The sequence below is a fragment of the Liolophura sinensis genome, chromosome 10 (genome assembly GCF_032854445.1).
Source record: "Liolophura sinensis isolate JHLJ2023 chromosome 10, CUHK_Ljap_v2, whole genome shotgun sequence".
In the NCBI taxonomy this organism is placed as follows: Eukaryota; Metazoa; Mollusca; class Polyplacophora; order Chitonida; family Chitonidae; genus Liolophura; species Liolophura sinensis.
In genome coordinates, this window is record NC_088304.1 from 35,896,396 (window position 1) to 36,003,112 (window position 106,717).

At 40.3% G+C, this 106,717-nt stretch overlaps 3 protein-coding genes across 3 annotated transcripts in view; all 3 read right to left on the bottom strand.

Moving 5' to 3' along the window:
• Positions 1-20,198: 20,198 nt before the first annotated feature.
• LOC135476196 (uncharacterized) lies at positions 20,199-25,597 on the bottom strand. Its single transcript, XM_064756138.1, has one exon. It carries the CDS (start codon positions 24,990-24,992, stop codon positions 23,169-23,171), a length of 1,824 nt encoding a protein of 607 aa, XP_064612208.1. The 5' UTR covers positions 24,993-25,597; the 3' UTR covers positions 20,199-23,168.
• A 10,826-nt stretch (positions 25,598-36,423) lies between these two features.
• LOC135477172 (uncharacterized) lies at positions 36,424-69,398 on the bottom strand. The gene is made up of 3 exons (XM_064757327.1): positions 68,699-69,398; positions 46,342-46,479; positions 36,424-38,369 (listed from the first exon to the last, which is right to left on the bottom strand). The coding sequence occupies exon 3, from the start codon at positions 38,134-38,136 to the stop codon at positions 36,424-36,426; it is 1,713 nt and encodes a 570-aa protein (XP_064613397.1). The 5' UTR covers positions 38,137-38,369; positions 46,342-46,479; positions 68,699-69,398.
• A 33,913-nt stretch (positions 69,399-103,311) lies between these two features.
• LOC135476290 (uncharacterized) overlaps positions 103,312-106,717 on the bottom strand; it is a 9,138-nt gene continuing 5,732 nt past the window's right edge. Inside the window, exon 2 of the mRNA XM_064756275.1 lies at positions 103,312-106,717. This exon is cut by the window's right edge and continues 343 nt beyond it. Within this exon, the coding sequence (XP_064612345.1) occupies positions 104,488-105,984 (1,497 nt within the window). The 5' untranslated portion in view covers positions 105,985-106,717 and the 3' untranslated portion in view covers positions 103,312-104,487.

Here is a 106,717-nt window from a genome sequence, read left to right on the forward strand (position 1 = left end):
ATTCCCGTCGAGATTGTACAGGATTGGCAAAAAAAAAACCCACTGGAGTGAGAAATGATAGCATTATCTTCTTCATCTGCCAGAGTGTTCCCAAAGCTCGCCTGAGTCCCATGATTAAGCGGAAAGCTTGCTTAAACAGGTATCTGTGAAACGAAACAACACCACGAGAAAAGACAAGGTAATATATCCAGCAACACTTCTAATTGAGAAACTTGAGCGGTGTAATGAATATTATGTACTTCATTCATTTTTTTCTTTATTTGACTGATTGAGGTTTACACCATGCTCAGGAATATTTCAGCTATAAAGGTACGACGACGGTCAGCGTTAAGATGGGAGGAAACCGAGCAATGGCCGTGGGAAACCTATGACCATCCAGGGGTTTCTGGCAGACAGGAAACCTACGACCATCCAGCGGCTTCTGGCAAACAGTAAACCTACGATCATCCAGCGGCTTCTGGTAGACAGAAACCTTAACTGAAATCAGAGCGACCCCATTGGTGAGAGGCTCCTGGGTCATTGTGTTGCGTCTTTTTCTGTGTTAATTTGCCTTATACGTCATTATAAATTGGCCTACCAAAATCGCTTTCTCGGTGTAAAACTTAGCAGCTTAACAATAGGTCAGCTATATGCCGCCAAGGAAAGGTAGTTTCTTCTGTCATGGGAATGACATCAGTCGTGAAACTTCAATATGGAGATCTGCGTGTAAACGGAAGCAAATCTTGTTGTCAAAATAAGGTCACGTACTAACCGAAAGAAATGTCCACCGTATCTGTTTCCCTAATAAAACATGACATGGGCTGCACTGAGAGATGCAGACAGTGTGTCTTGTCACAAGTAGGTTGAGTAGCAGTTGACGTGATAACGTATTTCAAACTTTAAACGCTAGAGACATGAATGCTGGTGATAGTAAATGCCAACAGGCACGAGGATGATCCTTTAATCTAATTTGGAATGGATACACGGCAGATAACGGTCTAATTACACATTCACATTAACCTTTACATGCTATGCAGCCCTAAATGTGTACAGTGTTGACGTTGGAATAGGAGCACTCTGGTAAAGCTCAGGCCCCGGATATCAATTCAGATATTAGATTTTAGATGAAAATTGTGACAGTCATGTGTCACATTAACACATCAAAATATCTAGGGGCTGTGAATCACCGTTAAGTTATGACAGATACACAATGATGCATATTTTACCTTTCTGTCGGTAAAAACCTCTGGCGTAGGGCGGTTGACTAGGCCTTCTCAGAAACCTCTGGTGGAGGGCGGTTAACAAGGCCTTCTCAAAAACCTCTGGTTGACTAGGCCTTCTTTCCCACTTGTCCATACGTAGAGAGAGGCGACACCTGTGAATCTCAGCACAGGGTTCAACATGGATTTATGCATCTCTGGCATACTTGAAAAATTTGCCGGTCAAAATGTCTCACATCTGAGGTGTGCAAATATACGAACAATGACGAACAGTCACTTATAGAATTTGAACGTGCTATGCGATAAAAACGTAGAGCACATAGATATTAAAGCCAGAGCAGCGACGACAGAATGATAGTTGGCAAATGTTCACATTTAACTTGTGAAACACGGTCTCTTGTCAGTTTACCGCTGTTATGGTTTATTCTAACTGTTCATGTAAATGATTAAACAGTGGCAAATTACACGCCCTCTAGCATCATGATTTCAGCAGAATTAGGAAAAAAAAGGGCAATCAGGTTAATTGCAACTTAGTAGACACCACTGGTCCAGAATTACCCCGACAGACCTGTCCCCCGTTTTATGGCGTGCACTTAGCTAAATAAACTTCGTTGTATAAATCTATGTAAACTGATATTTTATTTTACTGTTTATTTTACCGGGATCACTAAGCTCAATCGTAAGTTCTATATATACATTTCTACTTTTATGACGGCCTGGCCAAGTTCGCAGATACATGTAGTCAACGACAATTTTACATGTACTTCGTGGCCATCACAAGTGCTTTGATCGTGGGAGATTTGCAAGTGAGAATGGCCATTTATTTACTTTCATTTATTTTCCAGTGGCGAAAGTGAACAATGCTTGAGAATGGTGTAAAACATACGTCAAATCAACGGATAATTTTCTTTCTCGTTTAACGACAAGCCTAGTCGGTAAGGCTCAGACGATCTCCTGAAACATATTTATTTATTTGATTGATGTTTTAAGCCGTACTCAAGAATATTTCATTTATACAACGGCGGCCAGCATTATGGTGCATTATGCATTATTTATTACATACAATGATTACATCAATGTTATGGAGGCCTCTTTGGACGGGTTGGTTGGCACACCAGTGTTTGAGTTCAAGTCAAGATGGGCTTAACTACGCAATTTTCCTGTGAGATTGTACTTTGTCTTTCAGTACATATTACTAAGGATCGAATCGACCAAGTCTTACCCATATTGTCTGAACTTTTCATGAGGGGTAAGCAGTGTATAACCCTCTTACATGCTGTTGTACAACGGAGTTATTTATACGCCGCTGCTCGTGACTCCACCTGTAGTATGGCCGCGATAAAACGTGTCTAGCCCAGGCGAGAACCTTTACGGGTATCATTATAATATAAACATACTGTTTAAGTGTTTAGCGGAGACATGGCCCGGAGTAATGCTTTGCTGGGCGGGATATGCTAATACGTCCTTCGTCCTCTTTATGACAGGGAATATACTACGAATCGTTTGTGTTTTATTATCCTAACCTCCTGCCTGCGACCCGCCGAAACGTGCGCTGTTTAGCCTTATTTTGTCAGCACACATACTTTATGAATACAGACACGCTGACCTGTCTGTAGATAAAAATTAACATAACCACAAAATTCAGAATTTTTGCGTATCTGTTTGATGGTGTTTTACGCCGCACATAACGAAAGGAGGCAGATCCACTGGGAAACCCGGCTTGTTGCTGGCATCCCTCCCAGCCTATGTCGAGATTTTTGTGGCTTCTTCCTCACAGGCTGGGCCAGCTATGTACCGAAGCTTATTGGCCACGGAATGTTTGGGACAGCTACAGCACTAAACGTTAACATTGTTGCTTATGGAAAATTAATGGGGTATTTGACCATATTGAAGACTGCACGCACTGCTGCACTGTAAGAAACTTGTAAATATTGTACAGTAAATGCCAGGAGATTTACGCTTTAGGTAATTTTTATTTTGTTTTAATGCAATGCATTATACGCATATTTTTCATTCAGTAAATCTACCAGTTTATTGTATTTCCACGACAGCGTTCGTTGTTGTTTTAGATAGGGTAATGCGTGCATTCTGCTTTCTAGAGTTAAGTGTTTGTCTAGATATGTTTTGTATCATAAACAGGAGATATTTTCATTGAGTTTTTGACTGAGAAGTTTGCAGAATGTGGTAATGTATTAATTTCTTGTCATTCTTTGACTTGACTCAGCATATTCCTTAAATGACTGGGATAGTGCAGTGATCTGAGTAATATATAGCGCTGCTGTGGCATAATGTTGAGTGAGGTGCTTTGATTATATCATGTAAGAGTTACTCCCCCTGAATTGATATTTTACTGGATATATCGAATTTGATTAAGTCTACACGTATTTTGTTGCTTTCAATTGTAAACTAGAAAATTTGAATGGTTGTTTCAGTGGATGATCTTCATGTTACCTACCTATACAAGATTTGCGAGATAATGACAGTATATTATTTTCCATGTGTCTTCTTATTTAATGCAATATGATGGAAAAATTTCTTTGTTTATTTACATACACAGTTGTCTTGGCCTAATTGACTTTTATTTGATTTAACTACTTATTATATAGTACAGGTGCGTGCCATGTGCATTTGATTTAATTCCGTATCACTGTTTTAATATTCTGTATTTCTGAAATTTACAGAAGTGATAACCAGCTGCCGAACTGATTAACGAACTCTCTGTCACGTCGTGCACCCCGAATAAACTGTTCCTGAAATATTCTGTCCCACTGGTCATTTTATATCAGTCAGGATTAACCGTCTCAACCACAGACATTGACCTATCAGTGCCTGTAGACTTAACCTGCATGGCATCTGTTGACGTGTTGATGTGACCACCTGGTCTACGTCGCCTTTGTTGACTGACGTAGATATTTTACGGAGTGCTCAAACTCGTAGGAAACATATATTGAGAAGACAACAATTTCGTAATTTTTATTTAATCACATGAAACCCCGAGTGTGATCCCTAGTGGATCTGCAACAAAGGTGGATTTTACAAATCCGTGCGGTGTATAATGTATGTAATTTAATTATTTGCTTACTTAATCACTGCTTGGAATTAGCAGTCGAAAGCGCTCGTGTGGGCGTTTCGACAGACTAACATTCGTTGAACACTAAATGTCTTCCACCAACTTTGTAGCCCTCCAAAAGTTTATAGTTTGCACCAGGCAATCTGTTTTCGTAAATCAAGGAAATCAACAGAAAGAAAATCATTAATATATGGCGTTGAACAATAAATACAGCCCTACCCTATAACGCTAACCATATTTACTAACCCTAAGTCAGTAATATAAAAAAAAAATATTTTACTTCTTAATGACGTATGCTTTCATAACTATAAATGGATAGATCCCGAAAAGTATGCGTTTGGGGAGCCACTGCACCACATCAAGCATTAGAGAGACTTACCCTTATATAACCATCCCCTACCCCCACGAAAAAAAGAAACGCACACATGAATTAGTCAGATCGTGAATGGTGGTGACACCAGAAGTGGAAATCCACTAACATGGTGTCATCGCTAAATGAACTTCTGCGGCTTATTTCATGATTGCTGACATTCTGACTTTCTCATTGTTTAATTTGACTTGAAGCGACACCGTATTAAATGTATTAGGGATGAATTATCCTATGTGTTGCTTCGGAGGCCCCCTGTAACAGTGAATGTAAGGTATTAAAACAGCCTTAGCTGGATTCCAACAAACACTTTCGCCCTGATATACTCAGACAATTCCTTTACTCAATTCGGCCCTTCAAGATTGCGGTTAGATTTTTTTTTATTCAAATATTGCAATTCATTTCTGACTGTGTGATGCATGTACACCTGTAGTACACATGTTTTGGGTCTGTCAAAGACAGCTCATTCGTGTGACGGTATATGCACTCTGTAATTCTGGGCAATTGCCGGTCTGTCTCTATGACCAGTCAAACATCGTCGACTGTTGTCATGTTTAAACAATTCAAACAATTCAGGTTTCAGGTTTATGTTTTAAACCAGTCAGTTATCTGATTTGACATTTGTAGATCAACTGTTGAAACTGGGCACAGCTTGTCTTTGCCATACATACTTGTAGATGAACTTAAGATGAACATAACACTTTCCGAAGCACGCATGTACGAGTGCAAATTGCTGTGTTGTTATTGGTCATCTAGATAACATCTTTGAGATTTTATGTGCAGAGTTAGGCCTACTACCCACCCACTTAGAAGTCTCCATCTTGTCACAATTATTTGACTTCTAGGTGGAATAAAGTTGTACGAAATTTCATTTTTGATATCCAGAGGAATGTGCAAGCTGCTATGTGTTATGTCACAGTAGCATGCAAAGGTACCGACATGAATACTGTTTGTGTGAAAGTTGAAAACTTACTTTACAAACGGCCAGAAAAAGCAACGCGCTCGTGAGACGTTGTCCCGAAAAGGGGATATAAGCTGATATGACCGGTGCCCTGATGTTTCAGTTACCTCCCTTGATGTAGGCAGTTTCAGCAGCTTCAAATGTGATTCTGTTTTGACAATAATAAGTTTACATAAGTGGTGTAATTCTCATTATTCAGATTTAAAGTAAAGCCTTAAAGTAATATCGGACTTAAAACAAAACCAGGTGCTCATGTTTTACTTCCTGTGCTGTGGGGTTTTTTTATATTAAGCTACTTGTGTATCCTGATACGGGGATCGCGTACAAAGGTGCAAATAGGTGCTGAAAGGTTCGACTCCGGATATCGTTGTCACTTAAAACTGCATGCAGTGTAATAAGTTATTCAACCCCAAAACTTTTCAATTTTAAGCGTAAAAACACATGTTTAATAATAAATCTACACTGTTTTAATATCCCCAATACCAGAAACTCGTAAATTGTGAATGTTTTACACTGTACAACAGTTTTGCTCACTTTTCAGGAGCGTTCGTCTACCAATCGTTAACCATGATAAAAAGTTCAAGGTTTGTAATCACAAGCGGAAAATCTTTGACACACTACTCCTTGTAGTAATAGCTTTTCACTGATATTAAAATCGTCACACACGTTTCTCCTGTCTGGAGTTTGAAGGGGCATTTTAAATAGCGCTTTGTTTTAATACCGACTAGACGTTAAAAGATTAGGACTATACGTACTATATTTAGTCCAACTTCGTTACTAGACCTGGTTCGCATTTATGTAAATGACGTCAACGCTACTTACAAATGCATACGCCATATTTTCCCACAAGATTCGGAAATTTAGAGGCTATAGATGAGTATATGTGCCGTGTGATATAAAAACAAAGCGTGGGATTTACGAAGTCATACAACCAACACACAACTGAGATATATAGTCATATTTCTATCAACGACAACGTTTGTACTATTATAGTTCACAATTTGGATACCGAATGTTTCTGCCAAGGACATCCCTGGCTATTTTTTGGCACCATTCACAACTGTGGTTTGAGTCTCTTTAAAGAACACCATCCTAGCGTCTTACTTTATGCACGTCCACAGTTCGTTAGAGGTTTGTGTTGAACGCTGGTCTGGAAATTGACCTTTCAGTTATTGACCAGGAACCTGCATCATGATTGACGATTGGTATACGCGTGTGGGCAACGAGTGATAAAGGATCTTATTTTACTTCCAAATCATCCGAACTTGATATTTCCAACTCTCTGTTTATTTATTTGATAAGTGTTTAACGCCGTAGTCAAGAATATTTCACATAAGATGGCGACCGGCATTATGGTGAGAGTAAACTGGGAGTCCTGGGGGAAACTCACGACCACTTTCAGATGGTCACACCACTAGAGAACTGGCCAGCGTGAGCTTGACTTGAACTCACAGCGAAAGCACTGGTGAGTGGCTGCTAGGTCATTGTCCCGCTTAAGCACGCTAACCACCTCCAACTTTATAATACGCATGCGCAAATATAGTTTAAAATAAAAGTGTATTGAAAAGGTTTACATCCCCGTCATCACCACCATTGCAAAATCGCTGCTATTGTTGCCGACTGTTTTGATAAGAGGAACAAGTGTATATAGAATATATACACATCGCCATGCAGTATGTGGGTCGGGGAGGCCATGCGGATGAAAGAGACCAGGCTGTTTATACGTGGGACACGTCTTCAGTAAATACTGGTAGTGGGCGTGATAGGCGTGCATCGAAAATTCCGAACACAGGGCCATGAGTAAAGGGGTTTTGTGAAACACACACCATCCATGTAACACTGCGAGAAAAGACAAAATACTCAATAGTATATACCATAGAATGATATGATTTTCAATTTTCAAAATAGCCCTTGGAATGTGGTATGCATAAACTGCTGTGTGTACCGGAGAAGTCAACCGTAGCAGCGAGGGCAGTGTCTTTTTCAGGTTTGACCACCCTTAATCTCTAGTACGCATTCCCGTTTTCTATATAAACCGCAATGTCATTCTGACATCAGGTTTATAACCAACTTTAGACACGCCGATTACCTCAGTCGAGAACTATGGTTAAGACAGTACCGCGCATGTTATTTCCCGAAGTTTAGTTCTCGATTGAATACTGTGGAAAAGTCAGTGCTTTAGCATTCTTTAGAGATTGATAAGTTGTCTATAACCACGCCTTAATAAAGCGTGTCGAATTGTTGTAGAGCGAGTAGTATATCTATCCAGAAATTGTGTTCTGGTGAAGCATGTACAGTATACAATTATCAGAAGCCACAAAACATTTTCTTGTGGGTGCACAACAAAGGAAGGAACTGTGGCATGAAGTTTTATTTTATACTGTGATATGAAGACTACATAAAATAGATCATGCCACCATCAGGTATGATGTGAATAAGATCACGAACTTTTAAGAGGGCTCCTACTCATGTGTGAAAGACACTACATGAATACGTGCAGCTGACAAATAGCTGTTTCTATACACCTCGCCGTGCGTGGTGTTCTTAAGGGAGAACTGTTAACCATAGTGTTGGCAGGGTGTAGGCTGAGTCGCATAATAGCCCAGAGCACGTTGTTCCGAAGATGAAATGTAAAACTAGTGGGTTTTGGTACCAGCAAATCACCTGAAAACGAGATGTCTGTGTTCAGAGCGCCCTCCTACACAATGGCGAGCCTGACTAAGTCAAAACTTTGTGAAATGAACGTAGAACGTTTCTTAGCATTGATGACGAGTAATATCTACCAGACTCAAAGTATATTTATTTATTTATTTGATTGGTGTTTTGCGCATAATTCGACTCAATGTATACAGCATAGCCTAATTTCCCTCACACGCGTTATCAATCAGAGCTAATCTAAGATAACACGGATATCTCTCAGTGTGTCAAATCGGATGTTCAGCACTGAGAGATGTAAAGCTGGGGCGGATGGTCCGGTGTTTAGCATAAGGTGACTGTGTAGGGTGTCATGCCTGGTGTCTTCGGCATGACGCTTCATTGGCGGTACACTTTGGCTACATGGACTCGCCCTGTCACAAGAAGACACAATACATGCACACACACACACACCTGATGACTCCTCGTTGTCATATGACTGGAAAATTGTAAAGTATGACGTTAAACCCCAAGCTTTTATTCATTCATTCATTCATTCAATCTGATTTGTGATTTCTGTCACGTGACACACGAGCTTACGAATTCCACTTTTTTATTCAATACGCCCATTGATTATAACATTTTAACCGTCAGTTTTATGGATGGAAGAGACCGGAGAGCCGGGGTAAACCTCCGACCTTTGCATGCCTCTGGCGAACTTTCAAACACGTGATGTGCAGATTTGCATACCATGTTAGTGATAGCATTTTAGTATTTTACCAGTGCCTAACAAACAGTGAGAACAAAAAATTCTACACATTCTCCGTCAAAGGCCTAGTTTTAAATCACATCTCCCGTGTCCTTTCGATCTGACCTCAAGATCACAGTCCTCTACCCTGGTCGTTCAGTCAGACGGTATGTTGAATTTTAAAGCACGGGGAGAACAACTCGGGAGAAGGCGTACGGTTAATATTAATTAGAACATAATTAGGAAATAATCACGAGTATGGTCATAACTGTAATTACGTTGTTTCTCGTGGGACTGGTTGACAGAAATGGATATTAAATTGTAATGTAAGGATCACTACTAATCCACACGGCACATCTATGTGGTTAGCGATGCACTTAAGAGCCGCCTCACCTTTCTTAGCAAAAAATTTAAAAAAAAAAAAAAAAAAACACGCGAAAAATTAGAGCGTTTGTAAGTTGGGCAAAAATGGCCAAGTATAAACATATCTGCGCATGCGTACTGGTGCAGACGCAAAATCGCCGTCTGGCTTACACTGGATTCACACGAGGCTGATTTAAAAGGATTTGCCCCACAGTCTGTTTTCTGTGTTGTCACACCAGAAAAATAAAGCAAGGAGATCTAGGCCTATACTCCAGCCTGGCAGAAAGCCAAGGCGTAAAAGGTCATAATGACGTCAGTAATCGCCAGGCCTGTTTACAAACGAGGAGTATAAGTTGTGCGATGTTTTGGAACCTAAATGTTACGAGTCACGTGATCAAATGATGATAGTGCTCGCCGGTTAATCAAAAATTCTCACGTAACACGAGGAATGTTTGAATGATGTTAAGACCATCAAAAGTTACAAAGTTCTGTCAATTTCATTAATTAATGCGTCGAAACAGACATTCGTATACCAGCCGCTAACCAATACGGATTTTCTAGGTCAGTAATCGCCTCAATTCCATACGCTGCTGTAACACTGAATACTAACGCACTAGCGCCAAATTCAAAGTGAAAGGTGAGACACCAAATAAGGAAGTTATTGACATCTTGTGAAAGGGTTTCATTATTTTTTTTTTCATTCAATTACCCACTTCATATCACCTTGCACGTTACCCACTTCACATCACCTTGCACGTTACCCACTTCACATCACCTAGCACGTTACCCACTTCACATCACCTAGCACGTTACCCACTTCACATCACCTAGCACGTTACCCACTTCACATCACCTTGCACGTTACCCACTTCACATCACCTTGTACGTTACCCACTTCACATCACCTTGCACGTTACCCACTTCACATCACCTAGCACGTTACCCACTTCACATCACCTTGCACGTTACCCACTTCACATCACCTTGCACGTTACCCACTTCACATCACCTTGCACGTTACCCACTTCACATCACCTTGCACGTTACCCACTTCACATCACCTTGCACGTTGTCTTTTAACTATTAATTTGTCATGTGTCTTTGACTTGATATTGTGCATAAACATTTGACCGATCTTTGTTGTGTTTTCGAACAGAAATTTACATTTTACTAATATTACCTTTTGAGAATCACCATGTACATAATCTGCATATAGGCCTACAGTTACAACGTTTTCCCGTGCTGAACTGCCAGCATACCAATTTCTGTAACTTTCAGCCATCTCCCTGTCTCTGTGTTTTACGTCTAGAAATTTCTTTAATCGTCGACGAAATTCTGCCTATTCCCAAAGCCTTGAGCACTCCGGTTGTAGGACTCATATTAACATGAGGCATTCCAGGTACGAGTGTCAAACTCGGGTGACAAGTATATTGCCGAGGTGCTCGCCGTCTGTGCATACGCAGCATTCCTTCACGAATGCTCCCATTCACAGCCAGGTTAATAAAGAACTCACGTCGAGTAATTCCACCCGACTCTCTGTCCCGGATGTTTTTAACTGGTCTCTTTTGAGGGACAATTTCTCGGGTTAAAGCTCATCTCCAAACTTCTTAGTAGACCAGTTGAACGCACCCACGTATGTGTCTTTTATTTTCACACCATTCTTACACTGTAATTGGGTTGAAATCGTGTCGTCTTAAATGACCGTGTCGTTATGGATGACCCGCATCATAATGACTTCATTGTGACAACCGTATTTTCTATGGTCACTCATATCTATATCTATCGTACTTTGCGTATGCAGCAACTGAGGAATGTATTTCATCTAAACTTTACTTACATATGTACGCAAACTCTATCCTACAGCGCGCTAGCGCAACGTAATGACCCAGAAGTCTCTCACCAATGTGGTCGCTGTGAGTTCAAGTCCAGCTCATGCTGGCTTCCTCTTTGGCCGTAAGTGGGAAGGTCTGTCAACAGCCTACGGATGGTCATGGGTTTCCGCCGGGCCCTGCCCGGTTTCCTCCCATGCTGGCCGCCGTCGTATAAGTGAAATATTCTTGAGTATGGCGTAAAACACCAATCAAATAAATAAATAAATAAATAAATCCACCTACAGTTTTTGTCATGACCGCACCAGACATCTCCATTTAGGATACATTGCTACTAGAACACTTTGAAAAGTTGGATTGCAGAGACATGCGGGATCTTCCATGGCCGAGTGAGTAGCGTGTTTGCGCAGAATAACCACCTTATGCTGGCTTCCCTCATGATCGCACGTGGGCAGTTCTGCCAGCAATATGGAGATGGGCGTGGGTTTCCCTCGGACTTTGTCCGGCCAGCAATATGGAGATGGGCGTGGGTTTCCTTCCGACTATGTCCGGTCAGCAATATGGAGATGGGCGTGGGTTTTCCTCGGACTATGTCCGGCCAGCAATATGGAGATGGGCGTGGGTTTCCCTCGGACTATGTCCGGTTCCCCACAATAATTCTGGCCACCGGCGAATAAGTAAAATATTCTTGAGTACGGCGTAAAACACCAATAAATTAATTAATTAAGAAGTGTTTCTTGATGCCACTTTCGGTATTGTGTTATCCTGCCATTTTCACCCACCCATTGCTGCTAACTGATAGGCTGTGTTTGTTTAATTGGGGTTTAACATCACTTTCAACATTATTTCGGTCTCCTTGCAGAAGGGCGGACACAGTGTCGACACATTTATACTGCCTGTCTCAATGGATCGCTATACCTAAGACACCGGACACGATGCCCCACCCAGTAGTGTTATACTGACATCCGGTCGACTAGGACTGGGCTTATTGTAAGCCAGGTAGTGCCAAGATTGCTGATGTTAAAGCCTTGGGTATCACGTGATTTGGGATTTCTCCAGTTACTATCTCAAAATAAGTACTATGCCTACCTTTTAAATTCATTTCGTATGCAATATTTAATCTCCAAAATTGATATAATTACATTTATTTATTTATCATTAATTAGAGTGGTGGTTTACGCTGCACTTTAAAATATTTCACCTACAACACGGTGGCCAGCATTATGTGAGGAGGAAACCGGACAGAGTACGGGGAAACCCACGACCATTCGCAGGTTGATGCCAGACCTTCCAACGAACGACATGAGATGAAACCAGCATGAACCGTATTGGTGAGAGGCTCCTGGGACATTGCGTCGTGCTTGCGTGCTATGTCCCGCCACTGGGTCCCCTGTATTTCTTTACGTCACATCCTCATATAAGTAAATTTAATGTAGAAGACAACATTGTATGTGAAGATTTATTGAGTTATTTGATGGTTGTTTTTCGTCAAACTCGAGATGTTTTTTACTACACAGTTTTGTGGTACATGTCTACAATTCCCTGTCTAAAGCCGGTTTTGAACCCTCACCTGAGGTAGCCCACGGAGAGAAGATTGATAAACCCCGTCTTTGGGGTGCTCACATAGCCCCATGCAGCATTAGTTCATTGTCTTAATAATTAACTTATAAATCGGCGTCTGGAATTAAATGTTCTTATTTATGTAACCATTGCAAAAATTAATGAACAATTGTAACTCATCAAAAATAAAAAAAATAAAGAAAAAAACTGCGATAAAACAAGGCGACTGTAAAGCTTAACACGCCGACACTTGTCAGATCTGTGTTTTGATAAACTTCATGGTAGCGGAGTGAAGGCAGACTTACAGCTATAGCCAGAACGACTCGACACTGACCTGTGCTGGCTGAGAGGTCGCCTGGATATGACGAATGTAACTAATCCTCCAAACAGAGTTTTTGTTACACGCACCGACGCAGGTCTAAGCTAGTTGTCAGCTGTACTTCTGATTATGTACCTTATAACCTACAGCCTACATCTCATGTATTCTGGCCGCCTTGTCACAGTGATGGATAGCTTTCGTAATCCGTCTGGCCGGTAATCACGTGTGAAATGTCACTTGGGTGCTACTTTCGGCTAATGTATGTTGGCGATCATTTTCGGGGTTCATTCCATGTTGCAAGTCAGCGTTGATAGTTAAATAACCTTACGCTGGTCTGGTATACGTTCAAGACGTGTTGCACAATAAGGTGATGTGCACCAAGTCATCGGACAATACTATACACCCTGTCCGAGAGTTAGTCATTTCATGCAAATTGTCAGACAATCATGCCAAGAGCCACTTGGTCTGTATCGTACTTGAGTATCGGGTGTCATTTTCGCCGTAACTTACATTTTTGTACGATTTATCTGATGCTTCGCTTGCTATATTAAATGCAACCACTTGGAATTCTACAAAGCTAAGGTCAGTAAAGATGGTTTAAAATAATAGCCTGCAGATATCAAATTTAACGAAAACCTAGGTGTTGTATTGCGGCATAGGTGGCGCAATGCCTACATGTATAATCCACTATGCCAATAATCACTGGGCTGACATTACTTTTCAGTGTTTACCTGAACTTTTTAACAATTAATGGCTACAGAACAACAACGTTTTTCTTTGTTATCGGAGTTTACTGTGTTAGAAATGGTAACATTTAAATAGGAGACACATAAACTATCGCCAGTATACACTTTGGTTGTCTAGGAACTGAACCTAACTAGTTCTTTATTTCCATCGTAAATCAGCTGGCGGTGTGGGTCAGGCTACTAATTACAGGCATACACCGTACGTATAGTCCCAAATTTTATTCGTATCTCGTTCAGCTAGAAAATTTAACATACCTCTCCAACTCAAGTACGTTCTAATATTTGGTGCACACTGGGTTTATAAGTTATCACAGTTTAAACAAAAGTCAAAACCTGCACCGAAAACTCTCTTGTAATAATAATTCTGTCTTTGAAATCCGAGCAGCAGTTTTCTTCCTCCATGCAAATGACCATCATTGCATGAGGGAAATGTTGTAGAATTTATCACACCAAACAGCCCTTAGCTCCGCTGTCATAATAACAGCGAATAAAGCCGGAATCACAATCTGCACAAATAAAACATACCGTTGCTTACATAATTATGTAAACAACATGTCTGTCAATAAATTAATACACTTCAATGTTTGACAAACTCCCAAGGCTCTCATACGGGTACACAAATCCTGATCTCCATTTTCTGACCGACTTGATTTTGTGTCCATACAATTAATACAACAATCTGTTCAGCGCCACTCTTTGCATGGATTGCAGCATGTCGTGTTCATAATCCGCTTGTCTTCCGAGAGCTCCGTAAATACAGTTAGTGTTCCGATCGATATTACTCTACTCGTAGTTTTAATCTTCTTTGTCTGCGCATGTGCTACAATATATTTATTCATGTATTTTTTGTATTAAGTACGTGTGGGTGTAAATATCGCCTAACAGCTCACGATTTGAAATATTTCTGCGGTACAGCTTTCCAACAGAGTCTATGCTTTATTGGGTGTGGAAAGCTACACCTCAAGCACGTTAAGTTGATAAACTATTTTCCTACGAAATGTTGACAATGGAATTCATTAAACACTGTGGTTTTTAAACTCCATCGAAGGAATCTACGAATTAAATCCGTACGCCATTTTTTGTTTCATCTCACAACATTTTGAGTGGTTAACGTTGCCTGGTAACCAAAGCTTGACAGTACTTACAGACAGACAGACACATCCAAATTAGTACCAATCACAATTAAATGTTACTGGATGTGTGCAGCTGTAAAAGGAAAAGTCAACGAATGATATGACCTTTGTTTTTTCGTTACACGGATGAAAACAGACCTACAATGCCACAGACATTTTCTGTCTCACGCCTTTGAAAACTTGTTTCGCCATGTTACAGAAACATGAAACACAATGCTCATATCCTACGCTAAGGATCAAAGGGCGAAACACGGTCAACATGACGTCTGCGGGAACAGTGGAGTTCTCGAATCAAGGTAAGAGGTCACGCCTGACTGGGAAAATTTATAGAATTGCGACGCAGTTGATTTTCTCAATGTTCGTTATTTTGCTTGAACTGCGACATAAGTGTATGGCATACACAAAAATGAAAAGGTACGGTTTTAGAATTTAATGTAGGATTCTTTCTGAACATATATGCATTTGATCTGGTGCTATCTTTTCTTTTCGTTATAGTTGTTATTCGACGTAATTCACCTGTCTATTTGTAATAGTGTTGACACAGAACCATCAGTCATCACTGCATGTTGACACAGAACCACCAGTCATCACTGCGTGTTGACACAGAACCACCAGTCATCACTGCGTGTTGACACAGAACCACCAGTCATCACTGCGTGTTGACACAGAACCACCAGTCATCACTGCGTGTTGACACATAACCACCAGTCATCACTGCGTGTTGACACAGAACCATCAGTCATCACTGCGTGTTGACACAGAACGACCAGTCATCACTGCGTGTTGACACAGAACCACCAGTCATCACTGCGTGTTGACACAGAACCACCAGTCATCACTGCGTGTTGACACAGAACCATCAGCCACCACTGCGTGTTGACACAGAACCATCAGTCATCACTGCGTGTTGACACAGAACCATCAGTCATCACTGCGTGTTGACACAGAACCACCAGTCATCACTGCGTGTTGACACAGAACCACCAGTCATCACTGCGTGTTGACACAGAACCACCAGTCATCACTGCGTGTTGACACAGAACCACCAGTCATCACTGCGTGTTGACACAGAACCATCAGCCACCACTGCGTGTTGACACAGAATCATCAGTCATCACTGCGTGTTGACACAGAACCACCAGTCATCACTGCGTGTTGACACAGAACCATCAGCCACCACTGCGTGTTGACACAGAATCATCAGTCATCACTGCGTGTTGACACAGAACCACCAGTCATCACTGCGTGTTGCATCCTTATAATCTAGAAATTAAATGTACACGGGATTTCAGGGTGACATAATCCCACCTTAATGCAAAGGCAAACCGCCACATCTCTGGTCCAACTTTGTGGCATCGTCTGTGTAACTATATTTACAAATGCAATAAAAGTGTGGCAAATGCTTTTGGTTATTGACAACTCACTTACTAAAGGAAATCTGAACCAATTTTCATATCCACAACTGCGTATCAGTGGTACACAATTTATACTGAGAGTGACACAGTTTGTGAACTGCTGTTGACAAAGGTATGTGGATGTGCACTCTTACGCAGCTGTTTACAGAGAACAGCAGCGTGCATGATTCTAACACAGGCAAGGGTGGCTGTCTTGTATGTGTCTCATGACATGACACTGTTCTAATTCCTTACTTTTTACTTCTTTCGTGGTGAGTGTTTAAAGCGATTGTTTCAAACTGGCCTTTTCTTTATTGAACTGAAAGGTCTCATTGGTGGTATTTTTTGTATCTTTATTTTTTGAGTCTTTTTTATAACCCATGCCTACAATTTGAACTGACCCAAAGTGAATTCCAACAAACAGAGTTTAGTTTGAATTCAGACAACTTGAACCTGTTGACTAACCGCGATAATCGCTCGAAAATACACCCTTCTTACGTTTCAACATCGGACATATATTTACAGCGAACAGAAACACTCATTGGTCAATCTCGTTCGCCTATAGTAGATGTCAAGACTACACGATACGCCTTCAATTACTGTCTCCATGGAAGTATTGCAGCACGAAAATGCTATCACATTTTGTTTTCTAGACATGACTTGCTTTGAATGTCAACCGATCCCGGAGAACAAACCATTGAAATGTTGCAACAGGATAGGAAAGCCAATCGTATCTCTGCCGTTACGCATGTGTAGTGTTACCATATCAGGCAAAGAAAATCTCAAAAACAGCTCAATTACTTCCTTGCATTTTACCTCCTTACCCAACGCTTCACTTCATCCGTGTTTATGTCATTTTATTTATATAAATGTTGTTTAAACCCATACAGGGTAACCACAACCCTTTGCCAAGTACCAATTGAACATCCTGACATAAAGCCTCAGCTTGGCTGGCGAGAACTGGCCCTGAACCTGTGACCTCTTTGGTCTGGAGTCCAATACGCTGTGGAGAGAACTAAACTTTCATCTACCTGGCCGCAATGATGTATGCTCGCCAGTCCTTACCATAAAGTCGTAGTACATGTTTTCCAGTTTTCTCTGGCATTGAATTTTGCTTTCCACATTATTATTGTGATATGACAGCCGTCTGTTATAGTCACTGACAAATTCCAATGGCTACAAATTTAACTGAGACCATCAGCTGTCCACGATAACTGTAGTGTTATATTTGCTAGGGAATGATGCTTCGAGTTCTTGATCGTTGGGTGCATTTTTCAAACATGCAAGCGTTGCCAGAAACGCATATGGAGTTTCTCGGTTTCTTCCAACCTTAAAATTGATCGCCATTATGTAAGTTAAACCTTTAGGAGTGTAATGTATAAAGATCAATCAAATAAGTAAAGTAACTTTAGAAGTTTCAAATAACTTTAAAACTTCAAATAAACCATCCTAATTGCTTAAGCTATTAATATGCAGTTTACTTATGCTTTGGTCAATCGAAAAATGAGGACCTCACAATCAGTCATGTTAATAAATAAACACATCTATTAACAAGTAAAAATATCAACAGGAGCTCCAGTTGTGACCTACAGAAACGAGGCTTAGAACTCATCATTGTATTCAAAAATTGGAGCAAAAGGCCCGATTTGTTTGAGTGAGTGAGTGCTTGGGGTATCGTCGTACTCAACAAATTTTTCAGTCATATGACGACGAAGGAATCCTTAGGGTATACGTAATGTGCCTCCTTGTAGCAGGACGGATTTTCACCGCTCTTTTATTTAGTGCTGCGTCAATGAGACGACTTACCGAAGGCAAGTAAGCCGCCCCACCTGAGCCATTATACTGATACGGGTCAACCAGTCGTTGCACTATCCCCTTCATGCTGAACGCCAAGCCAGGAAGTTACAACTTCCTCTTTTAAAGTCTTAGGTGTGACTTGACCCAGGATTGATCCTGGATCTACCGCCCCCGAACGATTTGTTTGAAGGTATGAGGCGACAAACACAAAGAGCAAACTTTTGAAGTTAATATATTTACAAAAATACATTATACATAATAGTTTCCTCCGGTACATACATACATGGGTTAGTTGAATATATAAAGACACGTATACATGAAGAGGGAGAGACGCTTTACAATACAGGATGGTAATAATGCTAGACACTGGTACAATTGGATCTTCTCACTGTTACTGGAATGTGCCACAAAGCATGTACAAACTGCATTAAAGTTTCGCAAAAAAAGACCTGAAAATAGAGATACAATAGAGGTACATTTATTTATGACAAGGGGGTAGGTCACCTAGAGTGAGTTTGACTATTTTTCCGAAAGCAATCTGAAACAACGATGTACGTGTATTACAACGAAACGTTTTAACATGTCAATCAAGCCCTACTAATAACACGTTATATTTATATGTGACAATTCGCTGTGTATTACACAATATATTGTTAGACAATCAGCACATTATCCATGCCATTATCCAAGATCATTTAATAGATGACTGCTTTTTGCAACTTTGGTTCTGCTATAGAAAACAATGTAGGCAGTTCGAAACCAGCTTAATTTCATTGTGAGAGAAATGTGTTACAAAATGACATATTTCGAAACAAGAAAAAACAAGAATAAATGGAAGAAAGATGAATGGTTAAAAGAAAACGAAACACCGCCGAAGTAAATAACGACACTGGTAAGCCTTATAAAAGCAACCAATTCAATAATTGAAAGAAATGAAAGTTGAACTTAATATAATTCTTAAATACGTCCAATTTCACTCTCAGATAGGTAGTTTGTAAGTATTGTAAAAGTAACCCATCTGTGGCCCATTCTACATGCACGCCACGGATTGATGACAGAAATCCACCCACAGCAGAAACTTCTGTTATGTAATTCAACGGAAACATGTGATAGGTCAAGGTCATTAAACCGGAAGTCACCAAGATGATTGATGATGTCACATGACCATCAAACATTAAACTTCCTTGATATGTATCGACATATTAAAGAATGCAGGCTAAGGATATTAATTTCGTGTCATGGGTTAGATTATCTGACCACCTATCACTAATCCCAATTATGTTTGCCATATTATAAAATATGCTACCAGTATAAGCTTCTTTTTAAACAAAAATTTCCTTATGCGTACAATATACTCATTAAGTTTGTGACACATACCTCTACTAGATCGGGATTTGACTTTGCCTGAAAAAGAGTGTAATATCTCAAAGCTCTCTGAAATTTCAAGGATTTCCATTCTGACTGCTATATTATGAATATTCATTATGTGTTATTAAGGTGCTGGTTGTTACAGATCTTGCTTTCCTTTTTTTAAAATTCTTGCTATTTTTCCAGTTTGTCGTTGTCTCTTTGTTGTTGTTTTTTGGGGTTTTTTTTGTCAGAACCACACCGGTACTGAAGTATGAATGTCCTAGGTTGAGAAATCTAGTTCCCTTGACGCTTTCATGGGTAGTCAACGAGATATACCGCACAGGTAATTAAGACGGCGATAAGCAAACATAAAACGTGTAGTGAATGATGTTTAAGTACAGAGATACGGTTGGCCTACATATCCGTCGCCCGAGGCTAGATTCACAATAATACAAACCCAGCTGAATGGTATATAGAGATATTGTGAGGACCATGCTGGTATATTTAGCTTACAGGCCTTATGTACTCACACAATTTCACTTTACTCTAATATTTGATATGTCATGCACGCATGTCTTGGACTTCACGGTTAGAATATTTGGATCAACGCAGGTCCAAAATAGAAATGTAAAGAAATTGCTGTCCCCACAATTGGAGTGTCTAGGCGTGGTGTATCTAAGAGTGGGCTTGACACTCCCCCCCCCCCCCCACCCACCCCCGCCTTCCCTTCTTAAAAAAATTACATGCACTCTCAAAAGAGCCGCATAATGCGTCCTAGCGGCTTGATAGTATGATACGCCAATTCTTTGACATATCTCACGGTCCATCTGTAACGAGTGCGACGGAAAAGAGAACAATATATCCTAGGAGGAATGGAAGGCCCTGGAATAATTTTATCAACTTCGAAATATAAATTTCCCCAACTTTGTCCGGTAGATTGTTTTGACTTATACGTGCTTTCAGAAACAAAAGTATTAAAAAAGTTTTTTTGTGAATGTTATCTCAGATGACATAGCATACCATTAAAAGACAATAAGCAGCAAAAATAGATTGGCAACGTAGCAGCCATGAAAAGCGACTAATCATCAGCAATATTCTTGCCAAGATTTCTTTAAGCCGTGGAAATAAGTTCTCACACTCAAACAAATAATCTGTTCACTTTAACAGAAAGTTTGTTATATGGGTGGTGCTAGAAAGTTGAATATACGACCGTATTATGTCCTAACAACAGAATGCATTCTAGAATTACTCAGACAACAGCTTTCTGTTAAAATTAACCGATGAATTGTTTGAGAGCAACTAATTTGCGTGGACGTGTGTATAGCAGCAGGGTTGATGCATCAGGTACAGAACAAATCTATGCTTCTTGACATAAAGAGGTCAAATTCCCGTGTCTACGGAGGCAGCTTTCGATAAAAACCAATTAGTGTATTTTCGATTTTCACTTTTTCTTTTCACTGGCTGTTCACAACTTATTGTCAGAGATGGCGTGCATCAAGAATTCGGTTATGGACACCAAATATTGTATTTTATATATTAGTTATGCAACATAGGGTAGATGTGCAAGTTATTTACGGTAATATTTTTACAATACACGTTGATTACATCGCAAAGCTGAACACAAAGATGGAATAAACACCGTATAAGGAAGTGTGCATACACTATCAAAGTTCCCCATACAAGGTAAATAAAAATATTGCAACTAAATATCATTACAAAACAGAAACCATTTCGTTGTCATCAGTAAAGCAAAAATTACTTATAATAATATAATGTTTTTACATAAAAGGCAAGATTTAAAAACATTCTTGCTGTGAACTTTTTCTAAGAGTGAACTTTGGGCTGGATTTTATCGAGCACACCCAAGTCCGAAAAGGAAAATAGAAAGCTGTTGACTATTGCATTCAGCTGAACAGGGCATTACCAGTGTCTAGGTGTTTACGGATGTCAAACAGACTGTGTTAATCCTAGAAGTTACTGGTTATCAGATAAAGGGGCTGCTTTTGTCGCATTCATATAGGTCCTGAGTTTGACCGTCTCAATGTCTCCATGGTTGTTGACTTCACTTGTTATTAAGCAGCCTTTTGCCTGTATGTTGTTTAAGATCGTCAGCGACAACCCCACTCCTGCTAACCTACCGGGTAACCACTAAGCCCTGCGACGTGATAGTTAAAGGGTCAGCATACTCAGCTCCACTTGAAAATCGTGAGCAGCAAAAAATTCTTTACTCCCCTTTAAATCTACCCGGCGTTTAAACCCTGTAACTGGCTAAAAGGCAAGTCGAAATGAAAAACGAGGCAGGCTACGTTTGGCATAATACAAGACGTGATTAGCACTGGAGAAACAAGAAAGACGGGGTTTTGGCGGTGACTGGAGGCCTCATTGCTTCAGTATTAGATGCATCTATGAGGAAGAAAGTACTTGCCAACCCTAACACGGACTTAAACCCGAGATTCTGAACACAACCTACGACATACATGTCTAGAATATGTAACTAGCCTGTATAAAAGCTGAGGGCAAGATAAACAATTCCGTATACATGTGTAACCCGTGGACATCACAGTTCTGCTAATTTAAAATGTAAATTGGAAATACCGTTGGCTAACATCTCTTGGCTTGTCAACAATTTGGGATATCTATGTAAAAACTGTAGATGGGGTCTATAACATTCGACTATGGAGTCTTGAAAAAGGCTCTACGTTTTCTGACGATAAACAAGTGTATTTAATTAACTTTTGATGAAGGCAAACACACAAAAGGACATGTTATTAGTTTATGACAACAACTTAACGTATCTAAGAAAAAATCACAAGTTTGCTTTTCCTAACATAAATCAGTCAAACGTATGCACTTTGATAGAATGCACGATAAAGGCAGTAATATACATCACTTCCTCATAAAAACACACAGATCTCGATGGCGATGCAATGATAAGCGTTATGACATAGCCGCAAGCACATCAGGAAGTGTTAGGTTTTTTTGTACATCATAGCTTGATTAGGATTACAGATCAATTTAACATGCAGCGCTGCTATAGCTGTCCGTGGCCCGAATGAGACATTCAACCGCTAGGGATAGGTGTTTACCTTAGCACGATTACAGTGTTACCGCATGGCTCCACTAAACACGGTAATCACATTACGCAACCACTATAAAAGGCAGGGAAATCGGCACAGGTTTGTCACCTGAAACAAAACACGTAGTGGAGAAAATTTATGATATTTTCCCCCCATGCAGTTGACATGCAACATCCTATACATTCAAATGTCAGGATAACGTGTGTTAAGCTTTGTCGCCTGACAATCGTGTGTCTTGGTACGGCAAAGTTTGTGGTTAACACTGGGTATTATGACACAAAAGGCATTAGGAGCAGTTCCGCCTACGTGTCTTCATCAGCGACTCATTAGCAGAAGGTTTTGTTTCAGCACACCCACATCCGGGTCATTGCTCACCCTATAGCCAAGGGTTTTAGCTTATCCAAGTTCTGTCGTTTTTCTTTTGGGGCCATTCCCAGTGGCCCACAGTTCACAACAACATCAAACAGCTGTGCTAATATAATATTATAATCCCCTGGGACTGAAGTACACGTCCGCGGGTCGTAAACATTTTACTTCAGACGAGCCTCGTGACTCCGGTATGAAATCGGTACATCCACATACTAGTATAACACTGTATTTTAATTTTCAGTGAATGTGAACTTAGTCAAATCCCAACTCCCCGTGGGGCCCTTCACGGGTTTGATTGAGAACATAGGCAGTGGGTGTAGTATCGGAGAAATAACCTCTTCTGGAGCCTCCAAGTATTGTCTTTGTGAGAGCCCTTTCGTTCGTGAATTGACTCCTTCTCCAGTCACGTGGTATATTTGGGTAACTTCGGTCCAACATGGTTGTCGGAATTTCCGATCTGTTTTCAAAACTGTCGGTAGAAACATCATCGGAATGTCGGTACTGTTTTGCCTTCTTCTTCTTCTTTTTTTTACTTTTGTCTTTCTTCATTCGTCTTCCTCTGGACGGGGAGACGTGCATGGGTGGAGGAAGCGATTGGTGCCTCGCCAGTCGGACATGATGCGGATCAGTTGTATACCCGTAGAAATAGTATTCTGGATAGACTGAACGGGTGTGGAAATCGTCAGATATGTTCCCTCGGTAGGCTTTTTTGTATCTCTGGTTCTCGTGCCTGTCCTTTCTGCTCATGCGGTTCACAAAGGCGTAGTCCCCGGGTGGGGTCCGCGGTCTGGAGGACACTTCGCTGGACGACTCGGTGGCTCCGTGTCCGTTGGCCGCGTGTTGGTGATGGTGGTGATGGTGATGATGGGACTTACCATCACGTCGGAGAGTTGAGGAACCTGAAGACGAACGACGACGATCATGAGAGACCGACACCTCTCCGTTGGGGTGAGGGGACGGAGAACGGGACTGGCTCTCTCCAGACGACACAGATCCCCTCCGGCCAGCGGCTGCACGGATCGGGATCCCGTACGGGGAGTCAACATAGATGGGTGGAGGGGGCATAAATACGTGAGGATCCCTCCCTCGGTTAAGCAATCCATAACCATACCTTTTGCTTGGAGGTGGAGGTGGAGGTGGTGAGAAGAAACGCCTGGGTGGAGACATGCGTGGTGATCTTATGATCCGACGTTGGCCGGTACCAATGGGTGAAAGCCTTTGTAGTGGTGCTGGCGAAAAAGCTCGCCGGCCGGGTCTGTTAGGAAGGGTTGAGGCAGCGTGTTCTGAGGCAGCATAAGGTTGATTCTGAGGTGAATCGCCACCCACCCGACTGAGAGTGTAGCTCCTGACATGGTTTGTCCCCCCTGTGTAGAAGTAGCCTTGGGATGGAGTGGGTTCGAAAAACTCTGGGGCAAGTTCCTCTTTACCATGAACGGGACTGCCAGGAACAAGTCGTAGCCCGGAGCGTGGCGTGTTGTAAGATGACCTAGAAGAGAACGACTCGTTTCTAAGCACCGGGGCATTAGGACGCCCATTGGGAAGCCCAGGACTGCCAACATAACTGTAAAGGCTAGCACGGTTGTTTCGACTTCTGAAGCCAGCGTTCTTGGCGGCCTGGACAAGATCCAAGGCGTCTTCGGGTGAGGAGCAGACGAACCCGTGGCACTCAAGTACCTTTTTCCCGGTCGTCCGTCGAGTGATAGCTGTGAATATTGCCGGCTTTTTGGCATTCGGTCCTAGAGCGGCCGGGTTACTGAGGCTGACAAACTTTGGTAACTTTTCCCCCGTAGCACCGTTAACGATATGTATACACCTAACGGCTGCACACAACGTCAAAGAGGATATCGGGAACCACACAACTGTTTCGGGATCCGGTATATACTCCAACTGAAGTCCACCAGACAAGACCGACAGGTAAGCGTCAATCCCTTGTATGTTATGTTCATCGTGACAAGGGTATCGCTCTTTAAGCGGCAGCTGGATGGCGTCTAGCCCCTCCGAAGTTTCCAGGGGCACAGCGCTGCCAATGTACAACACTCGTTTTCGCATCTGAAAGGCACCGTCTCTGGCCACCATGTTATCGAGCTGTCGGCGGCGGGCTTAGAAACACACCTGTAGTTCAGTTAAGTTTCAGAAATACAAACATCCGTCATCCAGGCACATCGTTAACCTGAGGGTTGTAAGTATGTGGGATGGGGGAGTTACACACACTTCCGTAACAGCGGACTGTAGCCGTGAGGTTGTGTAAAGACTGACTCCAGGTATGCTGGCAAGCCTGCTCACTGCTTGCATTAGCTGTCACCTTGCAGTGACTCACTTTTGAAGGCTTAACTGCGCTCAGTGTTCGGGGGAACAGAGACTGTGTGTCGGTCAGGCGAGCTGTGCCGTGCTTTCTACACGCCCCATCGAATCTACCAGGTACCGGCCTCTGGTCTGCAGGTAAAGCTGCCGTGAACGCCAGATCGTGCGTCTCTAGAACCTTTTTAGGAGCGCTCTGGGGGCTGACCTATTTGGTGTCATTTATGTAAAGGGAGGTGGTCAAGTTTCAGACGATACAAATAGTCCTTCTCTGATGTCATAGCCAGCCCGTTCCATTGAGCCCAGGCTAAGGACGACTGCTAAGTAAATGTCAGATCGCTTCTGTTTGGACTCTCATCCCAGATTCGTTTACTTTTCATTAAGCTGAGAAATTTGCTAAGCGTTAGCATGTGCGAGAAAGACAAAAAGTGAAGAAACGACTCCGTTCACATACCACCTGATAATAAAACCCATGTCCGGGTGACGTACAATCGCACTTCATCTATTGTAATTACTAAGAAATGCAGCCTTTGTGTAAAAATGAGTGCATACCTGGAGGCGTATACCTTAACATCCTCTTATCTTATCTTATTCACAGTTGTCCCCATCCAGTTGGTCTTCACGCTGGACATTTGGCTATTATTATTACTCGGTCGGATTTCCTGTTTAGATGAAGCCTGATAATAGAGGACATGCTTTAGAATGTGACTTTTTTTGTTTTCTGGAACAGACTGTGATAGAAAACAAATCTATCAGTTTTATGTCCGCATTATGTTGTATATCTCCTCTCCCTCCACATGCTCCCTGTTCCCTGTTTGAAGTTTTTCATCTTTCATTGATGTGCTTAAATGCACTCAAAATATTCAGTTTTTTTCTCACATCTGCCATGTTTTTTTTGTTTTGTTTACTTGAATGATGTTTAAAACTGAGCGCGAGAATTTTTCATTTACATGTATACAACAGCAGTCGATGTAATGGGTGTGGAGAATCCCTGAATGCCTGGAGTAAAGCAAAGCCCTTTGCTAAAGACTTCAACACTCTTAACATTGTTTTTGACTGGGACACATACCAAATTCAATCAGTCAGAAAAATATTAGTGATTGTCGGTCATGTATGCCGTGGTGTTCTTCCACAGTCAATCTCATTCGGTTAGTTTTCTTTATGTACTTCCAACTTGCCGATATTATCAAGATATAAAATATAGATATTTAAACATGCAGAGGCGTATTACTTAGAAGTTGACTGATCCTCATGACCTAGTATACAGAACTGACTAACTTTATACTGGGTGCTTTGAAATCAACCAGCAAACTACTTCATCTACATATTCATGTAGTCGACCTTCAATTACTTCGGCAAAGCAGCTCATGGAACGCAAGACGGCTCGTGTATCAGGAGTGTGTGGTTTACCTGTGCAAAGTGCCCCCCTCCAAGCCCCACCCCCTCTGAGTCCCTGCTTTACGGCTTAACGTGCCAGGCAGACTGGCTCACGCTCTACTGATCGCCCTAAGCTTGGTGTCGAGTTACCCTCGTGCAGTAAGTGACATTCCTCCTACCTGATGAGTGTCAAGGTAGGAACAGGTACCATTACCAGTAGGTACCATTGACGCTTAATGTGGATGTTAGTTTGTCAAAGGATGCCGCCTCCACTGCTCGGGGAAGGGTGGGGGGGGGGGCTCAAAGAATCTCACGACTTGACCTAGACTTAAAGGAAATCCTCGCCTACGTTGACTGCGTCTTAACGCCAAAGAAAAGCTAACACAAATCTTCCCACCATTATATTCAAACCATCATCACTCCAGGAGAAACTAAACTAAATAGTGAAAATTATATAGAATAAAAAAATTGTTAAAATTTGGTATTGTTAATTACATGTAGATAAACACTTTACCAATGTTGCTGAAATGGAATACCCCTTAATGTCTTAAAAATGGAACTGACTCCTTGTAACATGTACATGTGCAACTGAAGAGTCCTCAAAACAAACATCTTGCATAATTTCAGTACAAATTTTTATATGTCATGCCTTGGTAGCTTAGGAATCCATGTAGAGAACTTGAGTGCCAGTACACCGGGAGATTAAACGAAGATATTGTGCTGAAATGAGAATGACACGAACAGAACAGTGACGTCTGTGGCTATATTGCAGCGTCATAAGTGACGTCATGTGTTCTTGCATGGTGTAACATCTGGCAAAATTTAAAGTGGCCGAGAAAAATGGTTTCCGTGGATTGTGCAAAATAGTCATTTGTAACCGGTAATTTTGTTATAATTTAAGAAAATAGTTTGATTCCGACCCGTGTCAATTAGGTCTTCGGTAAAACGACGCCCAAAACTTAGAGTAGAGTTGCTCTTTTCTTTAAATTTACAGGTGGCCTCCGTGGTTCAGTCGGTTAGCGCGCTAGCGCAGCGTAATGGCCCAGGAGCCTCTCACCAATGTGGTCGCTGTAAGTTCAAGTCCAGCTCATGCTGGCTTCCCCTCCGGCTGTAAGTGGGAAGGTCTTCCAGCAACCTGCGGATGGTCGTGGGTTTCCCCCGGGCTGCGCCCGGTTCCACCCACCATAATGCTGGCCGCCGTCGTATAAGTGAAATATTCTTGAGTACGGCGTAAAACACCAATCAAATAAATAAATAAAATAAATTTACGTAAATATTATTCTAAAACTACACGGATTAAATACCTAGGTAAATATAATTCTAAAACAGTATGGTTTTTATGTGTTTTATAAGCAATAACACTGTAAATCCAAACTAAAAAAGTTCCTGATAAAATATAAAGCTGCATAGTGTGTGGTATGATCACAAAAGATCATTTGTATTTTAAAAACAAATGCAAGAGCTTTTATTTGCTGAAGACAAAGTAAAAATGTATGACTGATGGTAAACATTACCCGACTGTAAAGATCATTGAATGTCGGTTCACCCTGCACGTGTTGAAATTACAAATGTTGTGAACCTTCCATGATAAAGCGTTAACGGTAATAATAAAGCAAAACAAGGAAGAAAATAAAATCAAGTTTAGTGTAATCAAGAATCCGTTGCGCATCTATATCCATTCCCCCAATTACCCACCTTTATCTGTCTTAAATTTTATTTATGAAGTATGGTTGGAGGAAACCGGGCAGAGCCGACAGAAACCCACGACCATCCGCAGGTTGCTGAGAGACGTTCCCACTTACCAGTCAGACATAATCGTAAACCCTGTTGTAAATATTTACAAATTGTCTTATATTAACGTAAAGTACAAATACTTGCCTTAGGTTGACTGTTCATTAGTGCTATTCAGCTCGACTTGCAAATGCGTACAATGTAATTGTCTTTAAAAGATTTTACGAGCATTTTTTCATATGTTGCTATTGTTAGCTGCTGAATCAGGATGGTGCAGAACTCTTTTGAAAACGAAGGCAAGAAAATTTATTGACCTTTGCATGATCCATTTACATAGGTTAACCTTATGTACATGTGAGAGTCAAACTTGTCCTACGATCGCGATTCCAGTTTCAACATATTACACTTGCCTTAGAATTCCTTTGTGCAAGCGGCGCATCTTGTTTTTACAATTAAATGTTAATTCAGTTTGTAGAGTCTACAATCGATTGTATATGGCTGCAATCTTTTTGTGCAAGCGAGCCCAGGTTTCTCTTGCTCTCCCACGAATAAACGTTCTCATGTGTTTTAACAGATGTATTTGTTGGTGCAAAAACATTATCTTTGTTTACATATGCATGTAACATGTTATTCTTGTATGCGAGTAGACGCACACATCCATCTTTTGGCCTTGTCTGAACATATGCCCCTAGGTATGACCTCTGTCCCAACAGCACACAGGCACAGACATACATTTCATAGGTGCTCAATGCCTGCTAAAAAAACGGAAAATGGAGAGGTTTATATGTTAAGGAAACCGGATGGAGACTCAGGGAAACCAGCGCCATCCGGCACGAATCTGACACGCCCGCCAACATAAAGCCTTAAAATCTCAAACGGTAAGAGCTTGATTCGAACATGCGACCGTGAGCAACAGTCAAGAACTATGTTGAACCACTGACAGAAGACATTAGTCCCATTGACTTATTGATTTATTGATTTATTTATTTATTTGATTGGTGTTTTACGCCGTAGTCAAGAATATTTCACTTATACGACGGCGGCCAGCATTATGGAGCTTGGAAACCGGGCAGAGCCCAGGGGAACCCCACGACCATCCACAGGTTGCTGGCAGATCTACCCACGTACGGCATTAGTCCCATTGACAATGCACAAGTAAATGAGAAAGGGAATCATAGATTCTGTCAAATTACAAACACTGGGTTGCTCTCTCCACGCCAGACCATCCTAACCTACCGGCCATTGAGTATACCTACGGTTACGGCCCTCTGCTTAAGGAGAGTGCAGTTTGTTGTAATATACAACATTCAATCATAACACTGAGAAACACTGATTCATCACAACAAGCCACATAGTAATAGTGAAACAGAGCGAAATGAACAATGTTTTCTGAAAAATGATGGACTGTATCTTGCATAGTGTGAAGATAATATTCATATAGAACAGAACATTTTTCTTTTTTTAGCCCTGGACATTTATTCGGTTCTTGAGCATAATTTTACATGTGTAACCCTCACAATACCCACGTGGACTGGGGTTTCAGGGTGCAGTAGATCTACAATATGTAACAAACATTACTAAGTAATAATCAAACACCGTTTGAATAGGGAGCTATTTAGTTGTAATATGCAACATTCGGTCATAACGAAACACAGGCTATAGTACTAGCAGTAGTAAAATAGAGCGAAATGCCCGGGGCTTCTGCCATGAGAAAATGGATGTTAGGGTTATCTCCCCTGATTATTCTTTGACTGGGGTTTCCTTTGTGACTCAAGATACACACGTTTAAATGTTTTCTCGTCCAAAATTATGGCGAATGCTTCACCTCAAATATAAGCACCCACAGTCTGGTATGTCAGATAGCTGGCTGCCGAATGGTGATGTCAACTAGATGGCTGCCCAACGGCGGTGTCACTGCGGTGGCTACGGAACGGCGATGCACCATGGGTTACTCGGGGCAGGTCGGTTTCTTCCACCCACTAAACACGATATCCTCGGTTTCCAAAAAGTCGCTTTTATAAATATTTATCCGTTTTTGGATTATTAACATGTTTGTCTTGGCAATATACCGGGCCTTAATTTATTTATTTATTAGGTTGGTGTCTTATCCCACACTCCCTAGAATGATCATAAGGTAATTCACATGAGATGATTTCAGAGATAATACCTATCTGAACAGTTTTCCGTAAACAATTAATAAAAATCTGAATCAGGAAAGTGACCTCTTAGATGTGCTCCTAACGAGCCACCACGTTTTATCCTACCAAAAATGTTTTTTTATGACGTGGTAAAAAGTCCTGGGCACAGTTTTGCTGGGTACTATGAATAGCACCGACAACGATATATCGTTCCATTTTACTTAAGGCAACATTGCAATCCGCTTTACGCAATTTCCTCCCTTTATTAGCTGGTTGCCTTCCATTGTAATCGCACTGTTGCGAGAACTATAGACGAGGCTAAAGTAGTTCTGGCAAGCATTTACGAGCTGTTCGCGCAGGAATATTCAAAACAAACATGGGGCATCAGTTTTGAGAGTTCCCAATAAAAATATTTACAATTCTAGTTCTATAGTACACTCAGAATTGCACGTGGAACAAACACGAACGACACCATATCTATCTTCGTTCTGCTTTCTTGAGGTATTAGGGGAATTTTATGATGTAAACAGACAGCTGAATCATTATTCTGAGCTTATCTCAGCTTGCCTTTTCAAAATCTTGTCGTGCTGACCACTTTGTGTTGCTCTATTTCAGCACATATCCTGTTTGATTTGTAGGAAACCTTGGGTCCAGTCAAGACAGCGAATCAAACTGTACAAAACTGACGAGTGTGTTGGATCGACTGACTTGAAGTCGCTATTAAAAGAAAGTAACATTTCTGGTTTATTTGAGGTAAGGTTATGTAATCATAGTAAAGCTAGCCACCATCGTGAGAGTTAGTGGAAAAAGGATCTTTCACCCAGGTTCAATGAGAACGTTTCTAATGGTAGATCTGCTCAACTCTAACGACGCACTAGTACAGGTGTGATCACATGCACGACTAGTGACTAATTCGTCCACATCGCCTCCGCGTCTTGTGACGAACGTTGCGCATTTAATATTAGTTATAGTAATTTGTCCCGACGTGTTTCACGCCGCACTGTAACTAAAACGAGCTGATTTATGGGTGGAGGAAACCGGAATGTTCGGAATATTTAAACCAATTATCGCCAAGCATAAAAAATATTTTCTAAAAATATATCTCGTAATTACGAGAAAACTAATCACAAAATGATGTCATAGTAAATATATGTCATGGTGAGTACAAAAGAAACGCAAAACCAGATGAACAAGAGGTTTAAGGTGGCATAACAGTCGGCTAGGCGCCACAAGGCATCAGAGATACTTTTAAAATCTACTGAAGTCAAACATTGCCATAGTGCTATCTCTAATCAATAAAATAAAGTTATAGTATTTATTCATTTTTTTTTATTTGATTACTGATTACGCTGTTCTCGTGTTGTAAAATAAACGTTCACCATATATGATGCTCACTTGGTTAGCGCGCTTGCGCAGCGTAATGACCCAGAAGCCTCTCACCAATGCGGTCGCTGTGAGTCCAACTCATGCTTGCTTCCTTTCCGGCCGTAAGTGGGAAGGTTTGCAGCAACCCACGGATGGTTGTGGGTCCCCCCCCCCCGGGCTCTACCCGGTTTCATCCCGGCCATAACGCTGGCCACCGTCGTATAAATGAAATATTCTTGAGTACGGTGTAAAACACCAATCAAATAAATAAATAAAATGTATGATGAGCATCATTTCCTCGCAACTGCGATAAAGTATCTCGCATTTATGGGAAAACTATCTTGTGATTACAGCATAGTATCTCGTAGTTGCTAGACAGTTTTAAAGCAATTAGGAGATCCTAGATCGGTTAAAAGCAAGTTGTGAACAAAGTAATGAGTGACGTCATCGTTGTTTGTGTATAACGTAACGCTTGGCTATTTAGGTTGCGTCATCTGCTCTTTTATTTTACGAGGTCAGCGAACTCTAATACTTGTATTGCATTTCCGAGTTAACAATATTTAGGTGTTTGTGCTTGTAAAAAAAAAAGAAATTAAACCAAGAGAGGACAATTTACCAACTGCACGTGTTGTATCCTTATATCCCAATGCAATATCAATTGCTGGCGTACATGCCACAACTTTCATGTAACCTTCTGTACTGTAAACATGTAAGCAGTGTTCGAATGTGTATCATTCTTTCTGTATGAGCTGGATTGACAGTCAAGAGCTGGAATGACAGTTAAGGGCTGGATTCACTGTGAAAAGCTGGATTGATATTCCAAAGTTAGAGTGAAAGCCAAGAGCTAGAATGACAGACAAGAGCTGAAATGATAGTCAAGAGCTAAATTGGGACGGATCGGTTGCAGTGAGCCTATAGTGTGCAGAGTAAGCAACCTACATTTGGCAAGTTATGGACAAACTTTCGCACGTACATACGATGTACAGAAGATATACACGCCCTTTTTGTCTTTGAAAATCTGACAGCGAATACGGTCGCATGGGTGTCAGTGTGTCGCTTGATGTCTCCAAGGCCCCAGCAACGGAGGAATCTACAAATTCCTACTCCATGGCTGGTCATGAACCCGGATCTCCTATATTAACCACACCACCAAAACCTGTCCCTCAAAAGCAATATAACCGATGGAAAGGTCAAATAACTACACCAACTCGGCAATATAAATGAATATTGATTACATGTAGTAATTTATTGCTAAGGTACATATAAGAATACGCTTGTCAGGCAGTACAACAGCAATAACAAAAACGATACATGTCACAAAACATAACTTACACACTTGCTTTGCCGGCCAGCTTTCTGAAAACCACCTGATGTCTGCATCTTGTCATCTGACAAATTACACACTATGAGCGTAGACGTTATTGCAATGTTTAACGTACGAAACATGTTGCATATTACATTATTATGTGTGTTATATTTTCGCTAACACCGACAATGGTAACAGGTCTTACTTGAAAATTCCATTTGTCATTTGTGACAAGACGCAGACAACTATTGTTGGAAATGGTCTGACAAAAAATATTACCGTCGTTTGTGGGGTTGTTTGCTTGTATATACGCATATTAAACGGTATATGTCCGGAGGTCGCAATGATACGTATTAAATGTAACGTATACAAATATACTGTTTTTATGATGCTTAAAATTGTATTTTTCCTGTCTGTACAAAACACGTCGTTATCCATATGTAAATATCATCCATCAGTAGGGTGTTAGTAGGGAGTGGGGTCGGGGTTAGGCAGTGAGAGTTGGGAAGTGTCAAAAACTGACGAAAACTGACGAAAAACTGCCCGTGAACGCCCCTAGATCTGTCTGTAGGTCAGTCAGGTTTTTGGACATCCTGTCTTCTAAAATGAGTCGTTTATTTAGCAATGAGCATGATTGGAACACGACATCCGCTTGTACGAGATCTCGCAGCCATTGTGGCATTGCGTTTGTTGTGACGATGTCCGACGTCACATCGCTTCGCAGTCCGAACCCATTTACACGTAAAAGATATCACAGGAACATTAAAGTGCAAGTGGACAATTAATATCATAAAAACTAATATAATATCAGCAAAACATGATTCATGTCGCATACCGATAGAGCGGGACATGTTTCCGTGTCAATGTGCTATCGACCTCAAACAAGGCAACAGAGTATAAACTCTTGAAAAGGGAGTTAGATATTGTCCGTTCTTTAAATGACAAATATTTTGTCCAGGAGATTAGTTGGGTTGAACATTGATTGCATGTACTTCGTCCTTGCATCAGAAACTCTTATAGGATGGTCCAAATTGCACGTGACATTGCCCAGTGGTCATGGGGATATTATGACGAACTAAGCTTCTTCTGTGTTTCAGCATAAGATAACTCTTTATTTCTGGAAGGTCAAACGTTGTCACATAAACAGTAGCGGATTTAGGTACACCAAATGGTCACTTACTCTGTGTGTCATTTTTCTGGGTTAGTTCAGAGCGACGGATCATTAACCATAGGTTTGATACCTATCTGAGTTCAACCTGACGGCCTCAGAACATTTAACCCTTTCTTGAAAAGTTAAACCTGCCAAACAGCAGGCCAAAGGATTAAAATATATACCAGGCTTACATGTCACCGCAAACAGTCACCTAAAACGAGCCCGAACTGGTACAGCAGTAACAATGTGACAACTTGACACAGAAGATCTGTCTGATGGTGGCACGAAATCAGAGACTCAGAGACGCGCGGCACTGTGGACAACAGAAAAATGTTAACAAAAAAGTTTAATCCCGATGATAGATAGTATTAACATAAACAACTTTCCATTAAAGTAATCTGAGAGCTGGTTGTGTTGTCTATTGTCCATTGAAGATGAAGATTTGTGGTAAAATTGGTAACGCGGCACTCGTGTATGAGATGAATGTTTCATGCGGTTTGGGCCCATGTCGTCATTCCGCGAGAATGTGTACCCTCTGACATGTAACACTTCTTCGACAGTTTAGACACATCAAAACAGGATACTTAATCTGTAGTATGCGTTAGAAACGATTCACATAAGACGGCACTGCCAATGGTTATAAGAGACGAGGGTCGCGTTGGAATGGATTTCCCGCGGGCGCAAACTAATTCATTGCTCAACACTCTGCCTACACACGTGAATGCATGAGTGGAAGATCTGTCTGAAATGTCGTGCCTGAAAACAGACATGTTTTTTATAACCACGTCCTGTAATCAGATAAAGGACACAGGGAGAGCCTGGAATGTCAAGGGAGACTTGTTCGTACTAAAGATACTTATGGCACATTGGAAACAAAAGATAGCGTCTTACAGAAGGAGGTTTCTGAGGACATGCCAAACGAAAGCACTAAAGTCAACATCAATACATTCGACCTTGTTGAAAAGGCGTACCAAATGCAAAACCATCATTTTCGACTGATTCAATGAAGTTTGATTATTGGAAAAGTACCCAGTAAAGACCAATTAATCACATGGAACAAAGCCAAGTTGTACACACTACCAGTAGGCTACATAGTTACACTGTTGTCCATTCTTTTAGATACATAGATATTTTAGCTTATTGGCAATGTTCCTGCTTTGGTATAACTTGTTTTGCCTTTTGTTCACTTCCTCTGAACAGTTCGAATGAACTCGAGTACATTGAGTACGGGGAAAATGCATTCCAATACCCTTTACTGAAAAAAAACAAGGAGGGGGGGGGGGCACTGTGAGAAATATTGCCGGGCTATAGCAAACTCATGCAAATTATACTGACGTAAGAGTTACCTCCCCTCCATGTCTTTGCCATGGGGATATCCTCCACTACAAAAAGAATATACACACATACCTTGAGTGTTTCTATTACAATTATACGCATTTTGATTATGCCCTCAATCACAGGGTGGCTTATAGGTGCTGCAAATACAACAGTCAATTATATACACGGTGAGAAATCGTCCATACAATACATAAAAGCATATCATACGATGTGCAAGGGCATTCTTTGTGGCGATGGCAACCTGTTCCAACAGTTCATTTAACAAGTTTTCAAGGTGACCCATTCTTGTTTTTTTTTTCCCTTGTTTACACCTGAACACTGTCCGTACCAACGGAGTCATCGGATAAGCTCTATGGAACAGCTCTATATTACTGTTCAATGTCCAAATGTCATTTCGGACTATTTAAAGCTGTTTGTAAACATGCTTTCTAATAGAAGTGAAACTTGAATCTAGATTATGGACATTTAAAAGATTCCGATGTAGCCTATGGTGTTTTCGGGTAGGCACCATGAATAGAGGCGGTCTGTTCTTTGCAGGCAGTCAGAAAACAATTAATAAATCCCAAAGATGTTCTCAGAGCAGTTATGATTCACATATACCCGTGCGACAAACATCCGTTGGCCATGTATCCTGTACTTGAACTTGGAAATATACACGGTGTCCATAAGTTCACCTTACAGGAAAGCAAAATGCACACATACAAACCTTTGTCCGAATTCATTCCTGATTGTCCTCCATAACCTATATCCACGAAAGTTATAATGCCCCATAGGTGATCACAATCCACAATGCGACATTAGTTAATACCCATTCTCTGGTACGCCTGTCCTCCGGTCGTCCACGTTAAAGTCTCGGTCATGAACTGAATGTCTAACAGGGGTTTGTCTCACTCCAGGGCCGATCACAACCGTTCTGGCTTGACCGTAATACGCATTTGGATTTGCATAAACTTTTTCGATTGGCTTAACGACGGTGTCCGCAGCACGTGGGCCGTGGTTACCATACCACCCCGCACTACGGGTGCTGTTCTTCCGGCTATTACCTTCAGTAGCCGTTTCGTCAAATGTTACCCGCGGAACATGTTTCGTGCCAGAGCTCCTGGGAAGTGTCATAGAGGAAGACATATTTTGTGATGGCCCCAGTCGTATTTCCACGCCATGATGAGAAGCCCTTTTGCCATCAGAGCCACTGGAATGTGCCCTTACACGATGGGACTGATGCTGATGTCCTGGTCTCTCGTGGGAAATACGAATGGGTCGCTGGGCATCGTAGCCTACAGGAATGCGATACTCCGGTTTCATGACCTTTACTTCCCCGTTCCTCTGTGTGTGGATCCTGACATTGTTGCTACTGTTTCTCTCGGCGCTTGAGAGCCGTACTCGGGGCGACGGCCTAACGTCCGTGTCAGACGCCGCCTGGGAAGATTGCCCTTGAGATGCGTACGTCTTATCTTCACTACTGTAATGTTCTCCATGATTCGCACTGCCGGAATTCTCCTGCTCATTCTTGCTTCCGCCTTTCTCCAACATGAGCTCTATACTTCGTAATTTTTCGTTCATTTCCTGTAGATTCTTACCAAGTTCAGCGCTGTATAAATTCTGTCCCGTGGAGATTGGCATGGGTTCAACTCCGTTCATAGAGTTTATTTCATTCTCATAATTCGTGACAACGATGATGGGTTTTTTGTCGTAATTCTCGTGTTTTTCCTGTTTCTCACGCTTTTCGTGTTTTTCGTATTTTTCCTGTTTTACTTTCCTTTCCCTTCGAGGACTTTGTTCCCGTTTTGAACCTCCCTTTAGACTGTCAAATAGTTTGAAGGATTTGGCACGCTTTGCTTTCGTTCTCGGTCTTTCAGATGACGTCGTGCCTGTTCCGTTGGTGACAATTCCTGAATCGCTGTGAGTTGTACTGTTTCCGTTTTGAACCACCACTTTATTATGTGATTCTGCATGCCTTGCAGACATCAATGTTCCATACTCATGGGCAATTGGCGGACCAACGATAACTTTTGTCTGTCCGGTCGGGATGCGCCTGTTTTTCTGTACATAAAGAGTGCCCGATGCCTGTGAGTTATTCGTCCGAATAAGTGTCCAGTTTCCGTCATCTATAGGACGAAGGTCAAAACTGTCACCTTCGACAGTAATACTCCTGCGCATGCGCCTGTAATTGTCCACGAATTCTGCGCTATCGTAGTCATTAGCACAATTATAAACCAGCACTGTGTAGGCCTTGGTATGTCCACGGGTGAAGCAAATCACGTTTTGTTGAGAGTACGTCCCAACGATCATATTGAGTATATGTCTGATGGGAATGAAATCGTTCGACTGTGAGTCTTGAAATATTCCTCGCGCCACTTGTAGCCCCTCCGTCGTTAGTTGCAGACGAACTTTTTTCCCCTTTTTGTCGCGACTGTCCAGGTCTATGAGACGGACAATGTCGTCGTTGATCCTATTGAAGTCCCACTTGCCAAGGAACAACACGGATTTCTCCACCAGAATTCTTCGGATCGACATTTTGACGCGTGTGTCTTGTATGTTAGTCCCCTCTGGCTTCGCACACGTCACTCGTCGTCCGTCAGCAGATGCTCAAAAGTCAACAACTCTCAATTTGTTTTGACTGTCAGATGCGCATTGTCTCTGAAACACATAGGTGACTAAGTCGCTGTTCAACCATCGCAGCGCATCTGGAGAATCTATTGACGGCCTCCTTTCTTCTCGCCCCGATCTCGCTGCCCCCGTTACCGACTCTGTACAGAGAGAGAAAAATAGTTCTTTTAAGACATGATCACAGATTTGTTTGTCGTCGATGTTATACACAGAAGTTGTTATTGGGTACTTAAATGGCCCTACAATACCAGGCTCTATTTAACGTCAGTCGTCAAACCGGTTTCAGGTATGTGGTAGAAAAGCTAACCCCGAGATGTCACTTTCCTGGAGACCTAAAAAACGAGGCTTGTGAAGCACCTACATAGACTTATCATTGCAGCACCTGCTTATTATAACTAGCTAAACCGCACATCCATACGTATAGCACACGCGTGCACACACACACACACACACACATATATATATATATATATATATATATATATATATATATATATATATATATATATATATATATATATATATATATATATATATTTACCGTGCCGGTTTTCGGTTGATGACATGCAAGCGAACAAGTATTTGCGGGCTCCCGAAGACTTAATGTGTAAACTACTGGGGACTAAAATGTAGGTGGTATCTGTTGACCACAAACGGGCAGTGGTTATGTGTGTTGTGCTGTTCAACACTAACTATATATTAGCGCTATTACCCAGCATTGAAGTACATTTCATATGTACATGTAATATCTTCAATAGCACTCTTGCAGCAAATACGTTTCTTTGTCTGAATTGAGTTTATACCGTATATTTTTGGGGTAAAGTCCTGTTCTTTTCCGATACATTCAGCCTCTACTATATTTACGTTTTTTAACTCTAAACTGCGTTCACAATACATTTATTTACGTTTATAGATATTTTTAGAAGAATTTTATAAATGTAGCACCAACAGTCTGATATTTAATTAAATGGCATAGAGAAACAACCTCAGGGTGCAATTAGAATCTGTGGAAACTTCCCTTTGTCTCAGGAGGTTTTTTAAGTTCCTGGTTAACGGCCCTGATTACCCTAGGTTCTACACTGTTTTCCTTACTCATAATCCTTCACTCTAAAGAACAGAGTTAAACACGTGTAACACGAGAAATGGAATACTTGTAGAAAGTCACATTCATTCAACGAACATACATGTATTTTAGTGACGGTAACTCATGCAGACAACGTCACAGTTTCGCCGAAAGCACTTTAAAACATCCTGTGCTCGCGTTTATAAAGAAACCTAAGCTTTGCATATGCTACCAGCAGACGCCAGTGTGTATGTAAGTCTTCATAAGTGAACTTTGTTGGCTTTTCGCCACGTGCTGCCCAGGTCAACCACGGTACTAAAATAGCGAATACAAATACACATGCAAGGACTCTGTCATAAGATTTCAGTAGGTTTCTGTCAGATAAAATATGATAAGTGGAACTATTTACCCTACTTACTTTTACATAAATACATATATAAACACGTGTTCCATTCACCTCATTCTCCATTCACCCTGTCATCACAAAAGTGAATGCAAACCGTCGTTATCCCTTGTGTCTACTATATATGCACGAGAATGAACGTAAGCCTTTCGTTTTGTGGGTGAAAATATAGCTCATATAGGTATGTGCTTTCGTGAATGTCTAAAATATATATGCAAGTATAGTTGAATGTACGAAACAGCTCCATGGGCATTGAGTTATAACACTCATTTTGACTTTATATAATCATCTGACAAACATTTTAAAATGGGGGTAAAATAAAAACGGTTTATTCCGTTGACGTCATCCAATCTAATGGAAAAGAATGACGTGTCTTCTATTCTTACAAGACGAATGACGTCATTCATTCTGAAAACAGAAATGACGTCCTTCAAATTGATATGTAGTCACTTTTCATGTTTAAAAAACTGTTTTAAGAACGCAGTGCACAATTGTTCTAGCTACATTTAGGCATATTTAGATACAAAATAGAACATCTACATGGATGACAGACTGACACAATTGCACAATTTGGCGTGTTGAACTGAAAACAAATTCGTCCTTCTGCATTACAATCCGCCCTGCGTCTTCAGTGGGCTTAGCGTTCTGATATTATTAAGACAAGGTTCATCTCTGACTGGCGACACTAGATTTGTGATGACAAATAACATACGTTCAGTTGCGAAGGAGTGCCACTTTAAAACCGGATTTTAGCTTCGTTTCTTCATCTTTATACTTTTTCAGGTCTAAATTTTTAGGGTAACCGATCCTTCCACACGGTATGTCTGTCTCCGGTGTGTGACGAATGTGTATAAGCAGGATGTGCAGACATAATGGGAAGCACTGACTAATTGTTCAGAGAGTTTATGCATTGATTATTTTTTGTTATCTTGTTATTCTGCTTGTTTGCTCGCATCACGGCATTACTTAGGTATCATCAAGAAAACGTATCCTTTCAGCACTCTGGTCCCAAAACAGACGTGTTTATAACGCTGCTTCATTCAAACATTGTGACACTGAACATGTATCCCAACTGGGTCACAATATACAGTGATACTGAAATAACCTGTATTCGGTATTTGTCTTTACGCTGAGCTGACCACATTACAACTGATGAAGCCCTCCTTGAAAGACATTCTGCTACATTTGGTACCAAGTTAAGATATATCAAAAGTCGGTGCCAAGTCACGAGACACCGAAGTTTGTAGCCAAGTGACGACAGACATTCACCAAGTTTAGAACCACGTGACGACATGCAAGGGATGGAAGCAAGTGACGTCATACCAAATTTGTAACCAAGTGACGACATACCAAATTTGGAGCCAAGTGAGGGCAAACCAAGTTTGGAACCAAGGGAACAGGTGCAGGTACCAATAATGTCGATTTTAACGTCTCTAGGTTAACACGACGCCGTTTTGAATGTGTGTCTCTTGGTTGATATGCGGACACCGTATCGATGAAGGTTATGTGACTTAACGTTCACAAAAAATTCCCGATATTTGGTGTAAATAAATAATATGAGGTTTTGAAAAAATCTGATCTTGTTGATAATAAGTGTGACACAATAAACACATCCAGAAAATGAACAGACATCTTAAGTGAAAAGAAATACTTTTGCTATATAACGTCCCACCGCGTGAACATTTAGATGTATGTTGATGTAAACGTCGCCCATTTCTTCAAATCCGCGCTGACAGCTCAATCAAACCCGTATATGTATTTCATTTTAACGACCATGTCAAAACTACTGGTCTCGGTAGTGTATTTTGGGGGATTGCCTTTGCATAGAAATTCATGAATGTGTACGGCTGCTATTCTCCTTAAGCCTTAGTCAGAAACAGCAAAAAAAAATGTTTTATGTGTTTCTACACAAAGGCGAAAGTGAGGCATGTATATTTATATTACCATGAAACTATGATGATGGACCCCCCCCCCCCCCCCCGCCATCCCTCGTCAGCACTACATCTCCATATCCGTGTGATTCTTGCGACGGCAAAGTTGTTACACTGGCTTTAACATGCAGTTTGCGGGGTTCAGTAACCATGCGAGTTAAAATGGCCTAAGGCTCATGACAGGGCCATCAAGCACTGCAAACTACAAACCCGTACTAACACGTTGCTTTCAGCGGATTTATAGTTGTTAAAAAATAAAATTTAAATGCAAAAATTTCCTAAAATTCCTGAAATAGCGACAAAATATTTTTTAAATACAGTTATTGGGAGGCTGTACCCACCTTGGTACCTGAATTTTAAACCACATACCCGGGCTCCTGCAGCTCTTAATCAGTGACTGTCACGAATTATGGGCTCATTAACATCTTTGGGCATTCATAAAATAGCTAATGCTTATTTCTAAGCCACACTTCTTTTCTTGCCTGGGCATACATGTACGTGTATACATGTGCAGTCTACCACAGGCAACTAAAGACATTCATTGGTGTGTGGTTCTTGTGGGTAAACTGCGGACCACAGGGTTTTGTATGGTTCATCTATGAATAAGCAGAAAGTGGTCACAGTGTGTTTCTACAGGCATATCGATTGTCGATATATGGACTAACACTGTGAACACAGCGTTTTACCCAGGGGAAGTTTTCGGAGATTGTGTTATCTTCCATCGTCAGTTTTACAGTTATAAGTGACCCGCTTCGCCATGTGAATTTCACGGCTAAATGAACACATATGCCTTAAACATATCAGGGCATTATTAGTTGCTCATTAATATTGTATTTTGTTCATGGATTGATTCACGTGTTACGTTCATAAACGTAAGGTTATTCTGAATATTTAGATAAAGTATAATGATCCAAATATAGTCAACAGAACTCTCTTCTCTTAAAATAGAAAAGACCTAACTGGATGGATGATTGAAAAATGTCTAGTTTTACTAAGAAGGAAAAACCCACGATGTGTCCTCAGAAGCTGCAGCGAAAATATATTTCATAAATGCACTCCACGATTAACATTAGAAAAAACACCTTCCCTAATATAAACACCGACCTTGCCATCTTTCAACAAAACTGGTGTTAGCAGTTTAAGATATTCTGTTAGTGCCGATTCGAACATGTAGACAGGGGGGTCGGGGAGGGGTGGGGTCGGGGAGGGGTGGGGTCGGCGAGAGGGTGGATCTTCAGTGCTATACAGGAGCTTATTATTTATACTGCTATTATAACAATACAAGCCCACGTGTTACTGCTGTACGGATATGCATCTACCAAACACTGGCAAAGCTTGACATGATTTCCCCTTGATGTATTTTCATTCTACTCAGGTGGGGCTGTTTCAGTTTGTTTTTATCTTGCTCTTTAAGCGGTGACAAGCACACACAAGGAAATGACACGACAGCTTTGTTTGGCCACGTGCGCTGGTTTAACTAGCTACAGCTTTAACCATTCTGAGTGTAGCTAGTGCATAAAGTTGAAGTTAGGCCACTCTTAATTGTTAGTGTCTCGTTGTCTCTTTTCTGGAACTGAGAAAGATTATAAATGACAAATATTGATTATCAATTTCTTGCCTCAAAATATAATTTTGGAAGGTTTACCTCAAGCACACTATAGGCTCATAAAAATGGCAAAATATATCAATGACTGTTTCGTCTATATTAACAACAGTTTTTGTTACAGGTAAGATATAATTTCAATGTCATTACCTTTTCCGAAACGGGCAATAATTAACAAACATGCTTAATTGTTGGACACACAAATATACGTGAAGGGAGGCCATGCAAAAGGAACTAATTACCAGCGGCCTTACAGACATAACATGACACATGCTGGCATCTTGCCAACACGGAGTCGCAGCCAGAATCACAGGCAACCTGCAAATTGATTTACGGTACACGTGACCTGTCGCTACAATTACAGGCTATTTGAAAATAACAAAAATAAAAGTGCATTAGGCTAAATTTTACAAATAGTGGAAAAGATGTACGTACGAGTAGGCCATGTGTTTGAAAGTACTAAAATCACTCCGTGTCCTTACATCTGGTTATGAGCCATTAACCAAAATGATGATGTAATGTAAGGATTCAACTTTGCTTATTTCTGGTGATAGAAACAGCATTTACACATACTCCTAGCAAAAAGATCTCAACCAACACCTTGATGCAATTGCCTTACATATGCATGCCCATTGAAAATCATACTTAACGGTAGGGTATACCACATGCGCGCCCTTATTGTCATAAATGTGAAAAAAACGTCGATGCCTTGGAAGAAATCCCGCGAGTACTGTGGGCGAGCCTACATGCAAACCGCGTGTCGAGGAAGACTGGCGTGACAACAACGGTGTCTACAACGAAAGCGCTAAAATGACCTCTCATTCACGCCTTGGGCTTTGTATTTTTGCCACCCAGAGAAACATAAAAGAGTGACCAGTGTGAGCCAGAAAGGGGCTACTCATCCGTGAAACTGAACAAAGAGGAGTTAGGTAATTCATCCAGGGCGTTCACCACCTCTTCCTTGTACTAATGCCACCCTTCATCGACCCCCAATAACATATGCATTACAAAAAACATGCGAACATTCCACTTGATGTCAAACATTGATGTAAACTTATGTGCCCGAACAAATCTGTTTAGTCAATTGCAATACCTATAATAATTGCAATAAATGCTTTCCGTCAAACCATGTTTAGTGTTTAGCCAAAAATTCTAAAATAGGGCACTCGATGGCTGATCTGTAAAGTGCCACAACCTCTGGAGCCGATGTATTTAGCTGACCTCATCAGCATTGGTGTACAATACATTGCACGAGTTACTTAATGTTTTTCTGGAGGGAGCTTCCTCAACTGGAATCCAAAATCCAAAGTTTATTGTAAAAGACACTTCACGACCGTGATTCCCACAGAAAATAATCAGTTCTGCAACTAATTGTGTCCTAGCAACGCACGTGCTTAGTTCACAGTGCATGTCCTTGAGAAAGTGACCAGCTACCACCAGCTTACCCCGACCACAGGGTTTAGTGTCCCCTTGAGGGCTACCATCAGCATTCACAGGAAGGACACCCTAACAATGGCCAAGTGCCCTCAGGGACAGAGAAAGTAATGTCCCATGGCTTGCGGTGTTTAACTAAAAGCCTTCTGGCCGGATGAATTCACATTTTACTGGCTATCGAGGCTTCTTAACATCGGTGAATTTACGGGCTTTCATTACTGCATACACCGATCTCACAGAGTTGACCACACACATGCGCATGCCTGTGTTTTATGTTATGTATATATTGAACTAATACCATTGCTTTGTGATATGACACGTGCACGGAAGCTGGCTAAAACTTGCTCTATATAACTCCTGCAGTTTAAGCCCCAGAAATTGGACGCAGAATTAAACGCCAAAGATAATGAGACCACATATTGTTTGGATGTTTAGCACTGTTAAAACTGATAAAGTTTTGTTGAACAGGCATGATATCGGAAACCACACACCTCTCCTTTATACCTATGGGATGGTCATTATGTTGAGACTGTCCACTAAAGTCAGGACACATTGCATTTAAAAATGTGAAGTTTTGTGAATTCTCTGCATGTGAAAGAGTTACTACAACATTTCCCCTTATTAATTACTTTGGCATTCGATGATTTCATTTTGGTCATTCTCTTCAACGTCATACTCTACTACACAAGTTAAATGGGACATATGCAGTTTGAAAGGAACTGAGTAGCGCATTAGCACAAGAAAAAAGAAGACAATGCAGAAAGTAATTTAGGAAATACACGTTACAGTGCTCTGTTAATGTTAACAGGTGTATTTGCCTAGATTATTTGTGCTGAAGTTCGTACAGTGTCTGTCCAAATATGATTTTATTTAAGAGAAATGAAAAGCTGACTTTAGCTGGATAGTACGTGTGTTCTGTGTGAAATAAAAATAAAATCTAGTCTGTCTGTGTGTGCGAAGGTGGTACTAGAATTGAGAGGCTACTTAACGCGTGCGAGGTATGTGTGCAAATGCAAATCACAAACACTGTGGCGCACTAACGAGCATTCTGCCCCCACGGGTCATGCTCTGGCAGGGTTTTGCAGGCGTGGGAGAGCGCGTCGCTAGTCAGGCTGAACACATTCAGTCGCCTATACCTGTTCCTACCGTGGGACCGTGTCAACACCGTACAGGTAAAAACGTTGCACCATACAAGGCTTACAGCATGGAAAATAAAACCAAAGCAGCGATGGTAAATGGTCAAAGGTTAACAGTGAGATCCGGTCTGTTGTTAGTTTACTTCAGTTAGAACCTTATTGTAACTGTTTGCAAACATGCTTTAAAAGTGGCAACTTACCCCTACCCTATACTCCACGGCTTAGGCAGAATTAGGTAAAAAAAAAAACAACAGAAAAGTGTTGTGTTGTCATCACATTTAGTACATAAGCACATGAAAACAAGGTGTTGGAGACTTGTGTTTCACCAGCAGAATCTTGGTTTGTGAAAGACTATAGCATAGAGAGTAAAACCAGATCAGCGACGACGGTGTAATAGTTAGCAAATGGTCATTCATAACCGGTAAAATACGACCTCTTTTCTGTTGATACCTCACATATTGTTTTAGTCTAATTGTTTTATTCTAGCTAAGCTTCACCGCTTAACTGCGTGGGTTTTCCTGTCACTGTTTAAGCAAACATACCTTGGTTCCTCGTTAAAGCCTGGTGAAGGTAATGCGTCCCGAAGCCGTTGACAAGGCGGGTTACTAGAGTCGTCCGAAACCCCTCCTGTAGTCAACTGTGTGGTGGGCACATCTACAGAGTCCGAGCCGTATTCTGACCTGCCAGAAGACGAAGAATGAGTAATTACAGTCATTGACAAAGCCTGCTCACGGAGGCGTGAAACATCGCGATGGAGGTTAAATGTGTGACTGCTGAAAAGTGAACGTTATGTCAATACAAGAGAGTGATGACACAGAGCTGTGGCAATCGGGAAGAGTCTAAGGTCGGTCACGTGAGCCAGTGAGACGTGACACAAGAACACGGGGAATTCTCTATGTAATAAACATCGGCTGTGTTTTGCATACCCGTGCATGAAAAAATGCATGCTGCGTAGTGTGTGATTTATTAAGATGCTGCTGAACGCCTTTACATTATACGCATGCACTGTAGACAGGGTTAAAATTAAGCTGACAGAACACAAGCAGGGAACATTACAGTATTATGTAATTCTTCATGGCAAATGTTGCTAAACGCCTTGCAAATCAACATACTTAATTTTTTTTCAACACCAATACATTTGCATACGAAAAAAGTATTAACTCTGAAAATAACGGTTAAAATAAGTTGTAACAAGCTGTTATGTGTAAATATACAAGTCAAAAAGAAAACAACAATAGTTGTTAATATTGTAGAAACTGAGTAGCTCCGTTGAGACCCCTTTAGAGGAACTGTCCTGTATAGTGTCTTTTGAAGCTATGGAGGGCGATATTGAATAGAAGCTAGCATATTAACGCGTCATTTTGTATGTATATTTCACATTAAGTTATAAGTAGACAGAAAAGTACATATTGTATAGCGCCACTTTTAACATCTGATTGCATTCAAAGCCAACAGGTCAAAACAGCTTAAAACAGTCTGAAAGGCCATGCTATTGTTACAGGGTTGTGTAGAAATCTGTTATAGCAGTAACCACTGGATGCAGTCAACAAATCATGCTGCGAACATGAGAAGGTATGCCACCAGCCTACCGATGGTCGTGGGTTTTTCCCCGACTCCGCTTTCGTATAAGTGAAGAATTTTTGAACAGGGCGTAAAACACCAATCAAATAAAAAAAAATGTTGCAGGTAAATTTCTGATATGTTGCTTTGGTAGAGGTTTTAGGTGAATTTCAACAGCATTTTTGCTTATCGTGACCGTGCCTTCTTGCAGACTTAAAATGCCGGTCTCAACGCCACCCCACTGTGCTGCTACACATGAAACATGCTTCGCCCACAGTATACTGACACCGGAGAGGTCAGGCTCCGGGGCCACGAAGCAATCAAAATTTCATATCACTTTAAAATTGTTGTTTCTTATATCACAAGGCCAAATTTTGCTTGAACGCTTAAATTCTGGGTAAGTTATTGTACAGCAAATTTCAGCTAAAATAAGGAAAAGAAACATACCCAATTTAATAACTGAAGTTTTCCTTTACGCCTAAGATGGTTTCGTTATTCCGGGTCCACGACCTCTCGTATATTCAGAATTAGACGAGAAAAGCATCAATATTGCCCACAGTGAAGTTTTATATATGACTTTAATTTCTATAGTTGGAACTATGATTAAAAGAGATCGGCATCATTTTCTCCTAGCAAGCTGCGGATGCTCGTGGGTTAGCGTAATTCTCACGGGCTCTCCCATTTTCCTCCCACCATATTGCTGTTCAAAGTGGTAAAAGTAAAATCATATCACCGAATAAGGCGTAAATCCGTATCCAAATAAATAAATAAACAAACAAATAAATAAATAAACAAACAAACGACATCATTTTTACACAGAAAAATTTAGGTAGTAGTTTATGTGAAAGTGCCCCAGATATCGACTAACCTACAAACACGCATGCACGTGCATGTATGCGGTTGGATGAACATCAACGCCGTTGATATAGGAACACACTAATTAGTTGTCGGTTATTATCATCGTCACCACCCTTGACCTGTTACCATCCGCTGGCAGAGCTCGGAAAGTCAGAAACGGGCTTCTTTGTCTATATAGCCGTTGATACTGACGTTACGCACGGTAACACTATTATACCCATTTAATTGCGCATACCATATATATATATATATATATATATATATATATATATATATATATATATATATAGGCCTATATATATGTTGATTTTAAGTAAACACTCCATATATATTGAATCTAGTGGTATAATTGACATCTAGTGGTATAAACATAACACAGACGTTTTGTTCTTTTCCTGTAATCCGCCATGGCTAAGAAGGGATATATTTGACAGATGACGAGCTCGTAAACATATAAATGTAAACATTGCTGCTGGCGAATAATCCATCCACAGTGACAAAATCAGTCAGTAATGAACAACAGTGACGTTAACACTAATTGAAATACCTGTATTTAATTAAAAAAAGACTGCTGTGACAAATTATGCTATAAAACGCCATGTGCTAGCAATTTTTGCCAACTTTTTACATAGTGTTTAGACACATGGGGATTCGATGCGTAACCATATTTTAGCTGAGTAGTGTGTAAAAATGTAGCAAACTTTGGCATGCCAGTATATGTGACAATTTATTCTTCATTGTGTAATAATTTTACATACCCAAATACAAATGGATAATGCCAACACCGGACAACATAAAAAAATGAACTAAAACGGTGAAAACACTTGTTATTCGCCACAGAATAATAACAAAAAACGTTGTTATTAAATGTTACCCGCAATAACTGTTATACAAATACTGGTTTACTATTTCCATCTTGTTTTTATTTTGATGTGTAGGCCCTCTTTCGAAACACCTAAAAGAAATACACACGAGAATAATCAAGGGCTGTTATGTTCAGAGTGGGAGAAAATCATTGTAACTGAGTTGGAACTGGATTGAAGATCTACAAGTTCAAATCGTCTGTACAGGTGCCATTGGTGAAAAAATACCCGGAACTTTAACAAAGACATCAAACGTCGATTAGAGGTATAATTGAAACGTAAAATACTGTCTAGCGTTTTTCTCTTTCCACAAAAACTGGACATAATTTTTATTTTTTTGCAGCAAAAAAAAGAAGAAGAAAGACATATAATATGCAAGAAAGGTATATCATCTATAAAGTGGTCAGCCGGAGGCTGTAGCCTGTAAAGTGTGACCAACGACTTTCACTAGTCGAGAGACTGTTTCCTTAATGTGGCCTGTCATTAAGACAGATATTGCGGACACATATTGCTACTGGCGATGTACAATATAATGCCATTATTTGGAGACACTATCATATCTTGATACATCGTACCACTTCAGGACTGGTTTTATTGCCCGTGATATACCTTACAGGTAAGCGGTGTCGTTGGAGTAAATTATGGACTGTTATCGCGCTTTTTAAAGTGTAACACCGCATGACGTCACAAGAATTTTTGTCGTAAGTTAAAAAGTGCCACATGGTTTGTCTTACGATTCAGTACTACGTGTCTTATCGAGTTGAATAAATACGATTTGCTACAGTGGCTATAAAATATTTTTTTCTTTTTCTTTTTGAAGAACAGAAATATATTGCTGGAATATACAACTATTTATCTTCGTATATTTTGCTGGAAACATTTATCATGACGTCATTGCATTATTTACAATAGTTATAATTTACCATCACATGCCCTAGATCCTGTTATTCCTCCGACCATTATGCTGGCCGCCGTCGTATAAGTGCAATATTCTTGAGTGTAAAACACCAATCGAATAAGTAAATAAATAAAGAAAGAAATAGTCCACGTATAGATTGCTGAAATCAAACAAACCCCGTATCACCTTCAAACTGAACTTTGTACAAAGATTATGACCCTGCCAAGGTTTTGCACATTGTTATTTTTTGTGGATTATACTTTGAGCCTTCGTCCTTGAAAAAAATGACTCATCACGAGCATTTAACATTGTTGCTGCTGTGGTGAAACGCCTCATAGTAAAAGCCACTGATTTGTCCCTTGCATGTGACCACCGTTATATAGGTAAACAAGAATTAGACCATAACTGATGTCTGACCATAAATTGCGATGCTTGTGCATCTCAAAAATGCACTCAGCGATCAAAAGCAAAAAGAATACAACCCCACCAGCAACAACAGTATTAAGCTGTTATTCAAGCCTTTGACACCAATCAAATAAATGAATAAATATACATAGGTACAAAATTTGACAGAATTGAGTGATATTACCAAAGGCAAGGATTTATTCTACTATATCAATACGTCAAAGTGTATGATATATTTATTTACTTATTTGATTGGTGTTTTACGCCGTACTCAAGATTATTTCACTTATACGACGGCGGTCAGCATTATAGTGGGAGGAAACCCGACAGAGCCCGGGGAAACCCACGACCATCCGCAGGTTGCTGGTAGACCTTCCCACTTACGGCCGGAGAGAAAGCCAGCATGAGCTGGACTTGAACTCACAGCGGCCGCATTGGTGACAGTCTTCTGGGTCATTACGCCGCACTAGCGCGCTAACCGACTGAGCCACGGAGACCCCCCCCCCCACAAAGTGTATGATATTTTGCTCTACAACACGCATGTATGTCACCAACGATATATTTGTCTTAATATATGCATAGCTAATCATTTACATGTAGTTTTAAAACAAGCTAATCGTCATGGCGATACCTCCCAAAATATATATATATTTCACTATTTTCTCATACATGCAATTTTGTGTTAAGAAGAAATATATAGTTTTCATACGGAAGCGGTTGCATTTGCTGAGGGCAAGCACAAAACCAAACCTCTGTGAGGGAAGGAAGCGTGTTTGTGACAAATTGAGTATAGTCAGATATGAACCCGCACCCAGAAGAATTCCTTGAGGTATAAAGCTAAGTTGTTCCACCGTGTGCCAGTATCATCTTGCAACGAAAAAAAACATTCGTGACGAGAATGACAATGTGACGGGCCCATCCTATCAGGGTGTACAGAATCAGTTAGTACAGCGTCCATGTCAACACTTACGCCTTCTACCTGTGTGCAGGAAAGCAGAATGTAGTCAGCGGGCTTGTCACTCTTTTTATAGTAAGAGACTGTTAAGAAAACCGGTCATTCTGACAGCCAATTATAACTAGCTCTCTGGTCGCCCACTATACAAGCATCACCCTCTAAAGATAATGGGACACTGTGGTGATATATCCGGGGAAATAACGACCATCAATATCTACAATGATGCAAGTTGGAAATATCACACCGTTATCATTAGGTTTGAAACCAGCGATCATACCAGTCTTTAGCCCATGTAGGAAGTGTAACTGAGAAGTCCTATCACAAAAAGTGTTCTGTTTTTTTTAAACTTCATTTGTAATAAGAACAAGGCAATGGTGTTTATTATTATTATTATTATTATTATAGTTTTGGATGGGAAGGCGGTTGGCAAAAAAATTATTGTCACGGTGAGTTCTATAGGGACTCAAAGACATGTTTACGTGAATGTACAGATAAAAATGAACGCCTGGCTCCTGTACACTTCGCCTGGAAGTAACCTGCATTCCACCTGTGAGATGTATAGGTCTATGTGATCGGATACCCTTGTATGGTACCTCCGACGTAAAATCAAGGTCAAAGAAGTGGTTGTCTATGAGTGTCTGCTATTCATGACGTCACGACGAAACAGAAGAAAGCATCGCGAAGGGCATCGTAACAGGTTTGAATTTCTTGCTTTTTTAATAACATGACCAAGTAATACTTGAATTACCACACGAATCCGTCATCATCTCGTAGGCCACCCGGAATAAACCACGCCTGCTCGTAACTCTGTGTTTGAATGTCCACATTAAGCCACAACCGTACATCAAATCTGAATTCCAGATTAGCAATGCACAGGTTTCTATATAACTAAACAAAAACCTCATAAAACTGCGGCATTCCTCTCTCGTTTCTTCATCTGCCCAAAGTACACATATAACGATCTACACACTTAATGGCAAACTGGTCTCAGTCACACTTTTAAATTATTTTTTGTATTTGTTTATCTATTTATTTATTTATTTATTTATTTCAATGAATAATTCTTGATGAACGGCCGAGTGTATCACTTATTTATACCTTTCAGATTTATGGGTGGAGTAAACCGGAGTGAGCCGAGGAATCCATCGATTTGGCAAGTTCCTGACGAATTTTTCCACGTGTGACGTACATAGATGCAAACTATATTTAAGCAAGGCAAGCGCTCTTCTGGTTGTGCAAACTGCCACAAGAGTGCCATCTACCGATTATTGTCACCAAGGCCATGTGAACCATGAGAGCGAGGAATTAACCAACTCCCTGTACAAGGCCGGGCTTGAACCGTGATGTATGTTATAACTTACACCGGTATGTACATTTCAAAGGCCACAGACGTACGGTGGCTCTCTTTCATCGTATGCGCGTAAGCACACTTCACCCTATATTACCGATATACATTTACGTTAACATTAAGCTACAGTTACAACAATCAATGAACGGCACTAACAACACGGATTACACGGACTACTTGAAGCCCGGTTTGCTCTCTTTAATAACATCATTACAGTACTTCGGTCTACCGTATTATTGGTATACAAACTCCATTCATTCACCGATACGCAAGTTTATTCCCATATTCATTACTTTAGTTTGGTTCGGTTTTGTGTAGTTTATTCAACAATCTCTTGAAGGTGGCCGAAGGTGAAGTTACAGAGTTGATAACAAAACAATGACAAAAGTATAATGATAAACCAACAGGTAGTTTAAAGGTGACATAACCGCTGTCGATATTTTTACCTGTAAGTTACGACACAAATTAATGATTAGAAGTGTGGCGATTAAGTGAAAATATAAAAATATCTTAGTATCAAGTAAAAAACACCTGCACATTTCACCAGACAACTTTGCTAATCAGTGCCGCTTGCCTGTCTGTATGCCGATATACTCTCAAATAAGAATTCGGCACAAAAATTAGCGTTATCCTATCAAAAGAGACTCTCCTGTGACTTGCCACGCTTCTAATCCCATCTATTTGACCCCGAGCAATGATGGAAAAAAGCACAAAACCCCTCTTCCACTTAATGGTTACAAGTTGTACATGTCAGTATGACTAATTTTTTTAGCAGGACACATGGTATTAAAAATGGGGATGTTTTTTTTCTCTCCCAAATTTGTCTAAACACCTGTGAAAATCAAATGCATTTAAACAATAGCTAACATTGTAAATGTAACGAGACTTTTATACGTGACTTCAGTTGCTGGAAGGACATAAACGCAACATGGTTCCTTTGTCCAAGAACAAAGCTTATCGGTATTTTACACAAAATTTAACGGCCACCATTAACCTCATACAGGCTTGATTACTTAATTAGCGTTTCCATAGAGACAAGCAAAAAAAAAAAACGAACGAAATGGGATAAGCTATATATAGAGATATATGAGGTCCTTTTTGTCGTTGGAGTCTAAGCATTGGCAGAGATACAAAATAAAAGACTGGTAGAGAGGAGAGTTTTTCTTGTCGCATAGACAAGGAAAAACAAATAGTGAAAATGGAGATGTGTTTTCTCTGATGCACATGTGATAACCTGTTTTCAAACCTGCAAAGATATTGAAGCTTCTTACATGTGACGTGAGCGTGGTCATGTTGACAGCCACGTGGCTGCCACTGCCTCTGGAGCCGGAACATGTCAAAATGGAGTACTTCATCTAAACAAACAACGGTGTAAGCTGATTGGAAATTTTAGACTGGTTAATTGTCTGCCAGTCACACATGATTTATCTAGGTCAGGATGTTCATCTTCGGTATTTTGTAATTTTGTCATTCCCTTCTCAGAGGTGCCTGTAATGTATGAATGATTTATAGCTCGAAATGTTCACTTACCATTAACCACAATAACGTGTCATGCATGTACACTTCACCGTTATTCACGTGATTTCTTATTTCGACTTCGGGGAACACCTTTTCCGAAGTATTTTTAAGCCTTAAGCCCAGTATTTACTTTCAGTTAGGTTGGGATCTACTTCCGGTTCTTTTGTATTAAAAGGAGTTTAGTAAGTTTTATTTTTTTAATTGAAGCACATCTGTCGTGCTAGTGAAAGACAACGCTACTGTCTCATTTTATATCGGAGACATTTATTCCAACATTTTAGTAGAGACTTATCTGTTTATTACATATCTAATCTGTATATAGAAATTTTAAGTTATGCCATTTTGAATAATTGTGTTAAGTAAACCATTTACAAAAGATGGATTCTGACCTAGTTTGAGTGTTACAGTTTATTTGGTTGGTCAAAGTGGTGAAATGAAACAAACTAGCCCTATGGCAACATAATAGGTTTGTGGGCCAATGCACTCACAGCATGCTTCATTAACTTTTGTTAACATTATTGCGCATGTAAAAAAAAAATAACGGCATAACATCTGCTGTCTCATTTGGCATTCAACATTGAATGAATATTCAGATTGTACTCATACCTTGCCGTATACCCGTAAAAAACCCACATGCCACGGTTTCTAACTTTAGTCAAAATATATTCAAAGAACTAGAACTATTATCATCTTTGTAGCAAGAGGTTATCACTAAACGTTGAGGTAAAATACAAATTTGAATAGTTAGAAAACAGACCAAAACATCAAATGGTTAAGAAAAAGGTTAAGCTATTCCTAAGTCTATATTAATATATGTTAGCTTCATGACCATTGAAATGATATGACCTGTACATGCCTGCACTTGTGACTAAAGTTTAGCGTCAAGAGATGTAAAGGAGAGAGGAAAGGGTGATGAAATCATTACTTCCGCGGAGTTTACACCTGAGACACAGATACACATGTAGGTGAAATGCCCAGATTTGGGATCTCTTCATGAAAGAAAAGTTTCAATGCAAAATATTTCAATTTCCAATTTCACCAGCTGCTCTTGTTGTACCCACTTCATTAGCTTGGACCCGATTTGCCACCTAGAAAACCCTTTACCTCCTAAGACCCGTCATACTACCTTGGACACGCTTTACCACTTAGGATCACATTTACTACCTAGGGCCACCTTTACCACCTAGAACACGTTTTACCACCTAGGACCACCTTCACCACCTATGACCCGCTATACCACCTAGAACACGCTTTACCACCTAGGACCACCTTTACCACCTAGAACCCGCTTTACCACCTAGAACCCGCTTTACCACATAGGACCACCTTCAACATCTATGACCCGCTATACCACCTAGAACACGCTTTACCACCTAGGACCACCTTTACCACCTAGAACCCGCTATACCACCTAGAACACGCTTTACTACATAGGATCACTTTCACCACCTAGGACCCGCTTTACCACCTAGAACACGCTTTACCACCTAGGACCACCTTTACCGCTTAGGACCTGTTATACCACTTAGGACCCATTTTTCCACCTAGTACCTGGTTTATCGCCTAAGGCCCGTTTTATTGCTTAGGACCCGTTTCACCGCTTAGGACCCGTTTTACCACCTAGGACCCGCTTTTCCACCTAAGACCCGCTTTTCCACCCTGGACCCGGTTTATCGCCTAGGGTTCATTTTAACGCCTAGGGCCCGTTTTACCGCTTAGGACCCGTTTTACCGCCTAGGATCCGGTTTAACCTCTAGGACCCGCTTTTCCACCTAAGACCCGCTTTATCACCTTGGGCCCACTTTACCGCCTAAGACTATTTTTACCATCTAACATCAGTTTTATCACCCACCACCCAAATCATATGACCTACAGTTATTCTACGTGCTTCAAAAAGACGCACCACTGGTAATAACCTTGTATTCCTGCACAAACCAGGACTCTGCTGGTGAACTCCAGGTCTGGTATATTTGTATTGTTGTCATGTGATAAATTATTAAATATGATGGCGATACAGCATTCTGAGCAACTCTAAACCAACAACGTCTAAAAAATTCCAATTAGCATAACTGTGCATTTTTTATCTATTTGTGCTATGCCCATTTACACGATCAGTTCGAGTAAAATCTTAACTTAGCTGGGAGTTAAGTGACAAGAGGCAGTATTTCACAACTTAAGTATTACTATTTGCAGGCTATCCCAATAGTTATTTATTTATTTATTTCATTGGTGTTTTAAGCCATGCTCAAGAATATTTCACTTACATAACGACAAGCAGTATTATGATGAGAAGAAACCCGGGTCCCGGTGGAAACTTATCACAATGTCGTTGCTGCTCTGGTCTTACTCTCTATGCTGTGCGTCTATCCCACTGTCGTCACTGCTCTGGTCTTACTCTTTATGCTGTACGTCTATCCCACTGTCGTCGCTGCTCTGGTCTTACTCTCTGTGCTGTGCGTCCGTCACATTGTCGTCGCTGTTCTGGTCTTACTCTCTATGCTGTGCATCTATCACATTGTCGTCACTGCTCTTGTCTTACTCGCTGTGCTGTAAGTCTATCACAATGTCGTCGATGCTCTGGTCTTACTCTCTATGCTGTGCGTCTATCCCACTGTCGTCACTGCTCTGGTCTTACTCTTTATGCTGTACGTCTATCCCACTGTCGTCGCTGCTCTGGTCTTACTCTCTGTGCTGTGCGTCCGTCACATTGTCGTCGCTGTTCTGGTCTTACTCTCTATGCTGTGCATCTATCACATTGTCGTCACTGCTCTTGTCTTACTCGCTGTGCTGTAAGTCTATCACAATGTCGTCGATGCTCTGGTCTTACTCTCTATGCTGTGCGTCTATCAAATTGTCGTCGATGCTCTGGTCTTACTCTCTGTGTTGTAAGTCTATCACAATATCGTCATTGCTCTTGTCTTACTTTCTATGCTGTACGTCTATCACATAGTCGTCGATGCTCTGGTCTTACTCTCTGTGTTGCAAGTCTATCACACTGTCGTCATTGCTCTTGTCTTACTCTCTATGCTGTGCATCTATCACAATGTCGTCTTTGCTCTGGTCTTACTCTCTGTGTTGTAAGTCTATCACAATGTAGTCACTGCCCTTGTCTTACTATCTATGCTGTGCGTCTATCACATAGTTATCGATGCTCTGGTCTTACTCTCCGTGTTGTAAGTCTATCCCACTGTCGTCACTGCTCTGGTCTTACTCTCTATGCTGTGCATCTATCACAATGTCGTCACTGCTCTGGTCTTACTCTTTATGCTGTACGTCTATCCCACTGTCGTCACTGCTCTTGTCTTACTCTCTATGTTGTGCATCTATCACATAGTTGTCGATGATCTGGTCTTACTCTCTGTGTTGTAAGTCTACCCCACTGTCATCACTGCTCTTGTCTTACTCTCTATGCTGTGCATCTATCACAATGTCGTCACTGTTCTTGTCTTACTTTCTATGCTGTACGTCTATCCCACTGTCGTCAATGCTCTGGTCTTACTCTCTGTGCTGTAGTATATTATTTTAAAGCGCTCAAAACACTATAGGATATTCACTCAAAACGAAGTGTTCGTCTGTAGCATCTACAAACGGCAACTTCGAATAAAAGTTTTGCGGTTTTGTTTTTGTGCAAACAAAGTTAATTTTTGTTTGCTATCTTTTGGGATACCTGGGAAACCATTCATTGTCACTATCCATTGTGTATTTTTTCAATGTTTAAATGGTGAACCAAAAATCTAGCATTCCCAGACATGGTCCCCAGTGACTATATGGAACAGAATATATGACACAGATTGTCCGCATTGAGTCGATCACGTCCTCAACACAAAATGAATATACATTGCTGCCATATTTTTTATCATTCTTCTCCACAGTTTTTTTCATCGCTATTATTAGAGGAGACTATTTTACAGGCGCCGTACAGAGAGCACACACTTGTTGAGCGATAGCCTGGGAAACGTCTCTTCATAAAGATGTGACAGAATGTGTTAAATTACACCACATACCTCCAAACTAATAGGTCACTGGTCTTATATATACATAGTCTGAAGTGGAGAGGGAACCACCACTGAAACCAATGAAGTAATGAAGTTTGTGTGCGAGGGTTTAGTCCAGGTGTATTCCATGTTTTGACACAAAAGACAATTGTTACCCAACACAAATATTTATAGTTATAATCTTTTCAGTGCAAGATTGTGCGATCGAATATAGCTGCAGCCCGGAGCGGCTGTGTATTTAGGGGCTGGCTTCTGTTGTGAAGGACGCCGTTCTCCTTCAAGAGGACGTGGTCGGCTGAACGTTTCAGTGGGTAAAAGTGCTTCCCGTGTATGTTCAGCAGAACTATGTTTCTGAGATTTCTGTACCGATGTTTGCTTTGAGACAATACTCCGGAGTGCCGCAGAAATGACCATTGTCAATTCACAAGGTTTACGGACAAGGTACCATTCGTGAGAGCTGAAAAAAGGTCGCGGCTAAGCAAAACATCTCAAGAGAGTGACATCAAATATGCTCGATGCAGAGGACATTGTATGAACTCTCACAACAATGGACCGAGAGTATAAGGTAGACTATTTCGCAATAATGATTGGATTGCTATGTAACAAGCCCTTACGGATCTATGTAACATAAATCCGTGGTATGCGCACTCGTCTCTGACCTCTGGGTTTCACTCGTCTTTGACAGAACCGCTCATACTTTCGCTTGTCTAGTGAGCTAAATCCTTTAAAAACTTTCTTTATAATATTATAAAGAGCTTTAAAATATCGAATAGCATTCCATTTCAACACTAAAAACTTTTAAAAGTTGATAAGAAAAGTTATGAAAAGTAGTAGACAGACTTGGGTGCACTTAATTATGAGGGTCTTTTATTCCACCAAGGTGTGATTAGGAGGTGGGTGGGGTGGGGGGTTGAGGTGGGGTGGGTGGGTGTGTAGTAATAATAGCATGTGCTATAATAACACGGCTACAATGTGCTACAACGGCTACGAGGGTGACAACGACATGAAATACGTCTCTGATTGACGCAGGCAATATTTTCAGATGAGTAGACTAAAGAAAGAATTAAGAGATTTGGGTTTCATATACAGCAAATAAACAAAAGTCTATAGCATTTAAAGCAGTTCATGACACACACACAATGAAGATACAGTAAGAAAGTCAGGATCTAACGTGACAGAAAGTAAAACACATCGGGCATGGGGTGAAGGTCAAATTCATAACGAACTGGGTGCACGAATCACCTGTCTCAGATAACTATGTTACAGAAATCCATGGGCTGGAAAAATGGAATGGGTACTGTAAATGAACCAACCCTTCTTTCGCACAGTTACGAGGTAAATCAAGATTTTGCTTGGTGAAATAGTGACTTCACATAACACGAATTTTGACAGGGACCAACATTTGTCAAACGCCTCGTGCTCTTTTCCCTCCCCATGGATGTCACAAGCTGATAACCCACGGAGATTGTCGGTTGATTTATCGTCGTAACCTGTACCCCCGCTCCCCTTCTCTTTCCTTTTTATTCCCTCTCCCCTATTTCATGTAAACATGCAATGGTTCCATAGTTAGGAAATGCTGTACGGTGCAATACAAAGTTAAAATGTCTAACATCACAATAGAAAAGACTATTCCAAGTGATTAACTCTATGTTGTATACCTGCTTGTTGACTCCACTGTATATTGACAGTACAGCTATCTTTAAAAGGAGCAGATCAAATTACTGAAAATGATATCGTCGCGACATGCTCATTGTACCGTCATAAATTACGATTATTACCCGTCAGTGAGCTTTAAGGAAATAAATCTGTGTAGGACACCTAAGTTGGGCAATGTCAATTATTCATAACAACTTCTACAGACCCTGTTATTGAAGATTTATAAGCAAGTGAACATATAAGTTTCACAGGAAACTGATACTTTCTACCCACATAAGTACCCAGTAGTGTCGTAGGAGTGCTTTTTGCTTGATCACACGACTTTTGCTGAATCATACGACTAAAACATTGTTCCTGTCTTATTCGATCGGCATTCACCCGATGTTGGTGTAAGTTCGAATCCAGCACTCACTACTTCCTCTGATACTTTATGTCAAGAGGAGTGTCAGGCACCCGACCAAAGACAGATGCTTACTCTTTTTCAAATTTACACAATTTCTTAGTTTTACTTATTTAATCTTTTTTTGTACTGCACTCTTTTGTCACTGTTAGTTTTTGACCATTTTAAGAACACAACAAATCAAATAACATTATTTATTTTGAATGATGGTATGGGAAAAGATCTGAAGGACAACAGCCATTTTGTTTTGACGCACTTGTAGAAACCGCACTTTTATCCCACGCCAACAAAGCTAAAAGCCATAACATCAGCGGAAACAGGCGCGTTTTTGGATTATGAAAATATATCGCGCCTGATAAACTTGATAACATGATGGCGTTTTTCTCAGTGTGCGCGATTTTGCTTACCTTGAACTGCAATATGTCGGTTATGAAACATCAACTGGTATAGCGATGTCTTTCATTCACTTAACGATATCTGCTGCATCATTATTCCAGCATTAGAATGAAAATGAATAACAACAGACGAGCAGAAGAAATTCATGTTCTAGTTACGTGGGGACGAGGGAAAACAAAACAAGACCTCAGACAGAGGTGACCTTATTGTCAATAAAACGGGTTCTTTCCATTTGACAGAAATCGTAACCAGTGAAGGTTGTGGACAGATTCACAATGGATAAAAAGCTACAGGTGTCATCCAGGCAATAGCCAGGTAATAAATCGTCCTCAGCTGTTTCAGGTGCACGAAGCGAGTAGGTAACAAGATGTGCAGAAACATGACTAATTCAGCAACGCTTGCAGAGTAGTTCACACCTAATGCATTGCACCATTCAAGCTATAGTTCACACGCGATTATTTAGCTCTTTAAACGCAATATTTTGCTGGGAATGAGCCATAACACAGTTCACTTCCTCTTGGGAAGGTTCCTCCTCATTAAAATATTTATATCGACACTGTACTTTGCAAATACACTGCCAACACATGTGTGTTTAGAGGAATCCATAGCTTCTTTGCTTATTTGGTTGAGCATTCCATTGTTCCATGGGTATGTTTCTACCATACTATGTTCGATAATGTAGACAACCCATTGCCTTTGTCATGATTTCCCTTTGTATTCAACCTGACTATGTAATCATCGATAGAAATACACGCGTAAATCAATAGGAAATACGCCAAAGCAGATATATATCACCAATGACATAAGCCCCATGTGTCATTTACTAGTCCAGCTCATGCTGGCTTCCTCTCCAGCTGTACGTGGGAAGGTCTGACAGCAACCTGCGGATGGTCGTGGTTTTCTCCCGGGCTCTGTCCGGTTTCCACCCACCATAACGCTGGCCGCCGTCGTATAAGTGAAATATTCTTGAGTACGGCGTGAAACACCAATCAAATAAATAAATAAATCGTTTACTAGTGGTAAGGTTTAGATAAGGGTTCGCCTTTTCTGGTCAGAAATAGCCTCGATAAGTTTAAACGTTGGTGCGTTTCCAGTGAGCGATAACAGTGAAAAACACGCAGGAAAATAACAGTGAAAAACAAGCAGGAACATAACAGCGAAATCAAACAGGAACACACTGAGCTATAGCCGATTCCACAAAGCCAGTTTTGACTTAAGTCAAAACTTGAAACATGATTTTAGAGCTTAGTTTCAAGCCCAGTAAAATTTTTACCTATTGATCAATGATATCTTAAGATGAATGTGTGAAAATTTCAACTTCTAAAACCAAAAACTATCCAATGTAACAATGCTTTAAAATTTCACAGAGGTCAGAAATGTCTGTGTGCAATTGGCCTCTGATGCTCAAAAGTTACCCGAATATCTGGAACATGGATATTTACTGATATCTGTAGGAATGGCCGCGATAAACGTTTACTGCTCCATCTGGCCAGTCGTATTCAGTTTCGAAATGACCTCACCATGTCAGGTGGCCAACTGCATGTATTGTACATTCTAGGAATAAGACAAATAAACCTTGCTTTAGGTGTATAAGGTGAAGAGGTAAAGCGTTGTATTCTTCTTCCGAGTACAGATAATGAGGAATACCTCCGCTTATTGCGCATAAACAAAGCAAATGAGTGAAAACATATCAACAAAATGCATATACATACATACATGTAAAAGTGTGATTGTAGCGCAAATACACAGGCTTAGTTCAATGATAACGCATCGCGGAGTGCTTGGTCAACATGAAAACATGGCCAGTGTACGCTCACTGTACAATCTACAGCCCTTGCGCATTTCCACAATGGGCACTAGGATCAAAAACAAAAACATACCGTCCAACAACAACAACAACAACAATAACAATGACGTGGTCACGGAGCTGCTTCTCACACCTAAATCACAATGTACACCAGCAAAACAGTTTGTTGCTGACAACAAATAAATGGCAGCCGTAAAGCTATGTTATACACATACATGTATATGGTGAAAAGACCCTTTTGTACTAACCTTAACGAGTCTACATGGATCCTTAGTTGTGTTCAAACGTCTAGTATTTCTCCCTCTGTCTGTTTTACCAACTAAGTGACATAGTCGGGTGTCCCTAGGATGTTTGGATGTCACCCAGTGCTAATTACACCTGCTGCTAATTAAATATCTCTTCATGCAGACGTTGTCATGATGTCACGTACGGTACTTCTAATTGCTAATCCGGATATGGTTATTGTCCCTGTGTTCACCGCAGCGACTGATCCGCACGATTGATTGATTTTTATCACTGTATACATACATATACATATATACCAGGTCACTGTGTGCCTTGTGTATTGAACAATCAGATAATGAAAACACTGTGTCGGTTTCCAGTTACCAGAATGAGAGCTTGTATTCCAAAACGTTGTCACGAGATACCTTGTTATTTACGCGGGTGATGTTAAAAACGCCATTATCTGAAGATTTGTGCACCAAAACTGAAATATTATACTGTAACTCTACTGTGTTTCGGTAACTAGCACTAATACATCTGAAACGTTTAACAATTATGGCTACCCCAAGATATATTCATGGAGACATTGGCTATATAAGGACCTGGTACGGTAAAGCAGACAATTGGCCCCAGAGAGCAGCGACAAGAAAGTGCAAATTTCTAAATCCCAACACAATTCTGTAAGTTTACAAATCAGAAGTATGAATATTGGTCGAATAACCCGTAGAGCTTACATGGCCGTAAAAGGGATGGCTGCTTAGTAATTAGTAACCCGCCAAAAATGTACTCTTGACCAAAAACGCCAAATATTCGTTCAAAAGAGGCACTGTGTTTATAATTTGTAAAAATGAAGATCAATGTTAACCATAAAAATGTGTGAGTAAATACATAGGCCACCTTGCATTAAATAAGAGTTTTAATGAATTAGAATGGATAAGCCATGATATTACGTAATATTGTGCAACTGTGGCGAAATCATACATGCATCGTGCTTGAGTGCATATATGGTCCTCTAGCGTACTATCTGGCTAGCATGTTATGCGTTCTGGAATTAAGTATACGGCTGAAACTCACATTTGTGATATTTATTTAACTGATTGGTGCATAACTGCGTGCTCAAGAATTTTTCAGAAAGTTACATTTGTGGTGCATTGATTGTCACAGCTCTACAGTGTATAATTCCAAAAAAGAGACATTTAAGTGTGACTGGAGCAGGCTACAATTGTTCGATTTTATGACATATACATCGCTTCAGTGTATGTTTGGAGGTTATAGGTCTCATGCTTGCCACACAACAGGGAAAGAACAATAAAACAGAACTGAAAAAAGAGGTAGCCTTACATGTGTGTCTGCAGCAGTCACTCACAGCTATAATCAGTTTCACTACTTACGGTGCGCAGTTTCTTGGACTGGGGACGGTTTCCCACCTTACAATACCAGGTCCTTTGCGCATGCAAGACTGATACAGTAGCTCATGACAGTTAAACTGTAAAGACCTCTTCTGTATTAGAGGTAATTTTTGGTGCTAATCGTCGCAATGTTCTCTGAGAGTTCATTTGGAGTAAAAGTCCAATCCATGATAATGTATCGCCATATACTTAATATGGGAGACACGTGGTTCTTTATCAAGGTGCCAACGAAATGATTAACATTAGCAATAACCAATGTCTTCCGGAAAATCAGTAAGTTACTTGTTTTTTGTTTATTTCATTAAGACTTTTTCCCTTAAACGATGGTTGTCAGTTTTATAGATGGAAGGAACCGGAATTTCTGTTTCAGGGATTTCTGTTTCCAACCGTATTGGTGACTGTCAAAATACAAGTCACAGTTAAGTATGGCCTTAAACAAGAAATAGTATGGAAAAATGAAGCCAAGCTATGGAAGTCGCCTTAAAGTTAAAAACATTATCAAACTGAAATGGTGTTATTTGCCGTGATCTTTGCTTCGATCGGCTATCGTTGGTCCCGGTATTTCATGGCCTCCCATCACGTCATTCGGCTTTGACAATGGTGATAGAGAAAAACTTTACATGGAAATCACTCCATCACTCCAGATAACAGGAAGGGAACATCGACTGATGTCTGTGTCAGGAGGAAATAACTGATAATTTGTATTTTCAACTTACGTATTCTGTCTACTTCCTTAGCACTTATAAAACGTTAAATATATTCAAGTGAAAACATCCAGCTGAAACTGTGTAAATACTGTTACAAGAGAGTAAATATTCCAGGAGGCATGACTATAATTATGTGGGTTTTTTATTCTCAACGGTTAGCAAAATAACTGACCAGATGGCGGGCATTGTGATAGAAAACCTAAGTGATGCATCCGTTGAATATCAGTGATTTTTTATGTTTCTTTGTTGTTTATTTCCTAAACAAAGAACAATATACGTGCAGATGACATTAAAGCTCTTCTCTTTTCGTGAAGGCAGTTAGTATTGCAAGTAAATATCGTCATTCATAGAATGATGAAAATACAGATGTGACCTCCGTATCGTTACTAACACTGAGTTATTTATATCAGACGCATATAAATACAATTTTCTCGCAGCGACCTGGTCACATATCCTCCATTAAAGCAATAAATAGCTGAGTATGTCTTTGTGTCTTAAACTTCACGGCTGGTCAACTCAGTAAGATATTAAGCCATTAACCGTGTTCTCTGTGATAGTCCTGCGCAAGGAAGTTTATAAATTAATTGCTGCAGTGAGCATTAGGGCCGACCTAGAAATTGACTTGAAGACATTTTCGCGTACAATTTTCTGGTTTCTCAAAATTTAACAAAAGTTATTCTTTAAATGGCAACTAAATATTTACGCTTCCCTTTAAAACACTTAAGGCATAAATGCATTTAACATTTATTACTATATGCCATTATTTTAAAGAGACATGAAGAAGATGAAATGCGAAGAACAACAACATGAAACCGCTCTTAGGAGGGAGATTGTGAAACAGTTTTGGATAGGGTGGGTGGTATTAATTCATGCTTAATATTTGTTTATTTATTTATTTATTTGATTGTTGTTTAACGAATTATGATATTCTGACAACACGAACAGCGAACAATTGGAAAAAAAATGCTTTTAAGAACGCATGTACATTGTAACTATTGACACACTGCAACCTTTATTTTGATGGTTCTAACGATTTTGGCGTAAAAATCCGGCAATAACTTGGAAAGATTAACAATCACAAGGACAGTACGAAGCATAGGATTTGTAAGGTTAAGACTAATTATTCTATTCATGTTTTTGTTTTTTAACACCATACAGAGGAGGTTTCAGTTATCCGATGGCGGTGAATTTTGTTCGTGAAGGACACCAAACAGCAACATGTAAATCACATATGACGTATAGATGTCATATCAGTAGACAGCTCTATTTCCCAAACAACCTTGTCGAATGGCTAATGTCACAGACACACCACGAAAAACGAGGACGGTGGAATCAACGTCGGTACTGAAACCTCACCTCGTGTGCTCTACCGACTGTAAACGGATCATATTAAATATTGTATCCAGGACCTGCTGTCAAGCTTAGAAGTTAACCAACGGCGAAATATAAAGGCGTTCAGCAACATAACAAACAAATGATGAGTCATAGGCTTTTCTATGGAGATGTCCACGGAAAAGGAGCACACATGCGACAGTGCGACATCCCTCGCGCAAAACATGACATTGCGTCAAGGTCATCCTACTTTTCTAGACTTTTTTTTTTATTTTAAAAATACCACCGTGTCGTGCTTTAATGTGTCCAATTTAATACATGGTTTTGTATAAAGCAATAAACGAAAGTAAATTTTATCCAATAACATGCAAAATTCTGAATACAGATAGGGAAGTGAACCCTTCGCGGACATCTCTGATGTGTTGCTTAGTTCGTATTTCTTTGAGGGATATTTTGCGATCCTTTACTATAATCTCATCATTAAGGTTGCATAATCTCTTTTTGCATTGTTTGGGAGATATTTTCCAATCAACTAATTTGGACACACAACCAATACAGCCACAAACAACACAGAAAGGCGTGGCAGTACGAATATTTATATCACGCCTTTCATTCTTTCGTGACAACATGATTTTAAACCCATTGTTAATTACACGTGTTATACCCGAGTTCGACGGGCTATTCAGTGTGGTGGTCGGTTACACTTAGATGACATAAGCTGAATGAAAACTGTGAAATGTAAAACCGAAGGGTGCACTGAGACGATATTAAAACTGTGGGTTAGAAAGGAAAGACGGGACGGGACTAACCGGTTGACCTTACTTACAAAAACACAATACGACTTTGGGTAGATCTTCACTTCGACCTATCAAGCCCATATCACATATGCCTAATAACAGACGAGTTGACTGATTTATCGATCAGTCTGTGAAAGCTATGATTGCGTAATATAAACTTGATTCATAAAGAACCAATTCAAATATTTAAATACCTATACCTTTAATCCTTGTCGCAAGAGTTTTAAAATAATTGAAAGTATTCATTTCTGTGTCTGATAACGAAATAATTTTTAATATTTTGTCCCGTTAAATAACTACAAAGGAACCTGTGGAAAGCGACAGGACAGGACAGGACAAGGATATATATTAAACCTGATCGTTTACAACAACAACAACATAAAGTTGTATTGTACACTTTAGTTCAACAAAGGAAAAAGCAGACTCTAAAAGTAAGCCTAATAATGTGAAGGTGTGCTGGGTTCCACTGTATAATCCATCAGTAGCCAGCAATACTAACCACACAAACTGTCAAGTCACATTGATTGCTTTGATGCATTATACAGAGCTTTGCCTTGTCACCACATTCACAAGCTGCTGAAAAAGAAATGTCATAAACTGTGACGAATGCATATTGCAAGAGTCACACGACCATCAAAAACGAAATGAATAGACTTGTAAACAAAAACAGCAATAAAGCTGTAAATCACTCAGGGCTTGTCACAATTAAAATTGTGGCATAAAGTTGCAAAAGAACTGCCTTATTACAATCCAAGTTAAATAAGTAATGATTGGGTGTCTGTCCTAAAGCAAATAACTCTTCATGCTGTGTATATATGTATCTGAAAACTCCGAAAGAGTTAAGATAGTACATGCTGTACAGAAATTGTAAGGAACATGTCTAAATATATCTGCTGACCATTTGTATCATTGAGGATGCTGTAGATACATAATGTTCCGAGAAGGAGTAAAAAAAAATCATATTTTTAGCGAAACACCACGATATGTTAGGACGTCCAAAATTGCAATGAATGCCTTTGTTGAAAGATAGGACATCACAAATTTGATCGAAGAGTTTCTTTCAAATACAGAAGAACCACCAAGATGGGTTCAAAAAACAACAAAATGTATACGAAACACACCAGGATATGTATAAAAAACATCAGGATGTGTTCATGAACCACCAGGATGTGTTCATGAACCACCAGGATGTGCTCATGAACCACCAGGATGTGTTCATGAACCACCAGGATGTGTTCATGAACCACCAGGATGTGCTCATGAACTACCAGGATGTGTTCATGAACCACCAGGATGTGTTCAAGAAACGTCAATCTGAGACGGTGATGTAGACGTTCACTATAGATTCTGATGTTTCCTCTTTATCTAATAATGTAATGTTGCAGAATGTCACCAATCACAAATTCAGTCTGCAAACACCGTGTAATGTAGTGGAAGTCTTACTACAAGTGATGCTGATAGCTAGCCCTGGCAAGTTCCCACGACTTATGCTGCACGATTTAAGCTTTCACATGCCCATGCAGATGTACAGACAACAGATGAAGGTTTGAGATGGACACTTTTATACAGAGCGACTTCACCCAGACGTAACGCGCAAATAATCGCTCGACAGTTCACATGCTTTACCGCATACAATTAACAAGAGCATATGGCAAGGCTGTTAAACAAGGCCTACTTAAAACTGCGTCAATTACGGCGATAATCATCAAGGCTTATAGACAGACACTTGTAACAAGCACGTGATGGATAGTAAAATAAATAGACACTCACCTGAAACAAACTCTGCTTTCTTCCGTCTCCCTCCTACGCGGATACTGAAGGTGCACAAAAACAACTGTAACTTAACAATCGTTTCCGAGAGAACTTTCCAGAAAGGTGATTCTGTGAAAACTGAAGACGACAAATCCCCACGAGCACACTATTACTCACAACCCAACAGCTCTGAAATTGTTGTGGCCTAGTCCCTTTTACGGAAGACACGTTTTTGATCAATCTCAAACAGCTCAACACAGCAAGGTGGCAGACAGATGAAGTGTAAAACGATGTATTAGTTTCAACAGACTTGATTTGTAGTGGTGTTCTTGTTAACGTGATCCACTGCTTTTACTCTGATACAGGAAACAAAGCATCAGAATGTGTTCTGAGACCGACAGCGGCTAATTACATGATAACCAAATATGTTAAACAATAGATTATCACGGAGGTAAAATGATTCGTGTCTTTCAATCCAAATTTTCGTCCGATGTTTCACCCAAAGACTATATTAAAATAGTCTACCCAGATAGGATCAATTCTCCACAAAACAGTCTCCAAAAGTCAGTAAAAAAAGGACTGAATTGGCAGCACTAGAGGAGTGTTGTCAACCACAGCCAAGTACAAACTGTGCACTGAGTCTGTATATATACACAGATATCTGAAGTCACGTCCTGGAAGGTGATCTACTGGGATAACTCAGATTCACAACTTCGCTTCATCCAATGGCAAGGTACATGAGCTTGAGTCTGTCTCCAGTGTGGTGTTTATGTTAAGCACGCACATATGTACAAGACAATATTTCCTTGTCAAAAGCTGACGTGAACTCAGCTCGCTTTCTCGCTGTAGACAACCAGCGTCAGGTGTCTCTTTCTTGGCCCTCACTACATAACTCGGGCACACGCAGACCTCGTTACCAAGGCCTCGGTGGGGTAAATTTTTCCCCGGTCGACTGAAATACTTTCTTAGTCAGGTGTAGCAAGTTTTCGTGTCAACTTACTTTCTCTGCCTCGTCGCTGCGGGTTTTGCCGTGAGTTTTATCTCCCAGAGCTGTGTACCAGTTTTCAAGAGAGACGACACCTCACGGGAAAGGCATTCGTTAGAAGTTTGCCTCTAATACCAGAAACTCTTGCTTAACCTGCTTACTGACTTGTTTTCGCTCGTGGCAAGCGCGTATTAATATCATGTCAAATGCCCAACTAGCGGTCAGCACGGGGATAAAACGTAACCCACGGTCACAGAGTGAAATTCCTGGTCCTCACCAGGACACGGACAAACAGCTCAAGGGGTACAGTGCAACTGTTCTCATCCGCAGTACATCTTCTCTTGTCTGCTCATTTCGATCAGGGCTGATCAGTGATCTGATGTGGATACAAACTGATCCCAAGCTCTTCCTAACTTCTCTGTGCTTACCGTAGCGTGACGAGAAACAAAGCGCGTTCGTCATGACCTCCTGCCCCCCCCCCCCCTCCCCCCTCCTACTACCCTTCCCACCAAGACTACACAAACAACATGAATTGGGATGTGCATAAATATTTCCCTCCAGTTAATAACCCAGTATGGCTCTGTTCATGAGAAAAATCACCACCAGCCTGATATCCGCCCCGTCCTTACTTCCACTGCCTTACTTTGCATATAGATTGTTACTACAGACCTATATTTGGGGTAGAGATTAATTAGTCCTGTGTAAGAGTCTATCACAACATAACACCGATCGCCCTCCGCGGAAAAAATAATACACCAGGTTTGCTTATATTTCTAAACAACGCACATGTTGTCTCGACTGGAGTAAAAAAACTGACATAAAATAATACCTTAGCAGCATAACCTGTTTGGGAAGTCAACTGTCACTCAGGACTCGTAAAAAAAGCTATAATTTAACAACATTCACCTATTGCATGTGTGGATTACCCTAAAATTAAACAAAATACGTGCACATACCATTCTACGTTTAAGCACATTGAAGGAAGTATCGTATACATAAGTAACATATGTGAATGGATTGTCAGTCCCTTAGGCCTAACTCATACGTGGAAAATTAAACTGTCCAGTAGAACGTACATGACCTATCATAACCTTTGACACCCCGGATTTACACGAGCAGACATGTCCTGGAACAGAACGCAACAGGATGACAAAACACCTATGCAGAACACCAAAAAGCATGCTCTTAAACACAACCAAATACGGATTATCATACCCTTATTCTGAATATACACGGATTATCAATTCCTTATTCTGAGTGTACACTGTTTATCATACCCTTATTCTGAATGTACACGGATTATCAAATTCTTATTCTAAATGTACATGGATTATCATACCCTTATTCTGAATATACACGGATTATCATACCCTTATTCTGAATATACACGGATTATCAATTCCTTATTCTAAATGTACACGGATTATCATACCCTTATTCTGAATGTACCCTTATTCTGGATGTAAATGGATTATCAAATCCTTATTCTGGATGAACACGGATTATCATACTCAGGATCGGAATGTACACAGATTATCATACCCATGTTCGGAACGTAAGTATATTATTATATCCTTATTCTTATTATATACTCAGGTTCGGAATGTACAAGGATTATCACGCCCTTATTCTCAGTGTACACTGTTTATCATACCCTTATTCTGAATATACACGGATTATCAAATTCTTATTCTAAATGTACACGGATTATCATACCCTTGTTCTGAATGCACACGGATTATCATACCCTTGTTCGGAAGGTACACAAATTATCATACCCTTATTCTGGATGTAAACGGATTATCAAATCCTTATTCTGGATGAACAAGGATTATCATACTCAGGCTCGGAATGTACACAGATTATCATACCCATGTTCGGAACGTAAGTATATTATTATATCCTTATTTTGAATGTACACGGATTATCATACTCATGTTCGGAATGTACACGGATTATCACGCCCTTATTCTCAATGTACACGGATTATCATACTCATGTTCGGAATGTACACGGATTATCACGCCCTTATTCTCAATGTACACGGTTTATCACACCCTTGTTCGGAATGTACACGGATAATCATACCCTTAATCTGAATGTACACGGTTTATCGTACCCATCTTCGGAATATGCACGGTTTATCATACCCATGTCTTGAATGTACACGGTTTATCATACTCATGTTCGGAATGTACACGGATTATCGTAACTATATTAAATGTGTACGAATGTGATACAACGCCTTTTTCTGAATGTACATGGATTGCTATACCATTATTCAGAATTTCCAAAATCTTATTTAAAATGTATACGGATTATGATACCCTTGCTCAGAAAGTACATGGGTCATCATACCCGTTTTCACAGTGTATAGGCATTATTACACCTTTATTCTGAATGTACATGGGTCATCATACCCGTTTTCACATTGTATAGGCATTATTACACCTTTATTCTGAATGTACATGGGTCATCATACCCGTTTTCACATTGTATAGGCATTATTACACCTTTATTGTGAATGTACATGGATCATCATACCCGTTTTCACAGTGTATGGGGATTATTACACCTTTATTCTGAATGTACATGGGTCATCATACCCGTTTTCACAGAGTATGGGGATTATTACACCTTTATTCTGAATGTACATGGGTAATCATACCCGTTTTCACATTGTATAGGGATTATTACACGTTTATTCTGAATGTACATGGGTAATCATACCCGTTTTCACAGTGTATGGGGATTATTACACGTTTATTCTGAATGTACATGGGTAATCATACCCGTTTTCACAGTGTATGGCGATTATTACACGTTTATTCTGAATGTACATGGGTAATCATACCCGTTTTCACAGTGTATAGGGATTATTACACCTTTATTCTGAATGTGCATGGGTCATCATACCCGTTTTCACAGTGTATAGACATTATTACACCTTTATTCCGAATGTACATGGGTCATCATACCCGTTTTTACAGTATGTGCGGATTATTACACCTTTATTCTCAATGAACACGAATTTTTCAGAACGTAGACGGCTTATATTCTTATAAAATTCAGAATGTACATGGATTATCGTACGTTTGTTGACCATATACGCAGATATTCACAACGATTACGACACTCAATGTCTCTCCGATAATGTTGCACCATGTCACCGTAGGAGAACACACAAAAAACATTTCCTATGGAGAACCACATATTTTCGTACAGTTGAAATGAACGGGCACAGATTGTAATATCGCTGTAGAGAAGGCATACAGACTAACATTTCTCTGTTGAGAACATACACAGAGTACATGCATCTTACGTGTACCACCACGGACGTCCACGTACAAATACTTAACGCATACCATAATACTTAACACATTCTGTAATACTTAACACATTCCACAATACTTAACACATACTACAATACTTAACAAACACGACAATACTTAACAAACACGACAATACTTAACCCATACTTTAATACTTAGCACAAACTGTAATACTTAACATATTCTACAATGCTTTTTTTTTGATTGTTGTTTTACGCCGTACTCAAGAATATTTCACTTATACGACGGCGGCCAGCATTATGGTGGGCGGAAACCGGGCAGAGCCCGGGGCAAACCCACGACCATCCGCAGGTTGCCGGAAGACCTTCCCACATACGGCCGGAGAGGAAGCCAGCATGAGCCGTCTACAATACTTAAAACATACTACAATACTTAACAAACACCACAATACTTAACCCATACTTTAATATTTAACACATACAATAATACTTAACTCATACTATAATACTTAACTCATATTATAATACTTAAAATGTTACAATACTTACCACATATGATAATACTTTACAGGTATGATAATACTTAACACATACTTTTGTACTAATATTTAACTCATACTATAATACTTAACACATAATACAATACTCAACACGTACAATCATACCCCTGCAGGGAACCTACACAGACTATCATGCTCTTATATAGATAGAACTATAATACGGGGTATGACAGTCCGTGTACCGTGTGTATTTTATAAGTGTATGATACTCCGTGTACCGTGCGTGTTCTGTAAGTGTATGATAGTCCGTGTACCGTGTGTGTTCTATAAGTGTATAATAGTCTATGTACCGTGCCTGTTCTATAAAGGGTATGATGGTCCGTGTACCGTGTGTGTTCTATAACTGTATGATAGTCCGTGTACCATGTGTGTTCTATAAGGGTATGATAGTCCGTGTACCGTGTGTGTTCTATAAATGTATGATAGTCCGTGTACCGTGTGTGTTCTATAAGTGTATGATAGTCCGTGCACAATGTGTGTTCTATAAAGGTGTGATAGTCCGTGTACCGTGCGTGTTCTGTATCGGTATAATAGTCCGTGTACCGTGCGTGTTCTATTATGGTGTGATAATCCGTGTACCGTGCGTGTTCTAAAAGGGTATGATGGTTCTTGTACCGTGTGGTATGATAGTCCCTTATCTGTAGTGGAGAAACGACGAGCAACAGTTGATTCATGAAAAGAATCGACATGGCGCGGAGCGTCGCCTCGACTCTAAAAAAAGAATTGACAAGGCGTGGATCGCCGCCTCGATTCTTTTTTAGGAATCAACAGTTGCGAGTGGATTCTCCTACTTAAACGTGTTTGCTGTTAGGCAACAACTATCGTTTCTTTTTTAGGAATCGCGTGATTTCATTTTTAAGCAAATAATAATAATTTAAAAAAAAAACGTTACATCACAATTAGCGTCAATGAATGATTTATTGTGCCCGCTGAGCCGCATTATTTGCATAGTGGAATACAATACGTAGCAGGGTTGATCTTTCGTGACGGTGTTACATGAAGCTTTAGTGTACAGCATTGGAGCTTTGAGCCAGTGGGAGTCCAGTCGGTTGTACTGTATATGTTACTACATGAGCATACACTGGGTGTGTAAGATTATGGACAGTGACCTACGTCTATGATTAGTTATGCGGGAAAGTAAATCTGGATTGATTGAAGCTATATATCACATAAGGAAGTCTGATAATAGATTATACAAACTCTGTCACATTGACATAACCAAGCCGAAAGATATCCAAAATGTTCTTAATCAACATACCAGAAATTAAACCTACCAGTTCACCTCATTACAAACTCTGTACTTTGTTGTTCATATTTGTGCCTAGGGGAATCGATGGCACCGCTGTGCCCTTTCTCACACTGGCAAAATTTGGTGTATTTGAAATGAAGGTGGAACTGTTACAAAATATATTTCACATTGATCAGACATGAATAGACCCTTCATATATGACATTCTTATGATTGATAGAACAAAGGACTGACATCGCAACAAACGTCGGCTAGAAAGTCGTCTAAAAGGAGAAATTTGCACGGTCTTCCTGTATAGCTCAGTGGGAAATAGGAATATTTTTAAAGCCGTGGACTCAAATCACATTTTACCTTACACTGATCTAGGTGCTCGCAGGTGGTTCAAGTCCTCACCCATATCCGCTCAAAACACAAACTCACAAGCGTGGATTTCTGAAAAATAATCAACTGCGCAGACAATAGCATGACGTCACGTTTTAAATAAACGTTACGTTCACCACTGGGTATTACACGTCAATGGAGAACGTAAATATACGTGGACTATACACGTAATACATCTGGAACATATCCTTACTATAACGTACACATTCGTACCCCAAGTGAGAACGTACACAGACTGTCATATACCTCTACAGAGAACGTATGTAAACAGACTACATTTGAACGAGCACACATAACCATAGCTTTATCCAGAACATCACGCGGGAACACGCGTTAACAGTTAGTTATGCATTTGTGAAATACGCATGCGCTTATTTAAAGCGTCCGAAGGAATTACCAGGTAACATTTTACACATTAGTCATGCCAATGCATTGCAATACAAACAAAGCAATATCACCCAGTGAAACCTAATGCACCTATGAAATTACCTCCGGTACATCCACTTATTATATGCATACTGATTAACTTAAGCATCATTCATAGTCCGCTAGTGCACAACCCTTCCCCCATTGAGGTTGTCAGTTCGAATCCAAATCCCAATTTTTCGGCTCTAGCTTCTCCTCATTTGAATCTAGTTCAATTTCCTTTACTTCATAAGGCTGTTCGTCATAAAACTGCCATGTACTGATAATTAGGTATGACCTGTAAAGCGAATCTGTAGATTGGGAGCTAACGTAACTAAGCAACTATTAGTATCATGAGATGTAGAGTTCTGTTTGAGTAATGAAGACATTTAAAACCTCGGGAGTGTGTTGTTTGATTCAATTCGTATACTCCATTTTAACTGATGCAGTAAGGACAGAACGCAACGAGGGTGGGATGTACAGTTCTGTTGAGGTTATGAAGACGTAAAACCTCGGGAGCGTGTTGTGCAATTCAAATTGTATACTCCTTCCTAATGTACGTCCTAATGTACGTCCTAGTGTACGTCCTAGTGTACGTCCTAATGTACGTCATAGTGTACGTCCTAATGTACGTCATAGTGTACGTTCTAATGTACGTCCTAATGTACGTCCTAATGTACGTCCTAATGTACGTCATAGTGTACGTCCTAATGTACGTCCTAATGTACGTCCTAATGTACGTCCTAACGTACGTCCTAATGTACGTCCTAGTGTACGTCCTAGTGTACGCCCTAATGTACGTCATAGTGTACGTCCTAATGTACGTCCTAGTGTACGTTCTAATGTACGTCCTAATGTACGTCCTAATGTACGTCCTAGTGTACGCCCTAATGTACGTCCTAACGTACGTCCTAGTGTACGTCCTAATGTATGTTCTCATGTACGTTCTAATGTACGTCCTAATGTACGTCCTAATGTACGTCCTAGTGTATGCAGTACCGGCAGAACTTAACACTCTGTTTTGATTTTCTTTTGTGTTGACTGATTCATTTGCTGTTAATTATTAGTCCATCTCTTTATGATCTTAACACAATTAGCATGCCAAAGTTTTGGCCTGTATGAAGTATGATCCCCCGATAAAAGAGTGTTATATGTGCGAGAAACAAATCAGTGTGTTGTTGTTGAGATAAGTCCAATGCCGACTGAATTCATGCATGCACGAATGCATATTTTAGCATTGTCAAAAATATTACCGTATGTAGATTGTCTTGGGTTTGCCCCAAAACACCAATCAAATAAATAAATAAATACTAACATCATAATAAGTGAAATATTCTTGCTTATGGCGATAAACGACTATCAAATGATTAAATGCTAAAACCATAAAGAAACTTGTCCAGCCATATAACGTATAAGCATTATATTTGCTTTCGTTTAGAAGGGGTCATGTGTCAAAAAAAGACTCAAGGTCAAGGACTCAGCAGGTCAACTCGATAAGCAACTCTCAGTCAAGAGAGGAAAGGCCGAGTATAATACTTGCACTGACTACAAGAGGCTATCGTCGTTATCACAGAAATAATGTCAAAATATATATACTCTTTAAAAAAAGAAACTTGACGCTGACATTCCAAGTTTAATAAGAAATCTGACAAACACGAAACAAGCACTATATGATTAAGACACAGGAGGTAGGTGCATGTCCAAAACACCTCCGCCCTGAATTCACTGGAAAAGGCAGACACGGGCATTTACGAGACAAAGGGTAAGTCAAAATGCCAGTTGATAGGTGGACCAACATGCTGTTGAAGGATCTCGTCGCAATATCTCATGCCCGCCAATGTATCTGGCACATGCACAAGTGCCGTCCTACCACGAAGATGGATTCCCGCCCACACCATCACACTACCGCCACCAAAGCGGTCGGCTTGTTGCACACAATTAGGGGCGTAGCATTCACCCCGACGTCGAGATACACGTACACGTCCGCCAGCTCGCCTGACGTGAAAACGCTACTCAACAAGCGTGAACGATACAGCCCTCCGCCTGGCGGCTGGTTATCTCAGAATCTGCTGGCACCACTGGAGGCGCTCTGCAAAGTGACGTGGACTTGGGGCGTTACGTCGCACGGGTCGTCTAGCAAACAATCCTGCCTATCTCAGCCGATTTCGAACAATTTGGTCGGAGTCCAGGAATTTGTGTTGTTGTACTTGTCGCTGTAGTGGTTCGATCTCTGAGATGACGCACCCGGATGTATCGATCTTGAGCGACGGTTGTTTCTCGAGGTCGCCCGGACCTTGGTCTGTCATTGACAGTCTAAGTAGCGTTATGTCGTGTCCATATTGCAGATTTCGTCTGTCTGAATACACCAAAGTGCTTTGCTACAGCTGCGCGAGATTCACCCGCTTCCAGTCTTCCAGTTGCATTGTTGCGATGATACGAGGTCAGTCTTGGCATTATTGTGTACACTACTGCGTGGAAATGAGACTTGATGGAATTACTCCTGTAGCGGCATTTTATGCCCCACGAGTAGAAGATTCGACCTGCGAATTTCTACAACACCATAATGCTTGTGCTTCTTAGAGGGATACGGTTCAGCGCTTGAGTACAAACGTCGATTGTGGTTACGTTCACGCGCGTTGGACATGAAGATTTGGGGTTTTTGACATCATCATTCGGACACTAACTCCTAGGAGTAAAATGTTGCCTTTTATTCTGTGATGATAAACTGATAACATTCTGATTACATATTACCAGAAGTTTTGTGATATCGCTATAAGACCATTTGTTTTCTAATAATTTAAAAAATTTAAATAAGTATTTTTCATGTTTCAGGTTAAGAACGTGGCCACGATCGGTAAATATTTGTTTATCTCTCACATTTGTTCGTGTGTGGTGCCTGAGTGGCCACATGATCTAATGCGCTGATACATGTATGACTGTTTATACAGCAAACAGGCACACAGACAAAATTGCGTCAGTTTATCCCGTAGGTTACTCACCTTAATAATAATAAAATAGAGGGAAATCTTGTGCATAGCAATATACCCACTCAATGTGTCGGAAGTTTCTGAGTAAATAGGGAGTTAAGCACAAATCAATCAAATAAACAAGACTGTAGTGCTAATATGATTTGACATATATACATCTATAGCGCGCTCCACCAAAACATCTGTGTTCACAATTATACTGTAAATTGAAACTTATACTTAGGTTATTTGGTAGGTTGTTGCACGGTTGCTGATTACCCAAGTGTCATGGGTAACCCTATACCTCCCACCCACCACCTATCCACCCACTTCAGTCCACACCCTTTACCTCTACCACTCGTTCGAATGGCGCGCCTGTTGATATGTGTCTAGACCGCACGATCTTATGTATCAGTGTTCTGACGAAAACGAAAAATATAAGCAGACATGCCTTTGTACGTAGATGAAAAGAAGGGTTAACGGGAAAAAATATTCCATCTATCACAAGGAAATGAACTTCAAGCAATAACCATGTGCTTAGAACCAGCAATAAATGTTATTACTTCAATCGCTAGATGGGATTCGTGGGCGACGTCGTTAGCACACCAGCGCGGGGCAATGGCCCAGGAGCCTCTAACCAACTCTGCCGCTTTGAGTGCAAGCCAAGGTCATACTTTTTTTCCTCTCCGAAAACACGTGAGAAGATCTTGCCGCGGCCTGTGGATGGTCGTGTGTTTCCCCGGCCTACGCCCAGTTCCCCCCACCCACCCTACCCTAACCATAATGCTTCCCGCAGCCGTATATTAGTGAGAAATTCTTGAGTATGACTTAAAATACAAATCAAATAAATAAATAAATAAATCGAAAGGACAATCAGTTTGCGTGTTCAACCCCGGACGTGAACAGAAAATTTGTTGAGTTTACGCTGTCGTTGACTGAGAATGTGGTGAGCGACATTAAGCAGTCGACAACGCTCATGTGGCCGTTTGCTTGCTCATTGTTTCATTGAAAGATCTCTTATTCTTATTGGTTAAATAACAATCACGTAAGTCAACCAATTTGTACACATTTTAGATCAACAAAACACCTACTTCTGTAAAAACTCAAGCTAGAGAATATGATAAATCGCTCACGCCTACATTCACTGCATGTCTGTAATTTGTGCAAATATCTTAGTAAATATACATAAATAAGTTATACAGAGATGTTAATCGTTGCCACACCCTCTGACATTAACAGAAATGTCAGTAACTGAGTTACATGTAAACCGTTATATGAATAAGCAAAGAAGTCTTGTGTGACGATGAAAGAATTCGTATGGACAGGAAACATACCGTGAGGTCAAGAAGACAGTCACGATTGTCTCGAACAGTCAATGAAATATTTAGATTGCCTCAGCCATTAATAAGTAATGAGAAAACAAGCCTATCAAATAGGTCATTACCCACACATAAGATAAACACGTCAACATGTTCAAATATTAAGAATATTTTATTTCGCAATGCTTATGCGCTTATCACTGATATTAAGGGGAAAAAACAGCTTTCAGTTCCTTTGCGTGTTGTTGAAAGCGTTTATGCAAATGTGTTAAACTTCTTGTTTTTAATTATGTTCTAAATGTGACAAATGTCCCACAAGCATTGTCTTATTATTCAAGGTATATGCTAATGAGTTTGTGTGATATAAACATGTATGCATAATGCAGATTTGGGTTTTCTTCCTAAACGAGAGAACAAACATGTGGACGAAGGAATCCAGAGCCACGTACCCCTCCTAAATACACATACTCCACAATGAATAATTCAATGCCTTGTGAGTACACTCGATTGTTATTTCCCCTCAGTGTCGCAAAAGAAGATGCTCGGACCACCCCAAATATGCATTAAACAAGATGACTCACTCTTAGCTTTTGAAAATGACGAATGTTAACTTTTGTTTCATAGAGCACTCTAGCTTATCAGCATTAATGGCAAGATGGCTGCGGAACCGGTTTTGGCTCGAGACTATATGTATCTTGAATTTCATAACGGCAAACCCGACGGGGTCCGTCATCTAACTGAGAGCCAATGTACAATTTTTACACGTTCATATACATGTACTCGGTGTTACTCCATAGAACTTTGCAGCATTTAATGTAGTACAAAATATTTCGAAGTTCTATCATTGAAATGGTATATGCAATTTCAACACTGTCGTGAAGTACGCCATGTAACGCGAGTAATGAGGTAAATATATAAAATAGCCACTAGCAAAGGTGTAGTTTTCCATCATTCACGCTGCGTAGTTTAATACAGTAGGGATGATATTACCGTTAAATATACTTATGACGTCGACTCATTCATCAAAGACACCTTTACCTGCATGATTATTGTGTATATACAGTATCTCACCTGTCTTCTATAAGTCCATGTTCCAGTTGTGAAAGAGTCTTGCTAAGTCCCAGACGTTTATTGTGGGTTGTAGATACAAAGAAATATCGGGGCTTCATGTGGGTGTTGAATCGGGCAGCGCCTCATTTGCACGTAAGGTGTTATATTTTATAACTCTAAACCCCGAAGCTTTCCTCCCACCAAATTGCTGAACACTGTCGTCTAAGTGATATATTCTTGAGTACGGCGTAAAACACCAATCAAATAAATAAATAAATAAATGAACACCAAAACCTCCGTCTTAACAGTAAGCTGTGTGGCTGGCCTTTCTTCATTAAGGTACATGCAAACTGCAAAAGCCATTCCAAATGCTACACTCCAAGAGCTGTGGTCGTCTGTTTTGGTTTTATTTCTGTGCAGGATTTTTTTTTATTTTTCACAACCACCCATCAAGATTTATTTAACTGCCAATATTTTATTTCATGTTATTTATTATACCATATCTCAGTAAACATGCCTGCAGACTGACTTTCATCTTGTGTACTTCCTCGTTTTCAGTTGTTAAGCAAAGGCTTGCCATGCAGCCTTGTATTTCCGCCCCCTAATTAATTGCTTTAAATTTTAAAATAGCCTGTGAAAGTAATAAAACTCTCTTTCATCCAGGAGGAAAGTACATTCAACCTTCTTGCTCAGTTCTGTTTCTGAGAGTTACCTCATCGCACGAGTACTTGCTAACCCCACAAGCGATGAACCGCGTCAAAACGTTATCTTATGTGCAAATAATATCATATAATATATATATATATATATATGCACATATCATATTACTGCCCCAAAGTCGTACGCGTAGTAGTATCAGCGGAGTATAAACTCTAACGTTCTTACTGCTTTTTGTAAACGTATCTACCTGGAGCCAAAGATGAGCCTCGGATACAGAAACAAGAACATAAAGTGAAACTACAGTATAAAAACGGAAGCAAAATGTGATTGATCAGAACAGTTAGTGTAGCTGTTTCTGTTCTTCGACCGGGTTATGGTGTATTGTTTTATGTACAGATAGGCGAAACAGTTTCATGTGCAAATATGTATGATCTTGTCCCTGGCGACAAGAGTGTTGTTAATGTATGTGTGGAAGTTATTTTATTTCTTTGTGACGATATGACACCAAAATAGTACCGACATAGTAATACCTGAAAGGACATGGTTGAAAATCACCAGTGTGAGGGTTCTTAAAAAGAGCTACAAAAAACAACACCCAGAAAACCTAAAGAGGATGACTGAATGAATGTTGGGGGTTGGAAAACACAAACAGAAGACACTGGTATGATGCAATACAGCTTCCCATATAAACATATGTAGAATCTTCCTCATGTTTTACCTGTGATCGATGCCTTCACTGTTTCCTGGTCTCTGATAACAATTAAAACGCAATTCCGTTTAGTTACAGGGCCTTCTGCTTGAACTTGAACAAGAGAGTTATTATTTGGTATGGACATAATATGTGTTTTCTGTAATAAGACGGAAATTCTGTGATCGTCTTGCAGCATACGAAATTTGAGTGAGTGAGTGAGTGAGTGCTTGGGGTTTAACGTCGTACTCAACAATTTTTCAGTCATATGACGACGAAGGAATCATTAGCGTGCATGTACGTGTAATGTGCCTCCTTGTTGCAGGACGGATTTCAACCGCTCTTTTATTTAGTGCTGCTTCACTGAGACGACTTACCGAAGGCAAGTAAGCCGCCCCGCCCGAGCCATTATACTGATACGGGTCAACCAGTCGTTGCACTATCCCCTTCATGCTGAACGCCAAGCGAGGAAGTTACAACTTCCTCTTTTAAAGTCTTAGGTGTGACTTGATCAAGGATTGATCCTGGATCTACCGGTCCCGAAGCGGACGCTCTACCAACTGTGCTGTCCGGGCCGGTCCGAAATTTGAACCCATGACCTTATTAATACACTAGCTAAATAAATCTATACAGGACCATACATTCTTGTTATGTGGTCAATCACATTTATTCTGATGCCATCCGGATTCTGACACGTTGAACTTCTTGCTTGTGTTAGCGACAGAGTACGTGTGGTTGGGTTTCTGGGCAACTGAAGAATGTGCCCCGGTTTGCTACCCTTGTGGGCGGATAGTTCGCGGTATTTATCAGTAAAGTACATCTGCTGATTACCACTTGTCCGTCAAGCCGAATCACTCTCCTTTCAAACTGGGGTCTGGTCGCTAAAGAAAATTACAGCTCCACTAGTAATACAAGTACTTGTATGTTTTCATCTCAGAACAAATGTGCATCCCCTCAAAAACAGTGTAATTTGATATGGTTTTATCTCCCTTGAAACTCATTTTCATGCAATGATATTGGGGTTATTGGAATGTTGGTCTAAAATACGTAGGCAGGAGAACGAAGGCATTTAAAGGAATCATACGGTAAAATGTTTCCACGGCTCAAGGGTTTGAAAGAAATTTTATATTTCTACTTGTGTTTTGATTGTGGATGCCCAGTCAATGAGGCCTTACACTTGAGAATCCATCTAGCTTTTTATTGAGATAAAAATTCGAGGAAACAAATTTGATCAAAGTATTTCTGCCCACAGGGGACACGTGTTTTTCTGCTGTATAGCGGTATATTTATATTGATGTATTCCTCGTATATATATAGCCAAGCGTCGTGCATACCCTGCCCTGTAGCGCTTGTTCGATTGTGAGGCAATTTAAACCAACGACACTACAAAAACTAGTGTGTCATCGATGTTCTGTCAAACGCCTTCACTCCAAGTGTCCTTAATTTCACAATTAGTATAGTTTCTGGCTGTGGTCAGAATACAGGAAATTGATCCCTGATCCTTGCGGGAATACGCCGCACAGGTAAAGTCTTGAGCAAACGTCTGAGAAAATAGTATAGTCTGTGGTGGTATTTGCTGAAATACGGGTGGATAACTTGGTACTGCAAGCACCAGTGCTTGCATTGGTAAATGCAGTTATCTCCCTTTCTTTCCCACTACTGTCGATATCCTGTGTTTATGCACATTTAACTTGAAGTTTTGTATGCATTAAGCCATGAGGTCTATTATTAAATTGTACAATTCTTACCTTTATCTGCCTGTGTTATTAGTCGTCTTTCATTGTAAGACGAAAACTCTTCTAATACAGGAACTATTTGTATAGTCATGGTAATATACCGATGTATAAATAAAGGCAGGTGCCCGATACGTGTGCAGCAATATAACCAGATCATTCAGAGCCAACAATTTATGCAAGTCGGTTACACTTAAGTCCAAGCTGTGCCGTGAATTCAAAATATGTGACCTGATTCAATACAATAATGTAGTTCCGCTTTTTTGTAATTCTACTGAGTGGGTTTGGCAGTGACTGCATTCAAGTAATCTAGCTTACTCTTTACACATCTGGCGCAGTCATAGTTGTTATCACCACCATCAAGTGAGGTGCATGATAAGGAGTCTCTTCTTAGACGTGGTGAATGATGATTTGTCTGCACTTGTTTGTACTATGGGGTGGCGGAGAAGAATACGTAGAGGTCGTCCAAAAAGACAGGGAGGTGATTATGGCTTCTCGGATTTCCGAGTTAGGCACTAAACAAAACTTTGCCCGTGAAATCTGACACAGTTTATTGTTTGTCTCGAACAGGTTGAACTGTGAGATAGGAGATATATGAATCCAGACACGGGCATACATAAGAGAACTGTTCTTTACGTTTGCTTGGGTCTGTCTACTGCGCATCTGTATGCCAAACCGAATACCTGTGAAGGTCCAGAAAGCCCGGTACCCAGTACCCCACTTTCTCCAAACCTTGCCCTCACCAATCCATCCTGGTACCATCGCTCACCACATACCAACCCCCTTTTAGAGCATGGTCGTGTTCGCTTTACATCACTGTCCCCACAAACAAAATGTATACAGAAACCTTGAAAAACGCTGAGGTCACTGGAGTCGCGTAGATGAGGCAGGAAGTGATGTCAGAACACACAAAATCTCTGTCTCAATGCTCGGTTGATACATCCACATTCGCTTTACCTAAAGTACATGTATGCACAACATGATTCTAGCGGACACTTGAAACTATTTTATGGATGAATGCTGGTTATAGGCCCTCCCGATGACATCAGTGGTGAGGCTAAGCATATGCAAGCCCGCATACGTCTTACAAGCTCCAAGGGTCAATCGTGTCTAGTGGTGGCAGCTGTTAAGTAAAGCGAAGGAAGAAAGCGACACATGCGCTGTAAGGAGTACGGCCACATACCAGAGTTTTCCGACAGACAATTCTTTTTTCTGGTCGCCTATCCTATGCTGATCACATTTGACAAGGTTAAAACGCCGTGACCACATTCCCCCGTTTTCCCGTCGTTACGTACGTCTGACCCGCCAGTCACTGGTAGTAACATTCTTGGTTCTGTTCATGTATATTATACAAAGCCTTAGCCAAGTTAAAGCTGACTACACGTACCTATGGTAAATCTGTCTGCCCTTCTGGTGCAAAGTTTGTTGCGGCTTTTCAGCTGTCAGTTTAATTTAATGTTTTATTGTATTGGTGGGCCAATTACACCTTAGACCCACGCTTTGACCCACTTTAAAAAGCCTACCCTATCCATCACCACAATTTGCGCTTTCAGCATGGTATCAACAACGTCCAAACTGCGCATTTAAATCGCTTCCAAGTTTACAATCCATATTTAACTCCGGGACATGCATGCCCGCCAGATATCAGTTTTAACTCATGCTATTCACTCTAGAGTACACCCTAATTGCACTTCATCGTGGAAGTAGTTCATGCATATACCAGTTTCTGTAAGTGAGAGACCCACACCATATTTCAAACGCAAACAAATCTTTCTTGACCTCACATAACTTCACCCACAACCACTGGTATCGTAGAGATATTCTTTATTACGTTATTATAGTCATGGTTCCTTGACACGCAATACCACATTGTGAATGTTTTCTTTACCCTTATAGAGTTACTTTTATCAACCAGTGGATGGTAAAGTGGCGTCTTAAAGTGTCAGGAAGACGCGGCCATAAATCTACTTGTGCTATTTGCCAAACACCGCTTGAACAAACACAAACACTATGTGTCAGTTACATGACAGGTCAGCATGTATTTATTGGAGATTGGTGAGGGTGGGGGCCGTCGGGGGGGGGGAGGGGCGTCTGTTCTTTAGAACACAACTCGTCATGTACATTTTTATTCTATAACCTAAGCCATACTGATAATGCTGAGTTGGGTATACATATCCGAACGACACATCGCATTCAATTGAACAACACAGGATTATTCAGTGCTAGTTGATTTCTGAGGTCCTTTTACATCGCGCGTATTTTATGTAAGGATCATTCTGTGGTGTTATCACACGTATGCTTCACTTATTCCGGGACATCTCAAGCTTGGTATCGTCCAGCGTATAGTAACTGCCGACATACGTGTACAATATTCATAACATATATTATAAAAACTGCTGGGGGTGTACACGATCTGCTGTAATCATATGCCCTTGCACAACGGCAACATATGTTTTCATGATGTCACAGCTTTACATAGCGGTCGCTATATATGACAGCGTTGTTGTTTTCGAAATACCCTTTCTGTTGGCGTACTGTACCTCGATTTTGCGCTGTGTTGTGGAACATACATTTTTAAGATAAGAAAAATTATATAAGAAACATTCTCCATATTTTGTCCTTTGAACACGTTTCTGTAGGAATTTTTAGATGTTATGAACCGGAATTTCTTTGTTCAATCACGGCTCAGAAAAAAACAGCAGCAGTGTATTTCTTCAGAATGGTTTGCATTCTATCATGTTCCACAAAAAAAGGAATCTTTGAACTTGAATGACCTTACCTTTACCGATGAACTACATTTCACACATCAGACAATAACAAAAGTTAAAGACAGCGTCCTGTTACAGGTAGACAGTACATACCAAGTTATCTCAAATTTCTATTTCTCGTTTCTGACACAGAATGAAACATAGCGACCCTAATTTTTACGACATTATTCTTGAAAACACTTCGCCCTACTTTTATGTACCATGTGTAGACACATTGTTTACATTGCGTGACGCTTGAGAGTTGTATGGTTTTACAAATTCTGTATAGCTGGGTACGTTTTTTTTACGTGCTTTTGCTTTTTTCTCCAAAGTGGTCCTTTGCACGCCATAGTCCTATTACACATTTGCTCAGTGCTTTACACGGTACTCAAGAATTCCATATGCTACTCTCGTGACTTGATTTTCATACAGAGGCATCGCTAGGCCTGTGCTGTTTTAATGATATTTTGCCTATATAACGTTTTTCATGACAGGAACTTTCAAACATATGAGCCTTTACCTCTAGTAAAACGCTTTTGGTTTGTAGGACACATTTCCATCAGAATCTCGACATATAATGTTACATAAAGAGCAAAATAAGCTAGAAAATAAATTGAGTCCATTTTATGTGATATGTCAATGCGTCCGGATCTGACCAAACATACGCAGGAACCCACGATTTGAAATTGACATTATGGAGCATATGGGGCGATTACAAATCTTACATGGTGGAAATATGGCTAGATATATCGTTAGAAATAAGAGTCATCGTATCCACGAAGGCAGCAGGATCGAACCTACTGTGGAATGTAAGGAATTTTCACCTTTCGACGGCCATGTTTGTGAGTGGAGAAAACTTGGAAGAGCCCAGACCAAAACAACCGCACACTTCAATTACCTGAAAATTCCCTGATATAAAAAAGCAGGCGACCCTTTTTCAGAGCTGGGTTCAAACTCCCGACCACTTTTCCAAGGGCGATGGCCCTATGGATACAGCGTAAACATGAAACGTGATGTCCACGGCCCTGCTTGTAGTGTCTGTTCCAGTGGGTTTGTTGGCAGTTGCTACAAAAAGTCATGCAAGTGTTTTTCAGTATATCGTAACTGACAGAATTCTAGCGAGCCAAAGTTCAGTTATCGCGAGACAGTTCGCGATTTTGTGGAACTTATGAGGTATTTGTTGAGGAGTGGTGAATTACTTTCTGAGGCCACACTTCTCATGTAACCGCTTCATGTAAGCCGTCGTACCTGATACGTGAATGTTTTTTCAGAAGATCATTGCCAAATAAGCTCCATGAAGTAATCTGCCACAGGATTGGGCTAAAACACGTCACAACTGAATACGAGTACGTAGATCTACTGTTGTGGATGATTGAAACCTGAGACGAAGGAGTAATCTCTATTCTGTCGCAGTGACTGATTTTGCTTCCACTCACGTTCTCCTCGTGTTAGCTTGGTAACTGGAATTCCTAACTCTCTCAGTATTGAAGGTTGAAAACGAATTATTTTGTGGATAAAGGTTAAAACAGTCCTACTGTATTATTCAAATCTATAGTCATTTTTTGCTGACATGGATTTATTGATCATCTGTCTCGCAGAGTCCTGGTGGCAGAAATTATATCTTTTTCGTTTGAAGAACTTCCTAAGTTCACAAAAGTCCAGCTTCCCGATGTTATCAATTGTTCGTCTTTTTTAAATAACTTTTTGAGAACCCTTTTCAGATTGCCATAGTAAATGTATATAAGCGGAAATATCAGAGCATACCGAGTCGTTAAATACTCACCTTTAAGCAAAAGTGTCACGTGGTCAGTATACTTCATGTAAGGTATAGTTTTTTTTTTATATGAATGCGTATTCTGACGTCGAATATAACAAACATTAATGGAGGATATACTTCGTTCAAATGGTTTTAAAATTCTGCAAATTTTAATGCACGGTAACTTTTGACTGAGCTTATCAGTAGAAAATTCTTGATTATGACGTTACACAGCAATCGAGTAAATAATTTAATCACATGTTTTGTTCCCCAAGTTCAAGATGCTCTTGTAGGGTCAGACTGATTTGCCCGTAAGATAAACTTGATTTTAACTTCTATCCATGGCAAATTGGAAACCTATTTGGAGACCCTTCATTGTGAACAGAGTAACTTCTAATTTCCTCTCACATATTATAGGTTTTAGAAACAATACAGAGAGGATACTTGTATATGGTATATCCATAAATATGCGTGTGTATCCGTCAATAAGGCTTTTGTTAAGTCTTCAGCTGTTTCGATGGTTTTAATTTAGATTTCAGTGTTGAAACTGAAAAGTACCAGGTGATTCTGTTATTCGTTTTAATGTTACAAGCAGGTATGATCAGTTAAGTAGTCTTCACGATGATCTCAGAACGATGACTTATATACAGTTTGTTTCTTGTGTTGAGTTGTGTTTCTACAACTAGGGTCCAGTTCGTATTCCATGAATAATGTTAAACTGATCTAGGCAGTGTTTATACCTGTGCATGATTCGCCGCTTTCATCCAAGAGTTACTGAGGTAAAACTGGGTTTACATATGTTAGAAATACTAATAATGCACTTGAAATAAGGATTTTCATAATGCACCATTTTGAAAAGTTATTTGTATTTCGTTCTTTGCATACCGACCGTGTACCCTGATGACATCGTCGCGTCCTGATAACGCATAATTATGTTGTGTTTGTTTCTTTTCTGCTATTTTTTGAAGATTATTTAACGAATCGGTGATTATGGCGTTATCTTGGATTAGCTGACGTTCCCTCAACTAACCTGATGAAAAAAGAACACCTCGTCACGTGACAGAAATGCTGATCAGAAGTAGCGGTCTCCTTGGAGAAGAGAATATCATGAATTAAGCTGGATATGCCCTACATTAACCTGGCCACCGAAGAATGATGCGCCTGCGTGTGACTTTTATTTAATGGTCAATGGTCATAATCAAACATTTCCAACTTACCCATACTTTACATTTTTTACTTATTGGTTTAGTGTTTAGCGCCATACGCCTGGATTCCTTCACTTATACTATAGTGACGAGGTTAGTGGGTGGAGGAAACCGCAATGAGCTATTAATCAATCTCTGCCTTTTGTGGAGTGTCTCCTGACATAAATCAGTCGTGGAAGCATCGAGAGATGGCTTCAGTCGTGCGACCTTACTGATGGAACCTTGTAACGAGTCAGTGGTTTCACCAAATGAGAAAGCATAAATTCGGAAAATGGCAAGGTCACAATTACCACAGATGTGAGTCGTTATTTGTAAGATTTGTGATGTTATATCAAATGTCGGAGGTGGTTTACTGGACTGAATTCAGCCGAATTGTCCTAAAATAAGTTTTTTCTTTCTGCGCCGTACTTTCTTTTTTATTCCTTGGGATCTATATTTCGAGACATAGTAAAGTTAATCAACAATTGCTTTTGACATGGCGGTTGTTGTTGTCGTGTTACATTCGCATTAGCTAATGTGTGATACATGATATTCACGAACAATAAAACTAAAATAAAGACAGACCACCTAAACAGACAGATTTCCACATCAGTCATGTCAGTGCATGAAAGGAATGACTGAGTGATTGGGGTTTAATGTCGTACTTAACAATTTTTTCTGTCAAATGACGACGAGGCAGTCCTTAGAGTGCATGTAATGTGCCTCCTTGTTACAGGACGGATTTCCACCACTCTTTTATCTAGTGCTGCTTCACTGAAACGACTTACCAAAGGCATGTAAGCTGCCCCACCCGAGCCATTATACTGATGCGGGTCAACCAGTGGTTGCACTATCCCCTTAATGCTGAACGCCAAGGTCTTAGTTATGATTGACCCTGGATATACCGCCCCCCTACGAAACGGAAGCTCTGCCAGCTGCGCTATGGGGCCAGCCTGAATGAAACGATACGTATCTTACAGGTAATCTGCACGAGAAGACTGAAACAGATCCCAGCACGTGAAGCAGTTGTATAAACTTAGGGGAAAAAGTCACAAGCACTAAACAACCTTTGACCATTGGCAGAATACATTAAGCGTACTCTAAACAAAAACACTGAATCTGGTCAACACACACACACACATATATATATATATATATATATATATATATATATATATATATATATATATATATATATATATATATATATATATATATGTGTGTGTGTGTGCGTGTGTGTGTGTGTGTGTGTGTGTGTGTGTGTGTGTGTGTGTATGAATGACTGTAGACTGCCGTTCATACGTGTACTTACGGTACTTGCTGTTTATTAACTCCATAGGTGTATCCCAAATACCAAAAAAGTTCAATAAACTTATCAAAAACACAAATGTCTTACTTAGTGCATGGCCAAGGTCACTGAGTATTTGTCACAATTATAGACGTTGTTTTTCTTTTCTATATCATACGTTATTGGCTTGCGTGCAGATTTAACGCCAGTGTGAGTGAAACAGGCTGCATGCATGTACATCTTGTTGGTCTATTGTTTGAAACATGGCGTCATGTTTCGAATTATGATAAAGTGTTATACATAAACCTCAATTGTGGCGATATAGTCATTTGTGTAGTTTGACAGTGCCCACATGCATATGCCATTCTCTGGGCAATTTGTTAAGCATATACAATATCTATCCTACGTTAAACAGTTGCAACATTGTTGCCTGTGAGTGCTTTATTTTGTGCTTTGCCCACTTTCTCGGAACGAGAAGCAATATAAGCGCTATATAAGGGAGTTATGTACACGAGTGTGCAATGGAGTCATACGCTAGTGTATAAGAGAGTCATATACGCGAGTGCATAAGAGAGTCATATACACGAGTGTATAAGAGAGTTATATGTCCAAATGTATAAGGGAGTTTCTGTATTTTTTGGAAAATGTAGAAGGGAGTTATATACACGAGTGTATAACGGAGTCATATGCACGAGTGTATAAGAGAGTCGCATACACAAGAATATAGGTTAGGTATATACACGGGTGTATGAGGAAGATACACACTTGTGTATAAGGGAGTAATACACCGCTAATTATGCATGGTGGCTGACAAATTCAGATAACAGGGTTGAGACTAGGATTCCTCGCTTAGTCAAATGAATTACCAGTGAAAACAATAACACTATTCCTTCTCCTTGTATGAAGAACACGAACTTTTCTCGTGTCATATTGACTCGATGACACGATAATGCTACCATCGTTCCATCGATTATCAGTATCGTTCCATTGCTTCGTTCCATTGTCGGATGATGGAATGATAGTACGATGCTGCGATGATGGTCTTAGTCGGCTTCCATATGTAACTGGTTATCAGGTGAAAGGGGTTACATAATTTTAGTATAACCATGATCAAACACCTGATGAGTGATTGGATGATCATGGATTATTTATCTATTTATATGATTGGTGTATTACGCCGTACTCAAAAATATTTCACTTATACACCAGTATTATAGTGAGTTAAAACCAGGCAGAGCCAGGGGGAAACCCACGGCCATCCGAAGGTTGCTGCAAGACCTTCCCAAGTACAGGTCATAGATTAACGCTATGTGGCAGTATTTCAGAAATCTCATGTTTTTCCTACATAAGTAGGGCAAGATACCTGTAACATTTCAGTTCGCATGTAGCTTCCTTCTTTACTCGGCTTTTTGTATATCAGTGCACTAATAGGCGTCTAAAGGATTCACACGTGTGATAAGAAATCCTTCACAAAAGATTCACGTGAAAAAAATATTCCGCTTTTATATTTCAGTACTCTAGCTATAGATGTTTAAAAAAGATTCGCGTAAAAAACATTTAATTTCTTTCTATAATATGACACACTGGATGTTCGAACTTGCACAACGGGTATGAATACGAGCAACGTCTATTCAGCCGTTTTCAGGCTTCGTTTCTGACAAGAGATTATATGTGGCTATGTCTGATACAAGGTGTTTATTGGCCTGTACCAGCCAATGAACACATTGCCCTTATCGCACCACGGGATAAGACCTGTTACATTCGCTTAGCACATGGTGGTGTATTCACTGCCGAGGCCCGTAGTAGTCCCCCGGACATTGGCGAATAAGTCTCAAGGACACAGGTTGAGAAATTTATACGCTAAAGTGAAGTGTGTAGCACAGCAGGTCTTAAATAGTACAGTTTCTACACAACCAAGCCGCCTAGCCCTATTTAAAGTTTGTTCACCGCATGTTGATATGAAAGGCGCAGAAGGTTTTCTTGAGTATACAGAGAGCTTCTTTAAGCTAATCATGTTAACTCTGATATCACACTGTGTCCTTTCCGTCGTTTCTGTTACGGTACAGAAGATGTCGTCGCCTTCATCAAATTTACTTTCGTGATCTTCTTTCTATGAAAGTTATAAAGGAATAGTTTATAGACAGGTGTGCAAAGTGTACATAATACTTACAGCTATAAGACATCCTCACTCACAAGGTATATATTCTTCTAAATATCCCTGGGGAGTTGCCCAGAAGTTGATTTCATCGCTTTATCGTATAAAACCAATAAGTAGTCTAGTGAAACGCCGCGTCTTATGCCTACTTCTTCACAGCCCTTATATTAGCATGACAAAAGTTGAACGAAAAAGATAATCCTCCATTCATAAACTAAACAAGTCAAAACTAGGTTTTACATCGTTTTAAAATTAAATTCCTGACCAAAACTCCGGAGCGCCAAAGTCTAAGATATGAAGAAATTGGAGAAAAAGACAAGAAGTTTTGGAATTGTATTGTAAATCAATCAAAAGATTCAAAATCTTAAAGAACTGATATCCGGGTTACTCAAGAAAGTGGGCAGTGAAGGAAACAGGACAGTGAAGGAAACAGGGCAGTGAAGGAAACCTTGCAGCGTGTAGTTGGAATTGTTCATTTTATGAATTTATAAAGCCTTTACATCATCATGCGATACACGTGTCAAGAATTGTCTAATTTAATAACAAAAAAGGCCAGGTCTTTTCTATCGGAATTGAGTGTCTAACACTCGACCAAAGTCATGTGGAAGACAAGTCTGAATGACAAGATATTTCACTGAGGTGAGCTCATGCTGACAGCGATTGTTCACATCCCGCATTTCCATTTGTGTACGGCTGTGTGTGACGTCTACTATGCTATTATCGAGAGAGATATACAGAAGCTAGAATAAGAAAGGGTGTCCGGGTTGAGGTGTAGACGTCCAATAGATCGCCCATTGTTAACATATGGTAGGTTTTTCTGGCCATCCACTTACTATCCAATGAATTACATTATCCTTTCTATTTCAGGTATACAAAAGCCATGGAGTGAGCTGGGGTCATCGAAAAGCATTCTAGATTGTTTATAGACTAGTTGTTTATAGTACACGCTAAGTCCTCCGCAGGTCATCTCATTCATTGAGCGCCGCTCATTACTAATAAATAGATTTACAACCTTTTAATGTACATATGTACCCTGAAGGACAAACAGATTGGCGAGTTCCCAAAACTTCCGGTACATAACACTGAGCAGGCACTTGGAAGCCCGCCCAATACGGCTTATCGCACGTGTTGATCTGAAGAGCTATCTATACCCCGTTAATGTCAGTGTGTAAAAACTGTCGTATATTTTGTCCAGTCACAAATTATCATGGATAATATTTGTGTCTAGGTGAAGAATGGTTCAAAACTCCGATACTCGGTTACATATCGGTATCGTCTCGCACTGTCCCCATGCCCATGACAATAGACTGTAGCAGTATTGCCTATAGTAAAATAAAAGTAGAACGTCGAGAATTTTGAGATTGGTTTTTAAAGGCAGAGGATTTGTAATAAAATGTAGCATGGATACAGACAGTAGACATGTTATCAGCGAATGGAGAAAACATTACTGAATTCGATGACGTTTAGTAATGCAACGATTACTACCCAAGTCTCCTATACCAATCAATCTCAGTCAAGATATTGCTAAATGTTAAGTACGACGTTAAACCCCAAGCACTCACTCACTCACTTAAGATGGTGACAGATATCTGCCTAGGGAAAAATCCAACTTGTGTCTCCTTGGTATGGATCAAAGCAAACTTAACAGCAAAGGTGCAGTGAAGGTCTCGGTGTCATCAACATGGGTTTGAGTGAGTCTGAGTGAGGTGTCAGGAATGGTGTCTTTGATTCGAAGCATTAGTATTATAACGATTAGCATAAATAATGAAGCCTCGCTAAGGGGAACAAAGTGACACAACATGACCGAGGTGCTGTTGAATCCAGTGCTCTTGCTGAATAACAACACAGATAATGAATGGCGTACGTTGTGTCGTTATTTAGCTCCATGTAAAATTTTCAGTGGTAGGAGTGACACAAACCAAGCGTAAACAGCAGCACAGGCGCTGTGAGGAGTTTGACGAAGCGTTGCACTCACGTGGCTATTCTGACCACAACTTCATGTACGTTTTATGGTGATAATGTTCAAATAAAAACTTTGTGGATATTTCATTTGATTTAGATGTCTGCCTTGTCTCACTCTAACCAATGCGGTCGCTGTGAGTTCAAGTCCAGCTCATGCTGTCTTCTTCCCCGCTCGTACATGTGAAGGTCTGCCAGTAACCACCACAATGCTGGGCACCGTCGTATAAGTGAAACATACTGGAGTACAACATAAAATCCAAATAAATAAATGAATAAATAAATAAAACTGTTTCACTCGATTAAAGCGTCACTTTAGGAGATTGGATGTGGCTTGGACTCAGGAGGTTTACCAGTTACCTGGTGAAAGGCGATGGTTTCACTAGAGTCCACAAGGTTTCTTCCATCAATCAGGTAAGTAAAGAAATAAATAAATTAAATATATGCTAACACATTAAACTGTAATTCTCGGTGGTGTGCATATATGTACGACATATGTGGACAAGTTTCTGAGTAACTTGGCAAAACTCACGAGTATACCCCTGGCCTGTCGGTTTCCTTCATCCTCAAAACTGACCCCCATCATATTAGCGAAACATTTTTGAGTAGGGCAATAATCAAAACTGAAATAAAATAAGCAAACATTTTTTTATTTCATACTTTACGTACTCAAGAATATTTCACTTATACGACTTCGGCCAGCATTACACTGGGAGGAAACTGGGCAGAGCCCTGGGGAAGCCCACACCATCCGTGCTGCCAGACCTTCCCAATTGCATATCAGAGATTAACGCTACGTGCCAGTATTTCAGCAATCTCATGTTTTTCCTACATAAGTTGGGCAAGATACCTGTACACTGCGTAACATTTCAGTTCGCATGTAGCTTCCTTCTTCACTCAGCTTTTTGTATATCAGTGCACTAATGGGTGTCTAAAGGATTCACACGTGTGATAAGAAATCCTTCACAAAAGATTCACGTGAAAAAAATATTCCACTTTTATATTTCAGTACTGACCGGAGAGATCTCACTCAAAATCCTAACCGTGTCATAGTGGTGACATATCATTCCTGAACCATATAAACATCTTCGCTTACCTCTTCGATAAGTTCAAGACCTGTACTCAAAATAACTGTCATTTAAAATCGCAGTGGACTTCAAAGAAGCAACTAATCACTAAATACTAACCGTATACACAAGGCTGATTGCATCCATGGAAAATAGGCCATAGAAATCATGTTGGGGAAGAAAACTGCATTCTGTAGCCCTCTTGCATGCAGATTATTTTATTCAGCGAACCGTCACAATTAGGGAGTTCATAAGAAGCAATGAGCTTTAGTATAAACTGCTATGTGTAAATCTCGGCTGCCCTCGTTGTCGGCGGATAATGTGCTAACCTTTACACTCACTCAGGTGACTTTAACGTATTCATCGATCCGTACTGATTGGTATACAGAGGCATACAGTAAATACCATAATAATAAGCTGTACGTTAAAAGTATATGTACTAGATGGGCTTGATTTGATTATAGTCTGGGATTCATACTGCTCGATATCGATGAGCCGAACAACACCATTACCATGACAGTAATTTTACGAAATGTTTGGTACATTAAATTTCAGACCTAATTAGTGAGCTGCATAACGCAGTCAGTGTGACAATATCAGTATTTCTAGTATACTGCTTGGCACAGTAAACTTCATAATGAGCTAATGTTCTCACACGGTAAATTGCACAATTACTGGATTACTGCTTGGAGCGGTAATCTTCATAATTACTTGATGAGTTGAAGACACATTAAATTTGGCAATAACGTAGCTTACTGAATGGTACAGTAAAGTTCCTAATAACTTGATATGTTGCAACTTAGAGGTAAATTGTAGAGCGCCATAGCATATTACCAGGTGCAGTAAACTTCATATTTATATTTGATCTGTCATATAGTATTTTAAACGTTACATTTCGTAATATTATTTTACTGATGTGCTGAATAACTCATAAACTGTGGCAGTACCATGGCATACGTGTGATACTGTAAAGTTGATGCTAACTTGGTGTGCTGAATAACGCGTTAAGTAGACCTGATATTTTGCTTGATACCGTAAAGTTCATAATTACGTACTTCATGTAACACCAGCACATTCCATTTGTCGATAAAACTACACTGTAAATTCTATAACAACTAATATGCTATACTTGCTACAATAATGTTTACAATTATTTATCGTGCTGAAAAATGACTTGGTTTGGTTTTGTTTTTTTTCTCGTGCAGTGCATGGAGTTTAGCACCGCTTCCAGACGCCATTTTAACATGCTGTCTCCACTGTGACAGATCTTCCAACAAGCAAATAAATATGTAAAAAAGGAAATGAGCATTTTTTTACTTATATAACAGCGGTAAACTTAATGTGTGGAGGAAATCTGAACACATAACAAACGACTTCCGGTGGCACCTGACAAACCTCCTGACCAACAGCCACAAGGGAAACAGAACACGGATTCCAACAGACGACTTCAGGTGGCACCTGACAAACCTCCTGACCAACAGCCACAAGGGAAACAGAACACGGATTCCAAAACACCATTTCATTGGTCAAAGACCTGCGTTTTAACCAGCTGAGGCAACAAAGCCCTTTATTTGTCTTGCCCAAATAAGCATAAGGTTTAAATTCTGCTGAACTCTTGAAAATAACCAAACAACGGCAACAGTCAAGAGGGTAACATATTATAGCTAAACTTTTTATTCCATTCAATATACATGCGATGAGTTTAATTAACCTTATGCTCAGTTGGCAACAGGCCATATCTCAGTCGTCTGGCTTGATTATGCTCAATTTTTTTTAATTCTCTGTCTGACAAAGTTTGAAAAGCCAGTATTATAGCATTGCTGTCTTGAGAACTGCGCTCCATATTGGCTTTACACGCGGTTATTAGAAAACCCTATTAGAATACCCTCAAGTTTTGTTTGAGGGTTACTGGAATCTGGCCAAGACGTTAAGTTTACCTATGTACCAGGTTGTATGAATGGACAGGTCAAATGCATCGCTGCATTGTGTTCATCGATCTTGAACATACATGTACTGTGTTTGTGCTTCTCGGGGATATTGCCTGTTGGCGTTCACACAGATATATTCGGTTAAAACCACCTACGTTATAAGTACTATAGGGGCCACGGTGTGAGCTGAGATAGGTGTCTATGCTCCTGATCTATCGCCTATATAAGAATAACATCTAATGCAAGAGTACACACATGAAACTCCCTGTCACCTTACCATGCATACTCAATGACAGCGCATGCGCTGCTCCTCATACGCTTTTGTTATATCGTTGCCTCTATCTGGAACCAAACAATATTACTTTCAAATTTTAGTTTTTAAATGGAAAGTATTTTCGTTTTTTGATTCTGGATGTTTCCATACTCATTTCGAAAGAGACAGTTGAATTCAGGTTTGAGCCTACTCTCTGGCCAAGATCTGTGTGGAATATATTGCCAATGTGGGTAGCCTTAAAACTCAATCACTCTTCGGAGAGCGATGTCCAAAATTAGGTGGAAAGCAATGATTGTGAACCACAAAAACACACTCATTAATAATGTATATGTTACATTGTGGACATATACTTGAGCATGCGCAGTTCTACCAATGTTCTAGTTAATTCAGGTATTCAGGACGCCAGGAATCAAAGTCCTCTGCCTTACGCCACACATCCGTGTATGTAGTATAAGGTGAGCCTAGGTGTTACTGAAAGATAAGACAGACATGTATGGTCATTTTTCCCATAATATGTCCAGAGATAGTTTAACGACCCAGTTATCCAGTCTGTAGAGAAAGAAATATCGCTGTCTGTGATTTAGACTTGTTTGTGTGTTTAGCTGGAAGGATTTTGATATCGATTTCGTCTACTAAGTTTAAAGTGTTCTCTGCGCACACCAATAGTTGCGTAACCTCCCTCCATGCCATGGCTTCTCAATTAAAGTAAATTGATTCACATGTACTTAATCCATGGCGGTTTCCACATTAAATTATTGGAGGGTATAGATTTACCGTAGATAGATTGGACACGAGACTTTGCAAGTCTGAACCTGTTGTTCTGGCCAAACGATCTCTTGTATCCTTAACATGTATTCCTGATAAATTACGTCACATGAAGATATATCATAGTGAATGGAGCCATCTTTTTTTCAGCCTTCAATTCACGTTTTTTCATGAACTGTTGCATATTTCTGTCAGTGGGTGCTGCCCAAAAGTTTGTTAACCGGTAATAATACAATTGCTTTTTTCCACTAGCAGTTTTAGTGGAGAATATGTAGTTTATTTTTTTGAAAGGTTTATTATCACCCAACGACAGTTAATGAGTGTAAACTGTGTTAGCGATTCTATCAAGTTGTTGTCGTGTTTTGGTGTACAAATTACAGCAGTTAACCGTTTACAGACATTGGAATTGTTAACAAAGATTTCTCTGTTGGTCTGAAGCATCTTGTGAATGGTTTCGGATTTTCTCCGGGCTCTGTCGGTTTCCTTCCACCGTAATGCTGGCCGTCGTCGTATCTGTGAAATATTCTTCATTACGGTGTAGAACATCAAATTTTAAAAAAATCAAATTAATTAAATAAATAAATATGTTTCTGTTGCACATCGTTAGCCCCGAAACTTGGAATGCATTCTTCAAGGTTGAGTAAAGCATATGTAAGCGGCTTTAGCGTATTTACCATATGATCAAATTATACGGTTAAATGCTTCATTGGCAGATTGTAAACTCTAACTTAAAGAAATCAACCTGATCATTTCCTCTGACGAATCACTGATCAAATAATTCTATGTCAGTACATGTAAGTGTGTGTATAGATGAAGATTTTGTAAAAGTTTGACCTATCTTTACGCCACCCACACAGACCATCGTCATTAAGGCCGGAGGGGAAGACTTTGCGAACTGGGCTTGAACTCGCAGCGACTGCATTGGTAAGAGGCTCCGGTCCTGGGCCCTGGCCACGGAGGTCCCGCCTTGCTGCAAGACATCAACCACTTGACTAATGAGATGTCTTTTAGTGGTATTATGTCCACATATCTTTAATTTGTGTGCACACAAACAAATCCAAAAAGCAGGACGGGATTTCTTGGTTTCGATGGGTTGTATTAAAGCAGATGACGTTTGCCAACATTATACATTTACGTGTGGCATCTGACTATACCAGTAACTACGGAACCATTACATGTGTGACTCAGCCATTTTCTGTGCGCAACACGCCAGCATCTGATCTCCAAGCTCACGGGCTAACACGGCTTACACAACCAAACACCGAACTGATTTATCGACTTTAGATTTATTTCAAGTCGAGCTGATATTTCAATCCCCGCTGGGGACCCGGACTGCTATATTCATTACCCCTGCGTTCTGAATCAACATAAAGCACCAGGAATTCCTATCACAAGATCCGGTTTCGCTTTAAACCTAATGAATGCCTGAGCCAAGCCCAATACAAGTATGGCCGAGCTATACAAGTATATAACTACACGTTCAGATCAGGCGTGGAGAAGGTGGATCATATCATGCGGATAAATATTAACAATTGTGATTCGTCAGGGTTTTACGTGCAAAATGGTTTTGTTCGATTTTTACCTGTATGAGTTCGTGAAAAGCGCCCATGTATATCATGTACTCAAATAAGTCAACATTGGCACAATTACTACGATGTACACTCTGTAGTTTAATAATCATTGAAATAAAATAGAATAAAACGACTCATTTTAAGACATACTTCTGTGCAAACTCTATTTACGTGAACAGGTTTTCGAAAGAAGGTATGAGGAAGTATGCAGTAGGCCATCATGTTATAACCATGCTTGCAAAGATAAGCTGCACGTCATATGTTTATTTGCCCAACTCTAACTTGACGTCGTCTGGCATGACTGCCTTTTGTACAGATCAGCTATAACAGACACTGAGTACTTTTTAACACCTTATAGTTGTTTTGTTTTTTTTTTCACTTTAATGAAATACATCCACTCATTACAAATCAACTAGGTCTGGATTCATAAATAGTCATTAGGCCTACCTAAAAATGTAACTATGGTTTTCTAACTGAATAACATATCATTGTCAAGCAGGTACGCGAATATATGTACATGTATTTTAGTCATTGAATAAATATTTGTGTAAATCAAAAATGCTAACAGGTAAGAGTATGGAATACATACTTCGTAATGTTAATGGCAACCTGAATCTTAACGAAGATATATAGACGTTTCGTTCCGTCAGCACTTGCTAGGGTTTTAACTTGACAGAGGCCACATTCTAACAACAATAGAATACGTACAAAAAAGGAATACCATATACACTGCAAAATGGAGATTTTATTTGTTTATTTGTTTTGTCGTTGTTTAATGTCATTCCAGAATTTTCCAATTTAACCCTCAACCCTCAATGCCTCAAGAACAATCGCCCAATGATTGCATTGCCTAAGGACGGAACTGAAACCGCGGAAGGAATTTTTAAATATATTTCTCAAGGGCCGGACTGAACCTACGTGCGTGCTTCCGATTGAAAGACATGCCTTTCTAGCACTTAGCCAAATGGTTATTTCCGATGTGCAATGGTCTAAGACACTTGGTCTGTCGCAGTCTGATGTATATCCGAAACGGATCCGATTGAAACCAATAAGTTTAAATCAGATGATTCTGGCCGCCATTTCCCAACGCAGAACATCTTCGCTTTCACAGATTATCAGGTAGATAACCTCCTGCCATGCAACCTAACACCTTGGAATGTTAATACACTTTCAAATGCGAATTGTATACTTTGGTGAGAAGAGGCAAACAAGTGAATACATGTTCTTGCTTGCTCTGTAGACGCGGTCGTATTGTTCGTGAGAGGGAAACAGATGGTGACAAGTGGTGTGGTATTCACAGAATGTACGAGTCATATCATTGTCATAAATAATACAATAGAGGATGTCACAGGCAATGTCAACTGCCACAGGCACATGGTCCAGTGGCAGAATGTAATACTTGATTTAGTATACCATACTGGCACAGATTAGCAATGATTTGGGAGAAGATTGCTGACTGCTTCACGATATTAACACCTTGGAAGTGTGTCCTACCAGGCATGTGCTTGTGTTTCAATTATCAACTGATTGTTTATTACGTGGTAGATTTTGGTTCGATGTTCTCTGATCGTATTAGATTCGTATTCAGCTACCTCGTGTAGATTTGTACCGGGAGAAACTATACACAACATGAAAGTATACGGTCCAACTTATCATAAACACGTGTTTCCCGCTTGGTTTATCGCTTATTAGTATACTACATTTATCCATTTACTTATTTGTTTGTTTGTTTCTTTATTTGGCTAATGTTTTACGCCCTACTATTTATATGAAGGGGATCAGATTTTTATAGAGAAAAATGCGAGAGTGTGAATAAGAATGCTAGCATAACTGATAAAGGCGACAAAAGGCGATAGAATATATGGTTATGAGAACAAAGGAGTTTCGCTTCGAATGATCAAATCGAGCTGTACAAAATTACATAACATTTAGAAGAAATAATTATTCTATAGAGAATCACATTACGATCTGCAATGCAACTCACCTCTACTCGCAGGGGCATTTAAGGCGGAGTATTCCTATCGGTGTAAAGGGAATACAACCCTACTCACAAAGGTGGAGTATTTCCCGCTTAGACAAGTCGGTTCCAAGATGTGTAAAACACATCATTTTCTGCCCTTACGTTGCTGTCCTTGTGCACTGCAATTCTGCTTTACAACCACAACTCAGAAACAGTACCGTCTTAGAGAAAAGATTTGTAGCGTTTTTCCTTACACGGGAAACGTTCTCCACTGGTCAAAGGTCAGTGGAACACTCGACATTGTGCAACATGTCAACAACACACCTTCTCTACTTATTGGAACACATTTTGATGTAAAAGGAAATCTGACTGACTAATTTTGGCTTTTTGAAACTAAAACGATCCAGTCAGAGATGAATTATCTTTGTAATCTATTATATAATTCCATTTTACCATCATGTAGATAAATATATCAGAATTAGAAACCGTTTAAGTACTAACTGTAAAATGCTACAAAAAGCACTCTTGTTTGACACGCATGGGGAAACTCCACTCAACGATAAAATGAAAGGAAAAAAATCAGTATCCATACACAGTGTTGAATGGTACAGACGACTTGTTATGAGTGTACAAATAGACAAATGTGAAAATTTCAAAATACACATGGCGTTCACAGCCTTATTCGGTATAGTATGTAGCAGTACTATTTTAATAAAATAGCAAATATCATTTTCTGAAATAACAAATGAATCGTCGATCTCTGAAAATATGTCAGGTTTTTAGGTACAATAACCATACTGAATGTTGGGGATAAAATAAACGCAATAGCATTTCGAACTCTGACCGAGATGCAAATAGAAAGACTATCCAGTGCTTGGTGTTATCCCTAGCTGATATTTAGATTTAGTGGGCTGAGGATACATCATATGCTGTTACGAAACAAAGTTCCCAGTTTTGTTACAAAGTATAATATAAACAGTTTCAGTACACTTCAAATATCGCCAGCGCTTTTCTACGGGGCATATTTACACATCAGCAATAAGTGTATGCCGTTGTCACAGAGCACATGTGTGCAGTGTTATTACACATATGGTCAGCGTTATTACACGATATCTGTTCTTACACGACAGATATCTCCAGTGTTATCACAGAGCACATATCTGCAGTGTTATGGTCAGCGTTTTTACACGATATCTCTTCTTACACGGCAGATATCTCCAGTGTTATCACAGAGCACATATCTGCAGTGTTATGGTCAGCGTTTTTACACGATACCTCTTCTTACACGGCAGATATCTCCAGTGTTACCACAGAGCACATGTCTGCAGTGTTATTACACATATGGTCAGCAATATTACTCGATATCTCTTCTTACACGGCAGACATCTCCACTGTTATCATAAAGCACATATCTGCAGTGTTATTACACATATGGTCAGCATTATTACACGATATCTGTTCTTACACGGCAAATATCCCCAGTGTTATCACAGAGCACATATCTGCAGTGTTATTACACATATGGTTAGCGTTATAACACGATATCTGTTCTTACACGGCAGATATCGCTAGTGCTATTACACAGCAGATATTGCCATCATATTTACACAGAATATTTCCCCATAGTTGTTGCACCGCAAGTAACTCTAACATTGTTAATCTGTGTTCAACGTAGTCTGTATGGACAGATATTTATCGCGATTTGCCGTTATTTTACATGGCAGACAGGTTTAGTGTCATTGCAAACAAGGTACGATACAATATGTAATTACACATCTATCCTTATTATCATAAACACAGTACACAGCACATCCTATCACTCGGGGCTCGGGCACAGCACTCATTCGTGCGTGAATAATTTACTGTTCACCTATACATAGAGTTGACCTTCCGAACAGCGAAGTCACCGGGTCGAGGAGAGGCAGGTTGGCGAGGAGAGAAACGATCGGGATAACCCGAATGACCGCTGTGACGCGGATAGCTGTCCCTGTCAGCAACGGCCGCCATTTCCCGACGCAGAACGTCATTAGGCATGCTATTGGTCAAATGTGGACCTCTCTGATAAATGTCCTTTTGTCGCAGTAAAACCTCATCATGGAGCAGGTCTCTTCTTGCGTAATCCGATCTTGGTTCATCCATTACACTTAAGTCTCTGTGAGAATTTGAACTATTTGAAAAGCCACTGAGGCGATCGGAAGCCAATCGCTCTCTGGAATCATACATTCCGTTTGGTTGGTAGGAACCAGATCCGTTACTATGGTGACTGTGCGTTGAAGAATTAGAGAGTTGCCGCCCGTGTTGTGGGACCAAGCCTTGGCGAGGTGTCCTGGGACTGCTTGCAGCTTGGCTGAAGACATTGCCTCTGGGGCTGGCAGGCTCGTTTTGGAAATCGCGTGGTGATCTCGGAGGATACAGATAGAAGCCTTCACTCGGAAACTGGTGGTCATCTCCTTTGTCACTATCGGGCGTTTCTACTTCATCACTTCCGGTGGATCCGTTCTGTGGATCTGATTTCTCCAACCCACCTTCCCCGACGATTATGGGATTTCGAGTTCGGCGTTTCTGGGCCTCGTCCAGATTTCCTCTGGCTCTGCTGACTGTGTCGTAGTCGGCCGGGGGGAGGAGAAGAGGAGCAGCTTTCACGTTCAGCCTCTGTTTCAACTCGTCGGCAATGGAGTCAAACGGCTTGACGTCCTTTAAACTAACAAGGTCAGCGTCAAGATCATCGCTGCCCGTTGGCGACCGTTCGTTGGTGCCAGCACTGGTGGCAGAGCTCTCCATGCGGGGGTTTCTGGCCCCAGGGTAGGGGTTAAATCTTCCATGGGGGCCGTTTGGGACGGCGTCATATGTCGGATACGGGACGTCGATGGCGTTCTTGCTCAGAAGGTCCTGCTCGATTTTCTCCAGTCGCTTCCTGTGCTCGGGAAGGCTGGTGATAGAATTTAGATGATGGACAAATGTCCTCGCTGTATGTGGGGAGTCACAGCGGTACACGTGGACATGGACATAGCTGGAGGTTTTTGGATTGAAACCAAGGTAGGTACACGCAACAACGTCATTGTTCGGCTCCAATGCCTGTGTGGCAAACGTCACATCCCTGGAAGGAATAGACGGGTACTTGATGGTTTTGATTTTCTTTTTCTTACCGTCTTCGGTGACTTCTCTGCTAACTTTGATATCTTTTTTACTTATTTGGATGGTCAGCTTTGGTAGATGCCCGGTGTGGCGCCTACATAATAAATCTTGGACAATGGGTTCCGTAAACTCTCGTCCTTCCAGACCTCGGCAAGGTCGCCATCCCAAGTATTCCACATAATACTGGGCTTTCTTCCCCGTTAAATCTTTTCCCGGATCCTTGGACATCCCCAGAACGCAGTATAACAGTTTAAATCTTACAACCTCAAAATAAGCACTAGATATTTCCTCAGACAGGTCTTGTGATGTCACAAATAAGAAGCACCACACACTGTCAAAAAATCATCTGTAGCAGCTAAAAGAATCCACGAATAATGTTCACTGCTTGTTACTGACGAGTCGCTGTGGGTTACCCCTTTCAGCGACACGCCTTTGCAGGTGAGTATGGACCGCTGACAATTGCGAAATTTCACACACGGACTGACAGTCACGCCCACCACAACCAGTTTTGCAAACCTCACCTCTGTGTTTTTCCGGGTGACAAGAAATATTCTCAATATGTCGTCGTCTCCACACAACTTCCTGTTTTTCCAGCTATAGGGATCCGCGGAATCGTTCCCTGTCCACTACCAGCCGATGTCCTGATCAGCTTTAACAGGTGAGCTAGCGCGACGCCTCCTTAATACGTATCTGAACCAGCCCGAAAGCTTGGCTGTATAATAACACCAGGTAACACTGTATTCAATCCTGGCTTCACTTCGTGAGCCTGAACAACACTAGCTGGCATATGCACCGTGTCGTCACCTTGAAGCCACAGCGACCTGACGAGGTACGCATGGATAAGCTTGGTCCTAGGCCCCGGGTAGCCGGTATGCTTTACACTGTCTGCCGGGCTTGGGTAAGGGCATGTTACACTTAAAGGGGCTGCCTTATTTATTTACCTGAGGTTTATATTCTGTGC

What these genes read in the sequence shown, in the direction of transcription:
- LOC135476196 (XM_064756138.1), bottom strand. Translation starts at nt 24,992, where the DNA reads ATGGTGGCCAGAGACGGTGCCTTTCAGATGCGAAAACGAGTGTTGTAC.
- LOC135477172 (XM_064757327.1), bottom strand. Translation starts at nt 38,136, where the DNA reads ATGTCGATCCGAAGAATTCTGGTGGAGAAATCCGTGTTGTTCCTTGGC.